Source organism: Cyclopterus lumpus, chromosome 9, assembly GCF_009769545.1.
Source record: "Cyclopterus lumpus isolate fCycLum1 chromosome 9, fCycLum1.pri, whole genome shotgun sequence".
In the NCBI taxonomy this organism is placed as follows: Eukaryota; Metazoa; Chordata; class Actinopteri; order Perciformes; family Cyclopteridae; genus Cyclopterus; species Cyclopterus lumpus.
In genome coordinates, this window is record NC_046974.1 from 25,917,149 (window position 1) to 26,042,943 (window position 125,795).

General features: G+C 42.2%; 4 protein-coding genes across 7 annotated transcripts; 2 read left to right on the plus strand and 2 right to left on the minus strand.

The window, feature by feature from the left end:
• Positions 1–25,207: 25,207 nt before the first annotated feature.
• sfrp1a (secreted frizzled-related protein 1a) lies at positions 25,208–37,827 on the minus strand. Its single transcript, XM_034541783.1, has 3 exons — positions 36,958–37,827; positions 33,792–33,872; positions 25,208–26,889 (listed from the first exon to the last, which is right to left on the minus strand). Exons 1-3 carry the CDS (start codon positions 37,478–37,480, stop codon positions 26,564–26,566), a joined length of 930 nt encoding a protein of 309 aa, XP_034397674.1. The 5' UTR covers positions 37,481–37,827; the 3' UTR covers positions 25,208–26,563.
• A 1,147-nt stretch (positions 37,828–38,974) lies between these two features.
• On the plus strand, positions 38,975–47,033 carry LOC117736204 (uncharacterized protein DDB_G0286299-like). The gene is given in 4 exon segments (XM_034541366.1): positions 38,975–39,077; positions 41,746–42,485; positions 42,487–42,724; positions 46,822–47,033. Coding segments are annotated over 4 exon segments (1,293 nt in total).
• Positions 47,034–59,859: 12,826 nt separating this feature from the next.
• Positions 59,860–76,874, plus strand: LOC117736765 (golgin subfamily A member 7-like). Of its 2 annotated transcripts, XM_034542305.1 has the most exons (6): positions 59,860–59,928; positions 61,997–62,122; positions 66,013–66,165; positions 68,101–68,202; positions 70,346–70,398; positions 75,293–76,874. In XM_034542305.1, exons 1-5 carry the CDS (start codon positions 59,920–59,922, stop codon positions 70,385–70,387), a joined length of 432 nt encoding a protein of 143 aa, XP_034398196.1. In that variant the 5' UTR covers positions 59,860–59,919; the 3' UTR covers positions 70,388–70,398; positions 75,293–76,874. The 2 variants fall into 2 exon arrangements, 1 of the variants encoding a protein (XP_034398196.1); XR_004609991.1 differs by lacking the exons at positions 70,346–70,398; positions 75,293–76,874 and having other exon boundaries at positions 66,013–67,918.
• A 10,538-nt stretch (positions 76,875–87,412) lies between these two features.
• Positions 87,413–121,494, minus strand: loxl2b (lysyl oxidase-like 2b). Of its 3 annotated transcripts, none has more exons than XM_034542494.1 (14): positions 121,372–121,494; positions 118,118–118,471; positions 117,163–117,338; positions 107,120–107,331; positions 102,807–103,023; positions 100,109–100,292; positions 97,741–97,892; positions 97,061–97,228; positions 95,013–95,178; positions 92,928–93,168; positions 91,058–91,173; positions 89,965–90,101; positions 89,748–89,859; positions 87,413–88,983 (listed from the first exon to the last, which is right to left on the minus strand). In XM_034542494.1, exons 2-14 carry the CDS (start codon positions 118,464–118,466, stop codon positions 88,913–88,915), a joined length of 2,301 nt encoding a protein of 766 aa, XP_034398385.1. In that variant the 5' UTR covers positions 118,467–118,471; positions 121,372–121,494; the 3' UTR covers positions 87,413–88,912. The 3 variants fall into 3 exon arrangements, with proteins under 3 accessions (XP_034398385.1, XP_034398386.1, XP_034398388.1); XM_034542495.1 differs by having other exon boundaries at positions 121,390–121,484; XM_034542497.1 differs by having other exon boundaries at positions 121,420–121,472.
• Positions 121,495–125,795: the final 4,301 nt, after the last annotated feature.

A 125,795-nucleotide genomic window follows, 5' to 3' on the forward strand; every position in this document is an offset into this window, starting at 1 on the left:
AGACAAACCAAACACTGGCTCCAGATAGTCATTCACGCTGTCGCTGTGTAGCATTTGGCAGCATCAATGGACACACAGTGGGAGTGTAAGGAGATGATGGCACCTAGTTGTGGTGTTTTACAGGGGAGGCTGTTTTCGGTCAATTCACTCAAGCAGTACTTACTTTTGAAATGACAAGTTGTGTTCATTGTTTTATGTGTCTAAGTTGTGATCATTTAACAGTCCTTTAACATATCCTGAAGTGTGCCATGTAAAAGTGTTGCTGTATAGCAGAAAGCCTGGTTTAACTGTTCAATATAGTCTCTCATATGTTTTTTTCGTGTCCCTCTGACGATTCTTTACGTTAAAAACAACAGTTAAGGAAAAACATAATGTAGGCAAGTCTAGACAACACAACCACAAGCAATTAGGGTTAGGCAACAAAACCAACAGTTAGGTCTTTAGACTATACGTCAAGTGCTTCGACCGTCAAGTTATGACGCTGTTGAAAGCCTGGCGCTCATACAGAGCGCTAAAAGGTGCGCTAAAAGGTGCTTCATGCCTCAGTTGCCAAGAGCCACCGAACAAGCGTTCGTATTTCACGAGTTGGGAGTGAGAACTGGCTGACGACCCTTTCACTCTCCCACATCTTCTGTGGTGGCTTTTGGCTTGGTCTTCTGGCTCCTGCTGAATGTCTATTACAGACACTAGCCTACAACTTCCTGCCGTCTGGTACAGTATGATCATGTTAACTTGCATAGGAGCACAGTGAGTATCTCATTCCCCAAATCCCTGTTTAATCCATTATGTACACATGACATCTATTGCTTCTGTCCATCCTGGGAGAGGGATATTCCTCTGTTGCTCTCAACCAAGGTTGCTTCCCTTTTCCTCCATTATAAAAATGTTTTGGCTGGGAGTTGTTCCTGATCCGACGTGAGGTCCTGGGACAGAGGATGTCGTATGTGTACAGATTGTTAACTCCTCTGAGGCAAATTTGTTTGAATTTAATTCATGTTAATCCCATCTGGATTGGACTAAAGATTGAAAATACAGTGATACCTCCATAAATACATCTCATTTTGGGGAAAAAATGGTAAAAGAAGATGCAGCATATGCACATGCACCTGTGGCCAGTTTAGCAAACTAGAGGGGCTAGGACAAAAAAAAATTAGCCGTGGGCCTCACTGACACCCATACCATTTCTCCCACTTTCTCTGCTTTGAATTAGCTAGTGGTCAGTTGTGATATTGGTTTGTGTTACTTTAATTAGGTGTCATTAGACTCCCTGATAACCTGCTATTTTGGGTTGCACACAGTATGAGCAATCACATTATAGAAATCATGTTTCCACGAGTGAGTGCTTGTGGCCTAGCATGTCAATATTAAAAGACTAAGACCACGTAGAGTATGGGTCTCAAACTGCGTTTTTCTCACAAGCACGATTTTCGGACATTTTCATTTGATTGAAGCCCGCGAAACCCCCTCGGCCGGAGAATGGCCGGTCAACACGGAAATACCGCATCCAAAAGTAGTTTACGGTTACGCTTTCTCCAGCCGAAGTGCGTGACATCCAGCCCCCCATAATTCGCCGTGCATGGCATAAGTGCAGCGTTCGATTTTCCAACACTTTGATTGGATTGAAATCCGTGAAATGTCAGCGGAGAACGGCCGTTCAACGCGGAAGTACCGCATCCAAATGTCGAACACTTTCTTCGGCTAAAGTGAATACTTTCTCCAGCCGAAGTACGGGACATCCAGCTGCCCATAATTCGCTGTGCATGCCGTAAATACAGCGTTAGATTTTCGGATACTTTCATCGGATTGAAGTCCGCGATACCCCCTCCTTGAACGGCCGGTCCTGTGCTGTGATCCCAAATGGCTCATGGACTGAGTTTTTCTTGTTGACGTCACACAGGAGCTGAATGTACTGAACAAGAAGTTACAAGGCCAGGGGCAGCTTGTCAGTGCTGCTATGACAACGTCAGAGCATTCTTTACACAACTTGTGTTATGGAAACCCAGCTCTCTCAGACAAACCTCTGCTATTTCCCAGCATGCAACGCACTAATAATAATAATATATCCTTTAGTGATCCCCGCGGGTAAATTCTTCTCTGCATTTGACCCATCCTTAGTTATTAAGGAGCAGTGGGCTGCAGTGAAGCGCCCGGGGAGCAACTGGGGGTTCAGTGTCTTGCTCAAGGACACTTCAACATGATATGGGGAGAGCGGGCATCGAACCGGTTACCTTGTGGTTACGGAACTCTCCCCACTGAACTACAGCCAACTAATGTATGCACAACATTCAGTGGTGAGAAGTATGCTGATGTCATTGTAACGCTACAGGAATTTGATCACAGACACACAGAGACACTTTTCAGATGTTTGCTGACCTTCTCCTTCGATGTGCAAGATGCCCTCCTGTGCTTCAAATGGAGCTCATAGACCTGCTGTGCAACTCTGAACTCAAAGCCAAGTTCAGTGAGGTGAGTGGACGAGCAGACAAGCTCCCACCTTCCCATAGCTTTCCAGGATGTTCAAGCGGACCATGAGCCTTTCTGGGAGCACATATCTGTGTGAAAAGCTCTTCTCCACCAGGAACTTTAATAAGTACAGGTCCAAACTCACTGATGAGCATCTTCAAGCCATACTGAGGGTCTCAACTGCTTTCTCCCTCCCCATTCAACTGTTCATGTTCTGAAGAACCGTTCATGTTCTGAAGAACCAGTTCATGTTCTGAAGAACCGTTCAACCGTTCATGTTCTGAAGAACCGTTCATGGTCTGAAGAACCCGTTCATGTTCTGAATTGTTATTAATAAAGATTGAGAAGATTGGATCACTTTTTTTTTGAATACTTGATATGGCACAGCCTCACCCAGACTCTACCTCCAGCGGCCCCCAGGTAAATTGAGTTTGAGACCCCTGATGTAGAGGCTCTAAAGTCAAAATGAATAATGCATGTTTAGTAGGTTCGAAGCTATTGAGAAATTTTGCACATATTATGCCAGAAAGATCATGCACTGTTTTAATCTAGCATAGACTATTTTTCCTTGGTTCTGTAAACTAAAGTAACAGAATGTAATTGGCCTACTCTGTAAAACTAGAAATCACAGCAGAGAGGATGAATGCACATCTGCTCACTTGAAAAACACATCCCACATGATGAGTTAATTGAGTTTCATTAAAACAATTTATGACTTTCTGAATATTACGCGTTTACAATTTATATTTTCTTCTGCGCTGGACCCAGTTCCGAGTCTGCATTTTTCTTTTTTAAATATTTCTCCATCGCCGTTCTTCACCACAGCGTCTCCAGTGCATCCTTTAATTCTACTATCTGAAATGTACACGGTAATTATTGCGTTACCTACTGCCACCTACTGGCACGGAAGAGTATTTAATCACTAGGCCAGCCACTATATTGCAGGCTCAGACACTCAACAATGTCTAAAAGACTAAAAGACACAGAATTCATATACATTACTATATTGCTGTAGTTTATTACATTACAAAAGGAGAAAGCGCAGAGGAGGAAAGAGAGCAAACGTTGAGAGAGGATTTTACTGCCTCACCTCTTCATCTAATGGTGCGTTCACACCAACGCTTTACTCGCGTCAATTTACTCGCCAGTCAAGTTGTGTTCATTCGCGTCTTTCGCAACCATTCGCGAAAAGGGGAAGTGGCTTATCTCCGTGGCTTGTCTCCATAAAAACAGGCATTTCCTTCATCCACCACAGAAGAAATAACCACTAGTTCTGCTTTATACTTGTTGTGGACATCCCATAAACGTTGGAACATCTAACGCCCTCGTGTTTGGGTTCATAACATCACCCGTAGGCTCACACAGCTCGGGGAGTTTCACCGACTCCGCCAGGCGGGCGGAGCGTCTCAACGCTGATTGGCTTTAAGTTTCGCCAAAGTTGAAATATTTCAACTCTGGCAAAATTTTGCAACGCGCCATTTGCGTCTATTGCGCCGCCCGTCGAAATTCGCAACCATTTGCGTCTGTGCATTGACTTTGCATGGGATCTACTCACACGCGTTTGGTGTGAACGCCCCATTAGAGACACACTTTGGTAACTCCATATCTCCACTCCCTTTTCAAAATCATCCTTCTGGTTTGCAGTTCTACAGTCTGCTCAACAATAGCACAAATAAACACTGTTTGGTAACCAACTTTAAATCTTTAAACTGGAATTGGCAATTATCTTAACAAACGTTAACTTTGCTGGCTATGCCGTACGTTAGCTAATGTTACTACTTGAGCTCGAGCTAGCTAACGTTACAGAGCTTTCTTCGCCAATTTTAGCAGCCTGATGTAATGAAACAGACCAAATGAAACATTATCTGAGATGCTAACATTTCATTAATCATGAAGACAAAACAATACTGGAAACTGTTAGTTTATGGTCAACCTTTATCTTGGCTTGTCAGTTGATCTCCACATGGATGGGCTCAGAAGATTGACTACCAAACACTGAACATTATTAGTGGGCTGTGAGCAGTTTGATTAATATAAATGTTCTATCATAGCAGAAACATTAGCCGACAATTGTATTTCCGCTACTTCACAGAAAATACTGTATTATGCCGACTAATTAGTTATCTGTCGCCACGGCATTAACTGGATGATTTATTTTTTTGGTATAAGACACAGGTGTGCTCAATCATGGGGAGGAGTTACATATTGTGGGAAGAGCACATAGCTTACTGATTCATTAGGATTTTAAAAATAACATTGGCAAAACAGTTTGTTCAAAAACAACTCAAATCAATCTGAGAAAAGCTAACTGTCTAGAATGAAGGTGAACCCCTTTTACAGTTAGTAACTAATGAGGATGATGTATATAACACACACATTTTGTCAATGAAAGTCCATCATCGCAATAACTTGTCAAGCTATGCAATGGAATTAACCACCGAAGATCGTGAATGCAACCTAAAAAAGTTGACTTATCAGCTTTGTGTGCTGTGGGCGACTGTGTCTCAGTAGGTCGTCCTTCAATCAGAGGATCGGCGGTTTGATCCCCGGCTCCGCTAGCCCATGTTGATGTGTCCTTGGGCAAGACACTTAATCCCAAATTGCCCCTGGAGCTGTTCTACGGTGTGTGAATGTACGTAAATGTTAGATACTCCTGATAGGCAGGTGGCACTTTAGCCACTGCCTATCAGTGTATGAATGAGTGTGAATGGGTGAATGATGAAAAGTAGTGTGAAAGCGCTTTGAGTGGTCGAAAGAATAGAAAAGTGCTATACAGGTGCATCTACCACACATATCCAACAATTTCCGCTCGGTACATGCATACGGTCTTTTCAAAATTGATTCCGTATTCACAGGAAAGCTTACTTTGTTCGGCTTCGGAACAGATTAAGAAATGCTTACTTAGCTTGAAGAAACAAAACAACTTAGTTAAGTTAGGAGGAAATAAAACGTGAGGGCTTTGTCTCACTGGGTCCAACACAGGCAACAGGCTACTGGAGAAACAGGCCATAACTAGACCGACTGGAAGGAAGGGGCCACAGGAGAGCCAGAACCAATAATACGTTGTCGGTAGATTTGCAGTATTCATATTTTTTTTATGCTGTATGTTCATTGAAAACATTTCCTACATTGATAAAAAGGTAATGGAATTTGCACAATACATGGGTTATTTGTTCTTAACTCGCTACCTGGTAAATCATGAATAATTCACGACCACAAATGTCAAATATAGTTTCATAGAAGCACGTTGGCGGTTTCTCCTACTTTATGAACCCTCAATATAACACAGAACCCAGCCTGGTTGATCACACAGGATCACACTTGGCTAGTGAGTTTCATTGCATCCGCTCTCTCTCTGTCTCTCACTCTCTAAATATTGCAGGGCCTCTTGATTTATATTCTGCGTAGACCCTGGTGGTAAATGGCTAGATATGGTAAGCGGACATAGATGGATCTACACACTCTAGTGCTCCATCGTGGGGTGCTGGATTGAAATGGCCTGGTGAATCACAGGAGCACACCAGGCAATTACTCACACGCATTGCAATTATGAGACTTTTGCAGACAACAGCAGCCGGAGTTGAGAGGAAAACAAGCGCAAAACACACTTTGCTGAGAGGTACACGCTCACGGATGAATAAAGAAGTTTCAGGGGATCATAGTAGAGCTCTGCAGCTCTTGACAGAGTTGTTTTTTTGTTGTCACTAACAATTAACCACTTACCTTTAGGACACAACATGAGTAATAATAGCTTTGAACTCTGGATTGTTTTAAATAGTCAAACTCCAAAAAATATATAATAACCAGACCTAAACCAATATCCCGTTCTGTAACAGCCGGACTGAAGATTATAACCAGAAGACAGAAGCATCTGCGTGCAACTATACTTTATAAGCAAAGAGATCAGTGACACACACGTGGCAGCCTGCAGTGCTGAGGAATGAAATGCCAAACAGCCACATACAGGCTTCTAGAGCTAATATCTAAATAAAAAAATGTGTTGATATGACGCCAGGAAGATCAATATTCTTTACAGTCTACGGGGATGCAACATTGAGACTGTTATTCATTTTACTAATCGTTGCATTCATTTACACAAAAGACACTGCGGGATAATTGATCAAATCTCCGCACGCCTCAGAATGTCAAGACATTTTGACAGAGAAGGACGCAGCAGGGCTGGATCTTTTAATCCTGTCATACAGACGCCACGGTCTGAGTCAAGCTCTTTGCTATCTGCCCAAAATAAGACTGCCAGCTCAAACACGCAGCTCTGAGTCAAGGATCCCTTGGCAGTGTACAGGCGGTGTCTTCCCATCTTCACTACCTCAAGGCTGAGAGTCTGTGGGTCATCACAGACATCACTCGACGCACCATATGGAGCTGACGGTCACTACTGAAGGAGCTCTATGACTCCATCCTGCTGTGAGCGTTGTGACAGTGAACAGCCTTGCCCTGGGTCCCCTGGATGATAACACAAGAAAGGAACGAGTCTCTGAGCTGCACACAGGAATATATCATCCCCAGACATTTATTGGCATTAGGTAATGTAGTTGTAAACGTTTTACACTATAAAGATTCATTTTTATTAAAGCAATTTTTGGGCGATTTCTCTGTCTCTTCTTATGGAGAACTTTATTTTCTTCATCGCGTCGAAGTTGACTAGCTGGTGAATATGTGCATAAACAGAAACGCACCCGGCATGTTTCCAGCCATTACACTGATTTAGTACGCTTAACGTGGTGCAGCTGTTAGCATCCCAACACGCACATGCAAACACATTCCACTTATGTGCACCCATAAAATGAACTGGCACATTCACTCACACACACACACACACGCTCACATCCAGTCTTTAAACTGAGAAAGATAAGGTTGCTTAATTTGCATTTTTGCTTCATAAATCAATAGTAAAGAGAATTCATTGCTGCTGTTATAAATGTTCCTGCCAGAATTTCTGAAACATGACATATGGAACATCTCTAGGAATTCAATTGGGTCAAGGGCAAAATCTTGCAACCATCAGTGCTTCGCTACGGTACTTGGCTCTTATAGAGAGGACAATACACACGGCAACCGCATCTCACTCAATCACCAGTCGCTCATCAAATGCTGGGGTCCTCCATGCTTTCAACAAACCCTCATGTAAACCCACCCGCATCATCATTAGTCCGAGGAACTGACTTATAGAGCTAGATAGTCCCCACAGAGCGGGTGAGGATCACAAGACTATCGTCAAGGTTAGGTATGAAGTGCGATTGTGTCTGTGCAGGGAGGAAGCCAACGGGAGTTAGCCGGATTCCCATTGGCTGTTCGTGGCTCTGTCAGGCCGTATCATGCAAAGGCTGTAAAGGTCATCTCAGTCCACTGCACTGATTTATATCCCTGTAAGTGAGCTGCACGTTTTAGTTCATTTCCTCCTGATTCAAACACCTATAAGCACTATTTCTTTTTCTAGGGGTTGTCTTTGCAAGAGGAAGGTGGTGAAGCACCTGTGAAATTGGGAGCTGGAGATTGAGTGCTTATCATCCAGTCTGTCAGCTCTGGCAAGATGTACTGTGGACAATGGACCTTGTCTTGTAACCAAGTTGCACCAAATTCCCCCGGATTAGACCCACCGATGAGCGATTGTCGAGGTATGACCACAGAGACTGTGTGAAGGCCAAGAATAGAAGCTCCTCTGTCAACTTCATTGTGGAAAAATGAGTGCAGATACTGTAACTTCAGCTGCAGTTGTACTGACATGCGCCAGCTGCCCAATAGCCACGGGTCCAGCTGTCTTGTGTTTTTCTTTGGTTGATTGCTGAACTAGAATTACAGTTTCACACCTCCTCCAACCGGTCAAGTTACAGTTTACGTCCTTTTCTGTCCAAAATGTAATTACTTCAGTTTTATCCTATTGACATTGGTGTGACATTGTCATAATTATTTAATTATTATTAATTGTTGTCAAAAATGTCACCAAAGTTCACTAAAAGAATGTTATGGATGTGAGGTCACATTGACCTTTGACCTTCAAAGTATAATAGGTTCTTCCTTAACATGGTGGACGCATAAAAAGCCATTTTTATAATGTAACCTCAATTGATCCCACAGTGGGTAAATTCTTCTCTCCATTTGACCCATCCTGAAGCGCCCGGGGATTCAACTGTCTTGCTCAAGGACACTTCAACATGAACTATGGGGAGAGCGGGGATCGAACCGGCTACCTTGTGGTTACGGGACGACCACTCTCCCCATAATCTACAGCCAACCCCAAACCATACGCGACAGATGATTCCCACCTCCATGTGTCTTTCCTCAACACTCCAACAATCAGGACTCATCAAACTCCACAAAGGAAGTCACAGCAGAGAACAAGTGCTTCAAAGCGCCCACACGTTAGCTCCTCATAGGTAGAAACCTCCCGACAAGGAGACCGAACAGGCTGGGCTGGTTGTCTCCTTTCATAGCTGATTTATTGATCTATTCTATTTATTATGATGATATGTAGAGGTCTGAATAAATAAGAAGGAGACACATATTGCTGACAGAGCATGGCTCCTATTGAGGAGAAGTGGGTGCTCATGGCTGGTGATGCTGATGAGGACAACTGTCGTGTTGTCTGATTTATTGTAAAGATTGATTTTGTTCATTTGTTCGGTGTTCCCTCTGTCCATCACATGCAAACTCGGAATTAAACTCAACGAAACATGATTTCCTGTCAACATATTCAGGCATGTTACAATGAGGGGCAGTTTCATTTTCAAATAACGAGGCTTATGTCTCGCTGATTGTCCCAAAGTAGGACTTTTGTTTTGGGCATGCAGCTCGTCGGCGGCTGTAGCTGCTAGAGGAGATGGTGGATCACATTTACTGGAAATCTTCCCCTGGTTGTTACCTCGCACTTATCCTCACCTTGCCAGACATACAACAAAACGAGAGAGGATTAAAGCTCAGGATCTCCGCCAGGGTGATGGGAGAGGGAAGAAAACAATGCCCGGCAGAAAGCACTCAGCAAATCCTTCGCTAACCTCATTATAACCTCAATTCAAGATAACTGAGGCAGAAAAGGAAAATCCCCCAGCTCTCAGCCATGACAGAGGGCTGATCGTTCCTTATCAGCACCACGGACCTTCAATTCTCTTGATTAAGGTTTTAGCAGAGGACAGGCTGCCATGAGTCAGAACAGACTGAGCTTTCCTCTGCTCCTAGGCCGGCTCAAATGAATCACCTGGGTTCATTACAAGGCTAAAGATGTGATCAGCTCTGGTATGATTAATATGATGCAGGCGGTTATATAGTGATTGTAGAACTCAAAGTTCACTGTTTCTCTATGGGTGACCTGTCTCGGGTTAAATTCAGTGCAATATTCAAGTGATGACACACATGTAATGAGCTTCATCATGGTATTAGAATAGTAAGAAAGTAGTAATAAAAGTTGGAAATTCCAATGCAATCTCTAAATAGTCATTATGAACACACAAACATCGTACTCAATGTCCCCATATCTTTCATCCACATCTCACAACCTTCATATAGCAAAGTCAAACAATAAATTCACTGGAAGAAACTAAAGCACTCCATAGAGGCTTATATATATATATATATATATATATATATATATATATATATATATATATATATATATATCCATCCATCCATCCATTTTCAATACCGCTTATCCTCATTAGGGTCGCGGGATATATATATATATATATATATATATATATATATATATATATATATATATATATATATATATATATATATAATATTTTCACATTACACATGTTGATATTAGTATGAACTTGTGCAACTTTAATGAAGATATGAACCGGTTATCAGTGAAACCGTGTCCCTCTCTTATCTTTATTGTTCTGAAATAAATGCTAACAAACCAACAACAATCCTGTGGACTCATTAAACCACAGAAGCTGTAACCTCGTTAAATCTATGTCCATCATAATTCTTCCATTGTGAGCTGAAACAACCATCCCTAGATGTGCCACTAGCTTGTGGTGAGCATGGACCACGCAGCTGCTGATTAATGGCTTGTAGTTAGATCAATGGTCCTCTGGGGAGGATACAGTGAAGAGAGGAGAGGAAACTACCACATCTCCATGTACGACAGATCAATAGCCCACAGTTAAACATATCAATCACTGGGACACTTGGGACCTGGGCCCTGATGCCTCCACCTACCCTCATTCATGATGATGAATAAACTATGAATCCTGGGACCATCCATCCAAACCTCAAAAGATCCTAGTGGGGCTCTTTAGTATTCATTTTCTGTCTTTTTTGGATGAACAACGAGAGACAATAATTAAAAATATGATATAGATCATCTGTGGCTATACTGCTGGGTGATGGATAAAGATCTGATGGGGGGTCCTGATTAATATTGGGAAACAGCACCACCTCAAGGTAGTTTGGCCTAAAGACATTGTGATGCATGCCTCCCACAGGATCACGTGCATCTTTTATCTCGAGGAATTAAATCTCTGCATTTTTGTAAAGGTCCGGAGTTTTTTGTTGTCGTTGTTTTTACACATTTCCTGCTTCATTCTATTAAATTACAGCTTCACATTTTTCAATTCAAAAGTTGATCTAGTGTAAAAGTAAGCACGTTGTAAGCATTCCTTTAAAATAAAAGGCCTGTTGTTAAAGATGTCTTTGCGATTCAGAACATGGGGGTAGTGGTGCACTTCAGCCTCTTGTGGCCCAAATGAGTATGACAACAACAATGTTCCTGACATAAATACAGCCCCTCCTCCCCCCTCTTCCACCCTGCTGTTGAGGCATGAACACGTGATTTGATCAGAAAGGGTTCACCACAATGTGTTACTCACTTGTCTGACTGTATTTTACATCTTGGTTTTCAGAACAGCGTCTCGTATGCCACCTTGTATTTCCCTGAACACACAGGAGTGTGAAGTTTCTTTTCCTCTAACCTTATACAAACACAATGTGTAGACATGTATTGATGCAGTAGTCCTCCCCTTTGCCACACACTGAGCTAGATATTACACTAAGGGGATGTTTGATGTTTTATATGGCCAAAGGATGAAATATGTATTAATGCTGTTGGCCAAAGAGTCATTCACAGGCAACTAAAAGCAAAGGGATCTTATTTACTATAGATGGATAGTCAGTTAGTCTTCCTTCATGTTAACCTTTAAACTTAACTTCAACCACACATAACATCCAAAAGCAGATTTGGATTTGGGACAGATAGTGCTGTATAAAAAGCAGCAAAAATAAAGCATATAACAATAAATGAATTCAAAATCATGTTATTAAGCAATTCTCTCTGAGTTAGGAAAAGTAATGCAGTATCAAACCGATAATGAAATGTCAGCTGTTGGACCTTAAATACAACTTGCTTGTACTGAGAAATAATGGCACTTAAATACCCAAATCAATTATTTTATTTCACTTCTAAAACGGATGAACGGAAACAAGTCGAGGAACAAAAGAGTAAAGGAGAGAAAGTGTGTCCGGGTGCACGCCTCTACACCTCATTAAACAGCCTTTAAACCCAAACCACTGCCACCTGCTTCCAACAACCACAGGCAGACAATTGGGACGCTTCCCTTTAAGAACAATATTCCAGGAGGCAGAGAACAAAAAGCCTTATCTTGGAAGGGAAGGACATCGAGGCACACTGTGAACACACATGGATGTCACCTCTAGTAGAACTGGGTGAGTTGATGGGGGGTCGCCAGTCGAACCTACAGTGATAGAGAGCTGCCAGGCAGCGGCATGTTTGGTTTGGCATCCCGGCCTGGAGCAAATAGAGAACAAGGAACCTCCTGTGCTGCCAAGCCAAGCGTTGAATATCAGTGTAAATGTCCAACAGCATCTCGCCTCATCCTCTCCTGGCCCAGTGAAGGAGAGGCCGGACCTGAGGAATCATTTAATCATTTGGTTTAAGCTTTGAGTGGATTGGTGGGACTTAGTGTGGATCAGTTGTCAGCCTAATTTACATTTTAAATCAACTTCCTATCACTGTTACCTGCGGCAAAATCTTTAATCGGATAAATATAAATGATTCCTTGACTTGAGGACAAAAAAAATAAATACAATATATTTTCAGACCAAGATGTTTTTTCCTTCTCCTTTTTTGTTTTAGAGCTGTGTTAAAACAGGCATTTCAATTTTAATTTCACGGTGATAATCATCATAAATGTTTTTTTGTAAAATTAATAATTTTATGGGGAAATTAACGTGTGTTAACCCCCATTTTTTTTCCATATTTCTTGTATTTTGCAACAGAAAACAACCGGATACTTGATCATGAATATTCATTCTTGACCCTGGAAACCAAAAAAGAACAACTCTTGTTATGATTAAGTGGAGAATGCCCCCCCCCTATCTCCCCCTTTGCTGTGACACTGGCTCTCATGTAGCACTAGAGGGCGCCCCATGCCAGGCACGTAGATGGTTCAGTCCTTGAATGCAACAATGACCCATTACCAATGAATGACATTTTAAGGAATAGCTCTTTCCAGGAGAGCCATAGTACCATTATAATGTGGCTCACTTGGAGTAAGATATTCATATTGGCTTATAGGATCATAAAAGGCTCTGAATATGAACACAGAAGCCTCATCGATACATGGGTATTTGCATAATCGATGAACGTTTACAGCTGAATTATACCAACGTATACATTACAGTTTAAAAAGTACTTTACAAGTATTCAACATTTGACTGAAATCAAACTAGAGGAACATTATTTATAAATTGTCCTTTAACATTAACAGAAGGTTTTTTTGGCCGATTCTGCGACAAAGCTTCAAACACAACACTGAAACACACGGACATTATTTCTAGGGTTCCTGTGTAGCCAGTGGATATCAGGATGACAGATATGCAATATAACTATAACTATGAAGCAGCATAAAACATCATTTTGTGTTTTCTTTCCACATGACTTTTAATGTGGAAAGAAAACACAAAATGATGTTTTATGTTGCTTTATAGCCGACTTTCTGTTGTGATGTGTGCTACGCCTTCTCATAATTAAGATTTATGTCAGCCATTAAGGTAGCAACAGTGATTGTATGCGGGGTTTCCCTCTGCTAAGTGAAAGTGGAAAGTGTTCGCTTTGATGAAGTGACCTTTGAAAAGGAAAGAAAAACAACTTTTAAATGAGAGATAGTAGTGTGTACACATATTCCTGACATGAGCCAGTTAGTGCCATAAACTATGGGTTTGATGGATGCTTCCTTCGTGGCTTTTAAAAAAATGGCTTCAGAGGTTTTTTTCCGCAGCGACACGTCTGTCGTTTTCTTTAAAAAGTGTTAACATTAAGTAACAGCAGCCTCAGTAGGAACTCACAGGTTTCATCTTTCAAACCCATCTCAGTTGTAAAGCTTTGGCTGACGCTGCTGATCGACGACATGATCCTTCTGCCCTAACAGAAACACCATATAGTTCATTATGAGCCCTGCAGGCTTGGACACATAGAGGTCGAATCTCTCATTCAGGGCCAGTGAAATACGAACTGGCCTTTTCTCCAGATTATCCTGCTGTCCACAGTTCACACAGGCATTCCTCTATTAATACTGTAACCCTGCTAATAATCACCATCACAGCACAAGGTATGCATTATAATACCAGACAGGGGACCGACTCTGGCTTATTCACTTTTTTTGGGGAGTAGATTGCATGTTGAAGGCTGAAGAGCTTTCAGTGTTGTATGTTCTCCTCAAATAAGAACTTTATGTCTGTGATAGTAGAAACCAGTAAGGCCTTACAACTTGCTTGTCAAGATTGGATTCGATTTATTAAGCTATGTGTTTACGTCCTCTAACACTTTGACTTTCCATAGTGGGAAAGGTATAGTAGAAACTAATTTCATTAACAATGGCTCAGTTCCAGCAGGTGTTGCAACGAGCACAAGCACAGGACTTTCACCCTAGAGACCGCTGTTAGGGTCCCCCGTGAAACAACGTAAACCCTGACTTAAGGCTTGTTCCATAAGAAAGTCTACTAAGGGCAGCTGTTATGTATTCACGGTAGTTGCACCGTTACTATGGGCGTTCGAAGTACGGGGACCAAGGGGCCATTGCCATTTTTATAACTTATAACTAATGCTCTCTCGTTTTAATCTGCCAGCTGTCTGCATGGCTCCTTCTCAGCTGAGTCTAACACGTAACTACGACCTGAACTGAAGCTTTTATTTACAAATAAATGGTCAAATAGATCATAAAGTGGAGTATGGTTTAGGGCGGGGCTACTGTGATTGACAGAGTATACGGCATCTCTACGCCACCTAATATGGTAACTTCCGTTCATTAACTGCAAAAACAGTTGGCAATGGCCTTAAAAGAGAGTGGCTAAATGTAAATTAAACTAAATAAACATGTTTTTGATTGGAAATTAGCATTAAGATTAGGTTTAGGTTAGTGGTTCAAGTTTTGACAACTACAATTCCTTCAAAGGGATCAGTGTGAGTTTCTGGTCACTTTGAATGAGCACAATCCATCAACATTGTAATCTTCAGAAAGAAAAGGTCCTTGCATAAGTTTTTAATTAAAATCAGATCATCTGAGTTTCGAGTGAATGCATCCAGAAATCTAACCTCCTCAATTTCGCTTTTATTTATATGTCAACGTGCTTAGTTCTCAGTGCCAAGGGAATGTGTTTTTAAAGCTTGGACCAAAGCCTGAAATCTTGAAGGATTTGTGGATCTATGGCTCATTAACACCCTGTCATCACTCTATTGTGACAGAAATTCAATTACATATTGAGGGTATTTTCATTGCCATACATTCCGTGAATGGTGAAACTGAGTTCTTGTGTTCTTAAAGTTGACATGGATTTAAGGAACTGGGTTGGATGTCTTTCTGTGTCAAAAAAACTGATTACAATCAGATTGCTCCTGGAGAAAGCCGATACTTTGGCCATGTTCCAGGTAACCAGGTTTCTAATCCGTTTTTGATACCTTCAAACTAATCTTTTAACATCATATTCTTTTTGTCGAATATTCAATCCCAGAACAAGTGAGAACATTGTTGTTAAGTCAAATGACAACATTGACTGTACCTTTTTTCGGACGGTGAAAAGCAATGACAACCGTTCAGTCTGTGGATTATTCAGGGGTTCTACCGGGAGATGTTACTGTTGTTTTTTTAAAATGTCATTTTTTTTAAAACCATGAGCGCCTCATTAACAGAATTTGATTTGCGGGAAAAGATCTAAGAATTGGATTTCGCAAAAGACCTCCGTGAAACTATATCAAAAACATTTGCACGGCCATTTAGCATCTGGTGTAAGTGAGAAGCTCTTCGAACACTTTCTCTCTCAACACCGTAAACTCCACCCAACGTCAGCGTGCAGTGTAACAGTGTAAACTGCTAATTACCTCTATGCTGTTAGACATAATCATCTGTAATCGATCTATACGAGCAATACAGAGCATACCAGTGTGTGAGCTCACGTGCACTAACGTGCACTAAAAGCATGCAAGGAGAAACCTGAATAGCAACACACACACAGAGAGATTGACTTCTCTGCTCAGGTAGACATTACTCCACTCCATCTTTACATAGCAAATTGTTGTTTGCTGCTATATCAATGTTCAGAATGTTCAATAAAGCTCCTTTAAAGGAATCATTACTTCCCAGAATCTTTTTTTAATTTTGAGTTCCAGGAACCTAATACTTTCTCAACGAAATAATTCCACCGTGAGTCATCACATCTTTGATAGGAACTCCTCCCGTCAGCATGCAACAACCACTAGTCTTACAAGGAGCTCCAAGAAAGTGACAGAATCAGCTAATTTGATTAACAACTCAAGTCTTGAGGGAAGTATAAATGCAAGTTTATGATGCATTTCAATCCAATTAGATTATATTTGAAGCCCAATTTCCCAAATAATAAATTTGCCTCAGAGGGTACAATCTGTATACGACGTCCACTGTCCTTGGACCCTCTCTGCGGTTCTTTAGTGTGAAACTGAAATGGAAACAAGAGCCACTCTCAGAGGGTTTACATGTGAACACGTTCAGGTTGGCCTTGTAGTTGAGAAGAGCGATCAACAGGACACGGCAGGAATCGAACCCTTGAAGTCGCTGGCTTTTCTCGAGCTTGGCGGTGAAGGTTGTGTGGGGTTATATTTGCGGTAAAATATGCACATGGAAATTTCAAACGCTGATAATTGGAGCTCTGTCTTTGCTCTTGATTGCTAGAATTTATGGACTTCAAAATGTGAAGATGTGTCAGAAGAAGTTGAGAAAACCTGTTTCACCACACTGGTTACAGCCTGATTACAGTGGACGAACACGTGTCGATGAGGCATGGATCTCACTTCAGTGTGTTGGTGTGTGAGCCCCCAGGGCGTCTGTTTCCCCTTCAGCGTACTATATAAACAGATAGAGCGGGGGAAACCCCCCCTCTATATCATTATTCTGACGTTAAATTCACAAGTATTTTCTCAGCTGTTTGTTATTGTAAGTTTATTTAATCAGAACAAACACAAAGGCCCACATCATCAGATATGTTGTGAACAAGCCAGTCGAAAGCCTTGCTCAGACTTGATCCTCACAGGGTAAACCCAGCCTCGGGTTCTTTTTCATGAGCTCTGTCTTGGCAGCGTGAACTGTGGTGGTGAACAAACACCAGAATTATTGAAAAGAATACATGATTTTGTGGGCTGCAAATTAAAAAGATGGCACCTCTGCTGTGTGAAATAAATGTAGTGTTTGCACAAGAATAATTCTGTAGGAATAATTTGAGGTATGTTCAAAGACTGCCTGTGTAAAATTCACAATAACAGGGATTGACGTTTTTTTTATTAAACAAATGGTCAAAATTGTCAAAAACTGGCTCTACTTCCAGATAACATTGACATTTGTGATAATTCAAAAGACCAAAAACATCCAGTCTTCCAATGTAGCCTAGCCAGTGTAAGTAAATTGTTAACAGTTAATAGTTAACGTTAATTAGTCAAGGTGGACTTTTGGTTTCACACGGGACATGAACATCGGCCTCCTGGGTGAAAGTGATGTGTCCTCTAAATGCAGACTTCCTGTCTCTTTGTACTACGTCTCCGAGTGTCTAATGCGGCGTCAAACGACGCGTGGAAAATATAATCATTTTTTGTGATAACAACCACAATGACTTGCCATGGGCTGCTCCTAGATCGCGAGGGAATAAACTTAAATATTTATGTTAGAATGTGGTTAACCTCATGTACACATTCTGCATATTCTTCCCAGGGACACAGCTTCTAGAAATGCTGAACGTGAGATTCCATGTGCGAGTTCATTCTGGAACAGCAGCTCGAGTGCTGCTCGCGGTGACGTCAGGACTTTACCTCGCTAAAACATCCAACTGCGTCACGCCTGTTAAGTGAGCGTGTTCATTTCCTGTCATACACAGTAAACATTAGGTTACGTTATGGTAATGGTTATAATCTTTGGCCTCCTAGTTTTGTAGGATGAAGTTGTTTGGAGAAGGTTATGAAAACCCATTTCCTTCCAAAGAAACATAGGAATGATACAAATAGAAATTGTCATGGTAAATGGTAAATTATGAGAAATGTATAGCCTTGATTTTGACTTTCGAAGTCAAACTTATGAGACACTAGGTCCAAATCTATACTTACTAAATCAAAATCATAAGGTTTTAGGTCAAGACTTTTACTTAGTACTGTGTGTCAAAATGTTAAGACATTAGTATGATAGTTTTGAATGTGCTCATAATTATATTCATAACTACAGCTCCTCAAAAATGTTAGAGTTAAAATGTTGACTTATTATCTTCTAATTTCTACCCACTATAACATCATGTTGAATTGTTTCACAGTTATAGCATGTGTCATAAATTGGAATTATAACGTCAAATCTTTTGTAAAAAAAGAAAGTTGCTAATATTTCACCTTTTTTTTCCTGTCAGAAATCGGCTTCCATATTATTGGGAGAGCGCCTGCTTAGAGGTACAATCCACATCATGACTCATGATCCAACCCACGTACAGAATGAAAATACTTTAACACAATTACAGACATCTTACATTGAAATTGTAGGTCATTAAGCAAACAGACACTGGACTGTCTTTCTACCATAGTTACCATAATTTACTAAATGATCTGAGCGTCTGTAATCTAACAATTATGATATATTTTCCTTTCACGTCTCTCGAGTCCAAGATCCCTTTTTTTTAACAATTTAGTTTTTTTCAGTAACTAATGAACCCTTTGCTTACTGTTGCACAGTTAAACACATAAGACATCTGAATGATATCATTTAGATATGCTAGATGTTGCAAATGAAACATGACTAACATTGTGCATTTCATTTTTCTCGACGTTTCTGAGTGACTCTTATGTAAATTGTTTAACTTGTTACCTGGAAAGAGAACATTCATAATTACAGCTCTAAATGTGTGCATACTTATAAAAGACCACCTGTGCCCTTCAACATTTTCCAAAGGGAACTGTGCCAGGAAAGTAAATGTGCATTCATTCCAGGCGGAAACCCCCCATAAAGCTTTTGTTTTTTTTGCATAAATAAACCATGATAACATAATAAGTAGGCGGCCACAGTTCAAAGCCGCCCCCTGGAGTGAGTTAAAAAGAATAACCTCTAATGTGTTACAAAGGGCATGATGGAACAAACCTAGGAGAAAGATAGTATTCAGTGGAAACTGTTATTATAAATGAGTAACTACCTTCAATACTGCCGGCTTGATGGATCTACTGTTCATTTTCCAGTAGGCCGTTTGAATAAATCAAAGGCATAAAGTCATGTTTGATTTGTTGAATTTTTGAACACTGTCAAGTCTTTTTCTTAGTTTTACAAAGAGATGATTTTTTTTTTAGCCATCCATCCTCCACTTTGCTCCAGATGGAAACATCTCAAAAAGTAACGGATGGATTGCCAAATATTCATACATAACTTTGGGGATCCTCTTATATTTATTCCACCAGCAGGTCAGAGTTTTCACTTATTCTGTGAAATAACTCGATATCTACTGGAAAGAATGCCACGAAATGGGGAACAGACATTCACAAAATGGGTTTCCAGACAATGAATCCTCTTGCGCCACCATGAGGTTGACGTTTTTGTGGTTTGAAGTGAAATATCTCAACAACACTTGAATGGCTTGCCATGAACTTGGCTTCACACATTCAAGCCCCCATTAGGATAAACTCTAATCCCTTTGGCAATCGTGACCTTCCATGGAGCATCATCATCTAGACACAGCTGTCGAACCATTGCGTCTGGCCTCAGCCTCAGATGTACTTTGTGTCTATTGAGCAAAGTGTTAAACTAAGATGGAGAACATGGAAACCACGATACCTGTTAAACATCAGCATGTTAGCATGTCCGTATGCTGACTCTAGTATTTAGCTAACGGCACAGTCCCTCAGTGCACGGCTTTTGGGTCTGGTTTTTTGACAGTTGGTGGTAATCACTGCTCGTGTTTAGTCCACAGCTCTTCTTCTGTTTATTGCACACAAACTGAAAGATTCAAAACACATTTTCTGTCAGAGGGAACAACAAGAAGTGAAACTGAGCGCTAAAGCTTTCATTAGACGCAAAAGAAAAACATATTTATAAAGTTATTTTGGTGTGATGTTTCCTGGAATGGATGAAACAAACTTAAGGAATTATTACACAGGGTTTCCCCCTTGGGAGGCCCTCGTGTTTAAAATGATCTTATTCCAACTCTTCGTTGAAGCCCCATGTCTGCATTACTTTATGAAAACATTGTCCATGGGTTATGCACATTTTAAACACATTATCCCACAATTCAGCTTGGTTTATTTGGCATCTTTGGAAACTCTTGGATTGAACGGCATGAGTTTGTAAAGTCTGACCCGGCAACAGGTCAGTGGGGTCTTATGAGGTCAAAGGACACTTCCCATTGCAGGAGAGGATGTTTACAACCAAGATACATAACAGCGAACGTTACTTTTGCAAGTTGAACCACAATTGTGATAAAGCGATCAGCAGTAAATAATTCAAATGGAATACTAACCCTGGATGAATACATTTTTTTAAATACTTGGAAGAGCCAATAAGCGGAAAGAAAATGGTTGCATCTCTTTACGTCTAAATGACATGTAAGCTGTTGTTTTTCAAAGCGGCAATTTGACTGAAATCTTGTTCGTGGCCATACAGAAATGATTGGGGCGGGGTGAAGACTGTTATTATTATGTTTCACTTTTTGAAAAGTCTAAATAAATCTTTTAAGTTGGATCCCTCCAAGTTTCCTGGACGATACATTCTAATGACTTTAATGATCCTGTGACTTCCTCTAGCGCAACCAGCAGGTAAAAGTTCTTATTATAATATAAAATATATATATAATGTATGAGATATAGAATACATCTACTCCATGGATTGGCACATTTGGAACAGGTAATCATGGTTCCCAGATGATGTATTTTACTTTTAAGTTCTTTATTGAAATATCGACAATAGAATTGTTTGCTGTGAAATTTGGTGCACACTTTTGTGGTCATACGAGGATTACAATACATTTTTTTTTTCAAAAACTTTGATCTATGACCAAACACCTGCAAAACTATTACCATTCCCCTCAGCTCGGTGTGTGCATGTGACGCATGCTGATCGGGTAGTCAGCAGCTCTCCAGAGCCACGAGCCTGGCTGGAGACTACTCGTCTTTTCTTACATTAAAACTCAAACAATGTATTTTTCCAACAGTGATTTATGTGACGTTTTTTTATTGACAGGTTTCAAACCGTGTTGACGAGTGTCATTCTAGAGGGCATGGACAAACAATGTATTTTTGTCATGGAGGCCTTGTCCTTCCCCCTAAAGAAAAATTACACAACCCTCCCTTTTTTTCCCCAAATGGTGCATTGCCAACATTAGTCTGTGTATACTTGTACTTTTATAGAATCTTTGGTGGATTAGAGTCAAAATGGTTAATTTGTGATGTGAGAAATCACATGACGGTATGAAGGTAATGGTAATGAAGATTCATGTCAGTGGAATGAATACACTCCAGTGTGCAGTTAAAATTCTGGTAAAAGTGAGTTTAAGTGGGTTTACGTTCCCCGACATCCTGGTCATAACTTTGCTAAGTAACAGATGCTTGTGGTTTATTAGGGGAACAATTTATGAAATTCACTTGGCTTTGGAAGCAGGAGACGTATTCTTGAGCAACAACTGAACTTTAAACAGGCTGGCGGGATGGATTTGGCTGATTCTGAGCCATGGAGCGCTCTCCTCAGTCCTTGTGTACCAACTACTGTACTGTGTGGCTGACGCAGCTGAAGAAACCCGCCCTAGTTATTTTCAAATTAGCTATGTTTTAAATATTTTCAGCAAAAAATAGCAAACTTCCGTGTGTATTTTTGTGGGGAAAGATTACAAGATGACAGTCTCCTCAATCACAAGACATTTAAAGATCAGGTCACCTGACCCAGACACTTCTATTACAGCACTCAGAACTACCACTACTGATTCTTTCTGACAGGTCATTGTGGTTTTAATGGCCGCTGATGAATTCTCACTGTCTCACCAAATGTTTTTACAACATGTGATCAGCAATATTGACACAACTTCATCCAGAGACTTGTATGTTCTCACATCTTTGCCCAAGTCCAGAGCCGCAAAGGTTAAGGGTCAGTGAGATATTTCTGAAGAGGAAGCAGGTTTATCTGCTTGCTGAAACTTATGAATTACAATTGTGAATCAAAACGTCTACCACTGCTGCTAGAAGACTTGATTTTAAGACTAATCCTTACTGCAACCAAAGCCAAAGGTTTGATTAGAATTCTACATTATCAGGCTGAGGAAATACACCAGTCTATGTTTATTGCAAATATTTCCTCACCTTCCTCAGTGAAGAATAAGAATCATGCAATGCAGGAGTCATTTCAGGGATCCGATCCAGGACTGCAGGAATATAGTTACTGGAACAGCAACAATGACATCACCCTCTTAAAACTAATGGCTATTATTCGAAAACATATGTCCGCCGTCCACATGTGTAGTCCATCCCCACCCCCTCCCCTTGCTCACTTGTGGACTGAAAAAGAAAACAATTGTTTCTCTGTTTCATTTTCCTTTCAGGTAATTCGCCTTCTCCCCCTGAATGGTTGACATCGTCTTTATCGCATGCTGTACTAGCGAGATGCAAACAGCATGAGGTTCTGGGCCGTTCTCCCCGTTTGACTAAGATGGAGCCTGGTCCCTCACGCAGTGCGCCGACTCATCCCCGTGTCCTGCTGACAAGCCACAGACATTAATGGATTGCGCTGTAGCTCAGCGTCGGTTAAAAACATTCCTGTATTTAGGAGATGTATGCAATCACACACTGGAGAAGCTCTAGTCAAGCTAATGTTTTATTTATTCAAATGTCCAAATCCAGTCGAAACTGTTTTAAAGAGTATGGAACTACAATAAATCATTTAAAATGTGATTTCTACACATGCTCTGGTTTTATAATGACGCATATTAGGGCTGACTGAGCTACCTATCAAAATCCTCCTAAACCTTTTAAGTTGCTGGCCTCTTGTGGTGCACCATAAAACAGAGAATACAGTCATACTGTTGAAGACAAAGATACTTTTATAGCAGTTGGGGCAATGGCAGAAGCTTTGAAGGCATATACATAATAACAGAGAATTGCCTCACATTTTGTAAAACCTCAAGATGGTTCAGAGATCCATAAAACCAAACTTTTGGACCTGAGGAGAAATTATGAAAATTAAAAATAAAGTAATTTTACGATGGCTCATTTACTGCCAATATTGCACTAAGTCTTTATAACACTTGATTGGTTCCTTCTGTTAATGTGAAGATGTGGAGTTGCATCTCAAATAGATAGTGTTGTCCAACAGTTTTCCAGATGTGCCTTTTGAAAGGCAGAGGGAAGAAGAAAGAGAGGTAAGTGAGCTTGGAATGAGGTTATTAGTCACAGACTGCATTCAGTGTGATGTCAGAGGTTGGACAAGTCTTTGGGGAGCAGTCTTCTGAAATGTTTGGGTGGTAAAGTTTGTGTAGGAGGTACCTCTAAAACTAGAAAAAGGTTACAACACGTGTGAATAGTGTGAACAAATTAAGTTCTGCACACTTTTAAGTCACAGTACTTATTGTCAAAAAATGATATATGTTCATCAGTCCTTTTATCAGTACTTTCTGTACCCGTCCTGTGGCAGTCAGCTCCATTGGTTCCCACTGAAGATGTCATATTTCAAAGAGGTTCACAAATATTGTATTTAAAAAAGACTAATTAATTTCCATTATTAGCTCAGATTCCCAACCCTACATTGACGGGTAAGATCGAAGTGGGGAAAAAAAATCTAGAAAAGTACCTGATAGGGATGGACCAAAACAATTACATTTTTCACATTTTGGTGTAATTATTTATCACGCTGCAGTATCTCCTCTTCTCTGTGTTGTGGCTGAGCTCCAATTACACAAATACGAACACACACACACACACACACACACACACACACAGCAACACACAGAGAGGCCGTGGTGGAAACAGTGATAACTATTGCAACTCCGCTCGTTACTTTAAGTCCAATGAAATCCAATACTTTATCAAAATCCAACAGGATGTTTTGTGCAGATCATCTTTTAATAGGACAAAGCTGGATCTTGGCCCCTGGTTTTCTGGGCCTCCTTTGAAGGCAGCTGAAGTAATGATTAGAAAGCTACGTCCACATCTGAGATATATTTTCCAATACCAAAGCCATTACTGGAACCAGATGGGGAAAGACGTTGGTCCGTTTGATACTTCCTGGTTTTTAACAAGCTTTTTTATTGACAGAATGGTTTCATGTTTTGTTGTTTAAGCGCGTTGCACTGACATGATGGATTTCAGCTCGTAAAAGTGTTTACATTAATTCATCGGGTTACTCAAATCTATATTTCTTGTGCAGGAAAAATACAAACAGCCTCTGTCATTTGCATGTGAATGTTCATCAATGGAATGGGGAAAGTCATGCCTGTTCAGCATGGAAACCATATCCATCAGCACAGACTTTGTGAAAACAAATCTTTTCATTTTTACTGCGCTGCCATTTGGTTAAGAAAGCATTGGAGTTCACTATCGGCATGAGCTGTTGATGTATATCTCGGGATTAGCATTTACACACCACATACCGAGGCGCCAACAGCGTGTGAAACCACAATGAAGCCTTCAGAGAGATGGGGCGGGGGAATAAAAACATGCCAACAGGAGAGATCCGTCGGTGTGGAGATCTGGCAACGCCGTACTTTATCTTTGCAAAAAACGTTAAAGTGTTAGTTTGGCTGAGCTGAGAAAACCGTGTTCTCTGTTTGACATTATCGTCATAGCAGGAGCTGGCTGTTTTGGCAATGATGTTTTAAGAGCATTGCACACGCAAGACCGAGCTGGTGGTTTACGGTAATAAGAGAAGTCTTTGTAAGAGAGTTTTAAGATGCCAAGAGTGTAGTAAGTAACTTACATTGATATGGCTCTTATGAACACATAAAGTAAGCAAATTGATTTATATAACCATGCTGTATTTTATTTTATTCTATAGCTGATCGTGGAGAGATTTCCTCTACACTAATTTATTTTACACGAAACAGCTGCAACAGGATTACTTTTCATAAAAAGTCTTACTTCATAGGAAACACCATCTAGGAGCAAATATCTGAACCAAATTTCATAACAATCCATCCTGTAGTTGGTGAATTATTGAATTGGGCTGAAGTGGTGGACCAACCAACCAACATTGCCATCTCTATACAAATCCGTGAGCAAAGATTAAATAACATGAGCGACACCATTCACTTTTCCATATTTATGTAAAATGTGTATGTACATGTACATGTAATAGGCAGCAATGCACTTCTGACATTCAAATTTGAAACAAAATAGTACTAAAAAAACCTTCAACCGTTGAGCAAAACAGAAAAAAAAGAGTTGAAAATATTTGCACTTTGAAAAATTTTGCATTTTTAAGCATGTGTGACTACAAGACATTTCCCATTACCATTGAATACTGATTACTGCAGTTAGACTGGATGTAGAGAGACAGAAATGGATAACAAATATATATATTTAGCTAAATGTCATGTGACAGCGCGGCAACAAGAAAAGAAGAACATGTCTCACAGGCCCACATGTTGGTTTGTGATGCAGATTGGTTATTCTCTTAAGACATTCCAAGAAATACAAATAAAAGTAACATTAAAATGAAGAAATGAAAAGGAAATGATCAAAAGAATTATGATGATCAAAAAGTTTGACAAGACAATCAGAAGGCGGCTTCTTCTCATCAAGTAGTCAATAAGTTATTCAACTGGAACCCGATGTGGCGCTGCTCTGTCGCCCGCTGTGTGTGCCTACAACTGCCAATTGAGTTGACTAATGACTAGTTTTATGATTCATAATTTCATTATCACAATGAGAGAGATGTAAAATAATATTGTTGTTACTGAGATAAGAGATTTAATACCACGTTCATGTTTGTCGGCTAAATATGAAGCTAGAGCTTGCAGATGGTTAGCTTAAAATAGCATTACGCTTTGCATTAGGAAGACACAGCTAGACGGGCTCTGGTGTGCCTCGCAGAAGCTCTACAGCTAACTAATTAAAACATTATGGAATGTGTTAAATCTGTAAAAGAAAACTCTACAATTCATGGGTTTGTACTATAGTCAAGCCAGGTTAGCTGTTTACCCCTGCTTCTTGTCCTTATGCTAGGCTAAGCTAACAGCCTGCTGATGCTAGCTTCAGATTGATGGTCCCAACATTAGAGTAGTATCAATACTCTATTCCAGCTAATAAAGCAAAATTGTATTTTCAAAAATGTCCAACCATCCCTTGAAGCAAAATCCATTGACCTGTTAAATGAAAGTGTAACAAAGTATCTACATATAATGAAAATGATTTCAGTGAGGAAGGGCTTTTACTACGATTAACTTTTCTTAAGAAGAAAAATAAGAAACCCAACCCTTTTTTGGTGTCATCACACACCACAATCAATTAAAACGTAATAATGGACATTTCAAACATCTGTAAATATACAAAGATAGATCGATATATAAACAGGAAAATAGAAAGCAAAGTTTGGGATTTTTAATGCGTGTGCAAGTTCATATGTAGAATGAGATGTGACCAAAAGTGGGGGCGGGGGTCATTTTATTTGAAGACATTCTCAAAGGCGGGGCATTTGTAGGTCTTGAGTTTCTTGATGGCCTTTTTGAACTCTTTGCTGGACTTGTCCCACTTGTGGATGCCTGTGAGAAGGTACTGCTTATCCACTTTGCGGCCCATGATTAGATACTGGTTCCCCAGGTTGTCAAGCTGCTGGCAGGGGCAGTCCGCGCCATTCTTCAGGTACAACACCAGCGTCTTCATGTCCTTCTTCTTCAGGTTGCCGTCTTTCAACATCTTTTTCCTCTTCTGCAGGGTCACCTTGCGGTCCATGTTTTCTCGCGTCACCTCCTTGATCTTGGTCTTGAAAGCTGCATTGGCAAAAAGGAAAAAATACTAAACAGTTACATCGTGCTTAAAGGCGGATTAGTTCTTGTACCAAATGTGTGGAATATTTAATTTACTGTCTTTTCTTTCCTTTCATGTACTTTCCCTACTCTTAACATGAAATGGTTTGACCCGACACACAGCCGCCTTCTGATGAACGCCATTCTTCACAGGTAGTTGCCCATATTCCTGATGCCATCAAGCACATCCCCCTATAGTGCCTTGCTCAAGGGAACCATTCACTGAATCTACACTACAATGAACCAGAGTCAAGAAACATTTCGTGGATCAATTTAACTTTGTGGTTTATGCTAACTTTGTGAAATACCGCATTGAGTATTATTAGGTGACTAGCATTAAGACTAGCAAGACTGTTATAGGGGTGAGCATTACTGATGAAACATTATATCTTGGTATATGTACATTTATATCCACGTATATTGTGAGATCATATATTTTCTGGAAAATAAATTGGGAAATTATTGATTGATAAAATAACCAGAATGGATTGTTTTTTTTGGCAAATTGAGAAAGATAAATACCTGAAGAATTAAAAAGTATTTCACCACACTGATGCAAAGATCATTGACTTATCCACAACAGCCTAATACATCAGAGTAATAAAGGGTATAAACAGGATGGTTCTACCAGTAGACAAATTAATATATATTGTCCATCCCTTCACTGTTATAATGTTGTTTTTCATTCTATTTCCTATTGTTGTCAACTTTTCGATGAGGATCCTTTAAGTTTGTTATCACCAAGATATGTAATGAATGGGATATTTTACAATTGAAAAGTAAAGCTAAAAAACCTTTTGAATGTCTGTACTGCAATTTCTACAATACAATATCTACATAGGGAGGATGTGGGGTGGATGGATGGGTCAAGCAATCCCAAGACATTCACCCAGGAGACCGCTGTTTGTGTCCCGGGTGAAACCAAAAGTCTCCGTTGACAAAATTTACGTAAAGTAACTAACTTATGCAATGTACGTAACATAAGCTCCATAACTGAAGTTAGGTTATTTTAATCCAAACTATGATCTTTTTCTAAATCTAACTAAGTAGTGATGCCAAGGGCTCCATGAGAACGGGTTTAAAAATACCATAGAAACGCTAACTGAGTCCTGCTTTTAAACACACATACACATGCAAGATGTATATTATACTTATTATAGTCTTAAGGCCTCTACACAGTTTTTTTCTATGCGAATAATTCGCACATCATTACATTTTTTTATATTGAGTATTTTCACACAGAACACAAATATTTTAAAGTGAAAGAAGCAACATCATTTTTATTTGATTAACCAATCACCTCGTGCAGCACCAACATTCAAAATGTACACCGCATCGTACAACAACATGGAGCCAAGGTCCAAACATAGAACTAAAGAACTTGTGTTACTCCTCGCAATCAGGACAAAGGCCGCGCATACCACATCACCTCCTTTCGTTCTCACCTTTCACAATAAAAGCCCAATGCAATAACACTGTGTAGCAGAGGGAATTATAATTCAATTAGAGCCTTTCGCTTAAAGTATCTTAGTAACTGTTTAACTCAGAGAGACTGTCAGATGCTACTCCGGGTCCATAGGATCCCGGTAGTTGGTCCGCTGCCTGCACAAATCTATTCAAACCTTTACAAAAAACTGTCACAAATTTGCATTGCGGCCGTTATGAATAGTTGTGATGCAAAGTATTCACAGAGTATTTTGCATTTTCAGTTTGTAGAGGCCTTAAGTCAGCTTTTATTTCATGAAAATAATGTACAGCCGTAAACCAGTGCACACTTCTAGATTTAGGCTTTTACCTCCCTGTGACTCTCAGGCTTGTTTTTTTAGATTGACCATACTACTGCTGATTGTTCACTGAACTCTATGTAATCTTCTAATCTCTCTTTCCCCCAGTTCCCCTATTGAAACAGAGCACGAGTCAGACTTTGGTGGTCCAAATCTCTACATGCCTCCCATCCATATGTCCTCTTGTTTTCCACTGACATATAGCGGCATGGACGACCTTGTGACACGGCAACGTAAAGGAAAAAAAGCTCCATCTGAGTGACGGAGCTGGTGTCAGGATGAATCACAAGGTCTTGTAATCTCTACATTGCAGGGTATGGCCTGATTGAGAATGAATCATTTTCACACTCCAGCAAAGATCTGGATAGAACTTCAAGTTCTGTCTAAGTTCTAACACCAAATCCCTCTTGACTCACTTTTCATAGAATAGTGCTCGACAGAATTGGCACTTTAAGAAGCTTCCAATATCTCATCTTTTCCTTTGCGCCAGCATCTCCCATTGCTAATTAAAGTGTTGAAAGAGAGCTGCCCTGTTTTTCCCATTATTGAGAGTGCACATGCTCGGGATTAAGACTTTTATCCCCTGTCTCTAGTCCCTCAAACGGCCTCTGTGAGGAGGCTTAGTGTTCAGTGAAATATGAAAGGGGAGCGTTCATAATTAGTGAGTCATAAAAGAGAAACCCTGGCCCACCCCTGAAAGGACTTCGTCTTGATAAATCCTCCATCCTCGATAATCCTTTGACGCTATGAACTTTCTTTGCACCCTGTGTTGTTTGAGAGCTTTATTTGAATGTGCAATAAAGCGACTATTAACACTGCAATGTGAAAATCCATCCTGTAGGTCAGAGGTCTCCAACGTTTGGTCACCTGAGAGTTCATTCGACACAGCGAAAGTAGCGTGAGCTACTCATAGCACCACATTTTCATCACTAATAGCAAGAATCATTTCTGTCTCACGTTAATGGTCCTTTAATAATGTTCCAGCTGAACAAAAGCCGTTGTTGCTGCATTGGCCTTCATCGTCAGTTTGGTAAATAGAGACTGTTGTTTTTCCCTGTTTGTAGACTGCTACCAGCCCAACAGGACCATGACAAGTCGCTACCTTTGTTATTGTTCCCTTTTTTTTTTTACTGACTGCAGGCTGGTCTCATCCAGAATTCCTCACAAAAGCTAGGAAAAATAATACTCCTTAATTCGTAGATATCCCACACAGTGTCTTTGTATCTTGAGCAAAGATGTACTTCTTTACCTTTAAAAAAAAAACTAGATATAGGTGTTTATGTATGACTGTAAATCATTTATCTTTCTAAATAAATCTCAAGTAATGCAATGTTGCAATGGTTATTTGGTTCGGAGGAATTTCCTGACCTTTGACCTGATTTCCTCTGCCAGTACAGAGCCACAGACGAGACCTCCGGATCCCAGGGTGTCATAAACCCAGCATGAGGGTGTGTACTGCTCCCCATTCACAATAACGGAAACACAAGTGATCTGATCATCTCAAGTGATCAGTGCTGGGCTGCCCTGTTGGTTACGGCATTAGTAAAGGATAGGAGCAATTTGGCAACGACAACAAAGTGAGCTGTCCAAGGCCGAGCAGAGATTGAATTGAAGGCCACTGGAGTTTTTTTGGGACAATGAGGCCCCGTAAAACCTTAAGCATGGAGATAAATTGTGGTGGGAACAAAGTGTTGAGTGGGATGAGCTGTAAATCTGTTACTAGCTGAGTGCTCAACATGGGATGTGTGTGTGTGTGTGTGTGTATGCGTGTGTGTGCGTGTATGCGTGTGTGTGTGTGTGTATGTGTGTGTGTGTGTGTGTGTGTGTGTGTATGTGTGTGTGTATGCGTGTGTGTGTGTGTGTATGTGTGTGTATGCGTATGTGTGTGTGTGTGTGTGTGTGCGTGTGCTTGTGTGTATGTGTATGTGTGTGTGTGTGTGCATAAGTGTATGTGTGTGTGTGTGTGTGTGTGTGTGTGTGTATATGTATGTGTGTGTGTGCGTATGTGTGTGTGTGTGTATGTGTGTGTGTGTGTGTGTGTGTGTGTGTGTGTGTGTGTGTGCGTGTGTGTGCGTGTGTGTTAGAAGGAGATTCATCAGGTCCTCTCAGTCCTTCCTGAAGAAGTGCTGGACCGAAAAACTTGATACTTGTTACGGTAACTCTGAAATAACTCATCTAACTTACAAGAATCTTTTCTCTCCTGCCAGAACGATTTCACACTCAAACACCTTAATTTAAAAGCTCTTTTGCCGCAGTCAACGCAATTGTGCAGGGCGTCAAATGATAGAAAGGGGTATTACGACAAAGAAACTACTTCACACTTAACTGTTACCTTAACTGAGAACAGACCCTTCAAAACTTCCAGTAAGTGAGTTTTTCAGTGTCGAAAAAATGCTATTTCACTGCCATGGCGGGGATATTTTAGACATGATTGTTCCGGGCAGATTAATAGAGACGTCGGTGCAATTCCTCGAGCTTCTCTGTGGTTTACGATCCCTGTGTTCCAGGTAGATGATCAAGACATCCATCTATCATATCTATGTTGTGGTCTTAATAAAAAAATTATTTAAAAAAGGTATTTCTGCTGCTAAAACTGCTGCTACTTTCCGCGTTCTTCCACTTCCAGTTAAGTCAAAAGTAGCAGGATGCAATCAGAATGCTGGTCTAATCTTCCTTTGGTGGGATAAAACACATCATGATTAAAGCTTGGGATTTTTTCCATCTGCATATTTTCTTTTTCCTCAAGACAAAACATTTACTCATGTTTGGCTTCAACTGCTGTCAGATATATGTATATAAAACTGAATTCCATTGGCCTACTGGAAAAAGCAACAAACAAATCCTTTAGGCTAGCTCGTGATATAACCAGTGATGCTATCTCTGTGCATTAGATGTTTACCCGCTGTAATCAACTCCTGCACCAGAGGAGGCTGGCCCCCTTGTGGGTTCAAACCTGCAACGTAAGCCACACAGTGTCTCATCCTTGGCCTGGTACTAAATCTGTCTGTATATCCTCACTTGTCAGCTGGTGAGGGGGCTTATGACAAGCAAGCAAAACAACATCTGTCTTCATCCGAGATGAAACAAGCCAATTATGTGCCACTCTCCTCTTGGCAAACCGAGACTCGGACTGAAAAAAGGCGAGCCCTATCACCGCAGCATAAACAGCAAGGCAATTCGTTAAACAAATGTAACTTTTAACTTTTCCTGAGAACATTGAAGAAAGTCTGTTTCCAATGTGCATCCAGTCTATGTTTGGCACCTGGAATTCAAGCTGCCACAAGTCTTGGTCCAGCCAGGGAATAAAAAATGAAAGCCTAACATCTTGCATCTTGTATGCATCATGCTCATATAATTCCTGGAAGTCATCCTAACTGCAATTCAGTTGATGTCTGTGTTTTTAATTGAAGTCAAGACTTTCAATCGTACTGGGTTTCTCGTGCAGAAATGTCCACAACTAAATCAAGTGCTTCCATCAGCTAAAGATGTTCCCTCTGGTTTGTTCATTTTGTTTTCGGTGTGGTTTCCAATCCAATCGGACTGCAGACGCTCAATTAAAACTAATATTATCTAACCACATAACTAACACATAACTCCACAACCACACAACTAAGAATATGCCTCGAGAGGCCATGAAACCCCTTCAAAATGAATGATATGAATGTGACGTTACGACATCGACTTTACACTGGCTCTATTGGATCATTAGCAGCGTCTCCTGAGTGACAAGCTAACGTAACTGTAAGACAGTCACACTTAATAATTGAAGCTTTATCAGCCCTTTAACTGATTTTTGTCACCTACGGTGTTGAATTCAAAATGCTTCCACACGTTACTTCTCATTATGTCTCATTATTATTGGTTTAGAGCAGAGAGTTTTCTCCATATTGAATTAGCAAAGACAGCAAATGCCTAGCTTACTGAAAAGGCAACATGACATGCAGTGAATTGTAAAAGCGACCGTCACTTGAGTAGAAGACATGTCCTGTTGCGCTCACCACATTGGAAGATAAGCAACCTGTGTGTTCTATGCAGTCAAATAACTGTTTTTCTCAAAACAATTAGGTGGCTTTGAAGAGAGCATATATGGCCCCTTCACTTCCCGGTTGGAAAGGACTCTCTGACGGCAAGGTAAAGTGGTAAAAATAACTACATTAATGAACTAAACTAGACTTTATTATGTTCATCATATTACATATTTTACATGCATGACATTTGGTCTCTGCATTTCACGCATCCTTCTCCTTTTAGGAGCAGTAGGCTGCTGTGCAGCACCTTGGGGGGGTTCAGTGTCTTGCTCAGGGACACTTCGACATGCAAACTACGGAGGGACCGGGGATCGAACCGGCTACCTTGCAGGACGACCATGAGCTACTAACTAAATAGCGTACACTGACACTGATATTGATTTTATTAGATGGCTAAAATATGTATAGCCTACGTTGATTAGCTTCGGTGCAGGCCGACCACATTCTACTGTAAGTAAAGGGTTCTCTAAAATATATTTGACTCCATCAGGATTTAATAAATGTTCTTTTTTAAATTTCAAATAAATATTTATTAGAAATATATGTTATTAAAGAAAAAAAAAGAAAGTGGTCTATCATTAATTGAATACATTTAATGCATTCCCGAAAGGAGGTATTCTGCAACGTCCAGACTGCGGAACAAACATCCCACTTTACTACTGCGAGGACCTGCCACGTAAAACCTTTATTGACCCCAATTCATTACTCACAGAACATCATCCTCCAGCAAACCAGACAGGCCTGGTACATTTGAACAAGAGATAATACCTTAACATTAACAATTCTTCATTAATCCAAACAAGAACATTGCAGGCTGGTAATAAGTTATATAGAGTTCAAATGGCCAGGTACGGTCGGAAACTAAATGCAGCTTTACATACTTTGTTCAGGTTTTATGGACTGTTTTAAAGCTTGAAGATGGAAGATGCACGTGATGCAATCTCATCTCTTCTGAGTTCACGGTGCGCTGTGATGCATGTCAAGGCGTATCAGAGTGTGCGTTTGCATGTTGTGTTGGTGCTACGTTGCGTTAAGGTGTCGAGAGGTCGCTTACCGAACTCGCTGGCACACATGTGCTCGAGCATGGCGTCTGTTTTCATTTCGTTGTCACACGGAGGGCAGACGGGAGAGAAACCTACGGGTGGAAAAAAAAAAGAGAGGCGGAATATAAAATGCAAGTTACAGTGATAGCAGCAATGAATCATTCACATCACCACCCACTTGGCATGTGGTTAAAAGAACAACGAGAGCATCAGGAGGGAAACAAAACACTCATTTCTCATTTGAAATGACGGCGAGTTAAACTAAAGTCTTTAAAAAACATACCCACATTGCCCTTAAATTCCAGTCCTACATCTCTGCACACACCTTACCTCTGTGCAGGCAGAGATCCTATCTAGTGTCTGGTCTCCTGGGCTTCGTATGCTCTGATGACCTGACCTCAGTGAGGAATGTCTTCAGCTTTTATAGCCAGCTGTAACAAAGAGCTGCAGTAAACACTCTTCCTCACTCTTTGCTACATTGAGACGCTTTTCTAATGAAGCTTTCCATTGAGACTCAACGGTGACGCATGCACCTTAAATGCACCAAAAAAAGGCTTTGAAATGTGGAAGGAACAAATGGTAATGATATTCAATCCAAGCTTGAACATAAAAAAATAAATTAAAAAGATAATAATAGCCGGCCCAAAGCCAAAAAAAAAAAGACTGAAGACAAAGAACCAAAATGTGTTTTTGCCAAAAAGTAATTCAGTCTTGAGGCATATATGTGAATATTTTACCAACACGATTTCGCACTTTTTTTTCTCCAACTACCGCAAATGGTCGCTTCATGCCAAACAGCTGAGTTCACTTTCTGAACCAACTCTGCAGGACGCTGCAATGCGATTGCAGCGTCCTGCAGAGTCTAATTCAAACCGAATGCATTTCAATGTCACAGTCGAGACCTGGCTCGATTGAGTGTGTGTGTGTGTGTGTGTGTGTGTGTGTGTTGGGGGGGGGCTGCCAGTTGTTCATTACATGTGTTTAACGAAAGCTTGTGAAAATAACACCCAGGTGTGAGGAGCTTATGAAAACAGACACTGTTTACAGAGTCACAGGGTCCCTTTGCCTATTTCAGCCGGGTTCCCCTTTAAATCAATTATCACCGTGGTAAGCGCTCTTAGCTGACCTCTATTAACAATCATTAAGGGGCATGACTGAGAAGAGTACGTTGCTTTGGTTCCAGCTTCACCAACCTCAACATCAGATATTATTACTTTTCGGGAAAAAATATTGATGGCAAAAAAACTGAAATCCTGTGATCCTCCTAAGTCACAACTCTGTGTCCTGTCCGCCCACCTCCCATTTATCTATCACCTGCGCCGATGACAAATGATAGCAGGTGATGTCTGCAGAGCGTGGAGCTCTGTGTGGTCCCTCTTTTCAAGAAAAACGGGCCTCTGTTCATCCGTCCATACCACCATGTCAGTCAGTAACCCACCCCCCCTCGACAGATACAGTGAGCACTGTGTAAACGCTGGATCCACATTCCCCCCATTTATGGCCAACGTCTTCAACCAAAATTTCCTCAAGTGGTGTATTTACAGCTCAGCATTGAAATATAAGTAAGCTGATGATTCCGTTGATGATAGAAATCCCCCTCTATTTCATGGTGAAAGTGAATGAGGCGGTTGTACTTTCCCTTCCCTGGTGGTGTCCAGCTCACTTAGGCAATAAGAAGGAACACAGGACCTGAGCTTCAAACCAAAACTATTCAGAATCAGTCCAAGCTTTATTTTTATTGGACATGTTGCTCTTGTTCTTTTTTTTCAGGATTTCTCTGGTATTTGTCGGCTTGGTCCATTGGGTTTGTGCTGGATTTTTCTGGACTCTGTTACTGCATCCCCCCCCCTTTGACTGATGTTGCATGAGGTGTCTGACTCCGTTTCATACCAACGCACACAGTGCCAACAGATTTTGAATTTGCAAACCGAGGAGCCATTAGTGATAGCCTGCAGACTTGAATTTAATATGCGTTATGTGGACACTGTTTTTCGAATTATGTCTTTCCATCTTTCAGCGTTTTTTTTTTTAACGCATTTGTCAGGGATGCTGCGGTAGAAAATGGAAATTAATAGATGCAGGTATTCACTGCTGGACTTCCTCCCAGCATTGTACTCCAGCTCAACAAACACCTTGGAATAAATCACTACCATCTGTTAGAGCTTTTTCAATATATTTCTCCAAGTCAACAGAGGGCAACTCCACGTTCACATGGAAGCCGGATTTTGGCCGTTTAGAGATTGAAAAAGTAAAAGGTATGAGACGTTCTATGAGGAGCATTGGGGGGGGGGGGGGATTGGAGGTGGGTTGACATTGTTAAAATGAGATCAAATCCAGGGTGTCACAGATGATTTCCCCCCTAAAAAGGTTGTATTTGGTTTGTTTGTGTTGGGATTTGCATCTGCAAACACACCTCCAGCCCTGAAACAACATTCTCAAACCCATTTAAATGCACGGGTGTCGACTTCTACACAGGGCTGAAGTGGTGGCTGTTTGTTTTCCCAGTGCGGGATTTACTCTGAGTTAGGTAGTCGATGTTTGGTTATGTTAAGGAATCACAGATGGCAGTATTGGTGCCGAATGACGGCTAAGTAATCTGTAATAAAAAAAATTCTAACTGATAAACTGGAAGTCAAGCAAGAAAACTCTGAACTTGGGGCGGTGAAGAGGAGACTTTGAAATGCCACTTAGGCCTCGATGTAGGGAAATAAGATTTACACAAAACATTATTGAAAGCACAACAGAAAACCAACATCTCATTTTCTGTCTGGTCAACATTTTGTGGTTGAGGGAAGTCGGCGTATGATTATTATATCATGACCTTTCTAAAACCAGGTTCAAACCAGGCCCTGCATGTTCGCAACGTGCTATGGTTTATTTGTCACTATTTTCTGGGATTTTTATAACCCATATATTTTTTATTTTTTAATTCATAGAAACAAAGTCTGATAGTCATAGTAGAAAAGATGCCTCCATTAGTTTGATTAGCATCACTTTTGACCTAAAGTACAGAACAGAAATGATGCCCCCTCTCCATCAGCCAGCACTAACTGGCTCCTGAGCAGGCATCGACGTCACAGACGTCCCAACACAACACTGTTAACATGTGTGTGACAGGTACGTCGGTCACGTTGATGGGAGGCTAATAATGAACACCTCCCTTCGGGTGAGGATTACCTGTCGCTTTGGTGGCCTCGGTCGAATTGGGCTGCGTCATCGCAATGCACACTTCGTCCTGGGGAAACTTGTCGCAGGTGAGCATCTCCGGCCAGGGGAAGCCGAACGCCTCCATGATGGGGATGCAGCCGTCCCGCACGGCCTCGCACAGCCAGCGGCACGGGTAGATGGGCCGCTCCAGGCACACGGGCGCAAAGAGCGAGCAGAGGAGGAGCTGCGTGCCCGGGTGGCAGTTCTTGTGCACCAGGGGCACCCAGCTGCTGGCCTGCTGCTTCACCTCCGCCATGGTCTCGTGCTCCAGCAGGTTGGGCAGCAGCATCTGGTTGTAGCCCACGTTGTGGCAGAGCCGCAGGTCCTCCGGGATGTCCACGCACTGGGGAGGCTTGCCGTAGCTGCGCCCGCCGGTGTACATGTCCGACTTCCAGCTGAGGTACTCGTACTCTGACGCTCCGCACGCCGAGATGAGCGCCACTGTCGCAGCCAGTCGGATTATCCTCCAGAAGGATTCAGGAGCAGACCTCATCGTTTTGTTGTTGTTGTTGTTGTTGTTGTTGTTGTTGTTTGTGAAGAAATAAAAGTGAATGCAACTCAGCGCAGCTCGGACAACACTTACTTCATGAAGAAATTCAAAGTAGAAACAAAGTGTGTGTGTGTGTGTGTGTGTGTGTGAGGGGGGGAGGGGGAGGGGAGGGGGGAGAAGCTGAGCTGATGGCCGCGCGTGAGGCGTGCTGAGTTTGGGTAAAGTCCACCGGCTCTGTCCTCTGGCTGCAGCCCCGTCGCGCTCCTTCGGTGCGTCTGGCTCCTGCGAGGGTTCCGGGAGGTAGAGCGCTCTGCCTGCGCCGAGCTGGAACAAGAGCGGCTCGTAAACTTCTCTGCAGCCAATCGGAGTGCGCCTGCGCCTTTTGGCACTCTGCTGTCAGTCAAAACGCTTAATTACACAGTTTGTAAAAACTCCCCGGGAGCCTCCTCACGCCTCCTTCCACGGCCCTGCTCCGACTTCCTTTGTCAAAACCAAACACCGAATACAAATCAGACTGGTAAATGAAGGCACACATATAGACCTTTGCGCTTAATTATAATAATATGTATAATATTTATTTTATAATTTTATTTTTTTTAAATGGTATCTTCTAAAAAAAAATGATTTAACTCCTTTCTTAAGTTGCATAGTGCATGTGTCACCTTGATTTATTAGTGAAACGCAAGCGTTATTTTCTGTTCAATATAGAATGTAAAAGTAACATCAATATAGAAGAATAAAAGTGATCAACTCGGGAAACGAGTGACACATCTTTATCTCGCAGCTGACAGAATGTTTTTTAAATGTTTTTTTGAGAGGATTCTAATACCTCTAGAAGTGCAGTGCATTTTGACGCTTGGATAAAGCTAACACATGAGAGTCACACACTTGATCATGGGCTTCATTTTCAATTCAATTCAGTTTATTTTGTATAGCCCAATATCACAAATTACAAATTATCCTCAGGCCTTTACCATCTGAACACATACGACATCCCTGTCCCAGGACCTCACATCGGATCAGGAACAACTCCCCAAAAAAATAGAAAAAACCCTTTGTTCTTAGGTTCCCAACATGTGCAGCAGGAACACAGCGAGTCCCTGTGGATATAGCCAAGTCTTATTTTAAAATAAACAGTTGTCTTCTTGTGCACATTATCTTATCTTGTTTATGAGGGTTGGTGATCTAATGCAGCTCTGTTTGTGCTTGTTGGACATGCAAACGTTAAAAGTGCTTCCTTAGTCGGCCTCCACACTGCAGGCTAGAGTCAATTTGCTGAGCCCCGGGTGTCCATCTCCTCCCAGCTTCGCCTCGTTCCATGGAAAGACTGAAAGTGTAAATTCCCTCTATTTAAATGTGGTCCCATTTGCATTCCATTGTGTTGGTAACAGTTCTCGCAGAGCATCAGAAAACACACAGCACTTAATTAGATTTTAAGTGTGGATGCAGCAAACACAGACCATTTAGAGTAATAGCTTTGCTGAAGGTATTCATCAAATGAATGTGTTCTACAGCTGTCTCCGCGTACCGCAGAGGACGCCGCTCACCTTCTTCCTCTTCTTGAACGTCGGCCAGGAGAAGACACTCTGTATGCAGAATGGTAAATGCATTATGCAGCATGGACGGCCACAGATGGCACCGTAATCAAGGTTTGCTGGTTAACAAAAGGTTGACATGACAAATCGGAGTGTCAGGCCGTTGCTTTCTATCATGATTGAGTTGTAATCAAATCAGAAGTCAGGGTAACATGAAACGCTTCGATTGCTCTTTAGTTAGATCATCTATTGACTAAGACCTCCACATAGCCATCTGTATGCCAAAGTGGGGATGTGTGCTGAGAAGAAGGCCAGCTGATTCTCCAAATCAACACCTCCGGTAACATTTCAAATAAACGGTGATGGTTTAATAAGGGTGGCTGTGTTTCTGGCGATGATACACAGACAGCTTTACGGGCTAATGGCATCCAACAACAGTTTGTACATAGCTGGTTGCTACGGCAAATCATAAAAATTAGGAGACAGGAGTTTTATTTTTCTCTGCTCCAGACCTCGACCTGGCTTTGCTCACATGCATGAGGAAGCCTCGTGTCAGGAGCAATAGGCCTGCTGAAAAACCACCAGCGGGACGGCGGCGAGCCAAAACCTCAGCGAGACAAAGGACATGGCGGGAGTGGTGAGGTTTGCATTTACTTCCCATGTGAGTGGATACGGCAGAGAAACAGAGAGGGGGAAAAAAAGCTTCTGCAAACAAAAGCAGATATGATTATTTAGGTGTGGGTGTTACTGTTATCACTAGGATGTTCACGTTCCCAAACTCTCTGTTTTAACAGTGTGTGACTAACAATAGAGCGACTAAATATTTGGACTTTCAGGCCTCTGGGAGGACGGAGTTTCCCATAGACGGGCGATCCATCTTTATTCGCCGGTGTTTAAAGTCACGTATATATATGCACGTATCACCATGAAAGGGCATTGTGGGCCCAGGCAGAATGAACATGTATGTCATTAAGCATCCGTCATCAGCGAGCGCGGGCCAAACACTAGATCTGCTTTAGAGCACGACGACGTCAGCCGTGGACTGACGAGGTGCGTGTGCATGACGGATGCTCAGAAGTAGAAATAACAAGCACACCTGCTTTGTGTCAGGTAACACCAGCAGAGTGCAGTTTACTTATATTCTAGCACTGTGCAACATTGTTTCATTCAGTGACCTTTTGTTTTCTCTAAAGTATCCAGAGCTCCATAATGAAGAACTTGACTTGACTTTCCACGAGCAGCTTGGAAGAGGGGTTGCCATGGAAAACACATAATTGTGGGCGATTGGCAACAGACTTGTATCATTCTCAACATTTAAATGTGTTGAAATGTCAATCTGGTGAGCGTTCCTTTGACTAGAGACCAATTTCATGTTCAGTGTTCCTGAAGTCATGCAGATCGCCTGTCACTCTTCCCTAATTGACCTTCGGCCCGATTGAGCTCCCCTAATGGCGTCACAATGGTTAAAACAAAGTACCTGTCGAGTTTCACAGTGTTTTAACCTTTACCAATGACATATCGTCACCAAACAATTGCTTATACACATGCAGCAGTTCCATAGCAACGCCGTCACTCATTTGGAGTAGTGTTGCTGGACACCTGCTGTTAATCCCAAATTCCCCCTTTTAATGGTTGATCTCGACCAACTGCGGCAAATATTCCCCTTTAGCAGCTTAACGCTCCAGTGTGTTCCCCGGCTGGTCTCTAGCTGGTCCGCTGATGAACAGGTAGTGTACAGCTGCCTGGTGTGTCTGACAATGGTCAGACACACCAGGCGCAGAGAGTGAACCAAAAGAGTTGTGGAGCTCTTTGGCCCTCAGCTAATCAATGAGCTGACACTCACTGAGGAGCTCCGTGGAGCCAAGAGCAGTCGTCCATTCAGGTGATAATGACCTCTGTGTCCAGCACTCCCAGGGGCCCCATTCATATTGTCACATTGTTTTTACGTTATAATTTGATACATTGTTTGTATGAAATATCCAATGTAGCTGGCAAAGAAAAGAAACCCTGTTTCTGTAATTAGGGTTGGAAAACCCTGACGGTGCAGAATTGCCTCAAATGATTAACGTTGCAGCCCGTGTTGCTGCTGCCGGCTGCAGCCCCCTGCCTCAATACCGGGCCAGTTTAAAACAAATGTGTTCCCCATTAGTCACTTTGACACAAAAACTAAAATACCAAAGTTACCCTTTAAGTCTGAGAAACAGAACCCCTTGTGATGTCATCAGGGGCGCATCTGGGCTTGGGAGACTAAAATAGTGCTGTGAGGTTGTGGAGTCTAAAAAAAAAAAACAAGCACGGCGGTTTAGAAAAAGAAAGGCTGTTGGTTGCTTTATGAGAAATGTAGTGTTTTATAGATTTGTCCATATTATTAATTGGTTGTTGGCCCCACATACAGGGCATTACTGGAGAGCTCATAACAATAAATACCGATTGATATACGATTGATAATCAAAACTTTGATGATAACATACATTATAGTTGGCATTATTGTGTGTAATGCTTCACTGTACTGAGACCTATTTGTCTCAGTACAAATATAATAACAGCCAAAATAACAAAAAATGCGGCCTCGCCAACTGCCTGGTGTTTGTCTGCCGAGCCACCAGTTACGATTATCAATGCTAATCACGCACTCTTGGAGGGAGCCAGGGTGCTCGGCTGCCTGTGATGACTTGCCTGGACGCTCAGCGCTGGCTGTGACTAATGCAGACAATTTGTGACATTTGGTTGCAGACAGGGAGAAGAAAGAGCCACGCAAGAAAGAGCCACGCAAGAAAGAGACACGCAAGAAAGAGCCACGTAAGAAAGAGCCACGCAAGAAAGAGCCACGCAAGAAAGAGCCACGCAAGAAAGAGACACGCAAGAAAGAGCCACGCAAGAAAGAGACACGTAAGAAAGAGACACGCAAGAAAGAGCCACGTAAGAAAGAGACACGCAAGAAAGAGACACGTAAGAAAGAGACACGCAAGAAAGAGCCACGTAAGAAAGAGCCACGCAAGAAAGAGACACGCAAGAAAGAGACACGTAAGAAAGAGACACGCAAGAAAGAGCCACGCAAGAAAGAGCCACGCAAGAAAGAGCCACGTAAGAAAGAGACACGCAAGAAAGAGACACGCAAGAAAGAGACACGTAAGAAAGAGACACGCAAGAAAGAGACACGCAAGAAAGAGACACGTAAGAAAGAGACACGCAAGAAAGAGACACGCAAGAAAGAGACACGTAAGAAAGAGCCACGCAAGAAAGAGACACGTAAGAAAGAGACACGCAAGAAAGAGACACGCAAGAAAGAGACACGCAAGAAAGAGACACGTAAGAAAGAGACACGCAAGAAAGAGACACGTAAGAAAGAGACACGCAAGAAAGAGCCACGCAAGAAAGAGACACGCAAGAAAGAGACACGCAAGAAAGAGACACGCAAGAAAGAGACACGTAAGAAAGAGACACGCAAGAAAGAGACACGTAAGAAAGACACATAAGAAAGAGACACGTAAGAAAGAGCCACGCAAGAAAGAGACACGTAAGAAAGAGACACGCAAGAAAGAGACACGTAAGAAAGAGACACGCAAGAAAGAGACACGCAAGAAAGAGACACGTAAGAAAGAGACACGTAAGAAAGAGACACGTAAGAAAGAGACACGTAAGAAAGAGACACGTAAGAAAGAGACACGTAAGAAAGAGCCACGCAAGAAAGAGACACGCAAGAAAGAGACACGTAAGAAAGAGACACGTAAGAAAGAGACACGTAAGAAAGAGACACGTAAGAAAGAGACACGTAAGAAAGAGACACGTAAGAAAGAGCCACGTAAGAAAGAGACACGTAAGAAAGAGACACGTAAGAAAGAGCCACGTAAGAAAGAGACACGCAAGAAAGAGACGTAAGAAAGAGCCACGCAAGAAAGAGACACGTAAGAAAGAGACACGTAAGAAAGAGCCACGCAAGAAAGAGACACGCAAGAAAGAGACACGCAAGAAAGAGCCACGTAAGAAAGAGCCACGCAAGAAAGAGCCACGTAAGAAAGAGCCAACGCTTATCTGGCCCCCAGAGAGCCAAGAGTCCGACTCCGAGACGGCTCATTGGAGGCCTCGAAATGTCACCATGCTGCGTCCCACTTTGCTGCACGCTCGTTTGTTGAAACGTAACGCTTTCATATACTTCATTTGTGTACTTTCACACTTCATTTGTGTACTTTCACTCGGTCCGTGTGCACATACGTTGTTCAAGCCTCTGGGCTTTATTAAACTGAACACTCAGAATGCAAACCTGGCCGTCTGTTTGTGTTTCCTAACCTGACAAGATTCCATGAGAAAACCATCATGAACAATCATGCTGAAAGACACTGAGTATACTAAAAGCTGAGACATGAAGGAAGTCCAGACTGAGTGTATGTGGTTAGAAGAGGGGGACCGTAGCTTAAAGTTATCCAACTGTTCAAAAATGACATGAACTTCAGCTCCAGCAATGCTCCATTCATCATCAAAGTTCATGGCATTAATTCACAATTGTGTAATTGTCTTCTACTTAGTCCGCATGAGTCCAAATCAACCAGGATTTAGTAGTCAATGTTTTTAAGCTGCACTTGGTGACGTTTGTTGGACTCAAATGGTATTTAGGGGAAATTGATCATCAGAAATGCACCAAAGTGACATCAGATGTCTTCTCCCATCTTAATCTGGCCTATCAACCATTCTTCTTTGTTATTAGCCGTCATTGGAAAGTGTTTGGAAAAGGGACAGCCACTTTGAACAAATACTTGACAGTCGATTGGATGAACAGACTGGCAATCAAACCCTTGCAGAAGCAAGTTGGGAGAGGAGCAAAATAACTTTTCCACGGAGAAGAATTAATTTCCCTCTCATTCAATGAAGAAATAATCTCCAATTCTGATATGACTGATGCATCTGCAGCGCCTACGCTAACCCCTTTAGGAGCCTCTCATTGTTGTTGACACTGTGGTTACCTGAAACAAGATGGATATATCATGAGAATCAAGCTGCCAGGCAAGGTCTAACCTCCTCTGAATAGTGTACTGTCTTTTTGGTCTCATGAGCGTTATATTAATAAAACATGTCATATCAAAAGGCAATAGAATCTTGGCAAACAGTGAGTGTACTCATGAAGTACAATTGCGAGGTTCTTGGGCTTTGAGTCCAACGTTGAAAGGTCCATTTGCAACAACAAATCATGTAACAGTGCTAACCTTGGAGGGAATATCCAAACATTGCCACCTCTCAATTCATCAGGACTAACTAACTCGTTTGTTGGCACAGCCGACGAGCAACTTGGGGTTGAGTATCTTGCCCAAGAACACATGGACATGAAGGATGAGCCGCTCTCGCCACAGCTGGTGCACTTGTGTTGACCACCTCCCGTTGTTGGAAAAATATGTTGATGGCAACATTTCATTTGGCCAGAAAGGGTGTATATAAAAGGTCTTTTAAATGTGGATCTTATTTTTGTAGTTTTGTCCATCATCATTTAATCATTTTTTACTTTTATACACATCCATAAAAGAAGTCTGTTGGGGCAAGAAACACATTCTGGTTTTAAACAAATATATTTGGATGAAAAACAAAAGTACTCCGATAATGATATTATCCAAACGTTCGTTAAATTAAAAGATTGATACCATTGTCATGCCTGATGGTTGGCTTAGCTTAGCTTAGCATAAAGACTGGAAGTAGTTGTGAAAAGAATAAAAAGAAATAGAGTCTGGTCAATCACTGTGTGAGAGGAGGGCATTTGTTTTGATTCCAGGAAGTTGACAAAAACAGCCTCCTTAATTCGAACATTGGAAACGTGTTGGGGGAGGATGTTTCAGGCACATGCTCGATAACCTTTGTTGAGCATGTGTCTGAAACATGTGAAGCGCAGTAGCCCCATTACAGTCTGACCACTTGGCAATGATGGGATGCTCTTGCAATCGCTCAATGTTGTCGGTTGTGATGTAGGTCTATAAAATGGGTTTATTTTAACATGTTAAATAGAGCTTTAACACTCCGTTTTCCATTTTATTCAATGACAACGTGTCCCACAACGACTTGACGTCTAAACAGCGTGACTCAAGGAAAGCATTTACAGCCCTGATGGATGGCGGTCTGGAGATGCCGAATGGAGCCCCTTTTTTTTAAACCAACTTTCCATCTTTGCAGCACTCTCCCAAGGTAGGTGATAGAATTGAGGGAAAGCAGTGGCGGACCTCTCCTAGACACCGAGATGGGCTTTGTGGCACCCTGCTCTGCGATACATCCTCCAGGCTTTCCCAAGATGCATGCTGTCCGCTTGACACAAAGCAGGCTGTTCTGGCTAACATTAACATGCATAAACATTACAATTAATGAGTCTTTGTGACAGCACAAGCGAAATGCCCCCCCCCCACCCCACCCTCTCGCTAACTGATTTAGAGACATATTTCATGTGATCGATTATGGCCCATCCCTAACGCTGCAACTAAAATGTGTAACGATAAACAATCCCAGCTGCACTCCCCCCTCCTCACTCACACACTCTCACTCACACACACACACACACACACACACACACACACTCACACACACACGCACACACACACACGCTGGTGGCTCTGCTACCCAAATAGAGACTGTGTGGGGCCTTTTCTTCTTCTCACTCCAACTATGGAAACTGCCCATACTGTGGTGACTGAAAATAGCCAACAGCTTTTCAAATGCAAAAATCTCTACATCATTACTGCTTTTGCTCCGGCACACATGCTGGCAGCAGCGGATTCACGTAAAAACGATCACAAATTGCAACTTTATATTGGATTGAATTGATGGTAAATGATCCGTCCGGTTGTTGCAGCATTAAAAACAGGAGTCAGCAGAGGTAAGTGAGGATTAAACAGAGAAAGTGCTGATATGCCAGCAGGTTTTACTGCATTTTATCACGAGTTGTTGCCCAAAAGCTGAGGTGATGCAGGCCAAATGCATCATTCTTCTCTTAGAACAACCAAATGGGAATCCTTCCAGTTGTTTGCCACCCCCCCCCCTCCCCCCCTCCCCCCTTCACCCCCCTCCCCCCAACCCGACCCCAGTGTGGGTTCAACAGGAACCCACTCCAGTTAATCAGGAAAGCATGTTGCCCTGAGTTCAGCCATCCTCCAACTGGAGATTCTCTGCACCGCTCCACCCAATCCCCGTATTACACTGTTCAGAACTCATTTGAACACCTCCCTCCCCACTTTCCCTCATTGTACTCAAAACTCCTGCAATCTGATTATTATATGGTGTGACCCAAACGTGTGCTGGAGCACATATGTTGTCTTGTTTTTGGGTAAGAATAAAATGTTTAAAGAAGCCGCAAGGTCTAGGGCTTTGCTAGCTGAGTGTTTTTGTTTGTTTGTTTGCATTCAAACTGCTCCACTCCATAATTGTATTTCGACCATAGATACAATTATGACATATCATATGAAATGTGTGACTATAACGTTGAACCCACAGAGAATGATCACCGTCAGACAACTGAAGCGTTTAATAACACCAGTTAACCAGGCAGTAAGCTCCCAGTCTGCTGCCCTGTAGTGCTGATGAAATCGTTATTTTATGATCATGATATCCTTTGATGAAAACAACATAAACATATGTTGCCGACGACAGCTGTGTGATCAGCCATATTGATGTTAAAGTGAGTGATCGCAGAGCAAAAGGAGAGGCAACCGAAGGTTCCTCCACACAATGAATCGGCAGGTTTGAGCTCCAGATTGCAAGGCTGAAACAGAGAGAAGAAGACTGAATGAAGAAGCTTAATGTTGACGCACTGTTGACTTAACTCAAGCTTCCCTTTAACCTAAGGAGGCCCTTTAAAAAATCCAAGTACAAGAGGCAGAGACATGTCGGTGACTGGAGCTATTCCCAAGCCATCAAGTTCCCAGCCCCTTCTGCACCATGGGAAAGCCAGCCAAGTGAGCGTGGGTCAGGTCAACCTTGTCTCCTCGCCTGACTGTCAAAATAACAGTACCTTCCCCTCCGGCTTCCAGCACTGTCCGTCAGAGCTGGGCCGCTGAGAGCTGTGGCACAGAGGGGTGGAAAAGCAATTAAATCAAACATGGGTGAGTAGCTGCGGGACAAATGCCTCGTCAGCGTTTTTCAGCTCAGCCAGAGAAAAGCTGCTTTTTTTGTTGTTTTCTTGAGAAGGGGTATTGAAAGGAAGTGTATTGAATGTGAAAAAGAGAACCCTCCGAAAGAAAGCTAAGACATTTTGTGTCAGCGGGGGACCATTGCAGGAGTTAGCTAAAGGGTTAAGAGAGACATTGGCCCAATTCAGAGCTTCTTTCTTCCCCAGTGATGGCCTAAAGCTGGGGGTCAGACACATACTCCGACCCCTGACCCTCCGTTCCACATCTCCTCGTAATTACCTTTGCGCATCAACCCCTCGGCCACCCCCACCCAAAGACAATGCAACAATTTGTCTTTTCAATTGTCTGTCAGTCACTCTCTTGCAGGCCTTTTCAGTGGGCGTATATGGTTTCTTTTTCCATTTGTATTTATTTATTTATCTTGCTTGGAGAGGTGGGGGTTGTCTGGCCCCAGAAACAGGGAGTCTTTGTTTGGGCTGGTTTCACATGGATATAACCCCCCCCCCCCCCTCCTCTGCTCCCCCTGCCTTCTATCCAGCTCCACATAGTCAGACCCAATGGATTTGTTTAGGGGCTCGAGGGTGGCTGATCTCAGGGTCATTGTACATGGCATTTCCATAACCATTCACCAATCAATGAGACTTTTCTCCTTCCCGTGGACCACTGAGGTGCTTTTTAACTGCTCCCTACAAGGTATGCGTCTACTGTTACCCCCACGCTCAACTACTTTGCCTCCAAGTTTACCTGCAACCAAGTGGTGATTGTGTTACATGCCAAACTTTGCTGCTTTGCAAAGACCTCAGAGAACAAAAAGCAAGATATTTCTTTCCTCTTGGTCACAGTACTGTTGGTAGAAGTGCTGTTGAAGGTTTTGGGCTGATACAAGTAACTTTGTACAATTCCAACTGCATTTTACAATCTTCATCGGCAGAAGTAGTTTAGCCATTTATCAAGGAGGCTCATCATCTGATCTGTCAGGATCTGTAGTATTGTTTCGTGTTTCCTGTCTTATTTTGAAGTCCTTGTCTCTCGTGTCCTCTGTTTCTCTTCACTTCCTGTCCCTGTGATTGTCTGCCCTGTTCCTGATTGTTTCCTCCTGTGTCCAATCACCTGCACCAGCCCTCTGTATTTAAGTCCTGTTCATGTCATTCCCCTTGGTCGGTTCGTCTTGTCTAGATCGTGGAAGATCTTGTGTGCATGTTTTGTATCCTGGTTTTTTGGAATCCTGTTTTGGAATCCTGTTTAGCAATAAAAGTTGCTTTTCCATCGTTGACGGCGTTTGGGTCCTGTGTTCCAAGCTGCACATAACAGAACGAACCGACCCCGAATGGACCCAGCCTACAACCCCTTCGAAGGGACCCGCTTGGCCTATGGGGGCCCTCGTAGCCTCCAGAAGGGGAACTACAACCCCCATAGGGTCTCGGCACCAAACCCCTTCGAAGGGACCCGCTTGGCCTATGGGGGCCCTCGTAGCCTCCAGAAGGGGAACTACAACCCCCATAGGGTCTCGGCACCAGACCCCTTCAACGGGACCCGTTTGGCTTATGGGGGGCCTCGTAGCCCCAGGGGCAGAGGTCACCCAGGCCCAGCCCCGGAGTGGGGGGCGCAAACCTCCGGACCGCGTCGGTGGAGGGTTCCGGCTGCCGCCTCTGTGCCGCAGACTACTCCGGTTCCCGCAGTCGCCTCCGTGCTGCAGCCCTCGCCTGTTCCTGTTGCCGCCTCCGTGTTCCGGCCAACCCCAACTTCCTGGGACCTATTGGACTTCCGGCCGGCCCTTGCTTCCTTTGCCTTGTCCCAGGACGCTTTCCGGGACATGATGGAGTCCCTCCAGGCATTAGACAGGGTCCTGCTTCGGCCGCAGTCCCCGCCGGTTCCTGCCGATGCTGTCCCGTCGTCGCCCCGGCCGACTCCAGCTCCCCGTGTCCCGTCGGCGCCTCAGCCGATCCCAGCTCCTCGTGTCCTGTCGGCGCCCCGGCCGACTCCAGCTCCCCGTGTCCTGTCGGCGCCCCGGCCGACCCCCGCTCCTCGTGTCCTGTCGGCGCCCCGGCCGACTCCAGCTCCCCGTGTCCTGTCGGCGCCCCGGCCGACTCCAGCTCCCCGTGTCCTGTCGGCGCCCCGGCCGACCCCAGCTCCTCGTGTCCCGTCGGCGCCCCGGCCGATCCCAGCTCCTCATGTCCTGTCGGCGCCCCGGCCGACTCCAGCTCCCCGTGTCCTGTCGGCGCCCCGGCCGACCCCCGCTCCTCGTGTCCTGTCGGCGCCCCGGCCGATCCCAGCTCCCCGTGTCCCGTCGGCGCCCCGGCCGCCCCCGGTTCCCCGGGTCACGTCGCCGCCCCGGCCGACTCAGGCTCCCTGTGTTCGGTCGCCACCATGGCCGCTTCCGGCTTCTGTTCCTGGGGTTCCCCCGGAGCCCGTCTGTTCACCTGGTGGTCGCCCTTCTGCCCGTCCCCCGGAGCAGGTCTATCTGCCTGGTGGCAGTCCTTCAGCCCGTCCGCCTGGTGGTCGCCCTTCTGCCCGTTCCCCGGAGCAGGTCTATGTGCCTGGTGGCCATCCTCCTGCCCGTCCCCCGGAGCCCTTCCGTCCACCTGGTGGCCGTCCTTCAGCCCGTCCCCCAGAGCCCTTCCGTCCGCCTGGTGGTCGCCCTTCTACCCATCCCCCGGAGCAGGTCAGTCCTCCTGGTGGTCGTCCTCCTGCCCGTCCTCCGGAGCAGGTCAGTCCTCCTGGTGGCCGTCCTCCTGCCCGTCCTCCGGAGCAGGTCAGTCCTCCTGGTGGTCGTCCTCCGGCCCGTCCCCCGGACTTCTTCTGCCAGGCTTTTGGTCCCGCCTCCGGCTCCCCTTCACCCACCCTGGGGGACTGTGTTGGGTCGTCTGGAATCCGCCCCTTGAGGGGGGGGGTTATGTCAGGATCTGTAGTGTTGTTTCGTGTTTCCTGTCTTATTTTGAAGTCCTTGTCTCTCGTGTCCTCTGTTTCTCTTCACTTCCTGTCCCTGTGATTGTCTGCCCTGTTCCTGATTGTTTCCTCCTGTGTCCAATCACCTGCACCAGCCCTCTGTATTTAAGTCCTGTTCATGTCATTCCCCTTGGTCGGTTCGTCTTGTCTAGATCGTGGAAGATCTTGTGTGCATGTTTTGTATCCTGGTTTTTTGGAATCCTGTTTTGGAATCCTGTTTAGCAATAAAAGTTGCTTTTCCATCGTTGACGGCGTTTGGGTCCTGTGTTCCAAGCTGCACATAACATGATCAGAGTATGGAAGTATGTCAGTGATAACAACCTTCTGATGAAAGCCTTACGATGCAGCTGAAAGAGAGCAAGTGGAAGGAACGTTCACGCTCAACAATACCTTATGCTTCATTTTAAAAGTTGAATTGGAGTAGTGAACAAATAGAGGTTCAGTGTTTGAAACCATGTGACTGCAGGCGTGCCGGCACCCGCCCTGCTGCAGTGCCCTTGAGCAAGAGGTCGCCCATCATGTAGCTGACCTTGACCGCCAGTCGGTCAACACACTGAAGACATTTCCCCTTTTTGGATTTATTTGTTGAAATAGGAGAAAGAAAGAACACCACAGTTCTTGTTACGGACAGAAATGCATGCCTGCGTAAACTAAATCAAGTGGTTTATTTGAAAAGTTCCACTGTTTCATGGATGGAATTCCCTCTTCAGTGTTTCCTTGCTGGATGGCAACACAAAGTGGGAATTTCACACTAAAAGACTGTGTCTTTGGAAGATAACCGTATTTGGCAAACTGCTGAAGCCTCATATTAACTTTGGCTAAACTTCATTATGCATTCCTAAGCGTATTGAGCACTCTGGATTTTCATCCAACTTCTTATTCTGCGTTCACACACACACACATACAGATCCATAAAGCAGGCAGTTTCTTGTAATATCAGCAGAAAGGGAAGAACGGCTTCCAATTATGTCAAATTAGGTTTGTGCTTAATGCAAGATGATTACGCCAACTGCTAGTCACACTATTTGAAGCCCAAATGAGCTACATGTTTGTGTTGCATATTCGTAGCAATTAGATATCAAGTAAAAGCGGTAATAGACCTGTGTTCATTATTATAATGGCAGCAATAGAGGCTTCGCAGCCATGTTGTTGCAGTTTGTTTACTCTTCTATAAAAGTGTGTAATATTTGTAGAGAAATGTATGTTGTATTCCTGTAGTTCTTTTCACCATGTGGCAGCTATCAGAGCTGGTAGGAATTCTGGGTATCACTGCCTCAGGATAACAACTTTGTGGCGAATGTGTACTATTTATCCCACTGGGTTGCTCATAATTGCAGTCTGAATGATATGAATGTAGCACTATGAGCCAGAAGCGTCTTATGGGTGTCCTTGTCCCGGATGTCATTTACATACTCAGCTCTGTCAGTATGGGACACCACAAATGATGTACACACACGGCATGTGAGTATTGTTAAGACAAAACCGAAAACCTTTTGACTCATCCCTAATAGGACAATCACATTCCATATGTCTCCTGTGTTCTACAGTTTCTGATGAAGTTATGACTGCACCATTGGTTTTTATTTAAGATTTAGCCTTAAAAAACACTTGATTTCATCTTGTGGCGGAAAATATATTGGAAACATGGCTGCAAATTACTAGCTACAGTTTATTATATATATATATATATATATATATATATATATATATATATATATATATATATATATATATATATATATATATATATATATATATAGAGAGAGAGAGAGAGAGAGAGAGAGAGAAATATGCTCTTTGGGTACTCTTTGAGAGAACTCCTGATATTACAAGATACAGAGGGGCTTCTTGAAGGGGGGGGGGAGTCATTTATAACTTAGTCCCTAATGCAAGCCCGCTCTGACACCAGGCTTTCCCAGCAACTTATGGTTTGGCAATGACTTCAGGAAGTGACATGGAATGCACCATTTCCCCACAGAAGACACAAGAGTGCCGAGGTGAGGTAATGAAAGCCAGAGGAGAGAGCAGACGATTCAATCTTGGACCATGGTTTATGCAAGTCCCTCATTGGGCTTGTCCATCATATCTCGTATGAGCTGTACAAAGACTGTGGTTTGCTTTGATCTGTCTAAACAAAGTCCAAACAATACAATGCAGTTAATCGCTTGTGGAATTTCAAATTGCGCAACCGGTCTGCATAAAGTAAGAGTGGTTAATGCATTGGGATATTGGGCAGATTGGTGGCCAAAATAATCCCATTAGTTGATGAAAATAATAATTGCAGACCAAGAGAGGTAAACACTTTTTTTTGAAGAATAAAAAGCAGTTTACATAAAAAAGATATAATATTATATATATAATATAATATTATTATATAAAAAGCCTTTTCACTTGGTGTTAGCGAGACAAAATCAAGATTCTCTGAAAAATGCTTTTCTGTGGTATTTTTAGTCATGCTAGCAGACTCTAAAGATGACAATGTGTGTGCACCATTGATTGGATAAATAAAGTCATGATGTCACTCATTGTTTTGTGGACTGCCTATTTGAAGAATTGCTGAGTTTCGCCATCCTGGCTTTTTGCAACCGGTGAACGTAAGTGACCATATTTGGACTGCGGACAGGTGACGTAAAGAAGCTTTATATGACTGTGCTAGCAACCTGTCAATCATGGTAGCCCCGCCCCAAAGCTTACCCTGCTTCCTGTTCTATTTGACTAAATGAACATCATGCTGTATTGAAGAAAATTAACGTATGTTTATAATGTTTACTGAGGGAATAAATCAAGAGAGAAATAGAGTCATTTTCTATAGACTTCTATACAACCAGAGGAGTCGCCCCCTGGTGGTCAGTAGAGAGAATGCAGCTTTAACACATGAAGCATAGACTTCTATACAACCAGAGGAGTCACCCCCTGGTGGTCAGTAGAGAGAATGCAGCTTTAACACATGAAGCATAGACTTCTATACAACCAGTGGAGTCGCCCCTGGTGGCCAGTAGAGAGAATGCAGCTTTAACACATGAAACATAGACTTCTATACAACCAGTGGAGTCGCCCCTGGTGGCCAGTAGAGAGAATGCAGCTTTAACACATGAAACATAGACTTCTATACAACCAGACTTTTTTTTGCAACCAAAGGAGTCAAACCTCACAACAAAGACGACATCGACGGCAAGCTAGTCAACAGAATGCATTGCATGTAGTGGAACATAACTAGCAAGATGATCAGGCAAACAAAGGCTAGATAGGACTTAAATGATTCATATCTATAGATTTATGGGATAAATACCGTGACATCTGAATTGCTATGCCCACTTATTTCTGCAGTCTATAAAATGAGCAGAGCTGCTACTCTAAGAAAAGTCAGAGACAACTCAAGGGTGTCTTTGCACACAGTATGCAGAGTACATGCAGAACACACATTGGAGGCAGGTGTGTAGAGGTAAATGGCCTGGTAATAACACTGGAACTAGACAGGATGTGGCAGCTACAAGTCGGTCATGTTACCTGCTGCAAGGAACAGCAGGACATTTGAACTAAAAGTGAAAGAGACAGTGTACGACCAAGACATTGGTGTTGCTCATCAAACATTTAATTCAAATGGAAAATACAGCTTATGATTAAGGATGCATTTTTCAAAGTGGAATCACTTACAGTACTTCTTCAAGCCCTGCTTAGTTTAATGGGAGGGTATGTTGCCATAGACGACAACGTTCATGTAAAACATCTGTGTGTATCTCACCAATCAGCGCCACGTGATTGTTCGTCTCTTCCATGAGAGTCTCTGCCAAGCGTCTCATTTCCGCCTTCTCTCTTCAACTAATTGTACTTTTGGCCATAACGTGAGTTTTGTCCCGCAGCACATTGGTGTATACTGTAAACTTCAGATGCATTATTTATATTGTTAGCGTGTGATCAGACCAAGCAATATGAGCAAGACGAGCAATATGTCTGTATGGTTTATTTCCAATGCATTAGATTAGCTCAACAAAATGGCACAGCTTAGAACCTGCATGGGTTTTAAATTAAAGCCTTTTAAGCATAACACATAACATGAAGCACATTGTTTGACAAATCAATAAATAAAAAACTAAATCTTCTCACTTCCTAGCTTTTATTGGAACGTTCAACCATATGTAGTGGTCTTCCTCAGCAGATATTTCTTAATATTGTTTTTTAGGTCAAGAAAGAGCTTTCATCATTATCTCATTTGACATCTGGCAGATATTGACATGATGGTACATGAGTTTAGTCCAGAATAATAATAATATAATATTATATTGGTATCAAAATACCAAATGAAGTATAATTTAATGCTTTTTAAAAATATTTGGCTGTGTATAATTCTAGCAAGTTTCCTGATAGAAATGATGCATCTTGGCACGAGATACAAGAAGAAAAGCTCACTTTGAACCCAAGTCCATTCAGTCATTGTTCTGGGAAAGCTTTATTTTATTATTTATGATTTCCTAATTTCCTCGCATTTTTTTACAGAAGCCTGCCTGAAAACCATAGAAGGAAAACAAAAAATGCCAAGTAATAGTCAATATTAATACAATCTTGAATTGCTTTGGATACATGTTTATATGGTTGAATGTATTTGACCAGTATACCCTGCCAACTGTAAACCTCTGGAAACAAGGTTTTATTCTGACAGTACGTACAGTACGGTTCTTCAGGTAGCAGATGGTAGCTTCACTACTCTTTCAGGTCAACAAAACCTGTCAGAGAGGCAAAAAAAGCATTGAAATGACTTTTTGTTTAGTGTGAACGTGTTGGCCACTGTTTTTGTGAAGGAAGGTTTTGGTCACTGGAACTGTGAAGGAATGGCCAGCTGCAAAGATGTCTGCTTGTTAAGTTGGACATTTGGGTACACGGGTCTTAAGTGAGCAGCAGAGTTATGTGGGTTATAAGCACTCTCACACACAACACTATAAAACTGTCTGGATTTAACGGGATGATTAATGCCTCTCAGACTGCAGAATGAAATATGAGGTAATCCGACTCCCCGATCCCAGTCAAAACATGCCCGACATGAGGGCAACCCACATCCTGCTGCCATGAATAAGGGACCTTTTGCTATTCTGTGTCTCACTTTGCGCCACAAAATAAAGATTACATTTTTGTAAAAAATAAGTGTACAATATTACTTTTGGGTGCAAAGGTTGTGTGCACATAACATGCCATGTGGACTCTGACTTAGATCATTTGTATGGCTCGAGTGGCCAGAGGGGAACACTGGTACCTATGAAACGGTGACTTAACCAAGGGACTTAATAACACTAAAATGATAAAAGACACCCTAAACAGGATATTAAACAGCTAATAAACATTTAGAGGCATGTATATTTCCCTTTTTAAATCCTGCAGACATCTTGAGGAAAGTGATTGTTTGAATTTCCACATTCTGTTTAATGCATACTGTCGACCACAACTGATACAATTGTGAGTCATATGGAGGTGAGATAATAACGTCATGTCATTAGACTGTCAATTTGGAGTGGCATGAAGGATTCCTGGTACACATAAACCATGTGTGACTGAGGTATTCATGCATGAAATACAGTTAAATTATCAATTATTTAATTTATAAGAAACTTTGAAGAATATCCCAGCTTTTTATACTCAATTTTAAAAGCCAAAATTAAAAGAATAAATGATTACCCAGAGTAAATGTGCCTGTTGTCTACGGTGGTTAATGTGGTTGTCGATAAATGCAAATGACTAAATAATTATGTGGGCAGGTGCTGAGATTTCTGGCTTTCATTTACCGGCATGATTTGCAACAAGAAGTCCACACTTGCTGGAATTTAAGCACAAAAAAAGGATACAAAAAAGGCCTAATCAGCAATAAATAAACAACTATATACATGGGCATTAATTAATAAAATTGTACATACATACGTGTTAAAGGAATAAATAAAAATCAAATGCACAAACCAAAGTATATCTTATTTATTAAGTTAAGTTGTACTTACCTGAATATAGAGCCATTTTCTGCATTGATTTAAAAGCTATTTCTGAATTTCAACAATTCTATTATTTATTTGTATACATTTTTAGTCCTTCCTGGGTGATACATGGTTAAAAAGCCATTTTATCAAAGCAGAATACTAATAATCTCTGTTGTGATTTTCCACACATGTGCCAGATGTATTCAAATTGCTTCAGCTTCCACAGGCTGCCAATAGAGGTCAATAGAAGGCACAGATGCCTTGATACCTCTTTCTAATGGGAATGTAGGAAAATAACGCAAGGGTACATGAAGGGTACATCAAGGGTACATGAAGGGTACATCATGGGTACATCATGGGTACATCATGGGTACATGAAGGGTACATCATGGGTACATGAAGGGTACATCAAGGGTACATCAAGGGTACATGAAGGGTACATCATGGGTACATCATGGGTACATCATGGGTACATCAAGGGTACATCAAGGGTACATCAAGGGTACATCAAGATACATCAAGGGTACATTAGGGGTACATCAATGGTACATCAAGGGTACATCAAGGGTACATCAAGGGTACATTAGGGGTACATCATGGGTACATTATGGGTACATCATGGGTACATCAAGGGTACATTAAGGGTACGTCATGGGTACATCAAGGGTACATCAAGGGTACATCATGGGTACATTAAGGGTACATCAAGGGTACATCAAGGATACATTAAGGGTACATCAAGGGTAGATTAAGGGTACATCATGGGTACATTAAGGGTACATCAAGGATACATTAAGGGTACATTCAGGGATAAGATGATTTCAAATGACTTTAGGGCATATGTGCTATGATACAACTTTCTGTCAAGGACATGAATGCATTCCACTTGTCGATCCGTGGTTTTTAGTCAGTTGAATATAAAGCACAGTAAAAGGAACCCGCTGGTATCTGGAGGAGCTCCTGCATGTGTGGATCTCCGGCCAAGGCCTCGCCGGGAGGTGGATCTCTTCAGAATGAGAAGATGGAATATGGAGGCCAGTACAAGTGGTGGAAGAAGTATTGGCATCCAAAACATGTTCCAATACCGCAACAGAACACTATTCCATAACAAGTAACACTAACAATGTCCTGCATTGTACAGGGGGGAAATAGTTTCGCTTATTGTTACTTGAGTTGGATGTTTGAGGTTTTTACACGAGACGGCAGTTTTCAGATTCATCTGTTGAAGAATGAAAGTTTGCCAAGTCACATTTTGATGCACTGAGAAGAGGAAGAGGAAGATCATGTTTGTTAAAATCAACAACCCTTTTATTCACAGATTATGGAGCGTGAGAATGAGGGAGACATGTCATTTAATATCAGACACAAATTAATACTAAGAGAGTATTTTGTAATCTTTTGTCTTTATATATATGCAAGTTTGATAGTATCTTAAGCATCATGTACTTAAAAGCATCACAGTAAAAGTACCCATATAGAAATGTTGTTGTTATTATTCATTAAATCATGGGATACTTATTACTGATCATTAGCAACTAAGAATTATTTTGTTGGTGTACTTTTTGTTATTTTTACCAATAACATTGTGTCTTATTTTATAAACTGATGTTTACAACTGGAAGTAACTTTTAACAGCATTTTCTAAAGTACTTAAGGAGAAGTAACTCACAGTTTACTTAAGTGTGGTTCTTAGACATACTCCTCCACGAGAGATACATGTTTTGTGGATACTGTCTGCAGTCTGGACATGGGGTGCTCTTTAAAATGGTGATGTCAAAATCCCCCTTCTTTCATCTTCGGTGTGAGGTAGTCTGTTTAATTTGTCTCTACCTTTGGCGGTAAATGCTCAATGCCTGAGTCAAGATGTGAGTGATTATGGTTAAACACGGGCGCTTCAGGCTAAGTCGTCAAAACAAAAAATGGCCAGAAAAAAATCATTAAAATGTAATTGAGCAGATTTTCCTTCACAGACGGAGGTTAACCTCTCTCATGTTCACACAATGATGTTTGGTGGCCCGTCTTTCTTCTTCCCATTTTATAGTATGAAAGAGCAGGATTTGTTTGTACATTGCCCCGGTGGTAAACACCTACTAGCCCTTACTGTTAGTTTAAACTCTCCCTTTTGTCCTCTGCATCCATACCTGTTCCCACTGCCACACTGGCATATATAAATATATATATATATATATATATATATATATATATATATATAATATAATAATATATATATAATATAGCAATATATATATAATATAGCAATATATAGAATATAATAATATATATATATAATATAATAATATATATGTATATATATATATATATATATATATATATATAATATAGCTATATCCCTCTAAAAGTGACATTTACTGAGCTGAATGTTCTAGCTGCAGTTCTATGGAGGATGTATAGTGTTTCTATTAGAGAGCCACTTCAGACAGAGCGGCCTGAGCAGCAGTAAAACTATTGTCGTGGGCTATTAACCAGCATGTGTTGTAAATGAATGGCCCAAATGGTGCTCATTAGTGGTCTCTCCCACACCAGCCACCACATAGGAGAGGGGCTTAAAAGGCCCAGCCCCATGCCAGCAGACAAATAAGCCCAGTGCAGGAGCAATAGTTGCATTTTTACATTTATACAGATCCACTAATTACCCACTGAAAGCCGGGATCAGGCCTTGTGATGCATGATGCCAGGCTGTGAAAAATGCATTCCTCACAGGCAAGGCACTCAGGTCTCAAAACTGAACACCAACTCCTGACAGGCTGTGAAAATGTGTCTTGACTTTTCCAAAGTTGTTGCTCTAATTCCCTAAGAGGCATGTAGTGAGGGTCGTTTTTCTTCTGCTCGCTGTCAAACTAATTACACAACATTGTGTTTTGAGAGGGCTTTAGTGGCTGGCTGACTCTCAAACAACAAATCCCTCTGGATGGGCCCTTTCTGTTCCAAATATTCAAGTAATGGCGATATTTTGTTGGTTGCTCTGTTTTTTTCTCAAACACAGGGAGCCTATTTGTTGTTTCTAGGCTCGGATCCCTTTTCGAAGATGGATATTTTAATGTTATGTAAGTGAATCTAGCTGCACAACCGCAGCTGTCTGGGTATGTGAGTGTCCGGGGCCAGAAACATGGTATCTCTTGGGTATTAAGGCTGAATGCTGCCGTTGAAACTGAAATCCAAAATGAGTTCAGTGTGGTCTTCAGACTTTATTTTCAAACAAACACAACTAAAACTTATGAGTCGTATCTAATCTTCTTGTCTTATTTAAAAGGAATAACACCAGTGTTTTAGTGCGATACTTTGGCCAATGTAACCATTTTAAAGATGCTCTATGTTGGTGTTCATTCGTTTTCAATGACTTCAACTTCAGCCAACTTTCATTGACTTAATTAAAAGCAGTATTACCAGTCTCTAAAAAGTAAAATCCCTGCATTCAAAACTATACGGATGTGTGTGTATATATATATATATATATAAAACCAGAAATATCACAATAATTAACATATTTATATTGTATCTTTTGTATATGATGTTAGGCAGTGCATTGTATTGTATTACTGTATACATTTACATTTTAATAAGTAAATAAGTAATTATAGCGTTAATGTATCATTTATAGCATTCATATAGTGGGGTTAAATGTGTAATACTAGTTAAATGAGTTAGAAAGTAGCACACTCAAATAATATACCTCCGCATTGCGTAGGTTCTTGAGTAAATGTATTGTTAATTTCCACCACTGGTTACATTGTTTCTTTAGCTACAATCATTTGAAAAACTCGTTTGTTTACATTTTGTGAACGGTCCTCCTAGACCGGAACGCTTGTCATCACGAACATGTTCCTCCCGGAAGGGTTATTTCGTAGCACATACTAATAGCTACGAGCGGAAAGTAAACAGAAGTCTTGTTCAACATGGCAGAGGTAAACTAACGTTGATACACCCTATTGTTTCCTACGTCAGTGTGGTGTGAACATTTATTTTACTTACGCCTTATTGTCTTCCGGTTTTCTGGGAGTGTGTCGGATTAAAAATCAGAAGGAAAGGTGACAGGTGTTACGGTTTAACAGGCGACCCTGTTAACTGGCGACTTACAGCGCGTCCGTTGTTGTCGTAGTTACGCCAGCTGTGGACGAGAACACGTAACCTAACTGTCCTCGTGTGCCTCAGTTTATTTTGTATATGACATCTATATATGCGTTTTATATGAGAGGGTTTGACACTGTATTATAAAAAGTAACAATCCGGCATTCACGAGGACAGCTACGTGTTCTCATCCTATTTTCAAAAGCTGTCGTATTTACGTCGCCAGTTAACACGGTCGCCTGTTAAACCGTAACACCGGTAGCTCTCGGGTCACTTGACGGGCTAACGTTATCATAATGTAGTTGTGACTACGGGCGTTAGCAGTCGTGTCATTGTTAACAAGCTCGAGGTTTTATAAAAGTCTCACCTGCGACATCGTCGGCAAGCTGCTGTTCATTTGAACGAGGAGCGAAGCGGCGTCACGGGGTTCTAATGACACATCTGGCTACACAACTGGACCACAGCGAGGGGATGAATACACGGTATAGAAACGGTGCCTCCTGGAAGGATGGTCACGCTAGTGGGGATAGTGGGTAACAGTAGTCCTTTGCTGCCATTATCTTCTAAACACTGACGATGTGTGGAGACCCACTAACTGCTGCTCGATAAACCAATTAGCCTAATTGATGCCAGAAAAGGAATAGACACTCATATAAACCTCCTAGTCGTTTAATCACAGGCCAGAAGGAGAAAAGCAAAGTCCCAGTGTGGCAGTGAGCTGTATGCACTATACCAGGACCTTAAAAGTGAAGCAGTTAAATGGAATTCAGCCATCATTAATTTTTAGTATTTACATCTGTGGTTATCCTGCTTTGACACATCACATGTCTTCTGTGACAAAGAATACCTTACTACCCACAGTTGTTGGTGTGTTTCCCCCTTTTGTGGTACACATACCACCATGTTTTCATTTAACCTTTTAAGCCCCAAGCGATTTTCTAGGTTTCTGCTCGAAATAACATACCCAAACTAAAAAGGGTGTATCTCTGCAAGCACAAAGGCTTTTTGAATAATGTTGGTGTTATAACAAAGGCAAACCATGTGTGCTTTTGTTCAGATGTGTAAATATTATTATATTTGTTACTGGTTAAGAGTAAATAAAGATGAAAGACAGCAAAAGTTGAATTTCTAATTTCGCCTAGAAGGATGATTATCTCTTGGAAGGATGCACAGAAACAGCAGAGCACATCAGAGGTCATATCACACTATGGGACCAGTCTCTCTGCACAGTTTGACTTTGAAAAAGTAAAGCAGGACACAGTTGGAGAGGTTTTAGTACAGCTAGAGTAGGTAAAATGGGCATTTGGGCAAGTTGAATTTTCTAATGTACCAAACCATATATTTCACTTGTATATTACTTATGGTGTTCAATACATCCAAATATAGCAGTCTTTGTTGATTAGAAGAAGAAACATTTAAAAAAAAAAAAAAAAAGCCAAATATCATAATCAAATGATTATGATATTTTCATAATTCTATCAGTTGGTGTTTGAGTTGCGTGGAAATGGCTTACTGATTCGTGTAGCCCAAGGTCTCTTGTTTAATTTGATGTACAACATCAATATATTTGCTCATGTTTATTGTAAGGTTTTACACAGTCTAACTATGATGTGTAAATCGGCGCCCAATTGGGCAACCTGCAATATGTTATCCTTTTACATTTACAAGCCAATACATTGCAGTGATGATTACAAACCTTTGTATCATAGCACATATGCAGCTAAGTCTGACATATCACTTTTTCAATTGTAAAGTTGAGAAATATTTAACAATAAGTGTTGAATATTGTAAAGAAGTTGTTCTTGTGCCTTTTTCACTGACAGTCTTTATACCATGTGACATGATGAATAGACAGAGCGGTATCAATGTCTGATCATGTGTTAACGGTCATCCCCTTTTTGTCAGACCCACAGCTTGCAGGACATGAGACAACAGGCAGCCATCGCTGCCAAAGTCTTCATCCAGAGGGATTACACCAGCGGCACCGTGTGCCAGTTCCAAACCAAGTTCCCCTCTGAGCTGGAGTCCCGGGTAGGACCCTCTCCTCACTGTTCTTCAGAATGACTTGTTCAGTCGCACTGATTCATGGTAACGTCATGTGTCCATTACACTCACACTGGCTTCAGCTACACTGTTCTGTGATATGACCAACAAATAAAATGTCTTGGGGATCATCCACAATTTTAATAGATATTTTGTGAAAGATAGTTAAGAAAGAATAATAAACAGAGCTGTATCTTAACTTTTTTGTACATAGCATTACAGCATCAAGTAGGCGTGGAGCAGACGGAAATACAGTATTTATTTATTGTTATGATTTATGCATATGGGAACCAGTTGTGTTGAGGGGGCTACAGCACCTCCCAAAATCCGGTACTAGAGAGACTATCAATTAATAAAAAAATGTATGTTCAAACTTTCGTGTTTTCCATTTTTTCTGCGATACAGGCTATATAATATACGTAAGTGCAAGTATGTGTGGTGGGACACAGGATTTGCTTTGTTTATGTCTCTCTATAATCATGTGGCCTATAATCGTCCGTGATGAGATTCCTCGTGATGAAGAATATATTGCGCATGAACATTTTTTGAATATTTTTCAAATGTCCCACTAAATACATCCGCTCTATAGACTACAACTATCAAATAGAACAGCGATGTTCCTCATAAACAAATTACACACACATACCACCTCAAACTAACTCTGCCCCACACACATTCATCAAACAGGTGCTAGCAGCATTTTCATGCATATTCAGAAAACAAGGGTTTATACACTTTAAAAAGCAGCTTCAGCACAGAAAAGCCTGCACACTAATTCATTTGTGTTTGTTGACATCATCCTGATATTTGCAGACACCTAACATCCGTGTCAGCTACGCAGCAAGTAGCTGCAGAGTGTAACATCTGCACACTGCACAGACCTGTGGGAGGAAACCCATGTCGATGCGGAGCAGGGATTTCTGGCATAACTCCACTAACTTCCAAGCCGCACGTAGAAGGGAAAAGTGTAAACTGGTCGTTATAAAAACACGTTCCAAAGAGCATTTGAACAAGGTCGGTTGAAACTATATAAAAGACAACCAAACACACACATGCATATATTGTCAAAAGGGACACCTGCACAGGTATATGATCATGTGACTGCCGGCCAATCATCGGTTACGTTACCCTTTCCAATGCAAAGACCATCAGCATTAAGAGTTGTATTACCTGCATGTATGAGGTAGCCAGTCCTACTGCAACTCATTTTTAAAGTAATGAAACATCAAATGTTCTCTTCACTTTGTATACTGTAGCCATAGAAATGATTGAAGTGAATGATGTCCAGCCAAAGAGGCTGTTCAATGTCCATTTTATCAGACACAAGTGAAAAGTACAATGTGTATGTGTGTCTGAGTTTATATATACTGTATATATATATAGAAAATAGAGACACTGCTGAAATGGAGCATTCATCATAGCAAACTATCTAGTGTTTCCCATTAATTACCTAGACTGTGGCGGCCTGCCACTGATGTGTCCCGCCAGAGTTTGGTCAAGAACCGAAAACATGTTTACACTTCTCAACGGGTGGGTGTGTCTGGGGGATTCAACTCGGTGGGTCGTAGACGGTAACTCGGTGTGGGAGGATCCGCAGCACTTCTCCATGGTGATGGCTGGCACTAGGTTGGCTTCTAAAGGCCGGGGGGTGGGTCACGGTGGCTCCAGCCGTGAGGTTTACATCTCCTCTCCAGATCTTGCCATGGACTTAGTGTTCGCTGCGCTCCCTCTCCGGCGGCCCACCTTGAAACGCGGACCCCTGTCTGGTTTACCATGCTTTGTGGGTGTCACTATTTTAAGAGCAGGCACCGGCAACGATGCAGAGTCCGAAGAGCAGGTCGCTGAGACTCGACAGATTCTAACGCCACATTAAAAAAGGTGCCAGCCAAAAAACTGTTCAGAGTTCGAAGGACAGAAGGCTTCGTTTTTTAAATGCATACACCACATGAAAAGAGCAGCCTCGGAACACTTAAACCGCACACTGGGGGTTTATTGGCACTTCCCTGTTGATTGGGTGGTCTCCAATGTTTTCCGGTAGGATTCAGTTCACACAGACACACTGCACTGCTGGACAAATGAAGAATGTTCCCCCTTTGGGAGGGTAAAAGCTCAAGTATCCTATCAAAATGTCTTCCCATGTATATTTGTTAATGTTTTACTGTAATCCTAGTTCAAGAAATATGCAGTATTATGCCAAGCTGTTCAGTGGCTTCCATTTTTCATTTATCTCTCTTTGTAAGATGTTTGCAGAACCTAATGTTGAAATATCCCCACAGTCCCTTTTAGCCAACTTTTGGGGGGTTTTACCATGCAGTTCAGCTTTGGAGTTGATGAGATTTGCACGCTGTAACATCATTATTCTTGCACATAATTATCAGAGGCTGTGGACTTTATTATTTTTGGTAGTTTGTTGCTTTTTTAATGCTTTTGGAGAATTGCGCCAAATAACTGGCAAAGCACTCAGTGTTCTTAATGTGTTTGGCAGCTGAATTGCCAAACCATGAAAAAGAGTTGCGTTAATTTGGGACCAACAGTGTTCACTAACCTTTGGTCTAATATGTATTTCCTCATTTCACATTATCATTAATATTCAGTGACGGTTACAATGAAACATATTTTAGAAAATTTAGAACAAATTATTTTCAAGAAAAAGAAAACAATGGCCGTCGTGGGACTCTCGACAACGATTGGACGGACTAGCTAATTGCCTGCCTACCTGCGCACACTCTGCCCGTGCACTCATGGAGCATTACCAGAGTTTTCCATAAGCTGCTAGCTTGACAAACTAATAGCCATGTTTGTTCGTATCGATAATTTGAGGACGTGGCTTCGGGGGGAATTTAGAAATTGTTGGAGCTAAAGCTGCGATTACTTTCATTGGAAAAGAGTTGGCAACACTGGCCTGGGTTTTCTGCTCAATCGTTTTTTGAAATCTAGCTTGCTCTTGCTGGTTTCTCCAATGTCTTCACAAGCTTTAAGATAAAACCCTGATCCTACCTTGAATTTGTCTGCCCTGTTAAGCCTGGCACTCTAACACTAGACATAATGGAAAGACGTTCAGACGGCAGAATGTAGTTTGAATCGAAGCCTTTGAATCGGAAAATTAGAAGGAAAACGCTCTCAATGGCGGCAATCAAACACGCCTTGGATCACTGATGTGTTGGAGCTTGTTGTTGCATTCCTCGTTCCCAAGGGAGCAGAACATCGGAGGGCTTACAGAGGCTCAGGAGGCCCTCACAGGCTCCACTTCTGGTCTGGAGGCTCCTTCTGTTCCCCCTCGGTATCATCACCAGGTCCTTTCTGGACACCAGCATGGAACTCGTTCCGACAACCCAGTCAAAACACCCTCCCGAGTCCAGAACTTCTTCACCCTCCATCGGTCGTCCCCGCAACGAACCTTGACTTGAGGAATTTGTGAGGGAAACTGATTTGATTTATCAGCCAGTCATGGTTACAGTTCGAAGCTTGCAGTCTGCAGAGCATCAGAGATATGTCTTTATCGTAGTCACGGTGTGCCTGAGCCAAGGGAAAACCTCCAACATCCCTCCTTGGATTGTCCCTGTGTGTGTCCTGTTTACAGTATATTTGCCCTGTCAGTTATTAAGTGAAAACATTCACCGAGCATTTGGCCAAGGCATCCCAGTCGTTTCAGGGGGTGTTCCCAGCAATCCCATGATGTATGACCAGCCCAAGAAAATACACCTCATTTATCTAGAGATGGAACAAAAGGAGGAAAACAATCTGGTGCTAGGACGAGTTTCCCCTCGGATATCCCAACGGAGACGGAAAGCTCTCAAACACTTCCAGTCCAGATCTACATTTGGCTCTGTGACTTGTCCAAAGGTTTGATCCCTTTGATCCTTTTTCATATATTTCAGATCGACAAGCAGCAGTTTGAGGAGACGGTGCAGACACTGAACAATCTGTACGCCGAAGCGGAGAAGCTGGGAAGCCAGTCATACATTGAAGGCTGTCTGGCCTGCCTCACAGCGTACATCATCTTCCTCTGTATGGAGACTCACTATGAGAAGGTGAGAGACATTTCACTCACGTGGCACTTTATGCTTTTATCCCGCTTTGTCAACGAGAGTGGACGAAGAAAACAATGTGTTTGAAGAAAAAAAAAAGTAAAAGCTTTGATGCACTTGTAGTACTACCATGTCAAATTATTTGGTGGTCCGCCTGTGATTTCTAGGTGTGCTCTGGGCCTTTTCAGGGCCGGGGACAGGTGTTAACGGGCACCTCAGAATTCTACTTGACTGAAAAAGTTTACACAGTTGACATAGTGGCAATTGACAGTTTTTCCAAAATAATTGCAGTCTCTGGAGCCTCTTGATTCTTGAGGCGTCTTCAAACCTGCCTCACTGAAAAAAGCAGAGGGCCCCTCTCCCAACATGAAACCCTATGAGTCAACCAAAAGCAAAATGGCACATACATTAAACAAACTATATACAGATTATACAAGCTAACATATGGTAACGCATTAGTATGAGCCGTGTGGGCATTTCCAAAACAATTACATAATGAACAGACATTCCTGTGGTACACTACAATTCAAATATTATGAATCACTGTCATCCAAGACACATTGTGGTATAAGAAAAGTGTGAATGTTCTACAAGTTGTTACATGAGACATTCCTCATTTAAATGACCTGGAGTCATGTGAAAATCCATTAAGCTTCACGGTGAAATGGCAGTCTTTCCAGATTACTACGTCTAAGTGGGGGATCACTTTCCTACACCAACACGCCTTAGTTGGGAAACAAAATGACTGCTTTCTTTAAAGTGAGGAGCAACAGGAGTCCTTTCCAACACGTGGCGGATAACGACGGTGGCCTTCAGGCTCTGTTTGGATTGTCTGTTCTGGACTCCTGTAGAATGATGGTGGTGCTACATGACGGACTCGGTGAAGAGGACACGCTCCATATGTAGATATAAACCATTCGTTGTATAAACCATTTCTTGGGTAACAGAAACACAACAATTCTTAGTTTAAGGTCATTGAAAACATATGAACATGAACATTATAATAATAATACATTTTATTTTGTATAGAGCTTTAAAAACACAAAAGGCACTTTACATGGTAAAAACAGAAACAATAAAAGCAATAATGATACAAACGAGAGATTCTCAAAAATGTCTGCTCATAAATCTCCCTAAATCCCGAGTAATTTAAGCTTAATTAAATAATGCATTGCCATCCACATCGAAAGACATCGAAAACCAACAAAATACATTGTTTAGAAGAAACATGTGTACACGTCTTAAAAACTTTATTCAGCCTTACTAAAGAAAAGTAAGCAAACACGTATGTTGAACCTTTTTCATCCAGTTTCACACCACAAAGCTTGCAATAGAAGACAGAATAGAGAGTCTACTAAGAGTCTGAAAACCACGCCAAACAGTCAACGCCACAATATGCAACCAAGGACTGAAACATGTACAAAATACCTTTAGCTACCTAAAAAACAAACATGTTCTGTTATGATGACTACGTTTTACATGTACACTAAAATCTGTAATTATTTGATACTGGTCATGGAAAAAGGATATTCTGTTTGATTGCATTCTGCATTAGGCCTCATTATGAATGTAGCAGTTTCCAGTTAAGAATATGTTGATATTAATCCTGTTTTAAGAGCATCTTTTGGACATACAGCACATTGGCGCGTCTCAATCAGGATTTGAACCGCAGTTTGCATCGCTCAGCCTCTTGCCCGTTCACGGCCAGCTCTGAGCATTGTACACACAACAACTAGCCAACACTTCCAGGCCTGAGGTAGAGTAGCATGCCCAAAACATACACACACTGTTCTGGTCAGATGGAGATACACACCTTCTTTGAAACATTATGAAAAACTCGGACATCATCAGATTTTTGGATTGTAAATATAATCACTTATTCCAGGTTTGCCATCCATAATACATGGATGTGAAACTGTGATTGCTGTGCCCTTTTAGGTTTTGAAGAAGATAGCGAAGTACATAGAGGAGCAGAATGACAAGATCTACGGACCACGAGGCCTCCTGCTCACCGATCCCATCGAGAGAGGTCTGCGAGTCGTATCCTACCAAAAAAGTGTCATGTTGCCGTAGTCTGGAAATACGTTGTTCTCTTCACTCGGCTAGGATTTGTTCCTCAAACCTTGTTGAGCATTGTGTAACTGTTTAGAAAATAAATGTCCAATAGGACAGAGTGTGTTTTAGCAGCCTGTTTCATGTGATGGTTTTCAGTGACCGTTACGTTACTGAGCACCTTGCTTTTTTCCACCCCATGCGCTTCGTGTTTTTGCAAGAGTTGAGAAGAAAATCGACTCGGAGCTGAAAAGGTCCTGATGTCAGTGGGTTTTTTTCTCATTGTGGTAACTATTAAGTAGCATACAGTTCATGGTTTGTCTTACCCTTGTATTGCGCTTGTATTAGCACTGGTGGTTGACTTTCAACTAAAAATAATATTTTTTCTCTCTGACAGGGCCTTAATAGATTTAATTATCTGACTCAAACTCAGATTGCCAATCATACAGTCAAATTAGAAACAATGTTTTTACAATAACAACAAATCTTGTTATGCAAGAATGATCATGTCTAGATGAAGTGATTTACAGGCCTTCTGCCCCAACCGTGTCCTACCCTCTAACTGCTGGATGCAAATGGAAAGCAGCAGTCTGAGCAGTTTACAGGAAATCCAACGCTATGTAGGGATACCCTGTAAAAACACCAGATAAAAGTTAGTATGTAATCCATAGCATCTGTGTAAAATCAGCGGGTACACCAACATCCTGGCTGTACCAGCTAGTGTGTGTGTGTGTGTGTGTGTGTGTGGGGGGTGACTCAACATCTCAGATAATTGTAACTCAGCGGCAATGAGGGATTAGGGATAACAAAATATGACTGAAATTGTTCACAGCTGAGCTTTGTTCCTTCTCTCGCCCAGGACTCTGTAGCGTTGGCAGTCATCTGGATGATTTCTCAGACACTGTCGGGCTGCTGTGCTGACTTTGGCACAGGAGCACTGGGAGATTGACAGGAATGTCTCACCTGAACTGCTTAACACTTCCATCTGAGAACCTGTCTGTCCTTCGAGTCTGAAGCTTCGTCTTTACTCGTGCGTGGCACTTGGGCACTAGCCTCCACAGATGAGAGAAAAGTCAGAGGTTCACAACCAAGAACTTCGACCACTCGCGGATTCACAAACACAAGTATAAACAAGTATAAACCTAGCTTGAGGGGTTGAATTGCTTTCCAAGCCCACAGGAAGAGTGCCGGGCAAATTTAACAGTGGCCAAACATTGGGAATACAACTTCCACGTGATACCTTTGGGCCCAGAAAGACTTTTCCCATTGACTTACAAATGTCTCTAAATCACCAGATCTTTTTTTTGTAAGGTGAATCAATTTACCAAAAATATATATATATAAAATCATTAGGTCCTAAAAGTTGTAAATGTCACTTATAGCCTCCAGTGTTATTTTTCTTCCTCTGTTCATGTGAACAAGGGCTGGGAGGCGGGGTTACAGGAAACATTAGTGAGCTTAATCCGTAGGCCGTGGCCTTACCAACAGTTTATCATTCTGAAACACTAATAGCCCCAAAAATGTCCAATTGGACTGAAAGCCCATTGCTCTGAAAAATACACATTTTCCGTGCCAAAAAAAAGTAGCACATGGCTAATTATTATGCTGAATTACCTGCTGCCTTCCTTGATGGGGTTGCTTAGGTTTAGGCATTAGTTAGGTTAGCGTAAGAATATCAGGGTTAGCCAGGTAGGTCGTGCTTTCGCCATAGTTTTATTACATACATGTATTTTGGAGCAATTTGGGGTAATTGGGGCACCTTTAATAGGAGTAGGGCTTTGCCTCCAACGCTGAATTGAGTTTTCTTTATTCATCCATGATCCTTCCTCCTTAATTTAAACAGAATTTCTAATAATGCTCAAATGGAGAAGCTTGAAGAAAATCAAGCTAGCAAGTCTAGTCTAGCAAAATGCAAATCAGCTACTGCCACGAGAAACAACCGAGAAAGGCTTGAAGGCAAGATGCTGTTATCACAAGCCCGTCGAAAATCCGTTTCATACTTTGTTGATGAATTTAATAAACATGCTAAATAGCTACAGTAGCATTATAGTTTGTATTTTCTTGGCTCTAATTTATTGTAAAATCTGTCTTGTTAACTTTAAATATTCTTCCTTGACTGAAACATTTTAAGATTGAGGTTACCATCTTTGAAGAGAGAAGCCTGACTAGATGAAAGCTGTCACGGTGAGTTTTGTAATTAGTATTTTATGTATAATGAGAACTTTCTTTCTCGTACAGTATTTACAACACAAATGCGTGGAGAAATACATTTTTACACTTACAAAACACATTTCCCTCTTACTTTTTTGGGAAACAACAGTCCTCGAGTCAAACAGCAGCAATAAAAGAGGGCTCACTCTTTGCGAACCATTGCTTTCATGCAGAATGCCTCCTCTGCATTCAAAGCAAAATCCCACATCAAAGTTTAAAGCCTCTTCATCTGTGAGTAATAGTAGTTAACTGCTTTACAGTCAGGAGAGCTGTTTCATAAAGCATTTAAAGGATTTCTGCTTACTTTATGACTTCATGTTGCATATAACTTTATCATTTGCTGCACTGAAGGCTATAAAATATGCAATATACATATACATTTTGAGGGTTGTTCTCCTCTGATGCCCTCCATAGCGCTCTGCAAGTAGCACAATGGATCCTGCTCAGCACCTCCACACTTTGAATCGGATTTGAGAGACCAGAGTATCCGTAGTCGGGTCGACTCAAGAAGCATCTGTAGTAATCCAACTAGAATCACATTTGATGTCTGGTGTGATGGTTTGTGTCCGATTTGCAAAAATCACATTTCATGTCTTTACTGTCCAGACTTTTCTAAAATCAATCTGGATGTGCCTAAATACAGATTATGGTTCAGAGGTAGAGCTGGTCGTCCCCTAAATGGAAGTGGTTCTATCCCCAGCTCCTCAAGTCCACATATCGAAGTGTTTTTGGGCAAGATACTGAACCCCAAATGACTCTCAAAGACTGTGCCTTCGTTATGCGAAGGTGCTTGAATGTGCATTACTTTAGATACTGTCAAGCCGGTGGCACCTTGATGTTAACATGAAGTGCATAGCTCTTTGAGTGGTTGAAAGTCAAGTCCATTTACAGAGTCCATGCCAAAAAACTGATTTGAGCTGGCCTTACATGTCTTTTAAGAACGTGTAATCAGACAATGATTAAATTGTTTACTTTGCTAGCCACCAGGGACCACATTCAAGTCATGTGGGAGAGTCAACCCTTAGTTTGAAAGCATTGCTCATCAGTGAGACACCAAACACAAACTGTAGCAGATACAAATTGATGCGACTGACCCTCCTCCAGAGCCAAAGAAACCAACACCAGCCAAACAATTACAGATCCCATGAGATTAGCTTACCTACGAGTAAGATTAGAACCAACCATTTGGTAGATGTTTTTCATCAATGGGCACCTTTGAAAAACTCTGGTCAGACCCTGGTGACTTTTACATTGTACCCAATGTTTTATTTTCTGTTCATTTTGACAAAAATGTCAAATGCAATATTAGTCAAATTATGGGGTTACAACTCTCACCATCAGAGTTGTGTACAGTTCTTACCTATTGAGTTATAGAAGAAGGCAAGGACTGTGTCAGTAATCACTTATACTTACTAAACAGTAGACTATGTAGTGAGTTCATGTTGTAATTCCTACACAAAGTATCCCACAATGCATAGTGAAAAGTAGTGTGTTACTCGCATGGCCGATGGAGAAAGCGGTCCATGAGTTGTGGCACAAACATATAATGTGTAGGTATTAATTTGGGAAAATCCGCTTATAGCCCCCACGTTGGCAATGGCAGCACATACACCTCCTTCCGTTCTTACCTTTCACAATAAAAGCACAGACATGAAGTTTGCATCACTTCTTTCCGGGGAGCACTTAAATTCCCTCAAAGCATTTTGCAACGCAACAGAATAGCTAATCAGTAATTAGCACATACATGCCTGGTTATTTATTATGGATGGTCCATCAGCCAACGTTGATCTTGCACGTTTTAATGGTGCGACAGCTATGGCGTTAACGGCTCAGAGAAGATGAAGTGTAGTGGGTTTTTTTCTGTCTGCAGGCTGCCGTGCTGTCTACTAAACTGACTACAGCAGCAGCATTAGCAGTGTACTGGCTGTTATTTCTGCTCTCTAAATTGAAGAACGGTTCCCAATACAAAAGGCTTTTAATTCCTAGAGATACTGTATCTGTATCTGTCCTATCAGGCAGGACAGTGTCTGAGGGGGACAGACCAAAGATGGCTTTGATACACCTGCAGATCTTTAACCCTGGCCGACGCCTCACACAGCTCATCTCCCACAAATGGCTTCAATCTCTGTCACAGTAAATCCCTTCTTTTCCTGCGGTGTACTGAAAAGACCTAGGGCAGCTTGTTTTCAGGGTGTCACCTAGGATGTGGTGGGCCCAAATCATACTGAATAGAACTTTGTCTAGACGCTGGACGGGGCCCAGTCTGCACTGTAGCGAAGACACTACCATCAGGCAGAGTAAGACATGCCATAAATATTTTACCTGTGGGGAATGTTGGGTTTGGCAAGTGTTTTGAGACCATACACCCCTGTGGATGGATAAACCATTGCCTTATTACTGTACAGAAGCATATAGGGATTTATCTTCTCATTTTAAATTCCTGCTGAGCGCCTGGACACATAAACATGTCCTATTGAGGAATGTAAACCCAGGACTTTTATAAGTAGCTGTTGAAAGAAAAGTGTGTTGGAGCTTTGCCATGGTCAAAGACGGGATAAACCACAGCCAGCAAGCAGACTGAGCATATAGACAGTATCCTTCCCAGAGTTTAAGCCTCTTCATCCTGTCATGCTCTCTTCTCCTCGGTCTCCTGCAGTCTTAGACTGATACACCAGCATATCAAACAGACTTTTATTAAAAATCACTTTGGCCAAAAAGTTGTAATTCAAGTGCAACCTCACTCCCGGGTCTAAGCCTAAATCCGCCCACTGCACAATTTTGAAAAATGTAAGTGGGCAAGGAGCTGAGAGATTAAACCACGTCCGCTTTCGTATGGCGAAAGCCTCGAGGCAGCGTTGTCCAACTTGACCGCTACTGTAGCATGAAAAATAGCAATACGGGGCACTGAATTTAATGAACTTGCTGTTTATCACCCGCAAACGAGACAACACCACCCCTCCGCCGGGAGACTACCTTGGAGAGACAAGCCCGCTTTTCTTCTGTCACCAGTGTAAAGCATGGAAATATGGTAGAATCAGCATCCAGCTGCTAAATGAGAAAAAAAAATCAATTTAATGCTTCATCCACAAACTTTTGTCACAGCATTGTAAAGCTAGCTGATTACCAGTCCAGTCCGATTAGTCAGATTTTTGTTCATGACGCAGACTGCTCCCAAACGGTTGACTCTTTCCCCGTGAGATTAGGACTGATTTAAAATTGGAACCATGAAATTACATTTTTTGGTAATTTACAGCTTAGTTTGCTGTTAGCAGCCAACGCAACATACAAACACCCACAATTTGCCCACACGACTATAACCCAGAGCCAAACAAAAATAACAATTATTTTTTACATTTTACATTAGCCACATTCCAAAGTGGCAGGAACGAGAAAACCACTTGTATTTGCTGCCACCAAGAGACTGAAGATCAAGGCAGATCTTACACATTGCATCTTTAAACTGTCATAATTTCATTGTATAACAATTTCCTCTTTTGCCAGTTCAGTTGAAATCTGCAGTGTAACTGCCCTGTCTCTATAAGGTAACCTATAGTTCAGAAGTATGTTTTTTAAATATATATTTATATATGTATATGACAGGGGCTACAGTGCAAGGCGCCACCTGCCCACCAGGACTATCTAACGTGCCGTTCTCATTGTGACGGTGACACACTGGGACTAGTGGTCCAGCTCACCTTGGCCTTCCTGGCTGCTCTTGTTTTGATTCAGTGCAGTGATGACGTGTTGGTACACTAACGAGCCAGGCATCCTAAAGTGTGTTAAAGGTCTTCAGCATCATCAGATAATCTTTATACCATGAAAAATGTTAAAGTTACTGCCCCAAACGTTTCTACTGGAGCCTTACATGACCTCACATTTAAGGCCTCTCCATCTCAAACTGAATTTCAGTCCCAGGTGTGCATCCCTGCTGTGTACCGAGTTTGCACAGCGTCAGGTTTTTTTCCCCTCACCAAATGATTGATATTGTTTTTGTATTTTTTGTGTAACATCACGTGTCTATCGAGTTGTCCTCTCCCCTTATCTTTCCTCCTCCATTATGGCTGTAGGCCTAACTGGCTTGGATCAGGTCTTTTTTTTTGTTTGGCTGGGAGCCCCAGGTGAAAGGCTGAGCTGCATGATGGATCAGCCTCTAGTGGGATGAGTGCACTGTAGGAAAACCAGACTTGGCCCGGACGGCTCCCGACTGCCAAGCATTTGTTCAGATGCTGAAGGCGCCAAGTCGGTGTCCTGGCAACTCGTCCAAAAGATGTTCTGCTCCCGTCAAGGTGTTGTTTGGCACCGCGTACAAACTTGCTTGCTTGGCCACAGCACGCAAAAGAAAAAAGAACAATCAGAGTGTTTAGTGTCAGTGGGGAATGTTGGACAAGGCAAATGCATAAATGGTGTTTGTTAGTTTATTGCTCTTTTCATTGACTGTAATTATTTTCTTTCACACCAGCCATTTTAAGACTAATTAATAGACATATTTGTGTTCTTTTTTTTTTTTTAATTACACATTTGATAAAGCATTCTGAGGATGGTTTATTAATCCCTGCTCTTGTTATAGACCACACACTGATGCTCTCTGCATTTGATGCCTGTTTCAACAAACCAAGCGTCACATGCAGTGTCTTGCAGTGTGTGTGCTACGAATGTCTTAGTTTGAATAGTCGTGTAGGCCACTACAGTGCTCTGCTCGTAGTGAAACCATTAAAGCAGTACAATTGTCAGTCCAAGTGTTTCTCTATATACTTCATAACAGTATCAACAACTGCAATGCTACGAAAAGTGTGTTTGTTGGGAAAAAGGTTTTATTTGATGCTCACTCAGTTTCATATCACTTACTAATCTATGTGTATCTGTTTAGCTGATCAGAGCTACACGGTCTGCAGCAGCCCAGCACCAGTACCCACCTCGCTGAGGACCTTCCAGATCTGCACCCTCAATACTGCGTCTCTACAATCTTTCCACTAACTATCATGTGCATGTACAATTCAGAGTAGCATCCATTGTGACCACGTTCCCTTCTTCAACTATTATTTTACCATTATTTGTCACTTTCCCGGTCCATTAAATGGGGGTTTGGTTGAAAAACTAATTCACTTACATCATTTATTGGCATTGTTCTAGCCGTGATTTATTTTGTCCTTCAATTTGGACTAAAAACAACTTGAACTTTTGTATATTTATTTTTTGCACACTCCACTCCTTTTTGAATGAAGCCAACTGACAGGGTAAGTTATTTAATTTTTTGATAAAGGACCATGTAATTCAAAACTTTTGAATCCAACATCCAACAGTTTGTTTGCTTCGTTCTTATTCATGTATTCTTGCAAGGAAGGAAGTTTGGAGTTTATTGTCTTTCCTGCATCTGTACTTTGTAGTGTTTGACCCTAAACCTAACTGACACTGAAATATGTCAGGGTCCAAACATTCAAGCCGAGAAAGATTCTGACCTTAATGTCTTCTTTCATTTTTAAAAGAAAAGACAACATCAGTGCTCACTGTATAAGCATGCCATATTATTAATGCTACTTCTCAAGTTTGTTTTTTGTAAACTGTGCGATGCGTCGTGTTCGGTCACTACTGTTGATATTTGACTCGTATTGAATAAGCATCAATTCATATATTGTGAGGTTGCCTTCGATCAAAGTAATGAAAGTGCTCTTGTTAGTTGACAGTGCCTGTAATGTTTTTGAATGTTGCCTTTGTCAAAATCTAAAGGGCTGGTCACCCCAGAGTGATTTGCACCATCACATTTAGTTCAACCTATGTCGAAGTATATAGTGTCCAAAAAAGAACAAAGGTTTTGTAGACAGACTGGAGTCAATGGTACAAATATGTCCTTTGAATAAACTGTGAACGCATTATCCCGTTAGCAACTGAGCGAAGCTAATGAGCTTGCTAACTGTGAGGAAGCAAGCTCGTTAGCGCTGAGAGCTTTATTTTCCTGTTCAATAATGTTGTCATTCATTGAAATGATGAAAACTGATGATCAAATTACTAGAGCGGAATCAACAGAACATTTTAAAGGAACATCTAGAGAGCTACAGAGGTTACCTAGCTGGCCCTGTGCTTATAGTCCCTGGAGAGATGTTCTAAAACAAAATACTTTGCATAAATACGCAGATTAATTTCACTGCACCCTTTTTCTGGAGTGACCAGACCTAAACTGTGAAATCATGCCAGTCAGAACTTGGCTTTGTTTACTTATGCTAACAAGCATCTAAAACATAAGATTATGATATGTCATTGAGTTGAATAAACTGTAGTGTGTATGGTTGGTACATTATTAATTAACTATGTGTACAAGTATAGATTTCTGAATGCCATCACTATTAAAATAAGAAAAATCTTGATTTTTAAATATGTAAATAAAATTGTATTCACTCTTTTTTTAGCTCGTACTTTATTTATCTGGAGTTTGGTTAAATGGACTTTTTATGTTCTTTTTTTTCAGTTCAATTCTAACATGTTATTAATCTAAAACAAATAAAATGTGTACATATTTGACATCATGCTGGCTTCTCTTATTGCACCTTTTGCAGTGCAGTGCCAGCCTGCTGACTCACTACTCTTCACCGGTCCCTTGGGGCTCTGATCGTCAGAGTAGGGACATTAGACTGTACAGTGCATCCAGAAAGTATTCACAGCACTTCACTCTTTACAAATGTGGTTATGTTACAGCCTTATTCCAAAATTATTTTCCTCAACATTCTACACACAACAACCCATAATGACAAAGGGAAAACTGTTTTTTGCAAATCTATTAAAAATAAAGAACGAAAACATAACATGTACATAAGTATTCACAGCCTTTGCTCAATACTTTGTTGAAGCACCTTTGGCAGCAATTACAGCCTCAAGTCTTCTTGGTATGATTCCAGAAGCTCGGCACACCTATTTCTGGGCAGTTTCTCCCATTCTTCTTTGGAGAACCTCTCAAGTTCCATCAGGTTGGATGGGCAGCGTCGGTGCACAGCCACTTTCAGATCTCTCCAAAGATGTTCAATGGGGTTCAAGTCAGGGCTCTGGCTGGGCCACTCAAGGACATTCACAGAGTTGCCACTCTACCAAACAGGCCTGATTTGTGGAGTTCTACAGAGATGGTTGTCCTTCTGGAAGGTTCTCCTCTCTTCATTGAACACTGGAGCTCTGTCAGAGTGACCATCGGGTTCCTGGTCACCTCCCTGACTAAGGCCCTTCTCCCCCGATCGCTCAGTCTGGCTGGGCGTCCAACTCTAGGAAGAGTCCTGGTGGTTCCAAACTTCTTCCATTTCCAGATGATGGAGGCCACTGTGCTCATTGGGACTTTCAATGCTGCAGACATTTTTCTGTACCCTTCGCCAGATCTGTGCCTCAATACAATTCTGTCTCGGAGGTCTACAGACAATTCCTTGGACTTCATGGCTTGGTTTATGCTCTGATATGCTCTGTCAACTGTGGTACCTTATATAGACAGCTGTGTGCCTTTCTAAATCATGTCCAATCAACTGAATACTTATGTACATGTTATGTTTTCGTTCTTTATTTTTAATCTATTTGCACAAATTTGCAAAAAACAGTTTTGACTTTGTCATTATGGGTTGTTGTGTGTAGAATATTGAGGAAAATAATGAATTTAATCCATTTTGGAATAAGGCTGTAACATAACAACATGTGGAAAAAGTGAAGTGCTGTGAATACTTTCCGGATGCACTGTATATCTATGGGGAAATCAATGTGGACATTGTGTTTGGCTAACAGAACTACACACACAGTTGCTCTTTTACCTTTTCATTGAACATCAACCTCACATTGAAACAGGTATCGACACAAATGGACTTAAAGCCTAAATAAAGGCTTAAAGTTACAGTGAAGCTGGTTATGCTCATTCAATCACACAATCCAGCAGCGGTTGTAATGGACACACCTGGAGAAGATCTGCTCTCATCTGAGTGCACCTTTCTAGTTTCAACTTGATTTGCTTTCAAGGGCGGTATTTTGTGTTGTCTTTTGGACGCTTTTTCCACTGGATAAAAAAAAAAAAGACTAACACCTGGCTTTTGTCTTTAGTGCGAAAGGTTCCATTCATTCCCTGGACAAATGACTAGTCATGAGAAGTCATTTGCATTCATCGTCCCTGATCGGCAGTGATGGAAACATGACAACCAGGTGGAAACGCTTTCCTGTGTCTACTTTGTCATCTCAGCCTCATAACTGTACCACATTCTTCAGGGTGGTTTTCAAACAAAGTTACACATTTGAACTTTAACCCATTATGCCTTGTCCTAAAAATACAAAAACCATGCGCATGTCTGTAAAAGGTAAAGCCCCTCTCGAATTGTCTCATTAAGACCAAAAAATAAATCTGCCTTCTATTCTGCAGAATTCAAATTCTCATTTAAGCACACAACTGTGTAAGAACCATTATAAACATTATATATTCTCAGAAGATAAAACATACAAATTACAGAACGTGGAGACCAGTCAGTGCTGTTTCTGTTGAACAGTATTTGATCCAAACTTTTCATTGTTTATGATTTAATACGTTGTTTTTTTGTGCATAGACACTGAGAGGGTTGGTAGTCCCCATGCAAAGCCGTTCCGATGACATGGAGCAGAGGTTCTGCTTCTAGAAGTGTTCTGATATTATGACATCAGCAGGTCATTATGTTCTTTGTGTATTTAGTGAGAACCTTTGGATAGGGATACACCATTGTCTTCGACTAAGACAAACGGATAGAGACACAACTGTCCATTGTGTTTGGTGGCTAGTGTAACACTAAGAGGAGGACATCGGAACCCTGAAGAAAAAGGCCTCTGAAGTCCCGAAGTTTTTATTGAGTTGGAGGACCAGTTGACACTCTGGGTCAACAGACGGATGAGATCCAGATGATCGGCACGCCTTCAGTTTAGAGAAGCAGACAGGAGTACCGGCACGTAAGCAAAGTAATGTACTGCTGGAGAAGGGGGAAGCATCAAAAAGTATATTAAACATAAAATAAAATGAATATCCTAAGTGTCCACTATATTGATGATATTTTACCCCTTTACTTTGCCTCAGGTAGCGCTTTTCCTGCTCTCTTCAAACCCACAAGATAGATACGAAACAATCCTTTCACAGAGAAAGGGGAAATTCAGTTTATTTTGTATAGCCCAATATCACAAATTACAAATTAGCCTCAGAGGGCTTTACAATCTGTACACATACGACATCCCTGACCTTTGACCTCACATCGAATCAGGAAAAACTCCCCAAAAATAACCTTTGAAAGGGAAAAAAGGGAAGAACCCTTAAGGAGAGCAACAGAGGAGGATCCCTCTCCCCGGATGGACAGATGAATAGATGTCATGTGACCAGATGAACAGAGTTACAGAGTTACATAAACACATTACATGAATATGACAATGTATGAATGGAACTCCAATCCATGAAACAGAAGGAGGTAGAGAGGAGGGGGGGCGGGGCATCAGCAGGGCCAATGTGGGAGGCCGGCTCACCAGCATCAGACACCTCCAGGTCCAATGGACCCTATGAGACGTGAAGTCACAACGACTCCGGGGAGGAAGCAGAGTTAATAAGGTGCAATGTGTTGGGGTCATTCAAATCGAAAGCCCGTAGGAGGAAGAATTCAGCCGAACAACTTCTCTCGTTCTGGTAGATTTATTCGTCTGGTCATCAGTAAAACACACACACTGCAATTGCAAAAGCTTAACCACAACTTCCTGTTTTCAGTCTCGCCAACTTCTGCATCTTATACTTTCGTCCTGACTCTTAACTTTGTCCTCTTATTGACCCTCGGCTATCCTGACACAGAATATATAGAACAATACACAATCCATAAATGAGAATAGATTATCAAATGGAGAGATGTAAATTCATCCATAAGGAGAGAGAGAAGAGGAGATAGGTGCTCAGTGTATCCTAAAACATCCCCCAGCAGCCTATAAGCCTATAGCAGCATGTCAAGGGGCTGGACCAGGGCAAACCTGATTCAGCCCTAACTATACGCACTATCAAACAGGAAAGTCTTAAGTCTATTCTTGAATGAGGTGACTGTGTCTGCCTCCCGGACTGAAAGTGGAAGCTGGTTCCATAAAAGAGGAGCTTGATAACTGAAGGCTCTGGCTCCCATCCTACTTTTTAGGACTCTAGGAACCACAAGTAGCCCCGCATTTAGTGAGCGCAGCTCTCTAGTGGGGCAATATGGTACTACAAGCTCCTTAAGATATGATGGTGCATCACCAATCAAGGCTTTGTAGGTGAGGAGAAGAATTTTAAATGTGATTCTTGATTTTACAGGGAGCTAGTGCAGAGCAGCTAATACAGGAGTAATGTGATCTCTTTTCTTAGTTTTTGTGAGTACACGAGCTGCAGCATTCTGGATCAACTGGAGGGATTTAAGAGACTTATTAGAGCAGCCTGATAATAAGGAGTTGCAGTAATCTAGTCTGGAAGTAACAAACGCGTGAACCCATGAAAGAGCCCATCAAGAGCTTTTGTGTCGATGTTCAAAATGAAGCCAACTGCAGTCAGAACACACTGACACACATCAGAGTAGGATGGATTGGACATACTAACATCCAGAAATCCTATTATACTTCAATTCAAGGGCAATGCTGCAATACATATAAATCTGAATCAAAATGTTGGATGTATTCTTTAGGAGCAACTGCTTAAGTAAACATCATGATTGAGATCACTAATTTATTAATAATTCTTATTAAAGCATTTGATAGCCTATTCATTAATTGTTACCTCTCGGATAAATTAAGCAGTTGAGCTGCTGGGTTTTAGACAGCAGGTAGGACATGGCTGATGATAGGCCATATGGCGGGCTATGGCAGATAGTGCTTATGATTATGAGGTGGACTATCTATGTTACTATGAACTGTATATCACTGAGTCACTTTTCGGTTGGTCTGTCTTCAAAAAGGTCCTTGTGTCCAAAACATTAATTAAATAATTCAACTGCAGAACCAATTGATTGAGATTGGAAATCCAACGGTGTCAACCTGTTGCCAGCATCTACCTGGACGTTATGCAGGTCCTCCAGAAACTGACAGCATATGGTACCAGTGGACTTTGACTCTTCTTAAAGCAGGTTCCGTATTCAATTCAATTCAGTTCAGTTTATTTTGTATAGCCCAGAATCACAAATTACAAATTATCCTCAGAGGGCTTTACAATCTGTACACATACGACATCCCTGTCCAGGACCTCACATCGAATCAAGAAAAACCCTTTCACGGGTAAATAGAAGGAGGTGGAGAGGAGGGGCATCAGCAGGGCCAAGGCAAGGACTCAGGGGGCACCTTCTAATGTTCATGGCATGGCTATCCATGGTTATAGCCATCATACAACTGTTACACTCACTTGGTGCCTTAAGAATGTGTGTCACATCTAAATATGAAGCCATGGAAGTTGTTCCAATTCTGAGTAAGTCGTGACCACCATCTAGTGTTCGGATTAGGAAGTGACAACTGTGATCATCAGTTGATTCTGCAATGCACTGTTTGTAATGGTGGCATCTTCCCACTGTGCAAATCAAAATAACTTGATTAGTTTTGATCAGTTTGGGGTGGAAGAGAAGGGATGTTATTATGACTCTGATTCAGACAGACAGACAGACACTTACTTACTTTATTCATCCACAGGGGGACATTTGTTTGTAGCAGCAGCAAACAAGGTTACAGAGTAAACATACAAATATTAATATTAGGTGTGAAAAATGCACACTAAAATACCATAGAAAAGCAGAACATATTACATTTAAGAAAATGAAATAATAAAGAAAATGAAAAAATGCAAAGTGTATATAAAATATATACATTGAAAGCAGCACAAGGGATATTGATTCAATTTGAGGAGGATCTGGCCAGAGGTGATTTATTATAAAGTCTAGTTGCAGTTGGCAGGAATGTTCTCCTGTATCAGGAATGTTCTCCTGTACGAGGAATGTTCTCCTGTATCAGGAATGTTCTCCTGTATCAGGAATGTTCTCCTGTATCTGGAATGTTCTCCTGTACGAGGAATGTTCTCCTGTATCAGGAATGTTCTCCTGTATCAGGAATGTTCTCTTGTATCTGGAATGTCCTCCTGTATCAGGAATGTTCTCCTGTATCAGGAAGGTTCTCCTGTATCTGGAATGTTCTCGTGTATCAGGAATGTTCTCCTGTATCTGGAATGTTCTCGTGTATCAGGAATGTTCTCCTGTATAGGAATGTTTTCCTGTATCTGGAATATTCTCCTGTATCAGGAATGTTCTCCTGTATCTGGAATGTTCTTGTGTATCAGGAATGTTCTCCTGTATCAGGAATGTTCTCCTGTATCTGGAATGTTCTCATGTATCAGGAATGTTCTCCTGCATCAGGAATGTTCTCCTGTATCTGTCCTTGTGAAGCGGAGCTGAAGCAGTCGGTTGGAGAACGTGCTCTGCTGTCCCTGCAGTAGGTGATGGAGAGGGTGGTCCGGGTTCTCCAATATGGACAATACTTTTTTCACTGTCCTCCTCTCCACCACCTGTTCCTTATAGTTTGCAGCCAATGATGGAGCCGGCCTTCCTCACCAGTTTAGTGAGTCTGTTGGTGTCTCCGGCTCCAATGCTGCTCCCCCAGCAGACTACGGAGAAGTACAGAGCACTGGTCCAACAGACTGGTAGAACATCTCCAACATCTCAGAGGACTGGTCCAACAGACTGGTAGAACATCTCCAACATCTCAGAGGACTGGTCCAACAGACTGGTAGAACATCTCCAACATCTCAGAGCACTGGTCCAACAGACTGGTAGAACATCTCAAACATCTTGCTGCACGCATCGAAGGATCCAAGTCGACTCCTCCCCTTCTTGTACACAGCGTTGATGTTGGCCTTCCAGTTCAGTCTGTTGTCGATGGAGAGACTAGGAACCTGTACTCCTCCACCATGTCCACATCCTCCTCCACCATGTCCACATCCTGTCCCAGAACCCTCAGCGGTTGTGGAGCTGTCGTCTTCCTCCTGAAGTCCACCACCATCTCTCTGGTCTTGGCCACGTTCAGAAGCAGGTGACTTCCACCGGCCCACTCCACAAAGTCATCCACTACTGCCCTGTACTCCTCCCATCCATCCTTAATACACCCGACCACTGCAGAGTCATCAGAGTACTTCTGCAGATGGCTTGACCCCGAGTTGTCCTGGAAGTCAGTGGTGTACAGGGTGAACAGGAAGGGAGACAGAACAGTTTCCTGTGGGGCTCCAACATCACTGACCACCGTCCCAGACAGCACACGGCCCAGTCGGACATACTGTGGTCTGCCTGTGAGGTAGTCAGTGATCCAAGAGACGGTGGACGAGTTGACCTCCACCACCGCAGCTTCTCACTCAGCAGCAGTGGTTGGATGGTATTGAAGGCACTGGAGAAGTCAAAGAAAGTGATTCTCACACAGCCACCGGTTCCATCCAGGTGCAACTGAGCTCGCTGCAGCAGGTAGATGATGGTGATGGTGACGTCCACTCCACGAGGCTGGTAAGCAAACTGTGATGATTTCACTTGCGGTCGAAGGTGAGCCAAGACCAGCCTCTCCAGCACCTTCATCACATGGGATGTGACATTCTATGTATATGTGCACTATTCTTAAAGACTCCTCAGCTCACAAGCTTTGGAAGATTAAAGGAATGCATAGGGGATAGATAAAAACATTTGAAATATTGCACTGCATATTGTATTAGAATATTTTTTTCATGAAAATGTAGTGGGCTGCCACTGAGAAGAAGCATACCGGCTTAAAATGAATAGGCGTATTACCACATACTTTGTTTTTGTTATATTCAATTATATATCATTATATTATGATTTGTTAATTACATTTTTATGGCATACTATACTATGATTTTTCTATTACATTTGTATGGCATAGATAGATTGGTGGGTGGATGGATGGATAGATGGATGGATGGGTGGATGGATGGATGGGTGGATGGATGGATGGATAGATGGATGGATGGGTGGGTGGGTGGATGGATGGATAGATTGGTGAATGGATGGATGGAAAGATAGATGGATGGGTGGATGGATGGATGGATGGGTGGATGGATGGAAAGATAGATGGATGGATGGGTGGGTGGGTGGATGGATGGATAGATTGGTGAATGGATGGATGGAAAGATAGATGGATGGGTGGATGGATGGATGGATGGGTGGATAGATGGAAAGATAGATGGATGTATGGATGGATGGGTGGATGGATGGAAAGATAGATGGATGGGTGGATGGATAGATTGGTGAGTGGATGGATGGAAAGATAGATGGATGGGTGGGTGGATGGATAGATTGGTGAGTGGATGGATGGTAAGATAGATGGATGGGTGGATGGATGGATTGGTGAGTGGATGGATGGAAAGATAGATGGATGGGTGGATGGATGGAAAGATAGATGGATGGGTGGGTGGTTGGAAAGATAGATGGATGGGTGGATGGATGGATTGGTGAGTGGATGGATGGAAAGATAGATGGATGGGTGGGTGGTTGGAAATGACTACGCTACACAGAAGTTATGTTATGTAACTTTGACATGTGACTGCAGGCTGATTGAGGGTTCAGGAACAGAACATCCTAAATCGAGTGTGACTACTCTCTAATGTCAACTGGCAAGTTCATTTTCCTCGTCGTCCTATTGCATGACTACTCGGTTAGGAATGGATGCCAACACAGTTCACGCTTTGACTTCCATTGACTGTGAGTATTCTTGTTAGTTATAATCTATAAAGTATAGTGTTTTGTGATTTTACTTTTGTAGCCCACAAGTGGTTCACGCTACCTGTTTGTGCACATAATAATATATCATAGTATGTATTGTAAATGCAAACGGTGTCCTTGTTTGAACTGACCTACGACGAGGAAACAAAACAAAGCAGTTTGCTCGTGACTAATCAAAGTAGAGGGAATTTGGCATTTGCAATATAACGCTGAAAGTTTTGAACTGTTTATAGTTTTTGTGGCTATCATTTCCTGAGCAGTTTTTTTACATTTTTTAATTTATATTTAAAAAATGAAATGCAGTTACGGTAGGTCCTCAGTCATGGATGGTCAGATGGGTTACCATATTTAACTTGTCGACGCATTTTCAATAAAAAAGCCTGAACTAAGTTTTGTGTGTATTAATTGGGGATCAAATAAAAAAAAGTGTTTTACCATATAAATTAATTTCCAATTAATTATATTAGATTGGACGAACCTAAATACATTTAAATGAATTAATGGTATTTTATTATTTAAGCTGTATTCGATCAAAATGACTAAATCAATTAAACTATATTGCATGGATGTTCTTAGTTTTAGTTGGATTTACATATATTTATTATCACAACAAGTTCATTGAGTTTAGCATCTTAATTATGTTCCTCTTGATCTTTGCATCACTTTCATGAGGTTTTTCTCCATATTGATGTGTGTGTGTCTTTCACTGTAATGCGTTTTATTTGACTTCCAGACCCCTAAAAGACAAATTCTGATCAGCTGAATGTGAAGTTTCAGAGAAAAATACAATGTCTAGTTATTGTGTAAATAAAGCAAACCGGAGAATAAAATGTGAGAATTTGATAAATCATCCTTGATGTGGTTAATTTACAAGGAATATTACATATTTTACAGTTTTCCCTATACATTGCATCCCATACATTCACTTCAGTAAACATAGTTTCCAGCTGTTTACTTGCACAGAAAGGCTGAAGGCTGCCGAGACCCTCACTTTTTAATCTGCTCACTTTTTAATCTGGACCTTATAGAAGAAAACGTAAAACCACTGACAAAAAGAGTAAAGGCTTTTCAGGTGTATTAAGGCTCAAATAATACAATTTCATATCCAAAAGTGTTATAAATGATGAAGAAATCTGCGCAACTTTATCTACGCACCCATTGATCAGTAGCATCCACGGCTGATTCTGCACACAATCACTGGAGTTTCTTTCTATCCAAGACACATGAGATCATTCCGATAGGAAGAGATCCTTCCCGGTAAATGCTGCCGTTCCAGAAGAGACACTTCCCTTTTGTCGGAGGTTCAACACCTCTGGGCAGCAGCAGCAGCAGCAGCAGCAGCAGCAGCAGCAGCAGCAGCAGCAGCAGCAGCAGCAGCAGCAGCAGCAGCAGCAGCAGCAGCAGCAGCAGCAGCAGCAGCAGCAGCAGCAGCAGCAGCAGCAGCAGCAGCAGCAGCAGCAGCAGCAGCAGCAGCAGCAGCAGCAGCAGCAGCAGCAGCAGCAGCAGCAGCAGCAGCAGCAGCAGCAGCAGCAGCAGCAGCAGCAGCAGCAGCAGCAGCAGCAGCAGCAGCAGCAGCAGCAGCAGCAGCAGCAGCAGCAGCAGCAGCAGCAGCAGCAGCAGCAGCAGCAGCAGCAGCAGCAGCAGCAGCAGCAGCAGCAGCAGCAGCAGCAGCAGCAGCAGCAGCAGCAGCAGCTCAGGTCCTCCGGTGGACCAGCTCAGTTTAAAACCCAGACCGGCCTCCTTCAAACATCCCACAGAGAACGCAGCCGGGATTTAGGGCTCGCTTTAAGATTTGGTGCAGCTTTCTGTCTCAGTTCTAAAGAACGGTACTTATGACAACTGTAATTCATGGCCTTTATGGTTTATGGGATGTATTTGGGAGAAAACATTTCATTGGAGTTTACTAAACATCCCCCCCCCTTCTTGCCAGTGGACTGTGAAATGAGACGTGTCTGTGGCAGATGGGGAAACAGGCTTGTTTGGTATGAAGGTGTTTTACTTCCCATTGTTTTGGCTCACAGAGATCTTAGTGTCTGTGGATGTTTTACTCCTACAGACATGTTTGGTGGATTACAAGTGCTTCTGAGAGTGGAGGAAATGGGTCATAACAGTTGTTAAGTAACATACAAAAAAATAAATGCAATCTTAAATTTGAGTCAGAAAGGTGATGCAAAGGGCTATTGGTTGGGTTTTTATTTTTGTTTATGGGTCTTTAGTGCAATTCACATTTTATAATTTAAAATTACACAACTCAACACAATAGGTTTGTAAATTAAGGATTTTAATTAAAAAAAATAATCACATGCATACATACAACCACATGTACTGTATGTATGAAACCATCAGGCTAAATAAAATTTGAGCAAACAGTAGTGTCATAGTTTTTGTAATAAAAAAACACCAAATCAGGGTGATGCTGAAAAATGAATACAGAAAAAATAATGAATAATAAAGAGAATCAACACTGAGCAGCACCGATGTGGTTGTTCTATAACTCCTTTATTATAGTTTAACACACAAAGTGAATTGTTTCTTACGCTCTGTTCAAGTATACTGTCAGTATGCATGATGGAGCCTACTGCACCCTCAGAAAACAGAGGACCAGTTTGATAGCACCATTACAAAGGTAAAATAGGATTCACACACATAATTGTACGCAAGGTTATTTTTTTTTTTTAAACAAGGATTAAAACGTCAACAAGTAGTGAATATCTGCAACTCTGACTGTCTGAAAGGGGAAATGACATTCGCTAGCAGTGACAGCTGACTAGCTAAGTAGCTCTCTACCCTGCAAACCGCCCGTGGCTGTATAAAGAGAAGTGGTACGCTAATGGAGGCGTGGCCACTGAGCAACTTTCCCATGAAAGTTCAAACATCAAGCAAAAAAAAAATATAACATTCTGATAAATTGTATGTCGGAGCTTCCACATCAACAGGCCCAAAGAGCAAGCGTCTCCTTTAACCCCTCCCACCACTCGGTCTCATTCACATGATGAGGAAGCAAAATGATTCTGGATTTGGCTACGAGTACATTTGACACCTTTTAGGACCTAATGCTTTAAATAAGGGCTATTCAAGTGTTCATACTGATCTACAGGCGTCTCTTGCCCAATGCAATTCTATGGGAAGAAGTATTTTTGGGCCAAATGGCATCACATGACGGCCCCTGAAGTTATTCTCTCTCTCTCGTTTTGAAAAAGGATTGCAGTGCAGTTCTGCTCCAGTTATTTAAAGAGGGCTTTGGGGCACTTTGGGGCTCTTCAGCATGTGTAGGATTATTTTTTACAACTGAACTGGGTAATTAGCCCGTGTATTTTGTGATAAAGTGGGCTGTTGGCTTTTTGAGGACTTGCTTGTTTATGCCACAGCTCGATTTGCATGAACTCCTTGATGAAGATGATTCCTCTCAATTCCCTGACAGGGTTCTGGGAAAGTTCAAATGCACTTCAAATACCACACATTCTTGATGACATTCCCCAATGCTGCAACTTCCCAGCAAGTTTAAAATGCACAGGGCTTCGCCGTTCTCTTGATCTGAACTCGGGAGGTTGGAAGTGTCCGTAAGCTGCCTCTGTGTGAGGAGGGGGGTAACATATTCTTTGGGATGGGAGCTAAAGGAGAGGGTGGGGTTGAAGAAAGCAGCTGCCTCATGGATGACGAGGAGCATAAAAAGGTAGTTTGTCTAGGCTGGCTGGTTAGAATCCACTACGGATGGAGAAGTGTAGTGGTTGGTGGGCTGCAGATGGTCCGTCTGCACTGCTTCGTCTTTACCTGTGGGTCACCTGGTTGTTGAGGAGGCCTGGGAACGTCTGTTCAGTTTCAGTGCTCAATGAGCCACCTAGCAGAGACAGAGACCGTTACCACCTCCACACTTAGTCCGTGTTTCACATCTGATACCAACAGTTTTAATCCCCCCCCCCCCCCCCGTGATACATGTAGGCCCGGATGTTGCTTTACTTAGCATCAAGACAGTATATGAGATAATACATCTGAAAATCAAGTAAATTATATGCAGATGTATAATAATAATAATAATAGTACTAGCGGAAGTTTCATGTTGACACTTAAACTAAATTATACGGCCTACTTATATATATATATATATATATATATATATATATATATATATATATATATATATATATATATATATTTTAAATAACTTAATTTAAATTTCAAATATCTTGTCATACATGACACATTTCAGGGATTAAATTGGACCGTACACTTTATTCCTACTGAAAGGAATCAGAGATAAAACCATGGCATGTAAGCTCAAATGTGTACATTCTATGAATGCAAATTAATTCCATATGACTATAATGCTAATTCCACATTAGCATTATAATAATGCACTAACATTGCATTAAGTAACATATAAATCAATGCGGCAACTGCATGTGCTTATCAAAAACATGTATATTTACAATTCAAAGTCATTTTAAAGGGGCACTGTGTAATAATTGACCACATGCTCAAAACAACTAGGGGGCAGCAGATCACCTCTACTCCACACAATCCAGATTTAGGGGAGAAGTAAACAAAAATATGAGATTTTTGTTTTGTTTCAGCCACTTTTGGATTTAATCGAATATGTCTTACCATTATGGCAGCTGTACATCCACACACGATGGCCATCGTATCGACATCTGCATTTCATGATGTTATTGGTGTAGTCTGACTCCGGTACCTCATAGTTTGGATTAATTACTATCTGTGAGAGGAATAACAATTATGGTAATGCTGTGACACGCCAGTACTGTAAATAATGTCACTCTTTATTTAGATAAAAAGATTAATGGAACATGGGAAACATTACCTGGAAAATGTAGTCTCCAGGTTTGAGTTCACTTATGTCGATCCACTGGCAGTCAATGTCGTGCCTGTAGGTGTCCCAGCAGCCCACAGTGATGCCCTGCTCTCCAAAGTTAGCACACTCATACCTCTTTTCAATACCTGTAACAAGATATTACAAAATGAAGAAAATGTTGGCAAAGAGAACCATTCTGACAACCTGCATTGATTTATTTGTCCACTTGGGGGCAGCATAACAAGCTGTAAACACAGCATTGACTCATTATTTTATTATTGACATATTATGAAGTTGTAAGAAAAGGTAAGCGTACAGTTGCACATTTAGACACCCGGCAGACACCGACTGAAACAAATAGTCTCTCCTTTTAGTTCTGTTTTGGTCTCTACCAGCTTCTGAGAAAAGTATCTGGCTCATTAGCTGCTAAATGCTCCACCATGCGTACCCTACGCGTATGTAAAGGTAAACAAAGTGTTTAGGAGCTGTCGGTTCGTACAATGGGGTTATCTGAACAGTGTTGCCTAGAAACAGCTCCCTTATGCCTGGAAAGGAGGTTGAGGCCAGTGAACCAAAGAGTGAACCAAAACATTAAAGCTGCTGGCTGTAAAAAACAAATGATACATGTTATGTGAGGTCACAGTGGCCTTGATCTTTAACCACCATGTGGATCCATCCATCCGTGCCATCTGCTGAGATATCAGGTTCACAAGAATGGGTCAGATGTTGACCAACAGCATCTAATCAGTGTATCCAGTCCAAGTGGACAGTGTGCCTAACTGGTAGAAAGTTCCCTCCAGTTGTTGCTGCGTCCACGGGAATGGGACAGAAAACCCCCAAAACAGAAAGGATCCATCCATCCATCCATCCATCGGTTCAATCCCCAGCCTCTCCACTCCATTAACCTCACATTTCTCCCGAAGGCTGTGCCATCAGTGTGTGAATGGTTAACTATAGTCACCTTCCATCAGAGCTGAATGGATGTACTAATAAAAGCCCATTATTGACTATGAAAAAGGGGGTTCTCTGCCACCTTTCTTCAAAGTTAAAGCACATTCACATCTTGAAAAATCAAAATAGGAATCCCTCTTTTGGTTCTCACCTTCATCGCACTCTGAGTCCTCCAGGCAGAAACTTGCTTTGTGCCCTTCTGCCACTTTGGTTCCATTGAGGGTGAAGAGGTCATACAGGGTAAACACCTCCATGCTGTGATAATGCCTTCACACAGACGGAAATACAGTTTTACAAACCCAGTCAGGCTTAAAATGTTGCACAAGAGTACAAATACAAGGATGGCACTTGTCTGTTGTAGCTCTAGTCTGGTAAAGAAAGAGCTATCATTACCGCCTTATGTTAACACAAAATGTTATCACTTCAGAATGTTATCCTATTAGACAAGTGTGTGAAATTGTAGCATATCAAACAAGTATGACCAGTGGGTTTGACCCTTTGAACACCAACATGTAATCAGTCCATCATTCAGACTAGGTGGACGTTTGTGGCAATAAAAAAGTCAAAATAAAAAGGCGTTCCTGAGATATCGTGTTCACGAGAAAAATCACAAATTGGCTTCTGCGATCCATTCCATTATCCGAACTGCGTATTCTATTCAGGGTCTCAAGGGAGGCTGGAGCCGATCCCAGCTGACATTGGGCAAAGGCTAGGTACACCCTGGATAGGTAGCCAGTTTATCGCAGGGCACATATAGAGACAGACACTCACATTTAGAGTCTGCAATTAACCTAAGCTGCATGTCTTAGAGAACCCAGAGAAACCCAGAGGGAACCCACGCTGCCCTGGGGATAACGTGCAAACTCAACACAGAAGGCGCAACCCAGGAATGGAACCCGGGTTCACCTCTTGCTGTGTGGTGACAGTGTTAGCCGCTACACCAATACATTTCTTTTAAATGGTCTGATACACTCCGTCAAGTTCTGCCACTCAAAGGGGCCAAAGGTTTGACATGTGGGGAAGCTGGTATCTGTGTGAAGCTGATAACTGTTCCTCCAGCCAACACAGGAACCACACACATGTGGGACCTTTTGTACAGACGCTTACAGCACACGTCCAATTACAGGGCAGCATAACGTATGGCAGGGAAAAGGTGTCGTGTTGAATGAGCTCTAATTTGAGATGTCATTTCTGAATCATTCAAATGTCCTCTTCTGCTAGTGGTTTACAAAGAACTTTATGCTTGTGATAAATAATTAAGTTGCACGTTATATGTTCCTGGATTATAAACTGGTTACAACTGCTTCCATGTAATTATATTGTGTCACACAATGTAACCAGTTTTATTAACACAACCTATTTGCTTTCTTTCTGGGAGTTTGATACAAATCTTAAGGCTGTGTGTACAGAGCTGGTGGTGATTAGCCTAGCTTAGCATGAAGACTGCAGTCTTTACTAAAAACCCACTAAAAAGGTTAAAGTTAAAAAATACTCTTTTTTGTTTGATCCGTAACCTAACTTAACATTAAATTGGTTGTTACATGCTGCAAATACACTTTTTCTATCCACTCAGCACTTCCGGGTAACCTGAAAGTCACTGGCCACAGCTTTGTCAAGAAATGTATGTAACTCCCTCTAAAACTGTCATTTATGCATTTCTGTTAACGTACTTTATGTACCTAACTAACAAGATATATCATTTTATACGCCCTATTTTGTAACTTTGGAGACAGCCAGGATCTTTATGCTAAGCTAGGCTAGTCCAGCTCTTTACTAAAGAACAGCCAGATGTATCACCCCATTCTCAGGCAGAAGAAAAGGCTTGAATGTTGAACTATTCCTGAAGCAAAGGGACGAATGTTTGGAGGTTTAACAGAATGAAACACTTTCAACACCTTGTATCCTTATAAACAAGTGGTTTGGCTCTGGTATCCAGTAATAATCTTTCTACTGTGAAATTATCATCTCATGAATTCAGGGAAGAAACCCAAGGACATATAAAATAGTCCAGTGACACTGACCTGTGACATTCGTGCCACACCCAGGAATGTCTGCCCGCTTTGGGCCGGAAGTCCGACTGGCCGTTGTTGTGGATCTGGGAGGAGAAGCGAAGCAGGCGACGGTAGCTGTTGGCCGGTGCCTGGCTGGAGTTGGAGGAGAGACAGTTCTCCTCATATGCACACTGCAGCATGAACATGGGCCTGTCCTCCATGTAGGTGGTCTGCTCCACCACCTGAGGGTTCAACACCAGGTCAGGAGCCGCTATGGACAGGAGGATGAAAGAGAAACACAGGGAAGCAGACAAAACATACTTAGACGTAGGCCCTGTCATAGGCCCTAAGTAGGCCGTGATGTATGCCCTGACGTAGGCCCTAAGTAGGCCATGACTTATGCCCTGACGTAGGCCCTAAGTAGGCCATGACTTATGCCCTGACATAGGCCCTAAGTAGGCTGTGACGTATGCCCTGACGTAGGCCCTAAGTAGGCTGTGACGTAGGCCCTAAGTAGGCCGTGACGTATGCCCTGACGTAGGCCCTAAGTAGGATGTGACATAGGCCCTGACGTAGGCCTTGACATATGCCCTGACGTAGGCCGTGACGTATGCCCTGACGCAGGCCCTAAGTAGGCCCTGACTTATGCCCTGACGTAGGCCCTGAGTAGGCCGTGACTTATGCCTTGACGTAGGCCCTAATTAGGCTGTGACGTAGGCCCTGACGTAGGCCTTGACATATGCCCTGACGTAGGCCCTAAGTAGGCCGTGACGTATGCCCTGACGTAGGCCCTGAGTAGGCCGTGACTTATGCCTTGACGTAGGCCCTAATTAGGCTGTGACGTAGGCCCTGACGTAGGCCTTGACATATGCCCTGACGCAGGCCCTAAGTAGGCCCTGACTTATGCCCTGACGTAGGCCCTGAGTAGGCCGTGACTTATGCCGTGACTTATGCCGTGACGTATGCCCTGACGTAGGCCCTAAGTAGGCCGTGACGTATGCCCTGGCGTAGGCCCTGACTTATGCACTGACGTAGGCCCTGAGTAGGCCGTGACTTATGCCTTGACGTAGGCCCTAAGTAGGCTGTGACATATGCCCTGACGTAGGCCCTAAGTAGGCTGTGACATATGCCCTGACGTAGGCCCTAAGTAGGCCCTGACATATGCCCTGACGTAGGCACTAAGTAGGCCGTGACTTATGCCCTGACGTAGGCCCTAAGTAGGCTGTGACGTATGCCCTGACTTATGCCCTGACGTAGGCCCTAAGTAGGCCGTGACTTATGCCCTGACGTAGGCCCTAAGTAGGCTGTGACTTATGCCCTGACGTAGGCCCTAAGTAGGCCGTGACGTAGACCCTGTCATAGGCCCTGACGTAGGCCCTAAGTAGGCCGTGACATAGGCCCTGATGTAGGACCTGACGTAGGCCCTAAATAGGCTGTGACATAGGCCCTGATGTAGGACCTGACGTAGGCCCTAAGTAGGCCCTGACGTATGCCCTGACGTAGGCCGTGACGTAGGCCCTGACGCAAGCCCTAAGTAGGCCGTGACATAGACCCTGTCATGGCCCTGACGTATTCCCTAAGTAGGCCCTGACGTAGGCCCTGATGTAGGACCTGACGAAGGCCCTAAGTAGGCCGTGACATAGACCCTGTCATGGCCCTGACGAAGGCCCTAAGTAGGCCCTGACGTATGCCCTAAGTAGGCCCTGACGTATGCCCTAAGTAGGCCCTGACGAAGGCCCTAAGTAGGCCCTGACGTATGCCCTAAGTAGGCCCTGACGTATGCCCTAAGTAGGCCCTGACGTATGCCCTAAGTAGGCCCTGACGTAGGCCCTGATGTAGGACCTGACGTAGGCAAAAACAAACGGAAAGAAGCTCCGGCACCGTAATGTAAATGTTTCTGTTTCAAAGTGCAGAGCCCGCTGGTGATTCCTGAGGGATAGTTGGGTTTCAGCTATGCAAACAAAACTATTTTATTTTATTAAATGAAACCTAAAGAGTCAAAGCTGAAGACTTCAGTCAAGATGTGATGAAGAGAAAAGCCTTCCCTCTTTCATTCATGAGCCTACAGACTCAAAAGCATCCACCAGCAGTGAGGTATCCCTGTGTGTTTCTTACTCTCAGAGCAGGAGACTCCGGCCGCGTTGCGTCCGCCTCCCTTAGCGCAGCTGAGGTGAGCCCCGTGATGCAGGCAGTGGGACAGGGACATCTCCGTACCAGAGCAGCGAACGCCACTCATTACCACCGAGTCAGCACTTACCTCTCCTGGCCAGTACCAAGTCTCCTGTGGAGAGAACATGACCCACGTTCACAGTTGATCCATAATGAACTTTGGTTGATCACGTCCCTGTAGAACTGATTCAAACCAAAGCCCTGAAGCTACACTGTAATGCAACTTTTTGATTAGATTCCACTATAGGTAGATGGTAGATAGGTATGTTTGAAACACAGGCTGGCCTTAGAAAAACAAATATATATATATGATATACGATAATCCATCACTGACTTCTTTTTACTTTGTTAGAAGTAAACAGTTATGGAGGATTTTACTCAGCCTGCAGTGAAACCTTATTTAAGCACCATTGCATATATGCAATATTTCAGGTACTTCACGTAAGTAGAAATTACACCATTATGAGTGAAAGTCCTGCAATTAAAATGTGACTCCAGCTAAAGTACAAAGGTATTATCTGTATAATTAAATTCAAATTTCTTTTTTAATTTGTGTAGCCCAATATCACACTGATTTGGAAGAAAGTAGAAACATACATATATATTTCATTTTACAATATTTACGTTCCTAAAATAATAATAATGATGTTGTTTGTTTTTCCCAGATGACATTCATGATATAACTAATGATGTTTTAAGAAGAAATAATTATATAATATAATAAATCATAATAATTGTGCTTTGATGGTTGATGATTGTTTCTTTCAGTAGTTTACTCTTGGATACACATGGATCCATACATTCAATATGTTGGACGGATGAGCATTAAATACTTCTACTTGAGTAAATGTACAACATCATTTTCCACCACTGTTCACCAGTAGTACATCACAAATATTCAATGTCACTGGTATGGCTCTATGGTACATATTATGGTCCATATTCTGCTTTAAACAATACAAATGAAAAAAAAAATAAAAAATCATAACTTGAAAATGTTGTTAATAATGGATTTTCAACTGGGTAATTAGAAGAACTATGAGTACCACACAAAAAAACACATGCAGTACCCGCATATTTCCACCACTATTTTACAAAGAGGAGTTTTGGAATACCGAGATGCCAAAAGTACCAGAGCCAATGAACCGGTCGGTTCTCTTTTTGAGGAAACCAATGAATCATTGTAAAGAAAAGCCTGTATTCTACATCGACCACTAGAGGGCACAGCCTATCATTTCATATCCTCACTATATAATGGTTTCTTTTTTAAACGAAGCACAACGTTATGGTCCTATGACTTTCAATGTGCTGCCAGATAAAGACATCGGGGTGTGTTTACTGTGTTATGGTTGTTAGCGTGACAGTAAACGCACCCCAATGACAACAGACAGTCTTCTCACTTCTGCCTCAAGGTAAACCTGACATCCTATAATATACCACACACACCATGATGTTACTATTTCCCCTGCTAAAGCCCTTCACTCAACAGCACTGCAAACACTTCCAGCGTGTAGCCACTTTAGTGTACTTTTACGAAACACACAAACATGTTCACAATGGAACAAAGATTCACTTTGTAAAACCTTTTAGATTCAGCCACCATCAAAATGACCACAATAAAGGCCCCTGCCCTTCACAACTGGACATAATTCAATTGAAAAAAGGCTTTCAACTGAAAATCATTGGTTTAAGTAAATCAATGAATGCTTAGGTTTCAATAGAGAATACTATTTATACACTTAATATAACTTATTAAACTCAATTAAGTTAATTAAATGACCACATTTATTTCCATGACACTTCCTGAGTGTGATTAGTGAGACATTGATCCAGACTTTGGAGAGCTAGAAAAGTAATAATTTGACAGTAAAAATCGGAGCTAAACTTTCCCTGTTCAGATGTGCGCTCTACTGGAAGAACATTCATAACAATATTAGTTAGTTTTGTTCCTGTCAGATATGTACTTTAAACTGAACAGAACAAATGACTTGTACCTGGAAAGTGTTGCTGGCGAAGCCCAGTCCCAGCTGCCTGCAGACCACCATGGCCTCCATGGTTCCCCAGCTGTCACTGCACACCGTCCCCCACACCAGAGAACCGTTCCTCTCCACCAGCACCTCCACGCGGCCCTCGTAGGGGTTACGACCTCCGCTCAGACGCAGCTACATGGGCACAAACAAAACAGAACTGACTCCGAGGCTGAACCCACACGGTTACGTTTGACTGGGAGCATTATTTAAATGTTGAAAACCTAATGCATCCATTGATTCTAAGGTTTTTGGAGAGGTAGTATGTGCATGATAGGTATACTACTTATGACGTGGAGACTATGAGGATGAACCAAATAAACAGGCAGAAAAGAATGCTGAAACTAGGATTCCTCCGCCAACCAATCAAACTGGAATTGCAATATATTTACGACAAATTCTAATTTTATATTTTTATATTTGTATATTATCAAATATTGAAATACACAAAATACACAGTTGCAGCTCAACAGACTCTTGATGATTGTGATAGAAATGTGACTAACTCACATATGTCAACATCGGCAAGTCATACATATTCACAAGAGACGTGGAAACACCAATCAGCCCCCCGTTATTATTATTGATACAAATGAACAATCCCGTTTCTGAATGAGTATGTTGCTGTCGTGTTTCCGGAGGCTCACCGACTCCTGGAAGCCCATCGCAGGAACATTACATCTGACGGCTGCATCCTCCTCATGGCTGCAACCAAGAGCCTCCTTGTTGAAGAAACACTCCGTGATGGACTTCTCAAACCCAGAGCACTCCACCTCGTTCATGTGGACCGGGCCCATACCTGAAGGACACGGGCAGGAGCAACGGATTGGGACATGGACATTCACCACTTCTTCTTAAACAAATGCCCTGGTTAAGACCTAAACCGTAGCTCAACAGTTGTATTTGCTTAGCTTAGCATAAAAGCTGGAAGAAGCAAATAGAAAATGTCTAGTATATATGTAAATACATAGATGAATATATAAATACTTCCAGTCATTACACTAAGCCAAGCAGCTGAAGCTCCATATTCAGTGTACAGTCATGAGATGGGTGTCGCTCTCATCAACTCCCATCAAGAATGAGTACGCATATTTCCCAAAATGTCTTTAAAAAAGGTAAAATAAGCATAATGACAAAGATAGCTATGAAGTTTATAGTCAATATGGGCCATTAAGGGAAGGGGAAAGAAAAATAGCAATAAGAGAAAAGAGCAGCTGACCATACTGTACATTACATTACATCCATATGAGCCCTGAGATAAACTGGCGACCAGTCCAGGTGAACCCCGCCTTCGCCCCATGTCAGCTGGGATCGGCCCCCACGACCCTGAATGGGATGAGCGCGTTGGATAATGTAATGGGTACACGTGGGCAAATTCAAAACAGCTCTGATAAATGCTTCATATGTGCTGATAAGATATTATTATTTCCATCTGTGTTCTCCAAGGAAAGAGAGCCCGTCACTGATGAGAAATCAGGATGGGAAGTTATTTTGGAAAAGGTATGCTCTGTTTCAACATGTTCCACGTATAACGCTACTGGAATGTGTCCTGTGTGTTTATGAAAAAGGAAACACAGACACGTTTCTTTCCATCCTGATAACAGGTGAGCTGAGGCTTTACAACACTGTAGAGCACGGGCTGGATATATGCTGAGTGTGTATTTTAGAAGTGTGTCACATTGTTATTGGGTGGGAGGGTCCTAACTTCCAAACCTGCTGTAAAACCCTCCGTGCAGGAGGTGTTAGAACCCTGCAGGTGCCGTCTGGGAAGAGGCCGTAAAGTCAGACTGCTGGAGTGTATGAACAAGTCAGTTTAGGCAACCAAAATGTTTCAATTAATATTCATGGACTGAAAAAAAAAAACTATTATACACTAAATGCTCAGCACCAAATAGTGGATGGACGCAGTTAAGCGACACAGCATTTAGCAGATACATGGCCAGATATTTCCCTAAAACTTGGAACACTTTGGACTTCGCACTGAACAGCACTTTAGCCCACCCACTGGTGCAATACTAATACATTTAAGTACTTTTTAATTTTTTTTAAATTTATTTTATACACTTTATCCACTTTATTCTATTTCTACTCTGTCTGTATATATAATATTCTTCTTGTTTTTACTCTGTTATCTTATTTCTGTTATTATACTACTTGTTTTTTACTTATTACTGTGAGCAATGCTGCTGTAATCCTGTAATTTCCCCACTGAGGGACTAATAAAGGATTATCTTATCTTATCTTATCTTATAAGGAGAAATATTACTGGAATCACAGTTGTCAATAGACATGTTGCTTACACATTATCATGATAACTAGGTAATGTGATGGGAAAGTTTGATACACTGTCCCCAATTGGATAAAAAAATAAATAATTCAGCTTTAATGTAAAACAGCTTATTCAGTGTACTGTTCTCCATGGGCTCTGTTCACAGTCCAGCTGAGCGACACATGGCGCGTCTCATCACTTATTCCCCTCAGCAAGTTACTTCCAAATTGACGACACAAGAATCTCAAAATATCCCCACAGAACCATATCTGGATATACCAGCTGATGGATGGATTGCCATCCTTACAGATCTGCGCAATGGAACTAACCCGGTTCCCCCGAGCTAAACCCCTTTCACCATCAGGTCTGTGAGTTCATGATGCTCTAAGTGGCTCACACGGGTGATGGGAGGAGGATCGCTGATTAGAATTACTGCCTGAAATGTTGGGGATTTGTAGATTTTGTAGGAAATATACATGCATTGTTGTTCCAAGAATAAAGAGTCATTCTGAGTTTGGCATGGGACGGTTTCAGGGCCACCCGGTACTTGTACCACCTTATTCCAGGCTGCTGCAGCTCACAATCCACTTATTTATGCGGTGGCCTCTATGGAGCAGTCTAGTTTAGACAAGGCATATTTTAATGCTCCTTTTTTTCTTATGTTTTGCCCGCAAATCTGAAGAGAGGCTGGAAAAAGAGTCTTTTTCTGAACTTTTTGAGCACAGTGAGAATGTAAACAGGTATACCTTGTCCCAAGCGACCTCCGGACAGGGCCTCTATGGCCGTACCGAAGCCCAGCTCTCGGCACACCACGGTGGCAGACAGCAAGCTCCAGTTATCGTCACATATGGTGCCCCACTCTCCATTCTTCAACACCTCCACTCGCCCCTCGCCCACGATGGCCCCGCCACGAAGACGAACCAGCGGTTGCTGAAGAGGAACAACACAGACAATCCATGTAAAAGCTGAACTGTTCACATTCTAAAACCACATATACCACATCATGTTTCTGTATTCTGGTTCTTTCGAAAAGAACAGCTTCAAGTGGAACCTCCACGTTTCCCTTTTCTGTGAAAGCGGAGGCAGCAGACTGGGTGGCTTCATGTTTATAGAACATGTTATAAATGTGGTTCTCCCATAACTGTTTAGACAAACTGGAAGTGTTTAGTTTTACAAGTAAATACATTAGTCCCAGTTTAATCTGACATGCTGCTCTCGGTATTCACAAAGCCCAGACATCTTAAGGTGTGCGCTCCGTAATAAACATAGATCCACATACTGACATTAACAATTAACAAACATTCATCATAAATAATCCTATAAATATCAATTGTCATGTCTGGTTCCAACTTTTCAAATGTTTTAGTCTGGCTTTTACAAAAATCCTTGCGATATTGAAATATCGTTTTGGATAGTTAAAACAAGCAAGACAAATCCCCGTTGCAATGGGCATCTGTCGCATTATCTGGGCAACCAGCTCAAGTCCTGAAGTGATTCAGTTCTTTTCGTCCACTCTCGTGTGTCCTCTCGTTTCGACTATCGTGTTCTAGTTCAAACCAGAGTCTGAGCAGGCAAGCTCCAACCTCACACTGGAATGTGGAGTCACACAGAGAGCAATGGAGTCGGCTTAGAGGAGCTGATCTGGAAGGTGTAAAGTGAGCTTTACATCCCCTGAAACCGTAAGAAAAAAGAATGCCTGTTTTACCCACCGGTGAGGTCAAAGGTAGGAAGACCTGTGAAACCAGTAGGATGTCAAGTGAAGACTTACTCAGTAGATACATTAAAAGACTATAATGCTTTGGGTTTTCATGTTTCATGTCATGATGCCAGACGGATCAGCCCACCTTAAGTTTGATGGGGTTCCAAACTGGGAAAACCATTTCTTTATGGGGCTATTGTCATGTCAAAAGAACTCCAAAAAGTGTTACCAAAAATCAGGAAGCACAATTTGTTTAAAATATTAAGCTTCCCTTATCTTGTAATGAGGTATCCTTGTCCAAACCACCACCAACTTCCCCAGACCAAACGGTGACCTAATGCACAGCTGAGGAACAGCTGGAGTGAAACCACGAGGAAGAAAGGTTGAACACATGTTAGGATCCCTGTCTGTTGTTAGTGTTGGCTCCCCTCTTTGTTCCCCTCCTGTCCGGTTTGTTGTTGTGTGCTTAATGTTTTGCTTTTGTCAGTCTACAGTCTCCACCTCCGGTTTCCGCCCACTACCACGCCCCTCTCCTTTGGCTCAGCTGGGGCTCGTTGCCCTAAGTGCCGCCAGCTGTTTTAAGGACCATAGCATTCCCTGACGGGTTGTCAGATCATTCCGGTCACCAGTCTGGTTCCTACTGCATGTTGGGATTCACCAGATCTCTACCGATCCCGTGGGTAGCAAGGACTTGAGCTCGGTTGAGTTGCCCTCCTGACTCCAGCGAGGGAAGACTCGCGCCTGATCAGCTGGTCAACTCTGATCATTGTTTTGTTTGTTTTATTCTTTGCTGTTTTTTCCTTCCCGATCAATTAGGGAAATAAAGATCCTGAATCTTAAGGTCTGCTGCGAGAGCGTGCGTTTGGGTCCTCCACACCACACAACCCTAACAACACATCATCATCTCTTTCAGTATTAGACTGAAAAGTCGTGTCTCACAGAAAACAGTGCACACAAATATGTGATTGCCCACACACTCCTGACCACACGCTGTCTTTATTTAAATCTCGGAAATAGCCGACAATGCATCAGCATCCAATCCCCAAATAACTAGCATGGATCGTTCCAAATGTGATCGACTCTAAACTTCACGGTGCTCTGTTGGAGGGATGGTCCACACCAAATCTTTACAGATTCTTTTTGGTGTGAAGAAATCAAAAACTGTGCAGTTTTTTCAAAGTGTCAAAACGGCGGTGATGATGCGTCTTCTCTGACTCCGGAGCCTAGTTTCATGCTCATGGACCAAAGTTAGCTCACACTGGTGTTGCTTTCTGGAGAAACATGTTTATCCTTGCCATGTCCCAATCATTTCTTTCTACACCGTGTCATTTTAATACCCCGAGATGACAATAATTCACTTTGATGGGAATGAAGTGTTCACATGAGCCACAGCTGCAGTACACAAAGTGACCATGATGGCAAACGATCTCCAACCTCTACGTAGAGCCAGAGAACTGAGCGGAACCAGTGCAGCTATTTCTGAAAACAGCTTTGTTGACACCAGACATGACATATTATATATTATATTATTATATGTGCCACTGACAGAAGACAGTAAGCACTTACTGTCACAGTGGCTCATTATAGGACAAATATCTTGTCAAAAATGTGTGTATTGTAAGGTCAAATCTTTTAATGTCTGAGCAAGAGCTGGAAAAGCAAATCAATCTTTAAGACTATGGAATTATGACTTAAGTAAAAAACACCAAAGCATCAACAGCGGGGTATTTTAGAGTATACTTTACCTCTTGTCTGAAGGCCTTCCTGAATCCCGTCATGGGCGTGGGGGCGAAGTCTCTGCCGGGCACGCAGCTCACCACCACAGGCAGCCCTCCGGGACAGGTCTCATTGGGCTTCATGGATGTGCCCTGGCCCAGTTTACAGCTGGACAAATGGGCTTCATTGCCAGTGCAGTTCACAGCATAGTCCCAGTATGTGGGCTTTCTCCGGCGAGCAAACATCCTGGACAGATGGAGGAGAAGGAAGGGAGGTTCAACTAATCTTTCAGCGGTCGAACCGAGTATATCAAAGACGAGCATGAGACAACTAGAATGGAAAAAGCTCAAACTTAAGTAAGTAAGTCGTATAATAACAGTGCTTCTGTCAGGGGAAAATGAAACATGTCATGTCTGGTGTCAACAAAGCTGTTTTGAGAAATAGCTGCACTGACTCCATCTCCACATCTTTCCTATGACAATGGGCTAAATGACCATATGTGAGGTTTTGCTAGTAGTAATGAAAAAATAGTTAGTAGTAGAGTTAGTCTTACTTATTCTGTAAGCATCCATCAGCTCATTATTTAGCTTTCACTACTTGCAACTTTATGGTAATAATAATAGTAACAATATTTATTATAATAATGATAGGCTGTTTTCCTAACACGTTAGCGTAGCAACTTGTCAATCAAGAGTGTGACATTTAGCTAATAATGGAGTTCTGGTAATAATAATAGTAACAATATTTATTATAATAATAATAGGCTGTTTTCCTAACACGTTAGCGTAGCAACTTGTCAATCAAGAGTGTGACATTTAGCTAATAATGGAGTTCTGCGTCGAAGTGGCAAAAAAAGGTTAATACGCATGATGGTTTATGACAATTTACTTTACATTCATGGAATAAATAAAAATAGGATTTCATCAACTGCAGGTCTAGATTAGGAGTGCGTTATCTTAACACCACACAACTAGACAAGGGCAATGCTGTTAGCACACGGTATAATTAACAACAAAGGTGAAAGGTCAGCTAACAGCTTCTCCATATGAACTAGAACACACTGGGGTAATGACACTCGTTCAGGCCTGGTGGGGTGCTAATCTCTTCCTCCCCACTTATTAGTGAGCCCACATTATGTATTTAATGAGCGCCATTGGCAGAGCGGCCTGTCCTATCCTTGTATCTCGTGTGTCTGAGGTGCACGTGTATTAAAATTGGACGCGCTGCACTAGTTTTTCATGTGGGAGCTGGAGAGACGGAAGCTATCCAAAACTAATGCTTTCAAATGCAATTGAAACCCAGCTGTGATGCATATCAGTGCAGTTCAAATGGAGCGCTGATTGAATAGGCTGTTAGTCCTGAGGCTGTGAAAACCTCTTACAATGTGTACACATTCACAGTCAAGCTTGTTCTGAACTTTTAATACATTTAACTAACTTTCTAGCTGCATCTAATGATACTGCACAACAACGTGGGCCTTTAAATGCAGGAGAACTCCATTGGTATTAAATATCCACGTATTTGTCAAGGTGAAAACACTTGTTTCATGCCTTCTGTGGCTCTGAAGGAGCTCGGCTTGGGCCTTGAGACTGAAAACCTAGAACAGAAAGTCTCCTTATGGATTGTGAAGGATAGGAATACCAGGCAGGGTAAAGTTTCACAACTCCATACCATTGCATATGGAACATTTTGAAACCTTAACCATACACGGGTAGAACAGCGGTATCTAATGTTCAGCAATAAATTGTGCATGGTATCACAGTTGAAAACCACAAAGGACATAAAAACTCCCTATTACTAGACTGCAGGCTGTGTAGTGTGAACATTACAGCAATCTGACGACATTGACACTTTGAAAGTGTCAACTTGTTTTTAGAGGCAGAGGCAATAATTCCATCTGCATTTAAAAAAAACAATTTGACTCTTTTTCGTCCCACACAGGTTTACCAACGTACCATCTTCACTGTGATTAACCTCACACTGCACTAAATCCGTGTCATTTTGTAGCGTGAAACGGATCATTTCCCATTTAGAAAACTCTACAGCGCGCAAACACACACACACACACACACACACACACACACACACACACACACACACACACACACACACACACACACACACACACACACAACAAGGACCCACATCTTGTTCACGTCTTTGTTTTGTGACGACCCCCCCTCCTCCTCCCATACGGACACAGGTGTCCCTGTTGTCTGGTGCTGATGGGAGTGTCGTCAGCGGGATGAGCCACACCTGAACTGGTTTGGCCTTAAAGACCTTCTTCATTTGGAAGCCAGGTCTCTCTGGGGAGGAGATCCTTTGTGTCACAGTTGCTGTGGCTTGTGTTTCAGTTCTGGTTCTTTGTGCACACGTCCATACGTCCATACATGCACTTCACCACCGGTAACTGACACCTCCACTTTACATGGTTTGACTCCCTGTTTGTTGCCATCTCTGAGCCGGGTTGTGACAATTTAGACATTTGACTTTCAAGCCGGTGTTCCCAAACCGACTCTGGATAAAGTTAAGCTCTACAGGAGCCGATTCAGGATGATGGTACTGCTGTTTCAGCCTGTAGAAACAGACGTTTCCCCGGGCTGAAGTGGGAGTAGGCTGACACGTAGATGGAAAGTGAGGGAGCCCTCGTGCTCCGCTGTGGTTACCGAACGCAGACAGTAAATTCAAGGCCAACTTGAGTGTTGGATGTTTTATGGTAAACTGTGGCCGCTCGGCTGCAAGCTTCCGCATGTAAGCACGATTTAGATCCCTCACACATCACGCCAGCTTTGTGGAATGCACTGATGTTGGGTATAGGGTTGCAAAGGGGCGGAAAGTTTCCACGGGAACGTTTTTTTTGCAAAAGCATATAACAGGGAACTTAAATGTAGTTGAGAACAAGATTATGCACGCCGAGCTCAGCTGGACCCTGAATGCAGCTGGTTGGGAACATTGTCTGCCAGAAACATAAACATAAAACGTTCTGTTGTTTTTGAACGTCTTTGTCATCAGTGTTGTCTGAACGTTTCAGCCCTATGCCTGGCAAGTGTGAGAGCGCCGAGTGGCGTAGAGGCCAAGAGCGGTATTGCAGACAGATAGAGATTTCAATTATAGCTCGCAACATATTTTTAAAAAAAATAACTGAACTAGTTCATTTTTTGGAGCTGTGAACTTAGTTCAACATTTTGAATTATGAACTATGAACTGAACTAGTTCATGTAGAACTTTCCCAACTCTGTTTGTCATACCTAGCATATTGATTACTTGGTAAACTGAAGCCATTCATTTTAATACCAAGTTTATTTGTATACAGTAGACTAACTTTTTACAGCAGTGAGGAGGACGTTGATGAGGTCCAGGAAGAAAGCATTTAGATTCAGGGAAAAACACAAAAAAAAAATGTGGGTTGGGGGGTGGTGATCATAGGGAATACACCTTTTGTATTCAATGTTCATGTTTTTGTTGTTCGATGAAAGAACAAAATGTCAAAAAAGTCAAACATGTCATTTTTAAAAGTTGTATTATAAATGTTTGCATGCATGTCTGCTTATGACAAGGTACATACAGTTAAATTACCCCAACATTTTCAGTTTATTCCTGTTAATTCCCGTATATTCCCGTTAATTCCCGCGGAAAGTTTCCAACTTTGAATATTCCTGGAATTTTGCAACCCTGGTTGGATATGCAAGAATCAGGTCGGCATTCAATGGGCTTGTGACGTAAACATCCACACAATGTACTTTAAATCCTTCAACAGTAGTGTTCCTAAATGACAACAAACATTGATTAGTTTTTGAAGATGTATAGCCCCGCTGAACTGATGGCATGTATGGATTCAGTTTCACTTGCTGTGAATATTGACTTCCAGTGAACTGACATTAGGTCCTTGCAGGACAGGCTGTTAACCCAGGGTGAATTACCCAACATGCAAAGCAGGTAGCTGCCCCAGGTTCCCAGAGATCCGACCCCATGAGCACCTCGGGCCTCTAGAAATCTAGACCAAGATTTATTTAGAAATAAAGAAAACAACTTGTGAAAGGCCTAGCACAAGCGTTGATACTACAAGTTAGGGACGAGTCCTGATTTTCAAAATAATTATTCGTAATTATTCTTTAGAAAAAACGTGGTTAAATAAGAAAATATGTGATTTAATTTAAAAAAGAGATAAGTTATGGACTTTTTATGTTTTATGTGACACATATTATTAATGTATTTATTATCTGGCCCCTGGCCTCCTGTCAGTGTCCAGCAGTGGCCCTGGAACATTGCATATCCCTGCCCTAAATCCTCCTCTGCTCTTTGGAGTGACCCAGGACCACGCGTACAGCAGTGGAGTACTCACTTGTAAACTCTGGCATTGTACTTCCTCTCCCCGGGGAAGCCAAACATGCCACAGATGATTCTGCTGTTGTGCTGCGTCCACTCTGTGTTACAGATCTGCTTCCATTTACCGTCATCCTTGACCTCCACGTAGCCCTCAGTCACAGGGATCCGCTTACGGTAGGATGACAGGATGGCTCGTATGCGCACGTCCTCCACTTGAATATCCAGGTTCTGGGGACAAAAATAAAATATGCACAGAGGTCAAGAAACTTTAACCACTGATGCGGAAATATAAAACAGGTTTTTTTCTAGCGGCAAATTATTTCTGTTTTTCTTACCGACATATCATTTGTCACAGTACATGTGTTTATGTGTGTATTAACACACATGTTTTGGTATTAGTTTTATACAGGGGCCTTGAAGGGTTAAGGGTTTAATCTGCCGGCCAGACAGACCTCTGTGATCTGATGAGATATAAACCGGCTATACATCTGTCTACAACCAGCATTTCCTGTGTTATATAACACTCAATCAAAGACTCTGAACCCCAGGTCCACATTGCTACCACAGCCACTCTGCCCCGTGTGCGCTGCTTGCAAATTCTTCCCCAGATTGCTCAAACATTTTTACGGCGAATCACCTTATTCATTCTGAACGCCATGACCAGCTGCCCTGCAACTATTTTTTCCTTTAAAAGACGAAAGTATAAAAGGGTTTCCATGGTAATGTGTGCAACACATCTAAGTGGAAAGCATCAGTCGGAAGAGAAAAATGAACAAAATCAGCATTTTGCACGTGCAGTCGGAGGCAATTAAAGTGACTGCCTTTATTTTTCAGACGCTATGTACTACTATGGTACACCAGTTAGTTTGTGTTGGAGTCTTTAAAGGTTTTACTTTCACTAGCCCTGTTGAGCAACGGGCAGCCCGGGGTTGCACTAAACCCACTGCCTATTTTGACATTTATCAATATCTTAATATTCACAATGGATGGAATTTATATATTTAATGTGAGTGAGGGGTGGTTTGTAATGACGTGCCCACAGTTTATTATCAAACCAACTATGCAGTTCCCCTCAGTTCTATTAGGCTTTTCAGCATTTTTTAATGGCACACAACTTTATTAGTCCCTTTTCTTGCAGTAAAAAAATGTGTTTTGAGCAAGATATTTACAGATATTTTATAGAACTTATTTACATGGCCTCATATAGCATACACATGAGGTTTGAACACAATCGAAAAATGTGAACATAAATCTGATTTGATACAGTATTACCCATCACTCTCCTCGCGACACATGGATCCTTTTAGTGTCTATGTTTTGATTAGGACCATTGATCAAAACAGTTTCCCCTCTTTGTTTGTAACTTTGATGGCCCAAAAAAGAAAGATGTGTTCATCCCTGTAAGTGGAGAAGAACGTCCTCTGTTAGCTCGAGGCAGTGGCCTGTTAGCTCGAGGCAGTGGCCTGTTAGCTTGAGGCAGTGGCCTGTTAGCTCGAGGCAGTGGCCTGTTAGCTCGGTCAGTGGCCTGTTAGCTCGAGGCAGTGGCCTGTTAGCTCGAGGCAGTGGCCTGTTAGCTCGACGCAGTGGCCTGTTAGCTGGAGGCAGTGGCCTGTTAGCTCGGTCAGTGGCCTGTTAGCTGGAGGCAGTGGCCTGTTAGCTTGGTCAGTGGCCTGTTAGCTCGAGGCAGTGGCCTGTTAGCTCGGTCAGTGGCCTGTTAGCTCGGTCAGTGGCCTGTTAGCTTGGTCAGTGGCCTGTTAGCTCGAGGCAGTGGCCTGTTAGCTCGGTCAGTGGCCTGTTAGCTCGGTCAGTGGCCTGTTAGCTGGAGGCAGTGGCCTGTTAGCTGGAGGCAGTGGCCTGTTAGCTCGGTCAGTGGCCTGTTAGCTCGGTCAGTGGCCTGTTAGCTCGAGGCAGTGCGAGGCGGTCAAAAATCAACCCAGAGCCTTTCCTCTCGGACTATTTGGAGGGATTAAATAAACATTTCCCCCTCAAATAGACCAAACCCACATTCTTGTGCTACGTGACAGTGCAGGCCGAGGGGAGGGCGCTCAGTCTGGCAGCTGGGGGGAGCACGATGCTTTGCTCAACAGACAGACCAGTTAAGGCTCCTCTCATATTCAGCCAAGAAGAACCTGGAGATCAAATAATGACAAAGTAGGGTTTCCTAAACTGGCACTTGCCTCCGGGGAAGGGCAGAGGCCACCAGAGCGAAAGGTACAAACCATCAGTCTTGCTAGCCTCTACTATTTTCTCCCAAAGATAACCACATTAATCATTCTGGTCAGAGGCAATGAGGTCTGGACTGCAGAGGGTACGGAACTGGATAGAGGCTGAAATCATGGAACATGATAATGACTGGAAATGTGGCGATGCTGACCGTGTCTAGATTTACTGGACTCTTTGACTCAATGGCAGACGGACGTTGTGAGATGGGTTCCAATGACTGACGTAGATTGCTGTGGGCATGCTGGTGCTTAAACATCGAAATAAACCAAATCCATGCAAAACCCCTTATCTGTGCGTATAACAGAACTTATATAAGAGTCTGAAAAACGGCTACTTTTCTCATTTATTTCGAGATCCAACTTGTCATTGTCCCTTCCCCGACTGTCCATAGATGAGATAGTCCTCACGTGTACAAAAGCCTGTTCAGGAAGAAAAGTGGCATAGATGGAAAAGCCATTAGTGGGATGAGTTGGACCGGAGAGGTTATCTGTTGCAACTCAGCTTTGTTTCACAGAGGCTACTTCGAGGTTTTGATACATGTTTTTTCTAATGCCAATGCTTTAAGCCTAAATTCCTCGATTTGGAAGTCTAATTACACCACTACACTCATGGTCATGTAATTAGAGGCAACAGGTCAGTCGGGAGCAAGTGGGGCAAAGCCTGACCTGCTGCTGGGGAGGCAGAAAAGGTGTGGTTTTAGTAGCACTGCGTAACTTGGAAATGAATAGAATTCTGGATTAATGCATGACATTAAAAAAGATCTTTGGTTGCTGCAGTTTTTTTCATTACTCAAGGTAAGTGGGTGGATAGAGTTTTAAAATGTGCGTATGGCCCCATTCTCACAATGTTTAGTGCCCCAACAATATGCTTGCCGAATTGTCTTTGGCAATGAAAACAGTTGTGGGGCTGGTGCCTGTTGCCCCGCAGCAATTTGATTGGCTATTTGCTAAGTCCTTGAGCTGAAGTCACTGGCTTGTAATTAGCTGAAGTTAGTATTTCTTTTACAGAAGATAGTTACTGCGCCGTGGTTGCCATTGACAATGTGGATTATCTTCGACAGCATATTGTTTGTTTGAACCACTATTCATGTTTCCTCACACTTGGAATAATAAACGGGTTTGTTTTACACCTGAAATAAACCCTTTTCCATTATTATCATGCGGTTAGAAGTCTCTAAACAATGTGGGATGGCCAAAGACCAAAGGACCCAAGAACAATAAGTCCCAGACGTGTTTTTCTCACTCCCAATAAGTCACTTGGGATACAACCACTGAAATAGAATATCCAAATACCCTCCATAGTGATGAGCTATTGTTTCAGTTACTTTATATTGCCCACAGGCATCTGTGACTACTGGAAGAAGAGTGGACTTAGTATGTCATAGTTTTTAGTTTCCTCTACAGTCCACTGTGGAGTCGAGACTGCGTTTTCCAGAACAAATAAAGTGCATGGAACATATGGTTCCAATAAAGTTCCTCAACAAGCCTCTCTGCCAGCAGAAATCACCTCACATCTACAGCAAAATAACACATGCAGTGTAATATTTAGTCGCAGGTCTCTTCCTGAGAATTCTAATGAGCTGCAGCCCTTTTCAGATATGTATGCTGTCAACATTTTTACAAGTCCCTATCTAGACTTCAAGAAGGGAAAACGGACCAGCTGCAACGCAAATTGAGGATAATGTTTAGACAATGCAGGATGTCGTACTGTGCAGTTGCTCCTTTAAAATCCATTAAAAGAGCACAACAAACTACACTTTTACAAAGTTTTTACAATTATTGAATGGAAATAAACAGCTCTAATGTGGCATTAAAGCTGAAGTGACATTAAAACTTGTGGAAAAGAAAGATGATGACATATTTCAGTATGGACTAACTATGACCTTACCATTACTAGAGCTACACTAGCAGCTAAAAATAACCTCTCTCAATTCCTATTTACTCGCTTTTTTCACATAGAAAAAGACAGATAACCATACAACACAAACTTCATCGGATAGAGTTAGCTACGTTGCCTGGTTGGTCCGGTTTTCATAACGACCATGTGATATGTTTGAAAGCTCGACAAAAAACTAGCGAGCTGTCCTTGTTTTGTCGAAAATCCCATTTCCAAAACAAGAATAAACTGTGATGATTAAACTGTACGCCAACAGGGACGACAAGTCCTAAAAGTGCAGCTACTGAGCTCACATGTCCAGAGATCCATACAAAAATGCTGGTAATTTGGCATTGAGTTGGGAATGTTTAGTCAAACAGTTACTATTTCCAAGGGCAGAAAAAATAATTAGGCTAAAATACGCCAAATACGAGTTGAACCGTAAACACTGTGTTATTCAGCACATGTGACACATGTTACGCATTGTGACAGAAAAGAAAGGGACAGCTGCGGAGAAAAGCCAAAGAACAAACTAGCAGACACCACTGCATTCCTCTTCAATAACACACTTGATTAAAGGAGACAACTCCCTTCTGCGTATGGCTCGAAAAACATTGACAGTCAGAATAATTAAAGGCATATTTCCTAAGAAGTTGATGCGTGTTTGTCTCAAACATAAAATAATCCCATTGAATGTGAAAGCAAGCTTTAAGCCTCCATTCAGATCCTCCATTCACACTGATGTCAGATGAAGCGCTTCATTTCAGAGTCTCCAGAGGCTAAACATCCGCCCGCGTTGCACTGTGGGAATGTGATGCCTGGGGGCGAAAGCTTTCACATAGCAGGCAGAAAACATCTCACAGCTATGTGCGGAATAATTAAACAGTTAAAACCATTTTAAGACTGCGACACAAAAGAAAGACATGTAATAATCCACGTTCATAGTGCGAATGTGCTGACGAGGCAATTCATGGCGCCCTAACGCGACATTGTTGGAGATTTACAGGGAGGAAATTGGAAGATTTGACCTTAAGGCCACACAGGGGAAAAAAGGACTAAAGAGAGACTCTGCTTGGGGTGACTTCATGGCTGCTTGTAATCTACTTATGAGAGGGAGAGCAGCAGAGAGAGAGGAAGGAGGGAGCATGAGAAAAGAGCTGAAGAAAAGGAGACAAGAAGTGAGGACGAACAATGCAAATTGAGAGGAGAGTTCCAGATCTACTCGGCGTACGAGTGAGGAACCCATGTATCTTTATCAACCTCGCGAATGACACATTATAATGAACTGGTGTTTGTGCCATCTTAGAAATATGGACAAAATATTTGCAGTCTTGATGCAATGACCCAGACAATTATAGAAATACAGGAAAAAAAGGATAATTAAATAACATTGTATTTACAACTCTGGCCACAAATAACAAGATAAGAATCAATCAGGGCCTTCAATAAAGTGCAGATCTCTGCCAGGTATTATAATATGTCGGGTATGGAATGAATATGGTGACCGGGTTCAAAATGAGACCAAACTTATCAATGTCAGATGTTAAACAGCAACAAAGGCCAACAAAGTGGCCTGCAATAGACTCGGCATGCTGTTAGGAAATGCTACTGAAGCAGTTGATCACTTCCGACCGAAGTTGATTACGGTATAAAACAATAAAATTGGTCAATAAAAATTGTCTGCAATATGCAGAAGGTATAACAACGTGGTTCCATTTGCTAAACAAATCTGTATACACAAAAAGCACTTTGTGTTGTTGTATTTGTTCTTTCAAATGTAATTCCTGACATTTCCCAAACAGATCTTATTAGAGTGTCCATATAGCGGATCTCTTGGCTGTATTTTGGCCACAGCGCTGTTCTGAGCTAAATGCTAATATCAGCAAGCTAACATGCTCCCACTGACAACGACAACGTGACGTTCACACTCTTAGTTTTAGCTTGTTGGAAAATGAAAATGGGGGCACAAACATTGTCAATCAACGCAACCTAGAGAGCTCCTTGAGCATATTCATAAATGTGCACAAACAATATTAGGCTGATGGGCAACATAAGCTGCGGACAGACACACACACGACCAAACGCATTATCTCCCCTCGGGTTTGCAAGGGAAGAATACAAAAAAAACAATAAGCAGCTCTAATAATATGGCTCTAATATATGAGTGCACGGTAATAACTCAAGGTTACTCTCTTTTAAATGGCTGTAACTAGCAATTATTTTCATTATCAAATACATTGTTTTTCTTGATCTTATAAAAATGTTAATGATGCCATGCGACCCAATGTCTTACAGCCCAGGGTACAGTCATCAAATTCTTTGTTTTGTTCAATCAAAGCCTAATGATATTCAGTCCATTATGACCTAAGACAAGACAAGATGAGACTTCAGAGCTAGGTAACGCTTGTTTGATTAAGATTATTTGACTGTAAAAATAGTCAGCTGGACAATAAGAGGACGCTGTTAAAAAATAGAAGTTAGAAAAGTGACACATTCCCCAGTGAGTCATAGCTACTGGTCCTGGGTCCTGACTCCCTGCCCTGCTTCCTGCATCCAGCCCCTGGCCTGGACCTGGCCTCCTTCCCAATGGCCCTGCCTCCTTCTCTGTGCCTCCTGCCTCAAAGGCCTGGCCTCATTGGTCTGGCCTCTTTCGCAATGCCTCGTGCCTCGTGGGCCGGCCTCCTGCCATGGCCATGCTGATGCCCCTCCTCTCTTCCTCCTTGTTTCATGGATTGTAGAAATCTGGATCGTGGTCCATGCCTACTAATTATTCATGAATGTATGTCATATTCATGTAATGTGTTGTAACTCTGTAACTCTGTTCATCTGGTCACATGACATCTATTCCTTCTGTCCATCCGGGGAGAGGGATCCTCCTCTGTTGCTCTCCTGAAGGGTTCTTCACTTTTTTCCCCTGAAAGGGTTTTTTCTATTTTTCGGGAGTTTTTCGTGATCCGATGTGAGGTCAAAGGTCAGGGATGTCGTATGTTTACAGGTTGTAAAGCCCTCTGAGGAAAATTTGTAATTTGTGATTTTGAGCTATACAAAGTAAACTGAATCGAATTGAATTAATAAACGATAGTTCGCAGTGCAGTCTTTATAAAGCAACCAGACAAGCTTGTGAGAAGACATTGTGAGAGTCCAACATTATGACCCATTTTCAAAAGCTTTTGATGTTCTATAATTGAGGATGTTTGCACCAAAAAAAGCTAAAAGAAAGTACAATACTCAGCCCTAATTACAACTCTCCAGCCTTTCTGCACCGCTGACAGACACTTCTATAATGCTCCCTTGTGCAACCAGTTAACATTTCCACATAAGTCAAGTGACTAAGAATCTTTCTCTCTCACAGGCCGCTCCTCAGACATCTAACTGCTGTTTTTGTCCCTCTCTGAGGGTTGACTTGTATAAATCAGGTTGTGAAATCTGACTGCATCCCTTTTCATATCCTACAGGACCAGCGTGGAGACTGCCAAACATCACATTTCACAAGCCCCGGAATTTCTTCCTGTTGAAATTGGTTTGAATTGGAATGTAACGCATGTGCATGATCACAGGTCAGACCTCTGTAGCCATTTCTGCATAAACCGAAATGTTGAGGCGAGGCAGCAGACTTCCTTGAAACATTATAGGGACACACAAATAAACAGTGGAGAGACGTGACTGTAAATATTCCAGCACTGTGTGTCAATCTCTTGGTGTTTACTGTGACTAAATATACAGTCGCTGCAAAAACCATGAGCTCCTCTGAACCACAACAGAACAAATTCATGGTGTTCAAGATGTTTAATTCTGGGAAGTTTACAAGTCGGCAAAAAAAAAAAAAAACCTTGATATTTTAACAATGCGAGAAGACAAAGAAAGCAGTCTTAGAGAGGGCTCTGAACCCACATGTCAAAGGTCAGCGACACGTGCATGCAAGGGTTCATGTTTCACCTCCCTCCTAGCTCACCCTCTGGGTATTTCCTCTGCGGTTGGCCGTTTGAGGTTACCATCACCTGAGAAGGCAGCGGTGCCTCTACATGAGGGCTCCTCACCACACCGAAAGTCATAATCATCCCGTGCCACAACATGTCATCATGGCTGCTATTACACGGGAGAATGAGTGCAGGTAAGTAGCCAGATTACCACTTTCATTTGATAAGGCCAGGCTGTATGGCAGCGGGGCCTCGACTGGTTGCGTTTTACATGCTCAGAGCCCACGTGACTTCTTTCCGTGAATGGAAAAGTCTACATTTAGTGTGTGTGTGTGTGTGTTTGGGGGGGTTCAGCTACTATCGCTGCTTGACTCTAGACGTCTAGACCTCTCCAGTCGTTTTTGCTGGAAAATTATAATCTTTACCATTTGCTTCTGTAAACCTGTGTGCAGGAAGCCAGCTGGATGTATTCCCCTCCCACGATAGCATTTACTGTAATTTAATCGCAAGAATAAATGGATAAAAAAGGAATGCCGAAATAACGATATAATAATGCATATTAGTAAAAAGTCTGAATCAATGCTTTGTTATTTCTGACCGTTTGGGAATGGAGTTCGGACTGATTACTGGCTAACATTGTGTGAGCTCAACCAACACTCGAAATAGCCAAGAGAAGCTGCAGATTCATGTGATGTCACTAGACGCAACCCCTTTCACATTGTTTTCTGATTATCATTTGATACCTTGTTATGGAGAAATAACGCTTATAGTCAGAGGGGTACATCTGACTCAATTAATAGTTGTTTTCAATTCAATCCAAACAGAACAACCTCTAAATCCTGACTGTTGCTTTTGGAAAAAGAAAAGAAACGACGCTCTGCAGAGATGTCGGCACGTGTTTTGGGTGCCTTGTGAAAAATGCTTTATTAGATTTTAAAGAAGCAGAGGAGTGGGTCCGAGAGGAAGAGAGGGAGAGACTTAGCTCTGGTTTTCAGCTTGCTCATAACTTTGGAATGTGGATTCATGAGGCCTGCACAGCGTGCAGAGAGATAGCGTTCGGCTTTCGGTGGCAATTAGGTCAGAGCTTATTGGCCGGCCCGGAGAGCGACGCACAGCAAAGCCCTTCGAAGGGTCCGGACAGACGACTCTGACAGTTATGAGCGCAACACCCAACAATTACCCGTTTAACTTCACTTTCGCTGACACACTATTACTGCGGGCTATTTAGAAAGGACTGTTATTAAACCAGAGCCACTATGGGTTATGAGCTGTTTCCAGTCAAAACCTCGCTAAGATTTATTACGCAAAGGTAATCGGAGTGCTGCCGATGCTGCGAATAACAAATGTATACAGTTTTCTGAAAGAAAGTCTGAAAGAGAAACCGGAGTCATCTTGGCCTGTGGTTGCAAACCGGGGGTCTGGTTTACCGGGCTAGAAAAGTCCCTATTGAGTTGTAGCATGGCAAATTGTAGCATCCAGCGGATTTGGAACTTGACCTATACCGTCCTTTTCCTTTTGTAAATGTTGTTTTCATCTGTTTAAATCGCTCCGTCACAACCAATACGAAATGGAGAGCACAATTCGACATGTAAAGTTAATGATTTAAATGTTTGGGCTTCAACAGTAAAATAGGTTTGTTAATCCATCACTGATAACGGCCTGCGAGAGGAAACTTTCTTGATAAATAGCGCGGTGTTTTCCAGCTGTGCCACTGCTCCCAGTTGTACACTAGGTGCTGAATATAGTGGGAGCATTGTGACTTCTTCCACAACGGCCCTGCCTCAAACAGCCATAATTAAGATGTATGTACAGTAACAGACTCCCTCTGAAAGACAAACGCCCATTGCCAAAACAGAAGATGGCAGTAATGTTGCGTATTCCAAGTATGAACAGGGCTTTTGAGACTGAAGGTGGAATGTATGATTTACATTCCATATAAATAAAGTTTACAAGTCGAACACATGTCCTTTGGGCAGACAGTAAATGGAGATGAAAAACAGCAGCAGTTGATAAAAGCTTGATGGAGTGAGTAAGAAGAGTTTACCTCCACATGGTTGGGCAGGGTGTTGACAAATTTGAACCCCGGGATTCTCTTGTCGCTGCACACCACGCCCACGTCTTCACTGTGTTTGCAGTCTGAAATGCCGATTCCATTGGAAGGACACAGCGCCAAAGTCTTCTCTTTGCCTGTGCAGTGGAGATTGTCGAACCAGATGGGTCCTGAAGAGACAAGAGAGACATCCGTTCATGGGGAGGAAGTGGAAACGATGGAGGAATGGATTTCTCTTGAAGGCAAACCTGGTTTCTCCAAAGGTGGTGAGGCATTGACCACGAAGCAGTTTCCACTGCATAGTACAAATGAGTCATGAATTGAAAGATGATGCACGCTCCGTCAATATACTGCACGCTCAGCCAGTTTTGGCCTTGTGTGAAAAACGTAAACCATTCTTATTGTGAGGAATAGGATATTTGTACCTGTCATATTGCAGTCCACTCCCCTCAAATAGGGAAGCCAGTGTTACAGTAAGTGAAGTCAAACCAAAAACTTAATATGGATTTATTTTAACGTTATGACGTCGCCTACATAGGATACAACTCAAACATAGGACTTCACCCAGGAGACCGGTGTTCATGTCCCAACCGAAAGTCAACATTGACTTATTTAAAGTGACACACATTACAGAATTTGACTATGTTGTTTACATAACAGAGCTTACGCAACGTAGCCTACGTAACAAACATACTTATCTGAACCCAAACTACTATCTTTTCATAAAGCTGACCAAGTAGTTGTGTTGCCTAAACCAAACCAACTTTGCTGTGAATTGTATTTTGAGAAGATTGCATGCATCTAAAGAGAGGATAATTGACACAAACAAAACTGCCGGCAGACGTAGAGCGTCATAGTTTGATTGTGGAGCGAGAACATGTTGCATACTGAACGTTTCCATCCCGACAAGAGGGCAGACATTGACTGAGCAGTGCTTTCCTTTACCTACCTTGTCCTTTCCCATATTTTGAGGATGGGGACCATGAGACGGCCTCCAGGTAGCCCAGCTCCTTGCACACCACCTGAGCGGCGTGGATAGTGAAGTCGTCGTCACAGACAGTGCCCCATGCGGCGTTGTAGAAAACCTCCACGCGACCCTCGTTGTGTTTCCTCTTATCTCCCGCCAATCGGAGCTGGATCCTGGGCGTGTCCGGCGTCAGCTGGGGGGCGGTGTAATGCTCCTGCTCGGGGTCAGGGAAGCCCGCCGGGTAGCCCAGGTGTTCGTACTGGGCGACAGCCAGCTCTAATAGCACCAACAGAATGACGGTGCAGCAGGGCTGAAACCGGATGGTCACCATGTTGTCTGGAACCGATGAAAAGACAAAAAGAGAGAAGCCTTCATCACATTCAGGTGGTTCTTCCACAATAGTTTATTAGAGAGGAATCAGATTTAAGTTGCACGAGGTGCACGATAAAATGCAAAAGAAATGAGACGGGGGCCTGTTTTTTAGTGCCGGTCATCGGGGACCGCCGGCTGCTCGCTGTTGCATTTAAACAGCATTATAAATATGGGAAGGGCCTTAAGGAGCTCTTTACCAATTACAGTCTTAGAACCCCTAATAATGTCATCGGGTAATCTGGATGTGAGCTGGCAGACTACTAATGTGTAACAGGAAGCCTGTGGTTCAAACTGAAGACATTGAGTTTAGGAGTGGCCGTTTTCCAGGCAGGGACTAAATTCATGAACGTGCAATTTTAAATTGGTGAACTGCTCGCCATGTTGTTGTTCCACTTGGAATATTAAAGCTGCACTAATCAATATTTTCATACTGTGAACAGATTCAATGTCTATGTGACTTCGCTGATCCCGTTTTAGCGTCTTTGAGCTCATTCTTTGAATTTAGAGCCTGTAAATGTATGTTTTGGTTCCCTCCCTCTGACCCCATGGACATGGTTTCCCTACAGCCAGCAGGCAGATGTTTTTAATGAAAAGGCTTCAATAAACCTACTGTATGCTTCTTGCCTTGCGCCAAACAGCAGACAGTTAGCAACAGGCATTTAAAATCTCAAAAGCATGATATTTCATTGGTGGAGACCACAGAGCTAAAAGGACATCAACTGAAACAACTCCAAGCTGCTTATGTGGCAATGGTAAAAAAAGACTTTTCTGTATTGATTCATATTTGAAATTGGTCTAGTGTGTTGTGTAACAATCCAGTATTTTAGCTAACAGGTTTGGACAACTTCACGAGGTGATGATAAGTCAAATTTGAGTTCTTTACTTTTATTGTTATTTTGGAAAATGAATACATGTGATCACTTATTTGGCAGGCTATTAAGGGCACTGTTTAAAAATGTACGGTATTCTTTTGGTATACTTTTTTAAAAACTGCACATTATGAAAATGATAGAGTTATTACGTCCTATGCAGCACGAGATTATGATTATGATTATGATAGAGGACACTTTCCTCTTTACAGCAAATTAAAAAAAGTAGAACTTGCTATGTCTTGAATTATTATTGTGATGGAATCTTACCATAGATGGAATAAAGATTTCCATAGTTGGAATAAAGTGTCTAAATATGAATGCTTGTGAAACAGTTGCACAACCATTCAAATGAATGTGCGTGAAGGGCTAATCATCCTAGTGTTCTTCACGATAAGTTCAGAAAATGAGTCCGACAATAGCTGAACTGAAGCCTGAAAGCGAGCTGCAGGGTGATGTAATGCCAAACTCCCACAGAAAAACACTTGATTTATGGCTATAAGCCCCTATGGCTCAGAGAAAATCACAATCAAAGCCAGACTGATATAACCACCCGCTCATGGTCGGACAAAACGTGACACAGAACACAACGGAAATCCTCCACAGACTCATCAACAGCTGTGTTTCCACGACCCATTAAATATTCCATGTCACGAGCTCCAATTATTGAGAGTTTTGTGCGAAAACATCTGGCAAGGTGACAGATGATCCTTCAACTGCAGCGATTCTACTTTCCTCATAGTAACGTGGCAGTGGTTACACACACACACACACACACACACACACACACACACACACACACACACACACACATAATGTACAGATGGAACTGAGCCCACAGCCTCTGGGTCGGCTTACAATGTGTCAGTCCTTACAGCGATATTGTCATTAGGGAAAATATGGGCAGGAATCATATAAACTGATAAACAATTCAGGTGATGCTTATGCAACCACAGTTCCTTTCCAGGCAAGCTCCTTTCTGGTTGTAAACCACTGTATGCTAAAAGAAAAACAAATCAAATGCTATTTCATGGTTTTTCTTGGTGTGAAAGAGTTGACAAGAAGGAAGGATTGGCCCAAACTGCAGCCGCTTGGCAAACGGATCAGGATGTTCTGCTCCTCTGTTGCATTCACGAGCTCAAGATCTTCCCTGGTCCAGAGACCTGGACATCGTTCTCTGAAGAAACACTCAACAGATGTTTTTGGAGGGAAAAGAAATTGTGCTCATGAGGATATTATTGTGAAACAAAATGCTATAAAAAATGTCTCAATGTGATTTCAGCTTCATGGAAGTCAGAAACACGAGTCCCAACTCCTGCTGCAGGGGACGCTCGTTCAAAAGATCAAAAGATCAAAATGTCAGTTTATGACAATATCCACGGCTCTTGTCGTGCATCATCTGAAGCACTCTTAGAAGACCTTCACTGTAAGTAGACACAGGGAGCAGGGCTTACATCTCAAGAGCAACAAGGGTTGGACTGCCCTTTTGTGTTTTAAAGCAATTCGACCAACACAACACATGGAGATACATTTTTTAAATGTTCATTATCGCCTAATATTTTGATTACTTTGTTATAATAATCGATTCAGCGTTTAGTCAATTGAATAAAACGTCTATTTCCAAGTTGCAGAGGCCAAGGGGACGTCTTCAGAAGTTGTCCAACAACTGAAACCCCAAATGGATTCAAGTCATGATCCGAAAAGCAGCACATCTTTGGTGTTGATGAATCACTGAAACGATTAATATCAAAACTGCCTACAATGAATCTTCCGACAATCAACTAATTGGTTAATTGACAAAAAGCTACTACTCTACGTAGTGATATACACTAGCGACATGTTTAAATGATGTGCAAACGGAAATAAGGCAGTCTGCTTGTCTAACTCTAGCCCAGATGTATCCACCACTGTAACGCACGCTCTATCCGCACGAGAAGAGCTCCAGCAGGACAACGGGCCCCAGACGTGGTCAACAACCATAGTTACTATAGTTACCGTAGAGGAACCTCTCACGTGTGTGTGTGTCCGTCTCGTTGAACGTACGGTCCGTGTCTCTCCTCGGGCAGAACCCCTGAAAGCCAGCTGCTTCTTCCCCCTTCGCTCTGAACTTCCACTCGTTCTCCGGCTGGAGCTGCAGCGGCGGCCCGCAGCAGCGGCGGCCCCGCCCCTTCACGCCCACCTTGTAAACGATGACCTCACCGCAGATGGCCCGGGACGTGGAAAACAGCGGAGCCGGACCCCTGAACGCAACTCTGGTGGCGCTACTGGCTGAGCGTGCTGCCTTCAAAGGCCGTCGTAAACATTGTTAACGACGGCGAGGTGAAGAACTGGGGTAATGGGGGAGCATCTCATTTAATGGAAAAGTAGCAGGCCGCATGTGAATCCAGTAGTGAATGATATGCACTCATGTGCGTGATAAACCATCACAGTGTGGGCTGTCACTCGTTGTTTTAGGAATACACTCTAAAGATGTCTCTTTAGCTTACACAAACAATGTAGAAGTACATCAATAATACTATTCATGTATCATGTAAAACCACTTGTATTTTACCCTACAGACACGTTACACTCTTTATATGTCAAATGTATATTTTCATTTCTAATACAACAGATCATATGACTAATAGTCAGTGTATGTCAAGGGGTCGCAACATACATTGACGATAACCACGATGTTTAAAAAAGTGATATATTGATATCATGTTAACAATACACATATGACAATATTGTGTAAATAAGCCTATTCCAGAGGCCTACACTTGTAATTAGGTGTACACAACGTTTTGAGACAAAACGCACACACAAAAAAAAAAATTGCCACAATATTGTTGTCATTTGTATCGATCCTTCTGGCCATGATAATCATGTACGGAACATCTGATCTTTCTTTAGATGGTGTGATAATATCGTTATTGTGAAACCTTTTGCCCACGGCCTGGAGCCGCCCTGACAACCATCAACACATGTGAACTGAAGCAAGAACTCCTTACAGCCAGAGGTATCCACTGTGACAGAAGGCTGAAGAACAACGTTAGGTTCCACTCAGGGCCCCAAAACAAGCTAAAGGTAATAGTGGCAACCAAAATAAGGTTTTATCAGGTTGCCAAAATAACTCCAAATTATACTAATATTGCTCCATATGGATGTTTAAACAGGCAGCTGTTTGCCATGCAGATTGTTTCTGCTGCGGCATATTAGTCTAGTTTAATGAGGTTCAGCTGGACAAGTTTCAGGCCTGAAATTAAACAAAAGAACAAATAATATTGCAATGATTTGATTATCGGTTACATTTAGCTTTCATCAATCTACAATAGGCCTGTACAACAGGGGACATATGAAAAAAACTAAGTAGGAGTACGATTTCACTTTAAACTGTTGCACTGCATTGCTAAACTCATTAGCAATAAAACGCTGAATATGCTGTGTTGTATTTCCAAGTGATTTTGGCTGTAACCAAATGGCTGGAAGGTAATAAACCAATTAGTGTGTGTTCTTATTTTTGCTTCTGCTTCATTTAAGTGTAGTCCTGGCAACAGGGACGCTGGCGAAACTTAACGCTGCTGCGTCTAGGACTGTTTTTATTATTTTTTTTCTACCTTTTTTACAATTTAACATTCATTTAAATTATTTACAATTTTATTTAACAGTGTAGCCATTCTTCTGACTTAATTCTTCTGCAAATCTTGGATTATTTTTTATTTTGTGATTGCCGTTGGCTCCTGCTCTCCACCGCTGCGATCTAGTCAACTGGCGTTGGCTGGCTAGCCGACAGTCTCTTGCTGGTTAGCCGACGGTCTCTTGCTGGCTGGCCGACGGTCTCTTGCTGGCTAGACGACGGTCTCTTGCTGGCTGGCCGACAGTCTCTTGCTGGCTAGCCGACGGTCTCTTGCTGGCTAGCCGACGGTCTCTTGCTGGCTAGCCGACGGTCTCTTGCTGGCTAGCCGACGGTCCGGTCCGTGGTTGGCGATTGCATCCTCCCCGGCTGGCATGGTTCTGCAGTGTTCCACCTCGCAGCTCCTCGGGCTCAGCGGCTTCTCTGCTCCTCCGTTCGTCTCGGCCATCGGGGCGCTCGGACTCCTTCGTCGGCCCCGTTGCATCCACAGAGCCTCCCGCGGAGGGTTTGTTTGCTCCTGATCGCTCCACGCTTTCCATCCCCTCCCTCTGGTCGGCCGAGCGCATCGCTGCAGCTCGTCATCACAACAACAGTCCCCAAGAGCGAGATGGTGGCAACGAAATTAGGAACTGTTACAGCTCCCTCAGCACCCTCTACTCTTCCTGCTGACTCCACTCCCCAAAACCGGACTGGTACACTCCAAGATGTCGTCCTTTTATGCAGTTCTTTGGTTCCCCTATTTGAGTTTGTCTGTTCTGCTTTATTTTGTATTTGTAATTTTCTATTCCTCTATTGTGTTCATTGCCGATATGGCATTATCTCCTTTGCCTCATGTATTTTCTGAAATGTTTACTTGTATTGATGTTATGTTTTTACCTTGCTTCTATGTAGAGCACTTTGTAAACCCTGTTTTTAAAGGTGCTATATAAATAAATGTATTATTATTATTATTATTTAAGAAATTAAAGTCACAGTATTCTGAAAAAGTCTATCAGGTGTAATTAGGAAATTATATGTATTACTATTATTATTAGGTTATAATTATTATACATGTTGTGCAATACATTAATAGATAGTAACATTGGTAACAAATGTGTCTCCTCTCCAATGATGTGACATCGCTGCTTCTATAAAATATTTGACCACCCTCGTTTGACTCTAAGTATATTTCTGAAGGTACCTGAACGTTACTTTGACCTGCCACTTGTTGAATCACTCGCTCATGTGATTCAACACCATCACAAGAGTGCAGCATAGTCCTGAAAGGGTTAACACGCTTCACTGGACTATTGTCTGCTGCCACCTTGTGGGACATTTCTTTCTCCCAGCAACGTTAGTAAAAACAAATGTCAGCTAATGTTACACTTCATGTATAATCCTATGTGTTCAAGTCTTATATGTGTTATGTTCTGTTCCAAGATTTGATATGTTACAATACAGATACTGGATACTGTAGAACAATTACAACGTTGTTTTGCCATATTTGTGGCCTCCAAAATGCTCATGTGAAGTGTCTTGAACTTACATTTCTCATATGAAAGGCTCAGATATGAGAGACGGGGGGGTGACTTCATGGAGTGGGTTTGTTGCGTGTTTGTGGCCTCTGCTGATCATGTATGTGCTCCTCCACTTTCACTTTCAGCTCAGATGACAGCAGCAGTGACTCCATCATGATCAGTGGTGCATGAACTCACTTCATCTTTTCCCTCTTTCATTTCTGACCAGCCGAGTGCGGCTTTGACTGTCGAGGTGAACGTGTGAGACAAATAACCATCACATGTTGGTCACTTGTCACCTCACAGCAAAAGGGGCCTGGGTTCAATCCCCGATCCCGGGTGGTCCTCCAGTATGGAGTTTGCACGTTCTCCCCTTGGCAGCGTGGGTTCTCTTCGGGTTCTCCGGCTTCCCCCCTCAGTCAAAGACATAAAGCTCAGGTTAATTTAAACATAAATTGCCCGTGAATGTGAGCGTGTCTGTCTCGATATGTGCCCCGCGATAAACTGCCGACCTGTACAGGGTCTTCTGCCTTCACCCAACGTCAGCTGGAATCGGCTGCAACTAAATAGGACAAGCAGATAATGGAATATTCAGCGGGTTATGTGCTGAACTACTTCGTATTCAGGAGCTGGAGTCTAACTCGGTGGACCTCACAACGATGACAAGAATCCAGGAAGTCACTGTGACCATTTTGAAAACAGCCTGTCAAAGCAAACACCGGAAAATATCTGGGTGTCAACTATTGGATGGATTGTCATGAAATTTGATACAGACGTTCATGTCCCCGTCCAGGATGAACTGAAATAACCTTTGTTTGGCTAAACCTTTAATCAAGCACCATCATAAGTTCAGAATATTTATGCATCCAATACTTTGGTTTTATGATCATGTGCCTGAAAAACTCTGCGGCCTCTGCTAACATGTGTTAGCATGCTATCACGCTAAACTAATGCTCTGATCACACTGAAAGGGACACAAGCTACTCGGCTAATGGTGGGTCGTATGTTATCATAGAATGTAATAATAGACCAATAAACGGATCAAAGGAGGCGGACGTTTCAAAGAATTTGAGATTGGAAGTTTAAGCATTAAATCATCACTAGGTTTAAAAAAAAAAAAAAGAAACATATTGATCCAGTGAAAAATACATTTGACCTTGAGAAAAAAAACAATGCTGAGAACAGAAAACATAAAATCCCTTGAAAAGTCTCTTAATTGTGTCCTATGAAGAGGATATTGAGCCGAGGAACATCGAACCCCAGGAGCACATTCTGCTGTGATGTTAATGTCCTCACTGCACTCTCTGCAG

Bases quoted from the DNA above. Each gene is read 5' to 3' on its own strand.
- sfrp1a (XM_034541783.1), bottom strand. From the start codon at position 37,480: ATGAGGTCTGCTCCTGAATCCTTCTGGAGGATAATCCGACTGGCTGCG. The intron at 33,873-36,957 runs GTAATCCTCACC...TTCCACCCGTAG, and splicing joins CGAGGCCACCAAAGCGACAG to GTTTCTCTCCCGTCTGCCCT. The intron at 26,890-33,791 runs GTAAGCGACCTC...TTGCCAATGCAG, and splicing joins CATGTGTGCCAGCGAGTTCG to CTTTCAAGACCAAGATCAAG.
- LOC117736765 (XM_034542305.1), top strand. The intron at 66,166-68,100 runs GTGAGAGACATT...GTGCCCTTTTAG, and splicing joins TGGAGACTCACTATGAGAAG to GTTTTGAAGAAGATAGCGAA. The intron at 68,203-70,345 runs GTATCCTACCAA...AAACATTTTAAG, and splicing joins TCGAGAGAGGTCTGCGAGTC to ATTGAGGTTACCATCTTTGA.
- loxl2b (XM_034542494.1), bottom strand. From the start codon at position 118,466: ATGGTGACCATCCGGTTTCAGCCCTGCTGCACCGTCATTCTGTTGGTG. The intron at 91,174-92,927 runs GTCAGTGTCACT...GTCTGTGTGAAG, and splicing joins GTGTGGCACGAATGTCACAG to GCATTATCACAGCATGGAGG. The intron at 90,102-91,057 runs GTGAGAACCAAA...ATCTTGTTACAG, and splicing joins GGACTCAGAGTGCGATGAAG to GTATTGAAAAGAGGTATGAG.